The sequence below is a fragment of the Corella eumyota genome, chromosome 6, assembly GCF_963082875.1.
Source record: "Corella eumyota chromosome 6, kaCorEumy4.1, whole genome shotgun sequence".
Classification (NCBI taxonomy): Eukaryota; Metazoa; Chordata; class Ascidiacea; order Phlebobranchia; family Corellidae; genus Corella; species Corella eumyota.
Genome location: NC_137495.1, coordinates 9703333 through 9847511, shown reverse-complemented (window position 1 = coordinate 9847511; position 144179 = coordinate 9703333). Strand labels below are relative to the sequence as shown.

The following is a 144179-nucleotide window of genomic DNA, read 5'->3' as shown; positions in this document are numbered from 1 at the left end:
TCTAAATTTTTAGTATGTTTGTTATTATCCCAACGAATCGCAAACCTCCTATTTACGACATTTAATTATCACTAATTACTAATTAATAGGTGTTTGTTTATTAAAATTTAAAGGTTGGTATTAATTTTTTAAATCTTGGTCAATTGTATATTATGATATTACTAACTCAAAAATAAATTAAAATTTTAATTTTTATCACTAATTACTTAATAATAGGTGTTTGTTTATTACAATTTAAAGGTTGTTATTAATTTTTTTAAATTTTGTCAATTGTATATTATGATATTAGTAACTCAAAAACGAATAAAATTTTAATTTTTGTCACTAATTACTTATTAATAGGTGTTTGTTTATTTAATGTTAATGATTGTTATTGGGTTTTTAAATTTTGGTCGGTTTTATTTTATAATATATATAATTCGAAAATGAATTAAAAAATAATTCTTGTTTGTTTTTTTTATTGAAATGCTGGTTTGTTCATTAAAAATTAAAGTTCGATATTAAGCATTAAAAATTTGGTATGGTGTATTTTATAATATAAGTAATTAAAAAACATATTAGAAAAATAATTTTCGTTTATTTATCATATTTAAATGCTTGTTTATTTAATAAAAATCAATTTTAAGAATTTAAAATTTACTATAATTTATATCCTAATATCACCAACTTAAAACTGGGTTAAATATTAGTTTTTGTTTGTATTATATATATACAAATGCTTGTTTGTTTATTAAAAATCAAAGGTTTGTAATATTCTTAGTTAATGTTTATGCATATCTTTTTGTTTTTATTCTTTCTAGTCAGAATTTTGAAAGACGATAACTTTTGTTCTTTAAAACTAAAAGTTCTAAATTTTTAGTATGTTTGTTATTATCCCAACGAATCGCAAACCTCCCATTTACGACATTTAATTATCACTAATTACTAATTAATAGGTGTTTGTTTATTAAAATTTAAAGGTTGTTATTAATTTTTTAAATCTTGGTCAATTGTATATTATGATATTACTAACTTAAAAATAAATTAAAATTTTAATTTTTATCACTAATTACTTAATAATAGGTGTTTGTTTATTAAAATTTAAAGGTTGTTATTAATTTTTTAAATTTTTGTCAATTGTATATCATGATATTAGTAACTCAAAAACGAATTTAATTTTTGTCACTAATTACTAATTAATAGGTGTTTGTTTATTTAAATTTAAAGATTGTTATTAGGTTTTTAAATTTTGGTCGGTTTTATCTTATAATATTTATAATTCGAAAATAAATTTAAAAAATAATTCGTGTTTGTTTTTTGTATTTAAATGCTGGTTTGTTCATTAAAAATTAAAGTTCGACATTAAGCATTAAAAATTTGGTATGATGTATTTTATAATATAAGTAATTAAAAAACATATTAGAAAAATAATTTTCGTTTATTTATTATATTTAAATGCTTGTTTATTTAATAAAAATCAATTTTAAGAATTTAAAATTTACTATAATTTATATCCTAATATCACCAACTTAAAACTGGGTTAAATATTAGTTTTTGTTTGTATTATATATATAAATGCTTGTTTGTTTATTAAAAACCAAAGGTTTGTAATATTCTTAGTTAATGTTTATGCATATCTTTTTTTATTTATAAAAATTTATGTTAAAAATAATCAAATATTTTCGAACCATATTTTATTTATCAAATAAATCTAGTTGTTTTTATTCTTATTTGACGAATTTTGAAAGACGATAACTTTTGTTCTTTAAAACTAAAAGTTCTAAATTTTTAGTATGTTTGTTATTATCCCAACGAATCGCAAACCTCCTATTCACGACATTTAATTATCACTAATTACTAATTAATATATTTTATTATTAAAATTTAAAGATTAAATTTTCTGAAATTTTAATATGTTGTTGGTATTATTATTTTGTATGTTGCTATTTAAAATGAAGATTTAACTCTAGTTATTATTATTATTGTTTTTATTCTTATTTGACGAATTTTGAAAGACGATAACATTTGTTCTTTAAAACTAAAAGTTCTAAATTTTTAGTATGTTTGTTATTATCCCAACGAATCGCAAACCTCCTATTAACGACATTTAATTATCACTAATTACTAATTAATATATTTTATTATTAAAATTTAAATGTTAAATTTTCTGAAATTTTAATATGTTGTTGCTATTATTATTATTATTTTGTATGTTGCTGTTTAAAATAAATATTTAACTTTAGCTAATTATCGTTTAATTATTTTGGGTTTATTTATAAAATAATGGATCAGAGTGAGTTTAACGCTTGAATGATTTAATAGCGTTCTGGTCGCCGTCAAATATCGTCTTTTTCGCTGTCTGAGTTGAAGTAAAAAGTGTTGGTTGAAAGTATAAGTAAAATATGAAAATCTAAGTTAAATGTGTGTAAAAGTTTCTACTCAAAAACGGTATAAAAATTAATTTTTGGTTGTTTATAATAAATATTAATTGCTTGTTTTTTATTAAAAATCAAATCAATATTTGGTTGTTACATTTTTATTGATTTAAAATCATGATACAAATGGTAAATTTTATAAAATCTCTATAATATTGTGCAAAGAACATTTATTCGATAATTATATTATAAAGTTTAATACATAAATTGGAATTTTGTGTTGGTTAAATGAATTTTTATCGCGTTGGTTATGCTTTATTTTTTCTTTGTTTAATAAGTTTTATCTTTTCTTATTTTTAGGGTCGCCGGACTGGACTAGTTTTATTTCTATTGTTCTAGGGTCTAACTTAATTATGGTTCGAAATCTTTGATTTCGAAACATATTGTTATTGTCAGTGTATTTATTATTATTATTATTATTATTATTATTATTGTTTTTATTCTTTCTAGTCAGAATTTTGAAAGACGATAACTTTTGTTCTTTAAAACAAAAAGTTCTAAAATTTTAGTATGTTTGTTATTATCCCAACGAATCGCAAACCTCCTATTTACGACATTTAATTATCACTAATTACTAATTAATAGGTGTTTGTTTATTAAAATTTAAAGATTGTTATTAATTTTTTAAATTTTGGTCAATTGTATATTATGATATGACTAACTCAAAAATAAATTAAAATTTTAATTTTTATCACTAATTACTAATTAATAGGTGTTTATTTATTAAAATTTAAAGATTGTTATTAATTTTTTAAATTTTGGTCAATTGTATATCATGATATCAGTAACTCAAAAATGAATTAAAATTTTGAATTTTATCACTAATTACTAATTAATAGGTGTTTATTTAATAAAATTTAAAGTTTGTTATTTATTTTTTAAATCTCGGCCATTTGTATATCATGATATTGGTAACTCAAAAATGAATTAAAATTTTAATTTTTATTGCTAATTACTAATTAATAGGTGTTTATTTAATAAAATTTAAAAATTGTTAATTATTTTTTCAATCTTGGCCATTTGTATATCATGATACTAGTAACTCAAAAATGAATTAAAATTTTAATTTTTATCACCAATTAATAAATTATGGGTGTTTAGTGATTAAAATTTAAAGGTTGTTATTAATTTTTAAATTTTTGTCAATTGTATATCATGATATTAGTAACTCAAAAACGAATTTAATTTTTGTCACTAATTACTAATTAATAGGTGTTTGTTTATTTAAATTTAAAGATTGTTATTAGGTTTTTAAATTTTGGTCGGTTTTATCTTATAATATTTATAATTCGAAAAAAAATTAAAAAATAATTCTTGTTTGTTTTTTATATTTAAATGCTGGTTTGTTCATTAAAAATTAAAGTTCGACATTAAGCATTAAAAATTTGGTATGGTGTATTTTATAATATAAGTAATTAAAAAACATATTAGAAAAATAATTTTCGTTTATTTATCATATTTAAATGCTTGTTTATTTAATAAAAATCAATTTTAAGAATTTAAAATTTACTATAATTTATATCCTAATATCACCAACTTAAAACTGGGTTAAATATTAGTTTTTGTTTGTATTATATATATAAATGCTTGTTTGTTTATTAAAAATCAAAGGTTTGTAATATTTTTAGTTAATGTTTATGCATGTCTTTTTTTATTTATAAAAATTTATGTTAAAAATAATCAAATATTTTCGAACCATATTTTATTTATCAAATAAATCTAGTTTCTATTGTTCTAGGGTCTAACTTAATTTTAAGGTCGCGGGTCTGGACTAGTTTTATTTCCATTGTTCTAGTTATTGTTTTTATTTTTATTTGACCGAATTTTGAAAGACGATAACTTTTGTTCTTTAAAAGTAAAAGTTCTAAATTTTTAGTATGTTTGTTATTATCCCAACGAATCGCAAACCTCCTATTTACGACATTTAAATGTCACTAATTACTAATTAATATATTTCATTATTAAAATTTAAAGATTAAATTTTCTGAAATTTTAATATGTTGTTGGTATTATTATTTTGTATGTTGCTATTTAAAATGAAGATTTAACTCTAGCTAAATATCGTTTAATCATTATTTTATTTTTTTTTTTTATAAAATAACGAATCAGTGTGAGTTTAACGCTTGAATAATTTAATAGCGTTCTGGTCGCCGTCAAAAATCGTCCTTTTCGCTGTCCATTAAAGTAAAAAATATTGGTTGAAAATTTAAGTAAAATGTTAAAATATAAGTAAAAAATGTGTAAAATTTTTGTTTTAATTGTTTTGTTATTATTATATTTTAATACTTGTTTGTTTACTAAAAAATTAAGATCGGTATTTTGCTTTTAAATTTAGTTTACTTTTATATTACAATATCAATGAGTGCGTGTTCGCTTGTTAAAATTAGGTTTAAATATACAAAAGTTTATATTTAAATTTATAATTTAATTAATAAACCTACTAAATAAATTATATTTATAAAAAAGAATCAAACAATTTCGAACCATATTTTATTTATCAAATAAATCTAGTTATTGTCTATTTTCTTCATAATATAAAACTTATTTGGTATATTTTTAAATTCCGATTTTAATAGAGCTTGAGATGACACAATAAAAAGCAAAGTAGCATAACAGATTTCTTTTATTATAAGCGTTTTTTAAGTTTAAAACTAAAAACGTGGGAAAAATAATAGTGCAAGTTATGTAACAACTGACAATCCATTAAAAAAAAATATTAAAAACAATTTATTGAACTTCTTGTTCATCTTGTCAGCTTTTCTAGAAAATAACATGATATATCATGAAGTATTGAAATAAAGACACAACAGATTAAGTTTTTGTTAATAATCTATTTAACTTTTTTCTTTTCTTTTGAATAAATATATTTTAAAAGTATATCAGACTTAGCTGTATGCTAAATAATTACCTAGAAAGTAAGTCTTAGTTAAAATTAAAAAATTATAGTTAAAATTAAAAAATTATAGAGTTTTTTCAAATAGTATTAATAAAACCATAAATAATATCATATATCACAAATTTCTCCACATACTTAAATCTCCACCACCCCCTCTCCTTCCTTTTTTTCCTAGTCATTCTTCCTCTTTTCATTCTCTTCCCTGTACAATTACAACATCACCCTATGTATATGTTGTTGTCCTACTCTTATTGTTTAAGTGTTTGTGTATTGTACATAACTATTCATAAATAGCCTATGTTTGCAATAAAAAAGGCTATTTATCTATTGGGCTATTCAAAAAGTATTTATTTTTACATAACTTACTTTAATTTTGAAAGCAATTTTTCCACCCATTACACATGTTTTATCATGTAAGATCATTGGCCTTGTGATATAACAAAAACTGTTTAACAGAATAACCATTTACGATAAATCTAAAAGGAATTGCAAATTGTGTTAATATTAGTCGATTTATCTGTTTGAGCTGCAATAAAATCAACCTTACTTTTGTTAGTGTATTCCACCAACACAGTTTTAATAGTAAACCGACAGACAGTGAAGGGCACTTAATGACTGTTGCACTTACAAAATGCTCCTGTAAAATGATGTCGAACTAAGCTTTTAGCTGCAAATAACCAAAATATTTCTTGATTACAAAAGTTTACTGTTTAATTAACTTCTTACATATCAAAATATGCACATCACAAAATGTCAGCGGTTTGATAAAGTTACTTAAAATGTGCCCTTTTTCTTTCAACTTTTTTATTGTGAGTTTCAACAGTTATCTGTCATCCTAATCTATGACTGAATATTTACAGTCACTAGTAAACTATGTACATTGCATGTTTTTTTTTCATTGGCAAACTTTATTTATGCTCTTTTGACAGGCAGGCAAACAGGCAACCTGCTCTTGAGTCTTCTTGTCAGGCAGTAAATCCGTTATGATTATCTTTAAAAACTTGCCTTAATCGAAATTAAAACCATTAATTAACATACAATTCTTTAAAAAGAATGCAAAAACTGATTTAAACTTGCTGTTTTAGCTTTAGCGAGGCTTAAGAGCGACCTTTTCATCATAAATATAATGTGAGAATGTACTCGATCGAACGATTAGTATTTCTATTTTTTTATATTAAAAATATTATTTAAGGCCTTTAAACTTCCTTAAACAAGAATAAAATACCCAGTTTACACCTATTTTATTTTATTTTTGTTTAATAGTTAAACAAAAACGATAAAATTTGTTAATATACAACGTTTGAAATTGCCAAATTATTTGGCAACTCTATGGTGGTCTTAGCCCCACATCAAAGTTCTCAATTTTTTTCCAAATTTCGGAATTCTGACAGCAAAACGGCGTTATGATATTTTGTATTTGGCAGCCCGTGGGGCTATGTTTACGCTACGTTTTTCAAAAATTTTTGCGTATTTTGTAGCCAAAATAGGCGCTATTTTTTAATATTTTAAATAATTTTAGCGAAAAACAGTGCAAAAAAATAAATATTAATTAAAAAATATATATATAAATTAAAACATAAAACCATTAAAAAAAGTTGGTGGTTTTAGCCCATACACGAGCCGCCACTGTATTTAAGCACATTGTGTATTTCGGCTCGTGGTAAGCCTTGCTTGAAGTGGGCAGTTACACACAGTTCTTGATTAAAGTTGGAGGGTATTTGTTGGGTAAATGGAAGAAGAATATTTCATTCATGAAGGCAAGAATACCAGCTTTAGTAGGAGTAAAAGGTTGTTATATTGATGTTGAAATCATACGAGATAATCTTTCTTTACTGCTTAGTAAGTCATCACTGAAGAAAGCAAACCCAAAAAATTGATTTAAGTGACGATAAAGTTGAAATATTTGGAAAGGAAGTATATTTGAATTTGTCAACAAGCGGCCATTATTGCATTGAAATTACTCCTTGGTCACTTGATTGTGATATGCTAAAGGAAGAAGTTGTTCTGTTATTAAATTTCAATGCAATGTCTTTAAACGATAGAAAGAAAAAAATTCTTAAATTACATAAGCAATTTGGTCACATTTCAGGAGATCATTTAAAACGACTTTTAAAAGATGTTAATATCCTTACTAAGGATTTGTCGGATGTTATTGACAATGAGATTTCCAAGTGTAACATTTGTTTACGGTTTAAACGCAATCCTTCAAAACTCTGTGTTGGACTTTCCTGCGCTAGAAAATTTAGTTCAACTGTTGCAATTGATCTTCACGAACTTGATCGTAATGTCTGGTATTTTCATATGATTGATGTTTTTACACGATATAGTAGTGCTGTGGTTATTGAAAGAAAAACATCTGGTACAATTGTTAAAAATTTTCTAAAGTGTTGGGTGAGTTTGTTTGGTGCACCGGAAAACATTCTTAGTGATGATGGTCGAGAGTTTAATAATTCTGAGTTTCAAGACATGTGTGAAAATTTTAACATCTCTGTGATGACCACTCTTTCTTATTCTCCTTAGTCAAATGGTGTTTGTGAAAGACATAATGGAATACTTACAGATATGATTTTAAAACTTAAAAATGATGTAAACTGTAATTGGGACACCGCTGTTGCTTGGGCATTAAGTGCTAAGAACTCCTTAATAAATAATTATGGTTTTTAGTCCAAATCTGTTAGTTTTTGGTCAAAACACAAGGTTGCCTACAAATTTAACCAATGATCTTCCAGCATTAGAAGGGGAAACGAAAAGCCGTCATGTTGGAGAAAAAAATTTCTGCATTGCACAATGCTAGGCGATTGTTTATTGCGGCTGAATCTTCAGAAAAATTAAAACGAGCATTAAGAATGCAAACTAGACAAACCAGAGAAAGTTTTTGTATTGGTGACAAAGGTTATTACAAACGAGAAGATATTAATTTGTGGAAAGGACCTGCTACAGTCTTGGGTCAAGATGGTTCAGTTGTCTTTATGAGGCATGGTGGACAGCACATTAAAGCTTATAGTGGTCGGGTACAACCAATTGACTCTGATAATTTAGATCCTTTAGAGATAAAAATAAATAGGGAATATTTCTCCTTGTCTTGAACCAGTTGTAAAAGAAGACAATACAACAAGTTATGAGTCGATCAATGAGGACAGAAGCATTGATAAAAATCTTTTTACTTTTCCTGAAGTCCCAACCACAACTTAATCTCCGGAACTAAAAAAGGGTCTTGAAGTTGAATTCGTGGACGAGAATGGTACACTCTTTTTTTTTTTCTTTTTTTTTAGCCCCCTTGATATAAAGGGAGAAAAACAATGGGTATATTTTGAAAAGGTTACACACTTAAAACGCGGTTGTATCAGAAGAAATTCATCACTTATCAACAGATTTTTTTAATGATGCTAAAGAACGTGAACTTAAAAGTTGGAAAGAAAATGATGTTTATAAGGAAGTTTCATTCAATGGTCAACACTGTATATCTGTTAGATGGATATGTTCATGGAAGTATAGAAATAGACAACAGCTTCAAAAGGCTCGTATCGTAGCTAGAGGATTTGAGGAATTTGATCGCAATATTTTAGATAAGGAAAGACCAAATTGCTCTAAGGATTCTCTGATAGCAATAAAGGCGCCTAAATTAATCAATTTTAGACCCTTTAACAGTTTTAAAAGGACAGTTCTCTTGTTTTATTTAATTTTAGAAATTTTGTCGTTATTAAAACAAAACCATTGCAAAAATTTCAATACTTCATCTATGACATCACAATCAGTTCGGATATATATTAGTTTTTAATACTCGCATTCCGTTATACAAAAGGTAGTTTCTTTGTTAACGAAGATTTTATAACTATTATTAAATAACTTTATTACACGCAATAAGATTTTTAATTTTTGCTTCTTTAAAATTGGTTGCAAGATAATAAACTTTATTAAAAAACAGAGATATGTACATATAATCGAATAACTGGGTGATATAAAGAACTTATACTTCATGTTTTTTAACTAAACCAAAATATTGTAAAAGTTTATTTTTTTAAACTATTTTTTTTATAACAATTTTAAGAATAAATGTGTATAAATAGATTTTAATGGACACACAAAAAACATTAATAACTACAGTGTTGTAGTGTGTTAGCCCCAGTCTTATTTCTAATATTAAACAAGTGTTTGTAAATAATACAAGACATAACTATTTTTCTTTAAACAAGCATCATAGAATAGTGTATTTTTTTTAATTTGATGTTACATGGTTTAAGGGCAATATCTATTATTTTATAATTAATGATAAAATTTAAAATTTTAATCAGTTTTTGAGTTACTAATATCATGATTTAACTCACACACAAACAGCGCACTTTAAAAAAAAGCGTCAACTCACAAACAGCGCACTTTAAAATCGCCCTTAAATTAGCCACGTAACCTGCACGTAGAAGGACAATGGATTTACAACGAATGTATTTTTTCATGCTCTTCGGTTTTGTTATGAGCACTGAAACAACTAACACATTCTTCACCAATCTACTGATAGTTGGTTATTGTGTAGCTTATTTTGGATAAATTTTATGAAAAAATAGTTTTTTTTTATGTTGATTTAAACAATGATCATATAACCTATATGATCATTGATTTAAAACAGAATTTAAAATAGGAAGTCACTGCCATTTTGACAAACAAACTTTACAAGCCTACACCTACACGCTTTATTTTTATAATATTTATTTCTTTAAAATCTTTTGAGGATAAACGTTTATTCAACAACAGATTTTTTAACAAATTGGCAGACACAAAGCAGCGTAAACTTTTGCTCGTATATAATTTTTTAATTTTGAAGTTTAGCGAAAAATTTTCACGAAATTGCATAAAATAATAAAACCAGTTTAAAAGTTGTATTTTAATTTTATATTCGGTAGTGGTTAGCGTTATTAAGAGGTTAACTATGTCGTACATGCTTCCCCATCCTACAAACGGCTGGCAAGTCGATCAATCGATCTCAAACAAGCAAGAAAAAGTTGTCGTGATTCAGTCACCACGGTCAGACGGTTTGAACACGACCTGCATGAAAATGGATAGGGTATTAAATGATTTTAAATATAAAAAAGTTCAATAATGTTTCAAAATTGTTAAATTTTTGTTATAGCGTCGAATTTTTAGGTAAACTAGGCATAAAATTAATATTTTTTGCTAAAAAAGTGTATTTGTGTTATTTTCTTTACTAGATTTTTTGAGAAATATATTTCTATGTTTAAAAAATGTTTATTCAAGACTAAAATATTTAAGAAAATAAGGTTTTGGAATGATAATATGCAGTGTAGTGTTAAGGTTCCATTATTTTGAAACAAAACTTAAAAAAAGAAAATATTTCTTTTTTAAGTTTTTTTTCTTTCTTAGGTTTTTTTTTTAAGTTAATTTGGACGTTTATACAACACGAATGTTCTATGGAAAACTCTGTTTTTTAATAATTTAACAATTTTAATGTTTAGACCTTGTATAGTATAGCTGAAAAGTGAAGAACTTTGCTGTTGTTTACTTGGTTGACATTACTGAGGTGCCAGACTTCAACAAAATATACGCATTATACAACCCCTGCACAACTAGGTTCTTCTACAGGTTGTTGTGCACGGGTCCTACTAATCACCACACGGCACCACACAGCTCACTAGTTTTCATGCTGTAGCACCTTTAAGTAAAGCACTATAAACGGTATAAACTCCTGCTGAGCCAACACTGAATCAGCAAATTACTTATCAGGCATTTATAATCTATAATTACTTAAACTGCCGAAAAAAACTCGGGACTGGGTCAGGGTAACAAATGTTAATAAATGTTAAGGTCGTTAAATCAACCTTCTCACATTGAGGATAAATATATATACAGAAAAAATAAAAATGACAAATTATTTTTTAGTTAAGTATTAAAATTAGATTTAACATATTTACAAATTATAAACTGAATAACAATGAATTTAGGAATAGGCGCATAATGCCCGATCTCAGGACAGGAAACAACAACAAGATTAACTGGCCGATAGAGGATAAACAAGAAATGATCGACATTCTAGAGACAATATTTAGGGGGGCAGGAAAAAGAAAGGGTTTGGTGGTTTTCCCAAAGGTTTATTTAACAAAATATCAATATTAACGAGTAGGAATTTTCTAAAATTTATTAAGAGGTTTGTTTTCAGTTTAAAAATATAAAGATTATTTAAAACACAAAATTTTAATAATTTAATTTTATGCGTGATATTAAGTATTTATATTCAATATTTTTTATAAAGATTTTTTTTTTTTAAAAGAATTAGAAAAAGTTTTTAATTTTTTTTTCAAATTTTATTTTATTAATTTTCTCAGATGCCCCATGAAAGTTTAATGGATTAAGCGTGACGTCACAGATCGTAGTAGTCTCATGTCAGTCGTACAAGAATGTCACATGGTCTTGTATATGGCCAGTGTCATCGATCACTAGGAATTAACCCCTCGTCAAAAATTATGGAAAATAAATGTTGGAGGTAAGTATTGTGATGTCATAAGTGATGGGATTGTTATATTAGAACTAGACAACATAGTTTATTTATTCTAGAACTTAAATGGTGCAGATTAATACTGGTCGTTATTTAATATATTATGATGTCATATAGGAACAATGAACGTGCTGGAGGCTTGTTGTGCAAACAATGTCGGTTATTGTCTCTGCACAAGCTCAATTGAGGCTTTCGGACTAAACCGAACTATGGAACCACTAGTGGGCGGTAGTGAAAACACTAATTACTGTTACTCTTCTGTGACGTCATACGGAAGGACAAAGAAGCACGCGGAGGAGTTCGTACTGGAGTGGAACGGAAAAAAGATGAAAAATGTAGAGGGGACATCATTATAATTGTTTGCTTTTGTTCTTTTTATTAATGACGTCATAATACTTTGTAGAAACTGGTCACGTGTGCACCTAGAGGTTCTGGTATTTATGGCAAAAATGACAACGTCTCCAAATCGATTCTTTTGCACCACTTTGCGACTAAAGTGATCTAATCTTCAATTCCTCCAGAGGCGCTACAAACTCTAATGTACGTTGGAAACGTGGCTTGGTGTCACATGATTGCGGCCACGAAAATGCAGGTAAACAAAATTTAGTTGTTCACTGCTTTATTATTGGATTAGTGTGCAAAAGGTGTCTGGTTCGAGTACACCACATCCATATATAATTCTGGTTGTAACAGATATATCTCAGCATGATTTTACTAAAAGAATAGGTTTTTAAGTTTGGTGAAAAATATTGGTTGATATTTTGGTTTAGTTAAAAAATTCTAAAGTTTATGTTTAATTTAAGTTTATTAATTTCAAAGAAATAAACTTGTACTCTGACTATAACTTATATTGTACAGGAGTCTCTTTCTTTGGTTGGGGGAAACACCTACTTTCTGTGTGATGACACCCCAGAATTATCTTACCTGAGATTAAACTTGAAATTCTCTAAGCATTTGGGTTTCACCATTCACAAGAGGGCGCCAGTGTTGCCGTTCTGGTTGTTTATCTTCATTTCAACGTTTGGTGTTGTCAGGTGCTGGTTTGGTTTGGAATCAAAAAAGAGGTTATTATTAAGTTTATTAAGTAGTTTTTGGCTAGGGGACTGTCATAAAGGTGTAACTAAAAAACTTTTGCGCAAAAATGCCATTTTTCCAAAATATTTTGACTTAAATTTCGGTAAAATTTCGTTGCCTAAAACTTATTTTTGTTTAAAAACCCATACCTATTTAAATAATACTTTGGTTACGAGGTATGTTAAGTTATTGCAATTGTTAAACATTTATTTCATGTATAATACTTTTAATGATAAACCACTTTGTAGTTTTTAGCCCAATATTACACCAAACATGGTCAAGTTGTCCTGCACAAGATTCACCGTCTCCAATCAAAAGTTTGTGGAACATTTTGGCTACAACCAAAGTATAGTTGGCCCGAATCGTTGAATATAATGAAGGAATATGTGAACAAGATTGTAAATGAAGTAGAAAATAATAACTTGAAAATAATAGATTAATTTGTATATATGTGATTTAATTTTGTTGAAATGTTTGTATTAGAATTTTTGTTGTGAATTAAAATAAAGACAACGTGCAATAAACTTGAAGTTTTTAGTCGAGGATAAATTATAGAAATATGTTTTGCCAGTTATGACGTTTGTCGTAATTACGTCATCCACTCTCTGTATATAAACAACTGACACACGTGCCGCGTTATTTAATTCATATTTTGTTTTGTGTGAGTTGCGTTGCTAGTGGCTTTACTTTAGTAAAATGGCATTTAGTTTTAGGTAAAAAAATGTTTGGCTGAATGAATATTATTTCCATAAAGTTTGAAAAAGGCAAAGGCTGGGTATAGCTACTTAAACCAAATATTTTGCAAAATTGTATAGATGTACTTAGCTGAAATTTTAAATAAAATAATAATACAAATATTTTTTTAAAAGAATGCTAGACAATTAGCCTGTCGGAGGCCATACAAATTTATTTTTGTCAAAAACTATTTTCGTGCATAGACCAGTAATTTGAGAGAGCATGCACGTGCAATCACATGATTTTTAGCTTGCACGCACGAGATGTCGTTGAAAACTGCTTTACTTTCCAGACTGGGGCGCCAGTATAAAACGTGAGTTGCCCCTTGGTCGTATTTAGAAAAATGCCTGAATTTAAAACAATATATTTAAAACAAATAAAAATTTAAAACAAATAAAACCCAAATTGATATATTGTGAGTTAAAACTTATAAAAAAGTCTATCTAAAATATTTAAAGCAACACTAATTATTTACAAAATTTTTGGCATACATCCAGAAGTTTACATGCAAAATAGCTAATAACATTATTTTGTTAATTATTCTCTAACAAATTTAATAATATGTTGATTAATTTTTTTTTAAATATTGTTTAGAATAACAAAATGTTTTGGAAAAATACATTATATTAAAAAAATCAGACAGGAAGAAAGAAAGACAACATATTTTTGCACATTATTCTCAAAAAAACAAATTATTGCTTGTTTTATTTCAAATTATGTCTGGAAAACTGTCTATAAATAAGCAAAAATTAAATATTTTTGCGGTTACCAAAATGCGAACCCCTCGCTGTTTTTAAAAAAAATCTTAAGGTTGAAGTGTTTGTACTGAGGTTTCGGACTTTTATTTGATTTGTTCTCATAAGATTTTACAAATTTTTCAATCTGTTTTCTTAGTTATTAATAGTACATGTGCCATTTATTTTAATTATGAATATCATTAGTGGGTAGTTACTATAAATGTACATATCCTTTAAAACAAATAGGAATTAGAAATATGCAATATTAAATACAGAAAATACACAGTCTTTTTAAAGCAGTTGTTGTAATAAAATTACATTGTTGACAAATTTTTATCGTTTGCATTTTCTGATACCACTATCACAATCAATACAGGCATAATGGATTTATTCTTTTGAAGTCTATGTAACAAGGACAAGCATAGGCCTTTACAAAAAGTTTATAGTTAGGCCTTTAAAAATTTATATTAAGGTAGCATACGTTATTAGGTTAAACAAAAAGAAAGTGATGTTTTTATCTCTTTGGTTTTGTTCTCGACATATTTACGCAAAATTAAGGAAAAAAAATGTGTTCTCTTTATTTTATTATATGTATTTATCTTCGGTAAATTTTTTTTTTGAAGTTTAACTTTACAATCTTAACATAGAGTAACATTAGTTAGCTTGACCAAGTCTTGAGTAAGTTGAAAAAATATAAATTATAATTGCTCTATAATTAAGCTACTGATTAGTTATTGGCCTACTCTAACTAGGAATCACAAGTAGCAAGGGTTTAAACTGTTTATTGCCCCTTACTCAAAGGCGCCACAACGTTAAAGCAGTGGTGTTCGAACCCAGCACCTTATGTAGTGAAGACAAGTGTTCTAACCACTACACCACTCTGCCATTAAAATCTTTAGAACACAAAACAATTAGCACAATATACTTTTAATTAACCTAAAGGTTTATAAGTTAAGTTTTCTTACAGCTTAAACTTCTTGGAACTTGTGAGTTCTAGTAAGACCACACACCAAACACAAGTGTTTATTTTCAAAAAATATTAAAAACTGTTTGAAAAGTCATTTTAAAATTTGTAATGTTTTACTTCCAAAATTAACCAATAATTATTTATGTCTTAACATTTATTGTATTAAAAGTTTTAAAAAATTTATTAGGTTACAATTAGGTTGTTTGTTAGTCAAATAAACTTAATTTTGGGTTGTCAAAGTTTGGATGAAAGTAAACTAAACAACAAGTTATTTAATTATAATAATACAAGAATGCTTTCAATGTGTTTAAGTAGTTGTTGTAAAATTTTAGCTATTTACTCTTAAAATTAGGCATATTCACAAGGCTGGCAGTACATATTAAGATTTTATGCAGTTACTTGTGTTGTTAATTTTTGTGGTTGTTATTTTTAATTTGATATTTAATACAACTAAGGATTTTTAATTACTGTTTAACTTTACGCAAGGTCGTTATTTTTGTTTTATTAATAGTTTGTGTGCCTCGTTGTGTGGGAGCAGTAGTTTTAATCAAAAGGCTTTTACTTAACTTATTTAACATGTTTTATGAAATTATAGTAAAATATTAACAAGTGAATATTAAATCAACAAACTAAGCATATTTGATAAGTATACATCCTTGGTAAACAATTAACTTTGTGTCTACATGGCTATGTGATTAAAACAACATGCAGTTGCTAATTTTTTTATGCAAAAAGCTCTAAAATTAATTGAATTAGTGATCTTTAAATTTTTTTCGACAGTCAATAAAAATTTAAACAAGATTTTATAGTGAAACCAATTTACAACAAATAAAACAAATTAAAAATCAGGGGGCCAGGCGTTTAAATCTTTTTTACATTTATTCTTTGCATTTAAACCTCTTACATTTAAACCTTTTATCTAAACTTTTTTACATTTGGGCCTTTTAATCTGAACCCTTAACATTTAAACCCATCATCTCAATCCTTTACATTTGAACTCTTCATCTAAACTCCTTACATTTAAACTTCTACAACTGAACCACTTACATTTAATCTACTTCATCTGCCTTCTTACATTTCATCCCTTTTATTTAAACCCCTCTACATTAAAAAACGCTGGTTGGATAAAAAAGGGTTAATTGGAATTTTTTTTAAATAGGTAATCGTCAAATATACTAACGTTTATAAACTCGCATAACTAAAAAGTAATTAACTATAAAGTGTGTTTGTTAGTAACAATTATTCGATAATCAAGTATTGAGCTTCGTTAATGTAATCTTTTTTAGTAACAATCACGTAGGTTTGTTGCAAGGGTGACCTCTCAATTTACCCAAGGACAACTTAACACTGGACAACCCAACACCAGAAAACTCAACCATGGACAACTTAACCCTAGGACTACTCAATAAGGGGACAAGTCAACCAGTGGGCAATTCAAATTGTTCTTGTGTTGAGTTGTCCATCGGCTAAGAAATCCTTGGGTTGAGTTGGCCGGTCTTAAGTTGTCTGGTGTTTGGTCATGTGGTATTAAGTTGTGCGGTGTTGAGTTGTTCTAAGGTTGAATTGACATGCAACCGCAAGTTTACAAATATTAAGGCTTGTATTTGTAGTTTAAAAAACAGAAATTGGTTTACTGACAAAATTTAAATATTCTTATGTTGAAAAACTGTTTATTTTTCTTCTACTCTAACAGGAAGGGTGCTGTCATTTGACATTGGTAAGATTAGTTTATTTTGAATTGACATTTTAATCCAAATTATTTAATCACTTTGTTTGAATAAACAAAAAACTGATGTGACTAAATGACTACGTGACTTTGAAATTTGGCACAATTTATCTCAAAGCAGCATAAAGAACACAAAGTCGTTATTTTTATTTATTTTTTCTAATGGCTTTGTATTTGTTTTATTATATTAAAAAATGTAAAAGTTTTTTTTTATGTGTTAAATATACTTTAGTTGCATAGGTGTGCCTTAGTGCAATATAATAAAAGTTGATCAACAAACCAAGCAAAATTATCAAGGTTATAAGGCTATTCACCTTGTCTGGGTAAACAATAAACCTTTATTAGCTCTAGTCTAAAGGTTATTTTAGCATGACTAGTTGACCTTGTTTTAGTAAAACTTGTATAATCAAATTTTTTTTAGTTTATTTGTGCATTAAAAAAGTATTGAAAAAATAAAATATGGCCTTTATTTGTAAAACAAATTCCAGTTTTTTCTAATAACTGCAAGAATAATACAAATAAATTGTTTTGGTAAAGCCTCACATTAAAATTTGTTACATTGTAAATGGGTTATGAAATGAAATGTAATTTTAAACCAGTATAATCAAAATCTTTGTTTGTTTATTTTTTAGGTATTCTGCCTAAAGTAAAATTTAAACATCATCTTGTTATCTACCGAAATGATTTTCTGTGATTTCAAACTATTAATATTTGTTGGAAATTTTTATCATGGAAGAAACCAATCAATTAAATGATCTAGTGTTGCCAAACAATATTGATTTAGAGTTTTCAAACAACAATAATCTTGAATTTATAGACTATCATAATCTAGAATTTATAAACAATAATGATCTAGAATTTATAGACAACAATGATCCAGAATTGCCAAACAATAATGATTCAGTGGTTTCAGACAATAATGATCCAGAGTTGCCACACAATAATGATCTAGAACCAAATTTAAATACTCAGGTATTTTATTTACTAAAAATAAAAAAAAATGTAAAGGTTATATTAATTTAGTATTACATTTTTAAAGGGTTAAAGGAAGTTTTAAAACTTTTTGATGGTTAAAAGGATATTTACTTATTAATTGTATTGTTTAAAGTAGATAGAATAAAAGTTAATAAAAAGCAAAAGTAAAATATGTTTCCGTATAAGGCTAAGGGGTTTAAGTTTTGTTCGAGTTATTTAAAAATACCAAACTACAGGCAACATCTATTTATTGGTTAATTGCATCTATAACATTATTACATGATAGGCTGGATTTAATATAATGATTACTTTACACACACACACAAGATAAAGACTAACTACTTCGTTACATACTTAAAGTTTTTTTTGTTTGTTTACTGCCGTTTGCAAACTTATTCAATAGCGCCGAGGTTAGCATATAACATTTATTTATAAGAAATAGGCAAACAAAACAACTGAACACAACCGATCAGCTAAATGTTCTAAACACAACTCACTAAAAAAATGTATGTTTAAACTTAGTGATCTGCCCTCAGAACACTGACGCCCCTTATCAGAGAGTGTCAAGAAAAAATAACTATATTATTAGGCAATTTCAACATGATTAGGCCAACTGTGATATTTGTGCTTTTAGTTACAATACATAAAAATCAACAATATTATGGACACATTACTTACAAAAACGTCTACTATAATCGGCAACATTTTTAAATATGTAACTGTTAAGTTATTCTGCATAAAAACTTATGTAACTGTTAAGTTATTCTGCATAAAAACTTGTGGGTATTTTTTTAATAATCCTATGAACCTTTTTCCGTTTGTAAAATATTAATTGTACAACTAGACAGGAAATTAAACACAGTTTTCTTAAGCAAATTCACAGGGGCAACAAAATACTTAATTAGGCCATGTTTAATATATTAACGAATAAATTTAAACTGCTTTATGGGCGTTTAAAACTTTTAAATATGTATTTATGATATAAAAAGGTTTCTATAAATTTTTTATATTAAAATTTTTTGTATGGCGTTCAAACTGCACAGAATGGCAGTGAGTTTGCACTGTTTTCGTCGAACAAAAGTTATTATTTTCCCATTAAAAAGGGGTTTTTCATAAATTTTTGTTGTTTATTAAATTTATATGAGCCAATTCTAGTTGTTTGGTTTTTTAATACCTCAGTGGCCAACACTGTAAGTGATTGTCCAAGGTCGAAGTCATACTGTTTTCTCATCGTTCGGCGTAAACCGGCTTTAAGTCTGGTTTGGTGCTAGGAAGCACTTTTCTACAATAGTGAGGATAACCTTAATTAGTTTTCAATTAACTTAATATAAAATATTATATTTATTTGATTTTGTATTAAATTGTATTTTACAGAATTTTCGAGTAGGATCAGAAAGTTTGAATGTTTCTGGCGGCGATTTGGCTGAAATTTCAAGGGGTTTACCTTCAAGTAAGTTGTTTGTTAATTTTATATAATTGGATTTGACTATAGAAACCAGGCCAAGACTCAATTTATTTATAGACTTAAATAAAACAATATTTTGTATAACAAATAAATAACTGATGTTCATTTTAGTAAAAATGTTTATTTTGTTGTAGATGCTGTGATACACTTACATAACCCACAAATCAACATAATTCATAATTTTCACCAAAACGAGATTACTCAAAACATCACTCACCATGAAAATATAACTCATCATAAGCAATATGGTGGAGCTTTTATGCCTGGAGCTTTATTATATGATTCTACATTTCTTCAACCAGGTATTTTTATTATTATATTTTCACCTTTAAACAACTAAATAAATTGATTTGTTTTCTTTTTATAAACCTAATTAATGGTTCAACTTTAAAATATTGAAGTTTTTAATTATGTTACATTAGAAAACAGTACATGTAAAATTACAAGTTAAAAAATATGTGCTAATTTCTAAAAACTTAGTTATTTACAAATGCACAGTTAACTTTAAGTATGCTTATTAAATATTGCATTCTTAATGTAATGTATTTTTTTTTATTCTAAGAAATTTAACTGTAGGTTGTCACAATCAGGATAGTGATTCATATATAGAGTCGAGTTGTTATGTTTAATGTCCAACTTTTTTTGATTTTTTTCAACAAGTTTTGAATTTTAAATCATAATTTATGTAAGTCTAAGTATTTACATTAAAGGTTCCACTCCAAATGAAAATGTACAACCGAGAACCTCTGCTTTAAATCAGGTTTTAACATTAAAGTTATTAAAACACTTTTGTTAAATTTACAATAAAGGATAGATTTAATTTTGTTATTCAATATTATTGTTTGTTAAAATTTAGTTGAACTCTTAATTAAAACTGTTAATCATTTAAGCTTTGGGCAGGTAATAAAGAAATTAAGTTGTAAATTTTTTTTTTTATTTTGCAATAAATTTTGTTTAAAGGAACAATCTGTAGAATCACAAACTGAAGTGAAACTTCCCTTTGAGGTTGATCCAGAACCAAGAAGACGACAAAATGAGGGTAAAATTTGCACAAATAGAAGAAGTCAATTTTGGCATATTTTTAAAAAACACAAAAAATCTTATTTAAGGTTGCTATTTATATGCCTTGACCATTACAAATATTTCAAAATGTTACACATGGAAAGTGAATTCCCCCCTGTACTATATGCTCTTTGCCATAAAAATTCTGGGGTTAGGTTACATATATTTGTGTACTTATACAGTTTAAACAATGTACAGTCATGTATGCAAAGTTAAAGTATTTACTTGGTGTTTATTTATTGCATTTAATGTTAAGTTTAAAAAACTAATGAAACACCTTATAAAATTCATTTATTTTTTGGTTCTAAATATTTTAAAGGACTGTAAATTATAAAAAAAGGAAAAGTAATTGCATAAACAGGCTGTGTAAAGTTTTCACATTGGTAATAACTTTAATTACTTAATATTTAGGTTAATTATCAAAAAACTTAATATTTATATAAAGTTAGGCTGGTTGTTTTAAAATATTTTAAACAAACTTTTAGTTTGTTTTTAAAACTATATGAATTTAACTTCAAATATATTAAACCTTTTGAAGTATTTTATTGTAATACCAGCAAAATATAAAATACTGCATTTTACCTCAATATTATTTACATTAAAGATTTCACTTCCAATGAAAATGTACAGCCGAGATCCTCTGCTTTAAATCAGGTTTTAACTTATATGTTATTCTTAAGATTTTGTAATATTTAAAACAAAGGATAAAGATTAAATATTGAATATTATTATATTTAAAGATTTAGGTATACCATTAAATAAAACTGTTTATCAATTAGACTTCATGCAGCTAATAATGGAATTAAGTTGTAAACCTAAATTTTTATCTTGCAATAAATTTTGTTTAAAGGCACAACTTGAAGAATCACAAACTCAAGTAAAACTTCCGCTTGAAGTTGATCTAGAACCTGAAAGAAGACAAAATGAGGGTAAAATTTGCACCAATACAATTTAACGAAAACTGATTTAAGTTTGCCATTAACATGCCTTGACTCTTACAATAGTTGCAAAATATTATACAAGGAAACATGAAATCTTTTGTGCCTTATATGGTGTTTTTCATAAAAAATGTAGAATTTGGGTAAAGAGTTTCTAAAGTTGGGGTATATACATTTTTCTATTTATGCATTTAAAACGATGTTCATACATGCAAAGGTGGGCACCTAATCGTTAATTTGTTAATCATTGTTTAACAAAGTAAATTTTTTTAAAAATCATTATTGAACCTGTTAACTTTTATTAAACTGTGCTTTAATTAAATTAGATTTGATGATTCATTGTTTTTACAAGTAAACCATAGTTATATATATGTTTTATTTGGTCGTTTATCAAGTTAAAATGTTGACATTTTTCAACAATTTTTGTAACTACCATCTGGCCACGGTTATCGCGATATTGTGCTACTTTTAAAAAAATGTTAAACTTCTGTTTATATAGTTAAAATATCCATCCATATAAAACTTTTTGTTTTAAAGAAAGGGTTGTTTCTTTGTTTATTTTAATTAAATTTTAACATTATTGGTTATTGATAACTTTAGATATATTTCATTTAATTTAACTAATCAATGTTATCAAAGTTAGTGTATTGTGTAACGAATTACCATTTACCGAAGTTACTGTTTTGGTTAACTGTGCCCACCTATGCAGTCATGTATACAAAGTTAAAATATTTACCTGGTGATTATTTATTGCATTTAATGCATTTTATGTTAAGTTTAAAAAACTAACAACAAATTTTATAAAACTTCTTTATTTTACAGTCCTAAATATTTTGAAGGATTGTAAATATGAATAGTTCAAATTGTGTAAAAATGACGAATTTTTAGTAACTGCATTAGCAGGCTGAAATGATAAACTTTTTTCATTAAAGATAACTTAAATCGCTTAATATTAAGTTTAATTATCAAAATGTTTATTCATATAAAGTTAAGCTGGTTGTTTCAAAATATTTATAACCATTTAAAAACTAAAATTTAATTTGTTTTTAAAACCTTATGAACTTAACTTTAAATATATTGACCATTAGTAGTTTTGTAATGTTATACCTACAGAAAATAAAATATTGCAGTTTAACTCAATATTATTTACATTAAAGGTTTCACTTCCAATGAAAATGCACAGCCGAGATCCTCTGCTTTAAATCAGGTTTTAACTTCTATGTTATTCTTAAGATTTTGTAATATTTAAAACAAAGGATAAAGATTAAATATTGAATATTATTATATTTAAAGATTTAGGTATACCATTAAATAAAACTGTTTATCAATTAGACTTCATGCAGCTAATAATGGAATTAAGTTGTAAACCTAAATTTTTATCTTGCAATAAATTTTGTTTAAAGGCACAACTCGAAGAATCTCAAACTCAAGTAAAACTTCCGCTTGAAGTTGATCTAGAACCTGAAAGAAAACAAAATGAGGGTAAAATTTGCACCAATACAACTTAACAAAAACTGCTTTAAGTTTGCCATTAACATCTCTTGACCCCTACAATAGTTGCAAAATATTATACAAGGAAACATGAAATCTTTTGTGTCTTATATGGTCTTTTTTCATAAAAAATGTAGAGTTTGGTTAAAGAGTTTCTAAAGTTGGGGTATATACATTTTTTTATTTATGCATTTAAAACGATGTTCATACATGCAAAGGTGGGCACCTAATCGTTAATTTGTTAATCATTGTTTAACAAATTAAATTTTTTTTAAAATCATTATTGAACCTGTTAACTTTTATTAAACTGTGCTTTAATTAAATTAGATTTGATGATTCATTGTTTTTACAAGTAAACCATAGTTATATATATGTTTTATTTGGTCATTTGTCAGGTTTAAATGTTGACATTTTTCAACAATTTTTGTTACTACCATCTGGCCACGGTTATCGCGGTATTATGCTACTTTTAAAAAAAATGTTAAACTTCTGTTTATATAGTTAAAATATCCATCCATATAAAACTTTTTGTTTTAGAGAATGGGTTGTTTCTTTGTTTATTTTAATTAAATTTTAACATTATTGGTTATTGATAACTTTAGATATATTTCATTTAATTTAACTAATCACTGTTAACAAAGTTAGTGTATTGTGTAAAGAATTACTATTTACCGAAGTTACTGTTTTGGTTAACTGTGCCCACCTATGCAGTCATGTATACAAAGTTAAAATATTTACCTGGCGATTATTTATTGCATTTAATGCATTTTATGTTAAGTTTAAAAAAACTAACAACAAATTTTATAAAACTTCTTTATTTTACAGTCCTAAATATTTTGAAGGATTGTAAATATGAATAGTTCAAATTGTGTAAAAATGACGAATTTTTAGTAACTGCATTAGCAGGCTGAAATGATAAACTTTTTTCATTAAAGATAACTTAAATCGCTTAATATTAAGTTTAATTATCAAAATGTTTATTCATATAAAGTTAAGCTGGTTGTTTCAAAATATTTATAACCATTTAAAAACTAAAATTTAATTTGTTTTTAAAACCTTATAAACTTAACTTTAAATATATTGCCAATTAGTAGTTTTGTAATGTTATACCTACAGAAAATAAAATATTGCAGTTTAACTCAATATTATTTACATTAAAGGTTTCACTTCCAATGAAAATGTACAGCCAAGATCCTCTGCTTTAAATCAGGTTTTAACTTCTATGTTATTCTTAAGATTTTGTAATATTTAAAACAAAGGATAAAGATTAAATATTGAATATTATTATATTTAAAGATTTAGGTATACCATTAAATAAAACTGTTTATCAATTAGACTTCATGCAGCTAATAATGGAATTAAGTTGTAAACCTAAATTTTTATCTTGCAATAAATTTTGTTTAAAGGCACAACTCGAAGAATCACAAACTCAAGTAAAACTTCCGCTTGAAGTTGATCTAGAACCTGAAAGAAAACAAAATGAGGGTAAAATTTGCACCAATACAACTTAACAAAAACTGCTTTAAGTTTGCCATTAACATCTCTTGACCCCTACAATAGTTGCAAAATATTATACAAGGAAACATGAAATCTTTTGTGTCTTATATGGTATTTTCCATAAAAAATGTAGAGTTTGGTTAAAGAGTTTCTAAAGTTAGGGTATATACATTTTTTTATTTATGCATTTAAAACGATGACGATGCATTTTATTTTAAGTTTAAAAAACTAACAAAACAACTCATTTAAATCTTTCATTTTACGATCCTAAATATTTTGAAAGATTTTAAAATATGAATAATTCAAATTGTGTAAAAATGACGAATTTTGAGTAATTGCCTTTGTAGGCTGAAAAAATAAAAATTTTTGATTGTGGACAATTTTAAATGCGTTGTCTTACATTTAATTATCATTAAACTTATGGTTTATGTAAAAATGAACTGTTTTTTTAAATATTTATAACTATTTAAAACCATGTGAATTTGATTTTAAATATATTGATCATTTGTAGTTTTGTAATGTTATACCAACACAATATAAAATATTGCATTTTAACTCAATATTATTTACTTTAAAGGTTTCACTTCAAATGAAAATGTACAGCTGAAATTTTTTGCTACACATCAGGTTTTGATCTTTAGCTTTGTATTATGTTAGTTAATTCACATTAAGGGCACTGTTAAATCTTAACTTGGTTAATATGTTTTTTTTCACTGGTACTTTACTGTCCTAGTTAATTCTTTTACATATATTTTGGTCTTCGCTAAGTCTTGCCGATTTTGTTATGTCTTTTACGATTCTTGGCGTATCTGTTTTATACTTTACGGTCTATATGAACGTTAATGTTTTTTTACCGACTTTAGCTTATTCTAACCTTTTCTGGAAAATACATTTCAATTTTTAAAAAAATCTTCGCATAAATTTTTTTTTCGAAACTTTGGTGTTCTTACAAATGTTTATTTGTCCAACTTGTTTTTAATGATGTAGGCGGAAGCCATTTTGATTAGTTAAAGTTAAGTTTTTTCCTTTTCGTAGTTAAAACGAAGCAAAATTATAGCAATGTTAAATTAACCTGTAATCAAGTCTGCATAGTGAAAAAATTACAGGTTTGGTTTGCTAGTTAACAACATGCACATTACCTGATTTAAATTTTAAATTACTTTAGAACTTATTTAATACTGCTATCTTAAAATGTATAATTTATGTCTTTTGTTTGTTATTTATTGTATTTGATGAAAAACAATATTATTTTTACAAGTAAATTAAACTAAAAAATTTATTAAACGAATTGGTACCTAACGATCCTCTCTAATTTTTATTTGTATGTTTTAGCCCGCACTGATTCTCTTTCGTACAGTTTTTTTCAAGATCGTAATGTGAAAGTGATTTAAGTTTATAAATAATAATTATTGTTATTTGGTTTTATTTTAAATTCATTTCTGTCTTTAAGGTACATTCTGAGAAATCACAAACACAATCAAAGAGTTTCAGAAAAGAGTTTCCAAAACTGAGGAAAAGGCAAAAGGAAGGTAAATTTAAGTATTTTTTATAAGCTTATCCATAAATAATTTATTGTAACTTTGATTTGGTTTAGTTCGCCTTTAGTTATTTAATAAAATAAAAACCTAGTGATATACTCTATAGTGAGAAAATAAAAAGTTCAAAAAGCGAAATTAGATTTCCTTGCAATCAAACCATAAATTAAATTATGTATGGGTGTGTACACCATTAACTAATAACAAGTTTAACTTATTTTTTTTTTAGAAATTAATTTTTTATTTCTTTAATTTAAAATATAATAAGTATATTAAGTTATTATAATGTTATTCAGGAATAATATAAAAATACTTTATTTTAATTCAATTTTATTTACTTTAAAGGCTCCACTTCAAATAAAAACATATCGCCACGATCTTTTGTTTCAAATGAGGTTTTTACTCTAAAGTTATTAATAAATGTTGTCATATAAATATTAAATTAAATTTAAATTTAGTAATACATATTGTTTATAGAAACAACCTGAAGAATCACAAACTTCAGTAAAACTTTTACATGCGGTTGATTTTAAATCAAGAAGACAAAATAAAGGTAAATTTTGCCCCAAAACATTCTAATAGACTACACAAACTAATAATTTTTTCTACATTTTTAAAAAAACTTTACAAATTTCGACCCTTTAGTTTATTACAAACATGAAGCATAGGACAGGAAAAATTCATTTTTTAAACTCTTTTGCTTGCCTATATTTTATCATTAATTTTTTTGGTTAATATTATTTTAAATTTTAAACTATAATTAACATTGGGTAGAAGGAATAAAAGTAAGTATATAATACTCATGTGATATTAAATGTATCACATTAAAAATAGATTTACATATTGATATAAATGTTAAAAATCATTAAGCCAATAAAATATGTCATTAAACTTAAAAGGCTTGTTGTGAAATAGTTACAAATTGAAAGTTTTTTTGAAACAAAGTTAGTTTAGGCTTTATATAAAATAAATAATTTTTCGACCAAATACCACCAGTTTATAGATTTTTTTAATTGTTATATAAGATTTGCATTTTGAAAATCAACTTTTTTGTTTGTTTTTAATGCAATTTTTACTTTAAATTTAATGAGTGTATTATATCATTGTAATGTAATGCAAGCAATATATAGAAACTTTGTATTGAAACTTAATAATATTTAAATTAAAGGTTCTACTTCAAATAAAAATGTACAGCAAAGATCCTTTTCTTCAAATCAGGTTTTAATAATCTAAGTTTATTTACACTAAAACAAGGTTAAATATAGTTAATGTTTATTTAAGAGTTTTATCTAGGGGATTATTAATTAAAAAATTATTAATATTAACTAAAAGTTAACTTTTAAAATTTTCTTTTAAGGATCAATTTGCAAATTCAAAAACTCGAGCAAAGAGTTCCAAAAAAAAGTTTTCAGAACAAGGAAAAATGAAAAATGAGGGTAAATTAAACTAATATTTATCAACAAATTAATTGTTATTGTATTTTTGTATATTGTTGTTATTATTTTACTCATATAAAATTAAACTTTCATAATTGTATTATATAAGTGTTATGTAACACCTGCATTATTTAGAAACACTGTTTTTAAACAAAACATTATTTGCATTAAAGGTTTTACTGCAAATAAAGATACGGGGACAAGATCTAAAGTATCAAATCAGGTATAAAAATAAAGTTATCAATAAAATGTAAAGAATATTAATTAGTGCGATTCAAATACTGTTTGTAATAGTTAATAAATTAACTATGTAGTTTTTAATAAATTCTTATTAAAGGGACAATTTGACGAATCACAAACTTTGGTAAAAGTATTACATGAAATTGATTCAGAACAAAAACGAATACAAAATGAGGGTAAATTTACAAAAACAAAATCATGTTTGTTGTATAAAAGTATTTCTAATTTAAATTTATTATCGTTATATAGAGGTTAATTGCACAATCTAATACAGAAGTATAAAAAAAAAACTTTAAATTTTGATTTGAGACACTATTATATAATTTGGTTATCTAATTTTATTGAAAATTACCAAGCATAAAAAAAAGTTTAAATTAATTTTTTAACTCATTTTTTGGCTATGATCGGTTCTTGATAATCTGTTTAATAACATTATAACTATTCAACAGTAACTAAAACTGCACAAAATAAATAGATGTTACTGTATAGTTAAGCAAAAATTTAGCCTTTCTACATGAAAGATAAATTTGAAAAATATACTCAACTTATTTAATATATCAAGATTTTTTTAATTGTTATATAAGATTTGCATTTTGAAAATCAACTTTTTTGTTTGTTTTTAATGCAATTTTTACTTTAAATTTAATGAGTGTATTATATCATTGTAATGTAATGCAAGCAATATATAGAAACTTTGTATTGAAACTTAATATTATTTACATTAAAGGTTCTACTTCAAATAAAAATGTACAGCAAAGATCCTTTTCTTCAAATCAGGTTTTAATAATCTAAGTTTATTTACACTAAAAAAGGTTAAATATAGTTAATGTTTATTTAAGAGTTTTATCTAGGGGATTATTAATTAAAAAATTATTATTATTAACTAAAGGTTAACTTTTAAAATTTTCTTTTAAGGATCAATTTGCAAATTCAAAAACTCGAGCAGAGTTTCAAAAAAAAGTTTTCAGAACAATGAAAAATGAGGGTAAATTAAACTGATATTTATCAACAAATCAATTGTTATTGTATTTTTGTATATTGTTGTTATTATTTTATTCATACAAAATTAAACTTTCATAATTGTATTATATAAGTGTTATGTAACACCTGCATTATTTAGAAACACTGTTTTTAAACAAAACATTATTTGCATTAAAGGTTCCACTGCAAATAAAGTTACGGGGACAAGATCTAAAGTATCAAATCAGGTATAAAAATAAAGTTATCAATAAAATGTAAAGAATATTATTTAGTGCGATTCAAATACTGTTTGTAATAGTTAATAAATTAACTATGTAGTTTTTAATAAATTCTTATTAAAGGGACAATTTGACGAATCACAAACTTTGGTAAAAGTATTACATGAAATTGATTCAGAACAAAAACGAATACAAAATGAGGGTAAATTTACAAAAACAAAATCATGTTTGTTGTATAAAAGTATTTCTAATTTAAATTTATTATCGTTATATAGAGGTTAATTGCACAATCTAATACAGAAGTATAAAAAAAAAACTTTAAATTTTGATTTGAGACACTATTATATAATTTGGTTATCTAATTTTATTGAAAATTACCAAGCATAAAAAAAAGTTTAAATTAATTTTTTAACTCATTTTTTGGCTATGATCGGTTCTTGATAATCTGTTTAATAACATTATAACTATTCAACAGTAACTAAAACTGCACAAAATAAATAGATGTTACTGTATAGTTAAGCAAAAATTTAGCCTTTCTACATGAAAGATAAATTTGAAAAATATACTCAACTTATTTAATATATCAAGATTTTTTTAATTGTTATATAAGATTTGCATTTTGAAAATCAACTTTTTTGTTTGTTTTTAATGCAATTTTTACTTTAAATTTAATGAGTGTATTATATCATTGTAATGTAATGCAAGCAATATATAGAAACTTTGTATTGAAACTTAATATTATTTACATTAAAGGTTCTACTTCAAATAAAAATGTACAGCAAAGATCCTTTTCTTCAAATCAGGTTTTAATAATCTAAGTTTATTTACACTAAAAAAGGTTAAATATAGTTAATGTTTATTTAAGAGTTTTATCTAGGGGATTATTAATTAAAAAATTATTATTATTAACTAAAGGTTAACTTTTAAAATTTTCTTTTAAGGATCAATTTGCAAATTCAAAAACTCGAGCAAAGAGTTTCAAAAAAAAGTTTTCAGAACAATGAAAAATGAGGGTAAATTAAACTGATATTTATCAACAAATCAATTGTTATTGTATTTTTGTATATTGTTGTTATTATTTTATTCATACAAAATTAAACTTTCATAATTGTATTATATAAGTGTTATGTAACACCTGCATTATTTAGAAACACTGTTTTTAAACAAAACATTATTTGCATTAAAGGTTCCACTGCAAATAAAGTTACGGGGACAAGATCTAAAGTATCAAATCAGGTATAAAAATAAAGTTATCAATAAAATGTAAAGAATATTATTTAGTGCGATTCAAATACTGTTTGTAATAGTTAATAAATTAACTATGTAGTTTTTAATAAATTCTTATTAAAGGGACAATTTGACGAATCACAAACTTTGGTAAAAGTATTACATGAAATTGATTCAGAACAAAAACGAATACAAAATGAGGGTAAATTTACAAAAACAAAATCATGTTTGTTGTATAAAAGTATTTCTAATTTAAATTTATTATCGTTATATAGAGGTTAATTGCACAATCTAATACAGAAGTATAAAAAAAAAACTTTAAATTTTGATTTGAGACACTATTATATAATTTGGTTATCTAATTTTATTGAAAATTACCAAGCATAAAAAAAAGTTTAAATTAATTTTTTAACTCATTTTTTGGCTATGATCGGTTCTTGATAATCTGTTTAATAACATTATAACTATTCAACAGTAACTAAAACTGCACAAAATAAATAGATGTTACTGTATAGTTAAGCAAAAATTTAGCCTTTCTACATGAAAGATAAATTTGAAAAATATACTCAACTTATTTAATATATCAAGATTTTTTTAATTGTTATATAAGATTTGCATTTTGAAAATCAACTTTTTTGTTTGTTTTTAATGCAATTTTTACTTTAAATTTAATGAGTGTATTATATCATTGTAATGTAATGCAAGCAATATATAGAAACTTTGTATTGAAACTTAATATTATTTACATTAAAGGTTCTACTTCAAATAAAAATGTACAGCAAAGATCCTTTTCTTCAAATCAGGTTTTAATAATCTAAGTTTATTTACACTAAAAAAGGTTAAATATAGTTAATGTTTATTTAAGAGTTTTATCTAGGGGATTATTAATTAAAAAATTATTATTATTAACTAAAGGTTAACTTTTAAAATTTTATTTTAAGGATCAATTTGCAAATTCAAAAACTCAAGCAAAGAGATCCAAAAAAAAGTTTTCAGAACAAGGAAAAATGAAAAATGAGGGTAAATTAAACTGATATTTATCAACAAATCAATTGTTATTGTATTTTTGTATATTGTTGTTATTATTTTACTCATACAAAATTAAACTTTCATAATTGTATTATATAAGTGTTATGTAACACCTGCATTATTTAGAAACATTGTTTTTAAACAAAACATTATTTGCATTAAAGGTTCCACTGCAAATAAAGTTACGGGGACAAGATCTAAAGTATCAAATCAGGTATAAAAATAAAGTTATCTGTTAAGAATATATTTTGTATGTTTATTTTGTGTTATCTTTTGTAGATTGAAAGTTTTTCTTGTAGTAACTTAATGTTAAGTTATGCCTTTGTTTATGTATGCTATTGTAGTTCTCTTTTATTTGGTTCAGTGATTTTTTCCCTTTTTCTATTAGGTTCTCTTTTGTGTTTTGTGTTTAACAATTAGTTGATTATAGTTTGTGCTTGCTAGGGGTTAGACCTATTTTTATTAGTGCATGCAACCTTATATGTTTTGTTATTTAATTAATGCATGTTATTTATATTCTATTTGAATAAGTAATAAGAAATAAATAATCTGGTTTTTCAATGGTAGCAGAGGATGGTTACTGAAATATAGAAATGTCATCAGTATCCAGAAAATCTCCTCCCAAGTTTGGGGAGGAAACCAGCTATAGTGCATGGAGGAAAAAGATTGACATGTGGCAGCTAATTACTCCAGTAGATAAAAAAGAACAAGGAATAGTAGTTCTTTTGGAAGCCTTAGAGGGGAATCAAAAGGCTGAAAAAGCTGTGGAAGAACTTAGTACTATACAGTTACATGCAACCGATGGTCTAGAAAAAATTCTTGTTAAATTAGATTCTGCTTTCAAAAGTGAAAAATTAGATGATGCGTATGGTTCTTATCGGGCATTTAATGATTACGTAAAACCTGAACATTTATCTATGAGTGATTACATTTTGGAATTCGAACATTTGTACCATAAAATGTCTTCAAATGAAATGGTTTTACCTGATTCTGTGTTAGGATTTAAATTAATTGATGGAGCCAATTTAAATGACAATGAACGAAGGTTGGTTCTAACAATGGCTAGCGATCTCAAATTTGTTAGTATTAAGTCTGCACTGAAACGAATATTTGAAAATTCATATCAATCTACTTCTACTATGACAATAAAGCAAGAAGCCTTTTACTCTAAAGAAAGATTTCGAAATCGAGATTATAAAAAGTCGAAATATTTTGATCCAAAAAAGAATTTTAATAAATTAGATAAATTTGGAAACATTACAAGGTGTGTTATCTGCGATTCTATTATGCATTGGGCAGCCAAGTGTCCTCATAACACAAGACCTTATAAAGAAAAATTTCCTGCTTCAATTAAGGAAGTTGAAGATGTCAGTGTTGTCCTCTTCAGTAAAATTTCGAGTGCAAGCGAAATATTTATGTGTGAAACAATGGGATCTGCTGTCCTAGATACAGCATGTACTAAAACAGTTTGTGGTATCAAGTGGTACAAAAATTATATTGATCACTTAAGTAAAGAGATGAGAAACAAGATTTTAAGTGCTGCAAGTTGTACTAGTTTTCGTTTTGGTGATGGAAGACAATTAGTTTCATTTAAAAAATCACGCATTCCTGCAAGTATTGGTGACAAATTTTGCTTCATTGATGTAGAAATTATAAAAGAAGATTTGCCTCTACTTCTCAGCAAATCCTTTTTAAAGAAAGCTAATTCAAAGATTGACCTTAAAAATGATAAAGTAGAGATGTTCGGTAAAAATATTAATGTGTTTTTTTCCACCAATGGCCATTATTGTATAGATATTACTCCTAAGAACAAGGTATTGACAAAACCAAGAGAAGAAATTCTGTTGTCCAAAGATATGTCGCCTCTTGAACAAAAGAAAGTTGTTCAAAAGCTTCACAAACAATTTGGCCATGCTTCAGCCACAAACTTGGAATGACTACTTGAAAGTGCAAATGCATTAACCAAAGAGCTTTCGATTGTTATTAAAGAAGAAATTTCAAAATGTGATATTTGTTTAAGACACAAGAAAAATGTTCCGAGACCTGTTGTGGGGTTACCATGGGCTCAACAGTTTAACGAAACAGTAGCAATGGACTTACATGAGCTAGAACCAAATTTATGGTTTTTCCATATGATAGATATGTTTACACGTTATAGTAATGCTGTAATTATACGCAACAAGACTTCCACTGTTATTGCTAACAACTTTCTGAAACATTGGATTAGTTTGTTTGGTGCTCCCCGCAATGTTTTAAGTGATAATGGAAGAGAATTTAATAATGAAGAGTTTCATGATTTGTGTGGAAATTTTAATATTTCTGTTCTTACAACCCCGTCTTATTCTCCTTGGAGTAATGGACTTTGTGAAAGACACAATGCAGTTTTGACTGAAACCTTACTAAAGACCAAAAGTGAAGTTAAATTTAATTGGGATATAGCTTTGGCGTGGTCATTAAGCGCTAAAAATGCAATGATTAATAGTTATGGATTTAGTGCAAATCAATTGGTTTTTGGACAAAATAGTAATTTACCCTTCACTATTGACGACAAGCTTCCAGCTTTAGAGGGTAAAACACAAAGTATGACAGTAGGTGCACACATATCAGCGTTACATAGTGCCAGAAGGGCATTTATTGAAACAGAATCTTCAGAGAAGATTAGAAGGGCATTAAGAAAACAAACAAGAAGAAATGGAGAAACTTTTCTTATTGGAGAGAAAGTGTACTACAAGCGGGAGGATGTTAATGTTTGGAAAGGTCCTGCAAATGTTTTGGGTCAAGATGGCCCTATTGTTTTCATAAGACATGGTGGGCAATACATAAAAGCACACACCTGTAGGGTTCAGCGCGTAAATGAAAATCAAAGTGATTTAGATGATCAAGAAGAAATAACTCCTTTAAGAATTCAACCCAAGACTCAAAATGATAATGATATTATTACAAAGCCTTGTTCTAAAAAACAAATTCCAATCGAGGAATCGTCATCCGAAGAAGAATTAGAAAAGCCTAACCAAGTAGAAGATCCTTCTCATTTAGCAATTCAACCTCTAAAATTAAAGCTATTTACCGGCCAAACAGTTCAATTTAATAATGAACATGGAATAGAATGTACAGCTTCAATTCTAAATAGAGCAGGAAAAGCAACTGGACGATACAAAAATGCTTATAATGTAAAATTTATTGAACCTGAAGATCTAAGAAACACAAATACATGGATAAATTTTGACAAGGTCCAAAATTTTAAAGTAATGAGGTCTGAAACACAAACTGAAGAGATCCAAGAAGTATCCAGTGACTTATTTTATGATGCAAAAATAGCTGAATTGAATAGCTGGAAAGCAAATGGTGTTTATAAAGAAGTAAAACATACAGGCCAACACTGTATATCAGTGCGTTGGATTTGTTCAATAAAAGAAAAAGACGATCAAAAGATTGCAAAAGCTCGCCTCGTGGCTAGAGGCTTTGAAGAACTAAATAAGGAAAAACTAATAAAGGAATCTCCTACTTGCTCTAAAGATGCTCTAAGAATGATTATTTCCCTGTCATTACAAAAGAATTGGCAAGTAAAAAGCATTGATATAAAAACAGCATTTTTACAAGGTGATTTAGTTGAACGAGAGATTTTACTGAAACCACCGATAGAGTCAAACTGTCCCAAAGACATTGTTTGGAAGCTTCAAAAATGTGTTTACGGTTTAGCTGATGCATCGAAGGCTTGGTACAATAAGGTCCGTAACTTTATGTTTGAAGCAGGTGCCAAAATATCGAAAATGGATTCTGCTTTATTTTATTGGCACAATGGAGAACAGTTATATGGAATGATTTTGGTTTATGTTGATGATTTTCTGCGGTCAGGAACAGAAAATTTTGAAAAAACTGTAATAAAAAATTTACGACAAACATTTAAAATTGGAGAGGAAAATAAAAATCAGTTCAAATATATTGGTTTAAACATCTTTCAAAGTAACCAAGGTATAACTTTGACACAGAAATCATATGTCGATAGTCTCAAACAAATACAGATTAATTTAAACCATTTAACCACAAATGAGGACACAATAACATCAGCAGAAAGGGATGAATTGCGTTCAAAGATAGGACAACTTCTATGGTTAAGTGGACAGACTAGACCTGATGTTAGTTTTGACGTCTGTATGTTGTCGACTAATTTTGAAGATGCAAAAATCAAAGATTTAATTGCTTGCAACAAAGTTATAAGAAAGGTTCAATTCAAAGAACTGTTTTTAACCTTTAGGAATTTGGGAGATACTAAAGATCTTAAAATTGTGGTGTATACAGATGCAGCTTTTGCAAACCTAAGAAATGGAGGAAGTCAAGGAGGTTATTTGATTTTTCTTATTGGTAAAGACCATACTTGTAATCTGTTGAGCTGGCAATCGAAAAGAATTCGGCATGTTACAAGAAGTACTCTGGCTGCAGAAACCCTAGCTCTTTCAGATGGAATTGAAGCAGCATTATTTATAAATGCTTTGTTTTCTGAATTATATTATGGAGAAGTTAAGTTTGACAAATTACCAATTGTGGGAATTACAGATAATCATTCATTATATGATGCTGTATATTCCACAAAAAGTGTTATTGATAAAAGACTTCGTATTGATGTTGGATCACTTCGAGAAATGATTGCAAGAAAAGAAGTTAACGAAATCAAGTGGGTTAATACCAAAGACCAACTTGCTGACTGTTTGACAAAGCATGGGGTGCATGGCATGCTATTAAGTTCAGTGATACAAAAGGGAATGCTTTCTTTTATTTAAAAAAAAAAAAAAAAAATGGTGAGTTTGTTAAGAATATATTTTGTATGTTTATTTTGTGTTATCTTTTGTAGATTGAAAGTTTTTCTTGTAGTAACTTAATGTTAAGTTATGCCTTTGTTTATGTATGCTATTGTAGTTCTCTTTTATTTGGTTCAGTGATTTTTTCCCTTTCTCTATTAGGTTCTCTTTTGTGTTTTGTGTTTAACAATTAGTTCATTATAGTTTGTGCTTGCTAGGGGTTAGACCTATTTTTATTAGTGCATGCAACCTTATATGTTTTGTTATTTAATTAATGCATGTTATTTATATTCTATTTGAATAAGTAATAAGAAATAAATAATCTGGTTTTTCATTATCAATAAAATGTAAAGAATATTATTTAGTGCGATTCAAATACTGTTTGTAATAGTTAATAAATTAACTATGTAGTTTTTAATAAATTCTTATTAAAGGGACAATTTGACGAATCACAAAGTTTGGTAAAAGTTTTACATGAAATTGATTCAGAACAAAAACGAATACAAAATGAGGGTAAATTTACAAAAACAAAATCATGTTTATTGTATAAAAGTATTTCTAATTTTAATTTATTATTGTTATAAAGAGGTTAATTGCACAATCTAATACAGAAGTATAAAAAAAAAACACTTTAAATATTGATTTGAGACACTATTTATATAATTTGATTATCTAATTTTATTGAAAATTACCAAGCATAAAAAAAAGTTTAAATTAATTTTTTAACTCATATTTTGGCTATGATCTGTTCTTGATAATCTGATTAATAACATTATAACTATTCAGCAGTAACTAAAACTGCACAAAATAAATAGATGTTACTGTATAGTTAGGCTAAAAATTTAGCCTTTCTACATGAAAGATAAATTTGAAAAATATACTCAACTTATTTAATATACCAAGATTTTTTTAATTGTTATATAAGATTTGCATTTTGAAAATCAACTTTTTTATTTGTTTTTAATGCAATTTTTACTTTAAATTTAATGAGTGTATTATATCATTGTAATGTAATGCAAGCAATATATAGAAACTTTGTATTGAAACTTAATATTATTTACATTAAAGGTTCTACTTCAAATAAAAATGTACAGCAAAGATCTTTTTCTTCAAATCAGGTTTTAATAATCTAAGTTTATTTACACTAAAAAAGGTTAAATATAGTTAATGTTTATTTAAGAGTTTTATCTAGGGGATTATCAATTAAAAAATTATTATTATTAACTAAAGGTTAACTTCTAAAATTTTCTTTTAAGGATCAATTTGCAAATTCAAAAACTCGAGCAAAGAGTTCCAAAAAAAAGTTTTCAGAACAAGGAAAAATGAAAAATGAGGGTAAATTAAACTGATATTTATCAACAAATTAATTGTTATTGTATTTTTGTATATTGTTGTTATTATTTTACTCATACAAAATTAAACTTTCATAATTGTATTATATAAGTGTTATGTAACACCTGCATTATTTAGAAACACTGTTTTTAAACAAAACATTATTTGCATTAAAGGTTCTACTGCAAATAAAGTTACGGGGACAAGATCTAAAGTATCAAATCAGGTATAAAAATAAAGTTATCAATAAAATGTAAAGAATATTAATTAGTGCGATTCAAATACTGTTTGTAATAGTTAATAAATTAACTATGTAGTTTTTAATAAATTCTTATTAAAGGGACAATTTGACGAATCACAAACTTTGGTAAAAGTATTACATGAAATTGATTCAGAACAAAAACGAATACAAAATGAGGGTAAATTTACAAAAACAAAATCATGTTTGTTGTATAAAAGTATTTCTAATTTAAATTTATTATCGTTATATAGAGGTTAATTGCACAATCTAATACAGAAGTATAAAAAAAACACTTTAAATTTTGATTTGAGACACTATTATATAATTTGGTTATCTAATTTTATTGAAAATTACCAAGCATAAAAAAAAGTTTAAATTAATTTTTTAACTCATATTTTGGCTATGGTCTGTTCTTGATAATCTGTTTAATAACATTATAACTATTCAACAGTAACTAAAACTGCACAAAATAAATAGATGTTACTGTATAGTTAGGCTAAAAATTTAGCCTTTCTACATGAAAGATAAATTTGAAAAATATACTCAACTTATTTAATATACCAAGATTTTTTTAATTGTTATATAAGATTTGCATTTTGAAAATCAACTTTTTTGTTTGTTTTCAATGCAATTTTTACTTTAAATTTAATGAGTGTATTATATCATTGTAATGTAATGCAAGCAATATATAGAAACTTTGTATTGAAACTTAATATTATTTACATTAAAGGTTCTACTTCAAATAAAAATGTACAGCAAAGATCTTTTTCTTCAAATCAGGTTTTAATAATCTAAGTTTATTTACACTAAAAAAGGTTAAATATAGTTAATGTTTATTTAAGAGTTTTATCTAGGGGATTATTAATTAAAAAATTATTATTATTAACTAAAGGTTAACTTCTAAAATTTTCTTTTAAGGATCAATTTGCAAATTCAAAAACTCGAGCAAAGAGTTCCAAAAAAAAGTTTTCAGAACAAGGAAAAATGAAAAATGAGGGTAAATTAAACTGATATTTATCAACAAATTAATTGTTATTGTATTTTTGTATATTGTTGTTATTATTTTACTCATACAAAATTAAACTTTCATAATTGTATTATATAAGTGTTATGTAACACCTGCATTATTTAGAAACACTGTTTTTAAACAAAACATTATTTGCATTAAAGGTTCTACTGCAAATAAAGTTACGGGGACAAGATCTAAAGTATCAAATCAGGTATAAAAATAAAGTTATCCATAAAATGTAAAGAATATTAATTAGTGCGATTCAAATACTGTTTGTAATAGTTAATAAATTAACTATGTAGTTTTTAATAAATTCTTATTAAAGGGACAATTTGACGAATCACAAACTTTGGTAAAAGTATTACATGAAATTGATTCAGAACAAAAACGAATACAAAATGAGGGTAAATTTACAAAAACAAAATCATGTTTGTTGTATAAAAGTATTTCTAATTTAAATTTATTATCGTTATATAGAGGTTAATTGCACAATCTAATACAGAAGTATAAAAAAAACACTTTAAATTTTGATTTGAGACACTATTATATAATTTGGTTATCTAATTTTATTGAAAATTACCAAGCATAAAAAAAAGTTTAAATTAATTTTTTAACTCATTTTTTGGCTATGATCGGTTCTTGATAATCTGTTTAATAACATTATAACTATTCAACAGTAACTAAAACTGCACAAAATAAATAGATGTTACTGTATAGTTAAGCAAAAATTTAGCCTTTCTACATGAAAGATAAATTTGAAAAATATACTCAACTTATTTAATATATCAAGATTTTTTTAATTGTTATATAAGATTTGCATTTTGAAAATCAACTTTTTTGTTTGTTTTTAATGCAATTTTTACTTTAAATTTAATGAGTGTATTATATCATTGTAATGTAATGCAAGCAATATATAGAAACTTTGTATTGAAACTTAATATTATTTACATTAAAGGTTCTACTTCAAATAAAAATGTACAGCAAAGATCCTTTTCTTCAAATCAGGTTTTAATAATCTAAGTTTATTTACACTAAAAAAGGTTAAATATAGTTAATGTTTATTTAAGAGTTTTATCTAGGGGATTATTAATTAAAAAATTATTATTATTAACTAAAGGTTAACTTTTAAAATTTTCTTTTAAGGATCAATTTGCAAATTCAAAAACTCAAGCAAAGAGATCCAAAAAAAAGTTTTCAGAACAAGGAAAAATGAAAAATGAGGGTAAATTAAACTGATATTTATCAACAAATCAATTGTTATTGTATTTTTGTATATTGTTGTTATTATTTTACTCATACAAAATTAAACTTTCATAATTGTATTATATAAGTGTTATGTAACACCTGCATTATTTAGAAACATTGTTTTTAAACAAAACATTATTTGCATTAAAGGTTCCACTGCAAATAAAGTTACGGGGACAAGATCTAAAGTATCAAATCAGGTATAAAAATAAAGTTATCTGTTAAGAATATATTTTGTATGTTTATTTTGTGTTATCTTTTGTAGATTGAAAGTTTTTCTTGTAGTAACTTAATGTTAAGTTATGCCTTTGTTTATGTATGCTATTGTAGTTCTCTTTTATTTGGTTCAGTGATTTTTTCCCTTTTTCTATTAGGTTCTCTTTTGTGTTTTGTGTTTAACAATTAGTTGATTATAGTTTGTGCTTGCTAGGGGTTAGACCTATTTTTATTAGTGCATGCAACCTTATATGTTTTGTTATTTAATTAATGCATGTTATTTATATTCTATTTGAATAAGTAATAAGAAATAAATAATCTGGTTTTTCAATGGTAGCAGAGGATGGTTACTGAAATATAGAAATGTCATCAGTATCCAGAAAATCTCCTCCCAAGTTTGGGGAGGAAACCAGCTATAGTGCATGGAGGAAAAAGATTGACATGTGGCAGCTAATTACTCCAGTAGATAAAAAAGAACAAGGAATAGTAGTTCTTTTGGAAGCCTTAGAGGGGAATCAAAAGGCTGAAAAAGCTGTGGAAGAACTTAGTACTATACAGTTACATGCAACCGATGGTCTAGAAAAAATTCTTGTTAAATTAGATTCTGCTTTCAAAAGTGAAAAATTAGATGATGCGTATGGTTCTTATCGGGCATTTAATGATTACGTAAAACCTGAACATTTATCTATGAGTGATTACATTTTGGAATTCGAACATTTGTACCATAAAATGTCTTCAAATGAAATGGTTTTACCTGATTCTGTGTTAGGATTTAAATTAATTGATGGAGCCAATTTAAATGACAATGAACGAAGGTTGGTTCTAACAATGGCTAGCGATCTCAAATTTGTTAGTATTAAGTCTGCACTGAAACGAATATTTGAAAATTCATATCAATCTACTTCTACTATGACAATAAAGCAAGAAGCCTTTTACTCTAAAGAAAGATTTCGAAATCGAGATTATAAAAAGTCGAAATATTTTGATCCAAAAAAGAATTTTAATAAATTAGATAAATTTGGAAACATTACAAGGTGTGTTATCTGCGATTCTATTATGCATTGGGCAGCCAAGTGTCCTCATAACACAAGACCTTATAAAGAAAAATTTCCTGCTTCAATTAAGGAAGTTGAAGATGTCAGTGTTGTCCTCTTCAGTAAAATTTCGAGTGCAAGCGAAATATTTATGTGTGAAACAATGGGATCTGCTGTCCTAGATACAGCATGTACTAAAACAGTTTGTGGTATCAAGTGGTACAAAAATTATATTGATCACTTAAGTAAAGAGATGAGAAACAAGATTTTAAGTGCTGCAAGTTGTACTAGTTTTTGTTTTGGTGATGGAAGACAATTAGTTTCATTTAAAAAATCACGCATTCCTGCAAGTATTGGTGACAAATTTTGCTTCATTGATGTAGAAATTATAAAAGAAGATTTGCCTCTACTTCTCAGCAAATCCTTTTTAAAGAAAGCTAATTCAAAGATTGACCTTAAAAATGATAAAGTAGAGATGTTCGGTAAAAATATTAATGTGTTTTTTTCCACCAATGGCCATTATTGTATAGATATTACTCCTAAGAACAAGGTATTGACAAAACCAAGAGAAGAAATTCTGTTGTCCAAAGATATGTCGCCTCTTGAACAAAAGAAAGTTGTTCAAAAGCTTCACAAACAATTTGGCCATGCTTCAGCCACAAACTTGGAATGACTACTTGAAAGTGCAAATGCATTAACCAAAGAGCTTTCGATTGTTATTAAAGAAGAAATTTCAAAATGTGATATTTGTTTAAGACACAAGAAAAATGTTCCGAGACCTGTTGTGGGGTTACCATGGGCTCAACAGTTTAACGAAACAGTAGCAATGGACTTACATGAGCTAGAACCAAATTTATGGTTTTTCCATATGATAGATATGTTTACACGTTATAGTAATGCTGTAATTATACGCAACAAGACTTCCACTGTTATTGCTAACAACTTTCTGAAACATTGGATTAGTTTGTTTGGTGCTCCCCGCAATGTTTTAAGTGATAATGGAAGAGAATTTAATAATGAAGAGTTTCATGATTTGTGTGGAAATTTTAATATTTCTGTTCTTACAACCCCGTCTTATTCTCCTTGGAGTAATGGACTTTGTGAAAGACACAATGCAGTTTTGACTGAAACCTTACTAAAGACCAAAAGTGAAGTTAAATTTAATTGGGATATAGCTTTGGCGTGGTCATTAAGCGCTAAAAATGCAATGATTAATAGTTATGGATTTAGTGCAAATCAATTGGTTTTTGGACAAAATAGTAATTTACCCTTCACTATTGACGACAAGCTTCCAGCTTTAGAGGGTAAAACACAAAGTATGACAGTAGGTGCACACATATCAGCGTTACATAGTGCCAGAAGGGCATTTATTGAAACAGAATCTTCAGAGAAGATTAGAAGGGCATTAAGAAAACAAACAAGAAGAAATGGAGAAACTTTTCTTATTGGAGAGAAAGTGTACTACAAGCGGGAGGATGTTAATGTTTGGAAAGGTCCTGCAAATGTTTTGGGTCAAGATGGCCCTATTGTTTTCATAAGACATGGTGGGCAATACATAAAAGCACACACCTGTAGGGTTCAGCGCGTAAATGAAAATCAAAGTGATTTAGATGATCAAGAAGAAATAACTCCTTTAAGAATTCAACCCAAGACTCAAAATGATAATGATATTATTACAAAGCCTTGTTCTAAAAAACAAATTCCAATCGAGGAATCGTCATCCGAAGAAGAATTAGAAAAGCCTAACCAAGTAGAAGATCCTTCTCATTTAGCAATTCAACCTCTAAAATTAAAGCTATTTACCGGCCAAACAGTTCAATTTAATAATGAACATGGAATAGAATGTACAGCTTCAATTCTAAATAGAGCAGGAAAAGCAACTGGACGATACAAAAATGCTTATAATGTAAAATTTATTGAACCTGAAGATCTAAGAAACACAAATACATGGATAAATTTTGACAAGGTCCAAAATTTTAAAGTAATGAGGTCTGAAACACAAACTGAAGAGATCCAAGAAGTATCCAGTGACTTATTTTATGATGCAAAAATAGCTGAATTGAATAGCTGGAAAGCAAATGGTGTTTATAAAGAAGTAAAACATACAGGCCAACACTGTATATCAGTGCGTTGGATTTGTTCAATAAAAGAAAAAGACGATCAAAAGATTGCAAAAGCTCGCCTCGTGGCTAGAGGCTTTGAAGAACTAAATAAGGAAAAACTAATAAAGGAATCTCCTACTTGCTCTAAAGATGCTCTAAGAATGATTATTTCCCTGTCATTACAAAAGAATTGGCAAGTAAAAAGCATTGATATAAAAACAGCATTTTTACAAGGTGATTTAGTTGAACGAGAGATTTTACTGAAACCACCGATAGAGTCAAACTGTCCCAAAGACATTGTTTGGAAGCTTCAAAAATGTGTTTACGGTTTAGCTGATGCATCGAAGGCTTGGTACAATAAGGTCCGTAACTTTATGTTTGAAGCAGGTGCCAAAATATCGAAAATGGATTCTGCTTTATTTTATTGGCACAATGGAGAACAGTTATATGGAATGATTTTGGTTTATGTTGATGATTTTCTGCGGTCAGGAACAGAAAATTTTGAAAAAACTGTAATAAAAAATTTACGACAAACATTTAAAATTGGAGAGGAAAATAAAAATCAGTTCAAATATATTGGTTTAAACATCTTTCAAAGTAACCAAGGTATAACTTTGACACAGAAATCATATGTCGATAGTCTCAAACAAATACAGATTAATTTAAACCATTTAACCACAAATGAGGACACAATAACATCAGCAGAAAGGGATGAATTGCGTTCAAAGATAGGACAACTTCTATGGTTAAGTGGACAGACTAGACCTGATGTTAGTTTTGACGTCTGTATGTTGTCGACTAATTTTGAAGATGCAAAAATCAAAGATTTAATTGCTTGCAACAAAGTTATAAGAAAGGTTCAATTCAAAGAACTGTTTTTAACCTTTAGGAATTTGGGAGATACTAAAGATCTTAAAATTGTGGTGTATACAGATGCAGCTTTTGCAAACCTAAGAAATGGAGGAAGTCAAGGAGGTTATTTGATTTTTCTTATTGGTAAAGACCATACTTGTAATCTGTTGAGCTGGCAATCGAAAAGAATTCGGCATGTTACAAGAAGTACTCTGGCTGCAGAAACCCTAGCTCTTTCAGATGGAATTGAAGCAGCATTATTTATAAATGCTTTGTTTTCTGAATTATATTATGGAGAAGTTAAGTTTGACAAATTACCAATTGTGGGAATTACAGATAATCATTCATTATATGATGCTGTATATTCCACAAAAAGTGTTATTGATAAAAGACTTCGTATTGATGTTGGATCACTTCGAGAAATGATTGCAAGAAAAGAAGTTAACGAAATCAAGTGGGTTAATACCAAAGACCAACTTGCTGACTGTTTGACAAAGCATGGGGTGCATGGCATGCTATTAAGTTCAGTGATACAAAAGGGAATGCTTTCTTTTATTTAAAAAAAAAAAAAAAAATGGTGAGTTTGTTAAGAATATATTTTGTATGTTTATTTTGTGTTATCTTTTGTAGATTGAAAGTTTTTCTTGTAGTAACTTAATGTTAAGTTATGCCTTTGTTTATGTATGCTATTGTAGTTCTCTTTTATTTGGTTCAGTGATTTTTTCCCTTTCTCTATTAGGTTCTCTTTTGTGTTTTGTGTTTAACAATTAGTTCATTATAGTTTGTGCTTGCTAGGGGTTAGACCTATTTTTATTAGTGCATGCAACCTTATATGTTTTGTTATTTAATTAATGCATGTTATTTATATTCTATTTGAATAAGTAATAAGAAATAAATAATCTGGTTTTTCATTATCAATAAAATGTAAAGAATATTATTTAGTGCGATTCAAATACTGTTTGTAATAGTTAATAAATTAACTATGTAGTTTTTAATAAATTCTTATTAAAGGGACAATTTGACGAATCACAAAGTTTGGTAAAAGTTTTACATGAAATTGATTCAGAACAAAAACGAATACAAAATGAGGGTAAATTTACAAAAACAAAATCATGTTTATTGTATAAAAGTATTTCTAATTTTAATTTATTATTGTTATAAAGAGGTTAATTGCACAATCTAATACAGAAGTATAAAAAAAAAACACTTTAAATATTGATTTGAGACACTATTTATATAATTTGATTATCTAATTTTATTGAAAATTACCAAGCATAAAAAAAAGTTTAAATTAATTTTTTAACTCATATTTTGGCTATGATCTGTTCTTGATAATCTGATTAATAACATTATAACTATTCAGCAGTAACTAAAACTGCACAAAATAAATAGATGTTACTGTATAGTTAGGCTAAAAATTTAGCCTTTCTACATGAAAGATAAATTTGAAAAATATACTCAACTTATTTAATATACCAAGATTTTTTTAATTGTTATATAAGATTTGCATTTTGAAAATCAACTTTTTTATTTGTTTTTAATGCAATTTTTACTTTAAATTTAATGAGTGTATTATATCATTGTAATGTAATGCAAGCAATATATAGAAACTTTGTATTGAAACTTAATATTATTTACATTAAAGGTTCTACTTCAAATAAAAATGTACAGCAAAGATCTTTTTCTTCAAATCAGGTTTTAATAATCTAAGTTTATTTACACTAAAAAAGGTTAAATATAGTTAATGTTTATTTAAGAGTTTTATCTAGGGGATTATCAATTAAAAAATTATTATTATTAACTAAAGGTTAACTTCTAAAATTTTCTTTTAAGGATCAATTTGCAAATTCAAAAACTCGAGCAAAGAGTTCCAAAAAAAAGTTTTCAGAACAAGGAAAAATGAAAAATGAGGGTAAATTAAACTGATATTTATCAACAAATTAATTGTTATTGTATTTTTGTATATTGTTGTTATTATTTTACTCATACAAAATTAAACTTTCATAATTGTATTATATAAGTGTTATGTAACACCTGCATTATTTAGAAACACTGTTTTTAAACAAAACATTATTTGCATTAAAGGTTCTACTGCAAATAAAGTTACGGGGACAAGATCTAAAGTATCAAATCAGGTATAAAAATAAAGTTATCAATAAAATGTAAAGAATATTAATTAGTGCGATTCAAATACTGTTTGTAATAGTTAATAAATTAACTATGTAGTTTTTAATAAATTCTTATTAAAGGGACAATTTGACGAATCACAAACTTTGGTAAAAGTATTACATGAAATTGATTCAGAACAAAAACGAATACAAAATGAGGGTAAATTTACAAAAACAAAATCATGTTTGTTGTATAAAAGTATTTCTAATTTAAATTTATTATCGTTATATAGAGGTTAATTGCACAATCTAATACAGAAGTATAAAAAAAACACTTTAAATTTTGATTTGAGACACTATTATATAATTTGGTTATCTAATTTTATTGAAAATTACCAAGCATAAAAAAAAGTTTAAATTAATTTTTTAACTCATATTTTGGCTATGGTCTGTTCTTGATAATCTGTTTAATAACATTATAACTATTCAACAGTAACTAAAACTGCACAAAATAAATAGATGTTACTGTATAGTTAGGCTAAAAATTTAGCCTTTCTACATGAAAGATAAATTTGAAAAATATACTCAACTTATTTAATATACCAAGATTTTTTTAATTGTTATATAAGATTTGCATTTTGAAAATCAACTTTTTTGTTTGTTTTTAATGCAATTTTTACTTTAAATTTAATGAGTGTATTATATCATTGTAATGTAATGCAAGCAATATATAGAAACTTTGTATTGAAACTTAATATTATTTACATTAAAGGTTCTACTTCAAATAAAAATGTACAGCAAAGATCTTTTTCTTCAAATCAGGTTTTAATAATCTAAGTTTATTTACACTAAAAAAGGTTAAATATAGTTAATGTTTATTTAAGAGTTTTATCTAGGGGATTATTAATTAAAAAATTATTATTATTAACTAAAGGTTAACTTCTAAAATTTTCTTTTAAGGATCAATTTGCAAATTCAAAAACTCGAGCAAAGAGTTCCAAAAAAAAGTTTTCAGAACAAGGAAAAATGAAAAATGAGGGTAAATTAAACTGATATTTATCAACAAATTAATTGTTATTGTATTTTTGTATATTGTTGTTATTATTTTACTCATACAAAATTAAACTTTCATAATTGTATTATATAAGTGTTATGTAACACCTGCATTATTTAGAAACACTGTTTTTAAACAAAACATTATTTGCATTAAAGGTTCTACTGCAAATAAAGTTACGGGGACAAGATCTAAAGTATCAAATCAGGTATAAAAATAAAGTTATCCATAAAATGTAAAGAATATTAATTAGTGCGATTCAAATACTGTTTGTAATAGTTAATAAATTAACTATGTAGTTTTTAATAAATTCTTATTAAAGGGACAATTTGACGAATCACAAACTTTGGTAAAAGTATTACATGAAATTGATTCAGAACAAAAACGAATACAAAATGAGGGTAAATTTACAAAAACAAAATCATGTTTGTTGTATAAAAGTATTTCTAATTTAAATTTATTATCGTTATATAGAGGTTAATTGCACAATCTAATACAGAAGTATAAAAAAAACACTTTAAATTTTGATTTGAGACACTATTATATAATTTGGTTATCTAATTTTATTGAAAATTACCAAGCATAAAAAAAAGTTTAAATTAATTTTTTAACTCATTTTTTGGCTATGATCGGTTCTTGATAATCTGTTTAATAACATTATAACTATTCAACAGTAACTAAAACTGCACAAAATAAATAGATGTTACTGTATAGTTAGGCTAAAAATTTAGCCTTTTTACATGAAAGATAAATTTGAAAAATATACTCAACTTATTTAATATATCAAGATTTTTTTAATTGTTATATAAGATTTGCATTTTGAAAATCAACTTTTTTGTTTGTTTTTAATGCAATTTTTACTTTAAATTTAATGAGTGTATTATATCATTGTAATGTAATGCAAGCAATACATAGAAACTTTGTATTGAAACTTAATATTATTTACATTAAAGGTTCTACTTCAAATAAAAATGTACAGCAAAGATCTTTTTCTTCAAATCAGGTTTTAATAATCTAAGTTTATTTACACTAAAAAAGGTTAAATATAGTTAATGTTTATTTAAGAGTTTTATCTAGGGGATTATTAATTAAAAAATTATTATTATTAACTAAAGGTTAACTTTTAAAATTTTCTTTTAAGGATCAATTTGCAAATTCAAAAACTCGAGCAAAGAGTTCCAAAAAAAAGTTTTCAGAACAAGGAAAAATGAAAAATGAGGGTAAATTAAACTGATATTTATCAACAAATTAATTGTTATTGTATTTTTGTATATTGTTGTTATTATTTTACTCATACAAAATTAAACTTTCATAATTGTATTATATAAGTGTTATGTAACACCTGCATTATTTAGAAACACTGTTTTTAAACAAAACATTATTTGCATTAAAGGTTCTACTGCAAATAGAGTTACGGGGACAAGATCTAAAGTATCAAATCAGGTATAAAAATAAAGTTATCAATAAAATGTAAAGAATATTAATTAGTGCGATTCAAATACTGTTTGTAATAGTTAATAAATTAACTATATAGTTTTTAATAAATTCTTATTAAAGGGACAATTTGACGAATCACAAACTTTGGTAAAAGTATTACATGAAATTGATTCAGAACAAAAACGAATACAAAATGAGGGTAAATTTACAAAAACAAAATCATGTTTGTTGTATAAAAGTATTTCTAATTTAAATTTATTATCGTTATATAAAGGTTAATTGCACAATCTAATACAGAAGTATAAAAAAAACACTTTAAATTTTGATTTGAGACACTATTATATAATTTGGTTATCTAATTTTATTGAAAATTACCAAGCATAAAAAAAAGTTTAAATTAATTTTTTAACTCATATTTTGGCTATGGTCTGTTCTTGATAATCTGTTTAATAACATTATAACTATTCAACAGTAACTAAAACTGCACAAAATAAATAGATGTTACTGTATAGTTAGGCTAAAAATTTAGCCTTTCTACATGAAAGATAAATTTGAAAAATATACTCAACTTATTTAATATACCAAGATTTTTTTAATTGTTATATAAGATTTGCATTTTGAAAATCAACTTTTTTGTTTGTTTTTAATGCAATTTTTACTTTAAATTTAATGAGTGTATTATATCATTGTAATGTAATGCAAGCAATATATAGAAACTTTGTATTGAAACTTAATATTATTTACATTAAAGGTTCTACTTCAAATAAAAATGTACAGCAAAGATCTTTTTCTTCAAATCAGGTTTTAATAATCTAAGTTTATTTACACTAAAAAAGGTTAAATATAGTTAATGTTTATTTAAGAGTTTTATCTAGGGGATTATTAATTAAAAAATTATTATTATTAACTAAAGGTTAACTTTTAAAATTTTCTTTTAAGGATCAATTTGCAAATTCAAAAACTCGAGCAAAGAGTTCCAAAAAAAAGTTTTCAGAACAAGGAAAAATGAAAAATGAGGGTAAATTAAACTGATATTTATCAACAAATTAATTGTTATTGTATTTTTGTATATTGTTGTTATTATTTTACTCATACAAAATTAAACTTTCATAATTGTATTATATAAGTGTTATGTAACACCTGCATTATTTAGAAACACTGTTTTTAAACAAAACATTATTTGCATTAAAGGTTCTACTGCAAATAGAGTTACGGGGACAAGATCTAAAGTATCAAATCAGGTATAAAAATAAAGTTATCAATAAAATGTAAAGAATATTAATTAGTGCGATTCAAATACTGTTTGTAATAGTTAATAAATTAACTATATAGTTTTTAATAAATTCTTATTAAAGGGACAATTTGACGAATCACAAACTTTGGTAAAAGTATTACATGAAATTGATTCAGAACAAAAACGAATACAAAATGGGGGTAAATTTACAAAAACAAAATCATGTTTGTTGTATAAAAGTATTTCTAATTTAAATTTATTATCGTTATATAAAGGTTAATTGCACAATCTAATACAGAAGTATAAAAAAAACACTTTAAATTTTGATTTGAGACACTATTATATAATTTGGTTATCTAATTTTATTGAAAATTACCAAGCATAAAAAAAAGTTTAAATTAATTTTTTAACTCATATTTTGGCTATGGTCTGTTCTTGATAATCTGTTTAATAACATTATAACTATTCAACAGTAACTAAAACTGCACAAAATAAATAGATGTTACTGTATAGTTAGGCTAAAAATTTAGCCTTTCTACATGAAAGATAAATTTGAAAAATATACTCAACTTATTTAATATACCAAGATTTTTTTAATTGTTATATAAGATTTGCATTTTGAAAATCAACTTTTTTGTTTGTTTTTAATGCAATTTTTACTTTAAATTTAATGAGTGTATTATATCATTGTAATGTAATGCAAGCAATATATAGAAACTTTGTATTGAAACTTAATATTATTTACATTAAAGGTTCTACTTCAAATAAAAATGTACAGCAAAGATCTTTTTCTTCAAATCAGGTTTTAATAATCTAAGTTTATTTACACTAAAAAAGGTTAAATATAGTTAATGTTTATTTAAGAGTTTTATCTAGGGGATTATTAATTAAAAAATTATTATTATTAACTAAAGGTTAACTTCTAAAATTTTCTTTTAAGGATCAATTTGCAAATTCAAAAACTCGAGCAAAGAGTTCCAAAAAAAAGTTTTCAGAACAAGGAAAAATGAAAAATGAGGGTAAATTAAACTGATATTTATCAACAAATTAATTGTTATTGTATTTTTGTATATTGTTGTTATTATTTTACTCATACAAAATTAAACTTTCATAATTGTATTATATAAGTGTTATGTAACACCTGCATTATTTAGAAACACTGTTTTTAAACAAAACATTATTTGCATTAAAGGTTCTACTGCAAATAAAGTTACGGGGACAAGATCTAAAGTATCAAATCAGGTATAAAAATAAAGTTATCAATAAAATGTAAAGAATATTAATTAGTGCGATTCAAATACTGTTTGTAATAGTTAATAAATTAACTATGTAGTTTTTAATAAATTCTTATTAAAGGGACAATTTGACGAATCACAAACTTTAGTAAAAGTATTACATGAAATTGATTCAGAACAAAAACGAATACAAAATGAGGGTAAATTTACAAAAACAAAATCATGTTTGTTGTATAAAAGTATTTCTAATTTAAATTTATTATCGTTATATAGAGGTTAATTGCACAATATAATACAGAAGTATAAAAAAAACACTTTAAATTTTGATTTGAGACACTATTATATAATTTGGTTATCTAATTTTATTGAAAATTACCAAGCATAAAAAAAAGTTTAAATTAATTTTTTAACTCATTTTTTGGCTATGATCGGTTCTTGATAATCTGTTTAATAACATTATAACTATTCAACAGTAACTAAAACTGCACAAAATAAATAGATGTTACTGTATAGTTAGGCTAAAAATTTAGCCTTTTTACATGAAAGATAAATTTGAAAAATATACTCAACTTATTTAATATATCAAGATTTTTTTAATTGTTATATAAGATTTGCATTTTGAAAATCAACTTTTTTGTTTGTTTTTAATGCAATTTTTACTTTAAATTTAATGAGTGTATTATATCATTGTAATGTAATGCAAGCAATACATAGAAACTTTGTATTAAAACTTAATAATATTTACATTAAAGGTTTTACTTCAAATAAAAATGTACAGCAAAGATCCTTTTCTTCAAATCAAGTTTTAATAATCTAAGTTTATTTACACTAAAAAAGGTTAAATATAGTTAATGTTTATTTAAGAGTTTTATCTAGGGGATTATTAATTAAAAAATTATTATTATTAACTAAAGGTTAACTTCTAAAATTTTCTTTTAAGGATCAATTTGCAAATTCAAAAACTCGAGCAAAGAGTTCCAAAAAAAAGTTTTCAGAACAAGGAAAAATGAAAAATGAGGGTAAATTAAACTGATATTTATCAACAAATTAATTGTTATTGTATTTTTGTATATTGTTGTTATTATTTTACTCATACAAAATTAAACTTTCATAATTGTATTATATAAGTGTTATGTAACACCTGCATTATTTAGAAACACTGTTTTTAAACAAAACATTATTTGCATTAAAGGTTCTACTGCAAATAAAGTTACGGGGACAAGATCTAAAGTATCAAATCAGGTATAAAAATAAAGTTATCAATAAAATGTAAAGAATATTAATTAGTGCGATTCAAATACTGTTTGTAATAGTTAATAAATTAACTATATAGTTTTTAATAAATTCTTATTAAAGGGACAATTTGACGAATCACAAACTTTGGTAAAAGTATTACATGAAATTGATTCAGAACAAAAACGAATACAAAATGAGGGTAAATTTACAAAAACAAAATCATGTTTGTTGTATAAAAGTATTTCTAATTTAAATTTATTATCGTTATATAGAGGTTAATTGCACAATCTAATACAGAAGTATAAAAAAAACACTTTAAATTTTGATTTGAGACACTATTATATAATTTGGTTATCTAATTTTATTGAAAATTACCAAGCATAAAAAAAAGTTTAAATTAATTTTTTAACTCATATTTTGGCTATGGTCTGTTCTTGATAATCTGTTTAATAACATTATAACTATTCAACAGTAACTAAAACTGCACAAAATAAATAGATGTTACTGTATAGTTAGGCTAAAAATTTAGCCTTTCTACATGAAAGATAAATTTGAAAAATATACTCAACTTATTTAATATATCAAGATTTTTTTAATTGTTATATAAGATTTGCATTTTGAAAATCAACTTTTTTGTTTGTTTTTAATGCAATTTTTACTTTAAATTTAATGAGTGTATTATATCATTGTAATGTAATGCAAGCAATACATAGAAACTTTGTATTGAAACTTAATAATATTTACATTAAAGGTTTTACTTCAAATAAAAATGTACAGCAAAGATCCTTTTCTTCAAATCAGGTTTTAATAATCTAAGTTTATTTACACTAAAAAAGGTTAAATATAGTTAATGTTTATTTAAGAGTTTTATCTAGGGGATTATTAATTAAAAAATTATTAATTTTAACTGAAAGTTAACTTTTAAAATTTTCTTTTAAGGATCAATTTGCAAATTCAAAAACTCGAGCAAAGAGTTCCAAAAAAAAGTTTTCAGAACAAGGAAAAATGAAAAATGAGGGTAAATTAAACTGATATTTATCAACAAATTAATTGTTATTGTATTTTTGTATATTGTTGTTATTATTTTACTCATACAAAATTAAACTTTCATAATTGTATAATATAAGTGTTATGTAACACCTGCATTATTTAGAAACACTGTTTTTAAACAAAACATTATTTGCATTAAAGGTTTTACTGCAAATAAAGTTACGGGGACAAGATCTAAAGTATCAAATCAGGTATAAAAATAAAGTTATCAATAAAATGTAAAGAATATTAATTAGTGCGATTCGAATACTGTTTGTAATAGTTATTAAATTAACTATGTAGTTTTTAATAAATTCTTACTAAAGGGACAATTTGACGAATCACAAAGTTTGGTAAAAGTTTTACATGGAATTGATTCAGAACAAAAACGAATACAAAATAAGGGTAAATTTACGAAAACAAAATCATGTTTATTGTATAAAAGTATTTCTAATTTAAATTTATTATCGTTATATAGAGGTTAATTGCACAATCTAATACAGAAGTATAAAAAAAACACTTTAAATTTAGATTCGAGACGCTATTTATATAATTCGATTATCTAATTTTATTGAAAATTACCAAGCATAAAAAAGAGTTTAAATTAATTTTTTAACTCATATTTTGGCTATGATCTGTTCTTGATAATCTGTTTAATAACATTATAACTATTCAACAGTAACTTAAACTGCACAAAATAAGTAGATGTTACTGTATAGTTAGGCTAAAAATTTAGCCTTTCTACATGAAAGATAAATTTGAAAAATATACTCAACTTATTTAATATACCAAGATTTTTTTAATTGTTATATAAAATTTGCATTTTGAAAACCAACTTTTTTGTTTGTTTTTAATACAATTTTTACTTTAAATTTAATGAGTGTATATATCATTGTAATTTAATGCAAGCAATATATAAAAAACTTTTTATTTTAATTCAATAATATTTGCATTAAAGGTTCTACTTCAAATAAATATGTGCAGCCGAGCTCCCTTGCTTCAAATCAGGTTTTAGTAATCTAAGTTTATTTACACTAAAAAAAGGTTAAATATAGTTAATGTTAATTCAAGTGTTTAATCAAGGGAATTATTAATAAAAAATTATTAATATTAACTAAAAGTTAACTTTTAAAATTTTCTTTTAAGGATCAATTTGCAAATTCAAAAACTCGAGCAAAGACTTCCAAAAAAAAGTTTTCAGAACCAGGAAAAATGAAAAATGAGGGTAAATTAAACTGATATTTATCAACAAATTAATTGTTATTGTATTGTTGTATATTGTTGTTATTATTTTACTTAAATAAAATTAAACTTTCATAATTGTATAATATAAGTGTAATGTAACACCTGCATTATTTAGAACCACTGTATTTTAACAAAACATTATTTGCATTGAAGGTTCTACTGCAAATAAAGATATGGGGCCTAGATTTAAAGTTTCAAATCAGGTATAAAATTAAAGTTATCAATAAAATGTAAAGAATATTAATTAGTGCAGTTCAAATACTATTTGTTATAGTTATAAAATTACCTATGTAATTGTTAATAAATTCTGATTAAAGGGACAATTTGACGAATCACAAACTTTGGTAAAAGTTTTACATGAAATTGATTCAGAACGAAAACGAATACAAAATGAGGGTAAATTTACTAAAACAAAATCATGTTTATTGTATAAAAGTGTTTTTAATTTAAATTTATTATTGTTATAAAGAGGTTAATTGCACAATCTAATACAGAAGTATTAAAAAAACACACTTTAAATTTTGATTCGAGGCGCTATTTATATGATTTGATTATCTAATTTTATTTAAAATTACCAAGCATAAAAAAAGTTTCAAATTTATTTTTTAACTCATTTTTTTGCTATGATCTGTTCTTGATAATCTGTTTAATAACATTATAACTATTCAACAGTAACTGAAATTGCACAAAATAAATAGATGTTACTGTATAGTTAGTCTAAAAATAAAAGATAAATTTGAAAAATAAATATACTTAAAATATTTAATATATCAAGATTTTATTAATTGTTATATAAAATTTGCATTTTGGAAACCGTTTTTTTTGTTTGTTTTTAATACAATTTTAACTTTAAATTTAATGAGTGTATTATATCATTGTAATTTAATTCAAGCAATATATAGAAACTTTGTATTTTAATTCAATAATATTTACATTAAAGGTTCTACTTCAAATAAAAATGTACAGCTGGGCTCCCCTGCTTCAAATCAGGTTTTAATAATCTAAGTTTATTTACACTAAAAAAGGATAAATATAGTTCATGTTAATTTAAGTGTTTAATCAAGGGGATTATTAATAAAAAAATTATTAATAGTAACTAAAAGTTAACTTTTAAAATTTTCTTTTAAGGATCAATTTGCAAATTCAAAAACTCGAGCAAAGACTCCCAAAAAAAAGTTTTCAGAACCAAGAAAAATGCAAAATGAGGGTAAAAAACTGATTTTAATCAACTAATTAATTGTTAGTGTATTGGTGTATATTGTTGTTATTATTTTACCTTTCGTTATTCATATTTAAAAAGCTAAGGGAATATAAATTTATACGGTGTTATGTTGTTAATTTAAATTCTTACTTTGATTTAAACAGATTGAATTACACTTAAAATTTCATAATTGTATTATATAAGTGTAATCTAACACCTGCGTTATTTAGAAACACTGTATTTTAAACAAACATTATTTGCATTAAAGGTTCTACTGTCAATAAAGATTGGAGGCCTATGTCTAAAACTTCAAATCAGGTATTAAAATTAAAGTTATCAATAAAATGTAACGAATATCAATTAGTGCAGTTCAAATACTGTTTGATAAAGTTATTAAACAAACTATGTAGTTTTAATAAATTCTGAATAAAGGGACAATTTGACGAAACACAAAGTTTGGTAAAAGTTTTACATGAAATTGATTCAGAACAAAAACGAATACAAAATGAGGGTAAATTTACAAAAACAAAATCATGTTTATTGTATAAAAGTATTTCTAATTAAAATTTATTATCGTTATATAGAGGTTGATTGCACAATCTATCACAGGGGTATTAAAAAAACTTTAAATTTTGATTTGATGCACTATTTATATAATTTAATTATCTAATTTTATCGAAAAACACCAAGCATAAAAAAAGGTTAAAATTCTTTTTTAAACTTTTATTGCCTATCATCTGTCTTTGATAATCTGTTTAATAACATTATAAATATTTAACAGTAATTAAAACTGCACAAAAGAAATAGGTGTTACTGTATAATTAGGCTAAAAATTCAGCCTTTTTACATGAATGATAAATTTTAATAATATACTAAAGTTATTTAATATATAAAGATTTTTTTGGTTGTTGTATAAGATTTGCTTTTTGAAAATCAACATTTTTGTTTGTTTTTAATACAATTTTAACTTTAAATTAAATTATTGTATTATATCATTGTAATGTAATTCAAGCAATATATAGAAACTTTGTATTGAAACTTAATAATTCTTACATTAAAGGTTCTACTTCAAATGTACAGCAAAGATCCTTCGCTTCAAATCAGGTTTTAATAATCTAAGTTTATTTAGACTTAAAAAAAGGTTAAGTATAGTTAATGTTACTTTATGTGTTTAATCAAGGGGATTATTAATTAAAAAATTATTAATATAAACTAAATGTTAAAATTTTCTTTTAAGGATAAATTCGCAAATTCAAAAACTCGAGCAAAAACTTCCCAAAAAAAATTTTCAGAACCAAGACAAATGCAAAATAAGGGTAAATTTAACTGATTTTTGGCGAGATTTAGTATAATTAGCACAAAAAATTATGTTTTAATTAATTAAAAAAAATTAATTTCGGAATTAAACCTTGGACTTAACATGGTAATACCCAATAACGTAACCATTGCATTTTTTTTTTTTTTTGATTAAGTATATTTTAAAAGCATGTTAAACCAGGTATTGACAAGTTTTGGCGAGAATCAATACATGAAACCTTGTGTTTCAACCCTATTGCACTATGGCAAAAATCTCTTGTTATTAATATTTAAAAAGCTAAAGTTAATTGAAGTTACTTCTAATTATGTTATTATTTTAAATTTATTAACTTAATTTATCAAATTGTTTTAAACTTAAAATTTATTTATTGTATTATGTTGGTGTAATGTAACACCAGCATTACTTGTAACACTGTATTTTACTCTAACATTATTTGCATTAAAGGTTCTACTGCAAATTTAAATATGGGTTCTAATTCAAATGAAAATGTAAGACTTAATTCTTTTGCATTAAATCAGGTTTTAATTTTTAATTTATTGGAAAAATGCTTTTATATTTACAATAAACAACAGGCTTAAATATAGTTGATGGTAATAAGTATGTTGTTGAACTTTGTTGTAATAACTAGTATAAATGGTAAACATTAAAATATATTAATATCAACTTAAACGAAATATAAATTTTGTTTAAAGAAACAAGCTGAAGAATCACAAACTTTAATAAAACTTCTACATGAGATTGATCTGGAACCGAAAAAAAGAAGACAAAATAAGGGTAAATTTAACAAAACAAAATCATGTTCATTATATAGGAATGGTAAGAAGGCTGATTGCACAATCTTATATACTAGGAATAAAAAATAATAAAAACTTTAATTGTATCTGTTATTTATATGGTTAAACCCTTTAATTTATTGTAAGACGCCAAGCATAAAAATTTAATATTGATTTTTTAATTCATTGTAGAAATTTTTTTTTAACTCCCATTAAAAAATTAAAAACTTTAAAAAAATAAATTAAACAAAAATTCTGTATAAGCGATAGAGATTATTGTATTTTCAAGCTGGAAAATCAGTCTATCCACATAAAAGATAAATTTAAATAATATACTAAACTTATTTACTATATCAATTTTTTGGATTGTTGTAAAAAATTTGCATTTTGGAAACCAACTTTTGGTAGTTGTTATTAAAACAATTTTATATTTAAATTTATTAAGTGTAATGTATAATTGTAATGTAAGCAATATTTAAAAACTATGTATTTTAGTTCATTATTATTTACATTAAAGGTTCCACTTCTAATAAAAATGTACAGCCAAGATTCCCTGCTTCACATCAGGTTTTAATATTTAGGCTAATAATAAATATAAAAGTATTTACATTAGAGAACGAGTTTTTAATTTAGTTAATTTTTGTTTTAAAGATATTTTTAAACAGTTACTATATTTTTTTGTAGTACTTAACTTTAAATTATTTTTTGTTAAAGGAACAGCCTGAAAAATCAAAAACTCGTGCAAAGACTTCCAAAAAAGGTTTTTTGGAAACAAAAAGAGGGCAAAGTAAGAGTAAATCAATTGTTATGTATTGTTGTTGTATTATTTTATTTCAACTAACGTAATCTGTTTTCGCAGATTAATCACAGAGTAAATTTATTTACTTAGCTTTGGTTTATATCATTCTTGCGATTTTAACTAATGTTATTTGATTAATTTATTTTTTTTTATCGAAAGTTAGTACCATTGGCACTAACTTGATTACATATTAAAATAATAACTGGTGACTTAAATGATTTATTAAACATAAACCCATACACAAATATAATATAAATTAGAAACATTAAAAGAACATAACATACTCATGCATAGAACTTAACATAAAAAGGTCTACTCACAACCAAGGTTAAAACTAAAACCCTTTAAGTAACACAAAAGTATAGTAAAAAGTAGGAAAATCAGTCATTCATAAAATAACAATGCATCTAGTCATGCATGAAAATAAAAATGAAACAAATAAGTATACTATAAACAAAACGCAACAGAATTATCATATGATATAACAAATTCATTACGTTTTTTTTTTTAGTTAATTGGTAAGAATCCAGTGTTTAAAACCTCTAAAAGATTTAAAGTATTAACGCCAGTTTTGGTTAAACAATCAGCCAATTGATTTTTGGTATTAACCCAATTAATTGAACTTATATCTCTGTTTTCAATCATCTCACATATGGTTCCAACATCTATGCGTAACCATTTCTCTGTCACGCTTTTAATAGATCATGACGCATCATATACAGAACGGCTATCTGTGATGGCCGCTATAGGAAGCATGTCATTATTAATTTTCTCATAAAATATGTCTGTAAACACTGAACATATAAATATAGGTCCATCAATGCCATCCATTAAAGCCAAAGTTCCAGCTGCTAAAGTACTTCTTGTAATTTGTCTTATTTTTCTTTATTACCAGCTTAGTAAATTGCAACTGTTGTTCTCTCCAACAAGAAGTATAAGGTAGGCGCCTTGACGTCCACCATTTGTTAAATTTAGGAAAGCAGCATCAGTATAAACAACTAATCGCAAATTTTCAGAATTACCCAAATTTCTAAACACAATACCTGATTGATAAGATTTTACCTTTCGAATAACTTAATTACACACAATAAGATCTTTAATTTTTGCTTCTTTAAAATTGGTTGCAAGTAGGCTTGTTGCCAAAGCAGTTGTCCAATCTTTGATCTTAGTAAATTTCGTTCCATAATTGTTATATCTTTTTCAGGAAACTGTTTTTTTGAGACTTTTATAGGCTTCAAGTTGTTTGCGTAGTCTTTCTGAGTAATTGAAACCTTTTTTTCAATTTGGTGTACTTCTAATCCTATATATTCAAATTTTTGTTTCCTTACCGATTTAAAATGTGTTTCTAAAGTTCCACCCCATAGAAAATCATCAACATATACACATATGACACCTTGAAGTTCAACTCCACTATGCCAATAAAATACAGCTGGGTCTAGTTTTAAAATATTTTATTTTGCAGATACCATAAAAACCCTCGCCCAATTATACCACAGTTTAGAAGCATCATTTAGGCCGTACACACACTTTCGCAATTTCCAGACACAATCGGTTTAACAATCTGCTTCTTTGAATGGTTTAAGAAAAATATCCCAATTTAACAGTTTTCCTTGCAAGAAAGCAGTCTTAATGTCCATGCTCCTTAATGTTCACTGTTTTTGCTGAAAAATAGAAATTATTGTTTTCAGAGAATCCTTTGAGCAAGTTAGGCTTTCCTTATTTAAATATTGCAATCAAATTCCTCAAATCCTCTAGCTACAATACGATCCTTTTAAACCTGTTGTCCATTTTTATACTTCCATGAACATATCCATCTAACAGATATACAGTGTTGACCATTGAATGGAACTTAATCATAAACATCATTTTCTTTCCAACTTTTTAGTTCACATTCTAGCATCATTAAACAAATCTGTTGATAAATGATGGATTTTTTCTGATTATTCTCTAACAGCTTTAAGTGTGTAACCTTTTCAAAATTTACCCATTGTTTTTCTCCCTTTAAATCAATGGGGCCAAAAATTCCACATTAAAAGCGTTACTGTATCTGCCAGTCGCTTTTCCAGCTCTAGTTATAATTTTTCCTGTACAGAGTGTACCATTCTCATCCACGAATTCAACTTCAAGACCTTTTTTTAGTTTCGATATTGAGTTGTGGTTGGGACTTCAGGGGAAATAAAGAGATTTTTATCAATGTTTGTGTCTTTATCGCTCGACTCATAACTTGTTGTATTGTCTTCCTTAACAACTGATTCACGACAAGGAGAAATATTTTTATTTTTTTTATCTCTAAAGGATCTAAATTATCAAAGTCAATTGGTTGTACCCGACAACTATGAGCTTTAATGTGCTGTCCTCATAAAGACAACTGGACCATCTTGACCCAAGACTGTAGCAGGTCCTTTCCACAAATTAATATTTCCTCGTTTGTAATAAACTTTGTCACCAATACAAACCCTTTCTCTGGTTTGTGGAGTTTGCATTCTTAATGCTCGTTTAAATTTTTCTGAAGATTCAGCCGCTATAAACAATCGCCTAGCATTGTGCAATGCAGAAATGTTTTCTCCAACATGACGGCTTTCCGTTTCCCCTTCTAATGCTGGAAGGTCATTTGTTAAATTTGTAGGCAACCTTGTGTTTTGACCAAAAACTAACTGATTTGGACTAAAACTGTAATTATTTATTAAGGAGTTCTTAGCACTTAATGCCCAAGCAACATCGGTATCCCAATCACAGTTTACATCATTTTTAAGTTTTAAAATCATATCTGTAAGTTTTCCATTATGTCTTTCACAAAAACCATTTGACCAAGGAGAATAAGAAGGAGTCGTCATTACAGAGATGTTAAAGTTTTCACACATGTCTTGAAACTCAGAATTATTAAACTCTCGACCATTATCACTTAAACGTTTTCCGGTGCACCAAACAAACTCACCCAACACTTAGAAAATTTTTAACAATTGTATCAAATGTTTTTCTTTCATTAACCACAGCATTACTACATCGTGTAAAGATATCAATCATATGAAAATACCAGACATTACGATCAAGTTCGTGAAGATCTATTGCAACAGTTGAATTAACTTTTCTAGTGCAGGAAAGTCCAACACAGGGTTTTAAAGGATTGCTTTTAACCCGTAAACAAATGTCACACTTGGAAATCTCATTGTCAATAACATCCGACAAATCCTTAGTAAGGATATTAACATCTTTTAAAAGTCGTTTTAAATGATCTCCTGAAGCGTGACCACATTGCTTATGTAATTTAAGAATTTTTTTATTGTTTAAAGACATTTCATTGAAACTTAATAACAGAACATCTTCTTTCTTTAGCATATCAGAATCAAGTGACCGTGGAGCAATTTCAATGCAATAATGGCCGCTTGTTGACAAATTCAAATATTTCAGCTTTATCGTTACTTAAATCAATTTTTGCATTTGCTTTCTTCAATGATAACTTACTAACCAGTAAAGAAAGATTATCTCGTACGACTTCAACATTAATATAACAAAATTTTTCTTCTACTAAAGCTGGTATTCTTGCCTTCATGAATGAAAATATTCTTCTTCCCCAAGTCGAAATCTTGTTTTGCTTGGACTGCTTTTTACACTGCTTTTATGATAAAAATTAAGTCCTTTGACATAGTTGTCTTACCACTTTCTTTTTTGTAAAGGCTGTGTCAATCACAGCTAATCCCATGACCTCAGTAACAAAAATTTCTGAATTAATGTTGTCGTTCATCAAAACAACATCTACAAGTTCAGACGCAGCTGGGCCTGTTACAATGTTAACTGCTTGCAGCCCAATGCATTTTGGAATCACAAATCATGCATCTGGTAACATTTCCAAATTTATTTAATTTATTAAGCTTTCTTTTGGAATTGAAGTTTGAACTACTATATTGCCCAGTTTTTCTAAAATTTTTATAAAAATTTTCTGGTTGTTTTGATTAAAATACCTTGTCAAAAATTCTTTTTAAAGCAGATTTTAAACTAGAAAATTTCAAGTCACTGCCCATGGTGAGAACTAACTGTCGTTTAATATTAGAAAGACCAGCATGATCTATCAATTTAAAACCTAATATTGTATCAGGTAGTTTTATATCATAAACAGACATCCCATGATATTAATGTTCATACTCCAGATATAATCTGACATTGATATGCCTTCACTTTTTTTAAAATAGTTAAATTTTTGATATGAATCATCTGCCTTTTCATTTTTGAATGCCAGGTCTAACTTTACTAACAACTTGGTCATTCCATCATTACTATAAAGGTCTTCAGTTCCTAATTCAGAAACTGCCTTTTCAGCTTTAACATTTCCTTCCAGAGCTTCTAGATAAACAATAATGGCTTGTTCCTTCTTGTCAACTGATGTGACAAGTTGCCACATGGCAATCTTTCTCCTCCGTACTTCATATGAAACATTCTCTTCAAACTTTGGAGGCGCTTTTTTACTAACAGTTGCCATTTCAAAAACCAATTAGCAACTAACCATCCTCTGTTACCATTGTTAACTTAAATGATTTATTAAACATAAACCCTTACACAAATAAAATATAACATAAATTAGAAACATTAAAAGAACATAACATACTCATGCATAGAACATAAAAAGGTCAACTCACAACCAAGGTGAAAACTAAAAACTAAGTAACACAAAAGTATAGTAAAAGTAGGAAAATCAGTCATGCATAAAATAACAATGCATCTAGTCATGCATGAAAGTAAAATGAAACAAATAAGTGACTTTAAATAAAACACAACATAATTATTATATGATACAACAATTGAAATTGAACTTGGAAACCAATGTCCAATACTATTACCACTGCACAATGTTGGTGTAGCGAATTAAATAATTTAAGAATTGTCTTTAGGTTTGGTTGTGTACAAGAATATAAAATCTGGATAATTTTTCGCTGAGTTTACATTAAATCTAAATCCATGTTTTTTGAGTGGCCTCCTTTCAGTAAAACGAAATTACCTATCCTGTTTTTAAAATCGACATTTGCACTCAATAAAGAGCAGAAATGAATTGTTTAAAAATATGACCTAATACCAGAAAAACAATTATTTTACATGTTTATGTTGTTATTTTAACTTCTTAACCTTGATCCAAACTTGTTTAACTTAGGATGTAATAAACTTTAGGTATTATCTCATTATTATGTAATCCTAGCAGTAAATCGAAACTTGATTTTTTAATCCAATATTTTTTACAATATAGGTTTCACTTCCAATGAAAATTTACAACCATCATTTTCTGCTTTAAATCAGGTTATAACCTAAAAGTTATTAAAAACGTTTTGTGATATTGATACTGAAAGACCAAGATTAAATACTATCATTATTGCATTTTGATTTTTTTGAAGCAAAAATAAAAAAAGGGAAATTTTAATAATTAAAAACTTTTAAGAAATAAAAATATTTAAAACATTATTACTATATTTTAAAAAGGTTTTAAATTTAAATTCACAGAAATCATCTGAAAAATCTTATTCCTTTGTCAAACATTTTCGAAAACTTTTTTGGGTACCAAAACAAAGAATTAAGAAAAAAGAAAATTTTGGTAAATTTAAAGCAAATTTTTTAAAAAGGTCAGGTTTTTTAGAAAGGTTTAAAAACTAGTACAAATAAATCTATTAACTAAATTTATGGACGAATATAAACATTTAAAGGGTTGTATTTAATATTTTCGATTTTAACCTAAAATTACTAGAGCTCAGTTATAATTTTTTTATTACTTTAATGCTATTCAAATTTGTAATTATATTATTATTATTTAATCTTATATTTTTAATATTACACATTAAAGATTCCACTTCAAATATCAGTGAACATCCATTACTCTTTCCATCTAGCAAGGTTGTAGCATTTAAGTTATTCTTTTGTTGACACAAAATAGCATAGTTATAATCACTTTTTTTTTAACTTGGTTTGATTAATAAATGCAACTGGTAATCAATAACAATTAAAAAAATATTCTAATTTGTTTTTATGTTATTCAAAGAAACAACCAGAAGAATTACAAACTCCAGTAAAACTTTCAACTGAAGTTGACTCGAAACTAAGGCTAAAAAATGCAAGAGTAGCAATAAAAGGTATAATTCTATTTACAACACAAAGCAATAAAAGTAAAATATTGAAGCAATAGGGTTATGTATTATACAAGACAATGTTTTGTGTAATAAAAGGTCAATTTACATTTGCGCATTTTTAATAGTTTTAAAATATGTGTCACGTTACAAAAGCTCGCTGAATTCAATACCTAATACGTGCTAAGTTCGTTTTTTTACATAGCAATCAAGTTTGTTTGCTGGACTATTTTATAGCTTGATTAATGTGAAGTATGTGAATTGGCAGTTTGCCTACAGTATAATACCAGCAACAATCGTAAATAATTCAATAAAAGGTAAAAATTGTAATATAAATTTTATATCTACATAAGCTGACTGTTTGTCTGGCTGAATGATTCTAGCATGCAAAAAAAATAATATAGCAATCTGGATTTAAAATTAAACTAAACTTAAATTTTCTAATATTTTGTTGTTTTTAAACTTTTTAACTTTTGTAAATTTTTTTTAACTAAATTAAATTTATAAAAACCTTTACTAGTTAGTGCAGACTGGAATGCTGCTTTTTTTTAAACATTAGTTAGGTTTCTCTTTTATTTTTGCAACATTATAGTTGAACAAATGCTCAACCCAATTATTAAAAAATAAAAAAATTTTTACTATTGAAAGATTTCATATTTAACATAGAATGACAATTTAGCAATGTTGCTAAGATTTCAATAAAAACTTTTTAAAATTTATTTTAAGTTATTAACATAATTTGTGCATTTATATACACACTGGCAACAAAACCTAATTTTACTTATTATTAGCAACTAATATTAATTTAAACTTTTATGCTTACGTTAATTTTATTAAGGTCTAATTTTTGTTTCTGTTACAGATTTCACTTTAAATGACTATGAACATACACAACACTCACCTTTAAAACAGGTTTTAACAAGTTATTATTATGTTAACATATTTACACTAAAGAACACAATTTAAATAATTGCTTGTAATATTTTCGTTTTTAGACGTATTTGAACTATTTAATAAGCCTAGTAATTCTTAAAACTAAGGTTAGAAATACATTTGGAACAATTTTTATTATGTTAATATTTTTTAACAAAGGAAAGTCTTAAAGAATCACAAGTTAAAGTAAAGCTTTCATGTGAGTTTAATCCAGAACCAAGTCTAGAGAATAAAGGTGAGAAAATACAAGGTAAAGTTTTAATTAATGCACAAACCAAAGAGTGGTTATAAATGATTTTACCTTTCTTGATTTTATATTTAAATCTTGAAAATTTTAGTAGTGCAGACTGGAATGCTGTTTGCTGCTAAATATTTGAAGTGTTTTTTTTGGTTTTAAGATTTTTTTTAATAAATTTATTAATGAATATTCACAAAAACTTTATTTAGTTATTAAAACAAATTTTATTACCAAAATAAAATTTTATAACTATTGTTAAATTACAGCTAATAACAATTTAACAGAAAATCAAAAAAATTAGTGAATAAAATTTATTAAATAAACATTATACTAGTAACAATATATATTAAACAATATTTGATTAGGATTATATTGTTATAGCGATTATTTTGTGCGAACAACTTTCCAAACAATGTCTTGAGCAAGCTAAAAGTTTTGCCTATGAATTGTGCCCTCCTGTCCAGTTAGACAAAGAATTTGAATATGTTGAGTTAGAATTTGCTGAATACTCGTCTACTAATATTAAGGATTTAGATTTAGTTGACCATTATAATACCAGAGAGGAACAATTTCAAAGAATGTCGAAGTTAACACAACCTGACAATCACCCTGGATATAAAATTAAAATAAATGAAGTATTTAGTTTAGCAGCACAGAAGGCTAGAGAAGGTGCTAAACAAAAATTTATTCCGCAAAGAAAAAGTTTTATTAGCAAACACTCTAGAACTGTGGCCCTGGTAGGGCAAGCAGGGATTGGAAAATCAACTTTTATTAGAATGCTCATACGGGAAATTGTTTCTAGAAAGAGCGATTTTCTTCAGAATATAAAATTTATATTCTGTATTATCCTTCGATCCGTTGAGATTCATGAAAAAATGTCAATTTTAAGATTTCTTGTTGCAAATTCATCCATTGATTGGGATAAGCCAGAATCTACTGATGTAGAATCATTTAATTGTATTAAAAACAGCTCTGACATGATCCTTATCTTTGATGGACTGGATGAAGCTGATAGTACTACTTTAGGAAACGCACCCAAAAACCTGGTATCTACAAATGGATCTGCTGAAGAAATTCTAAAAAACATTTTTAATGGAAAGTTATTTCCTAATGCTTATAAACTCATTACATCTCGACCGAGGCAAATGTATGAGTGGCATCCTTCTTGCAGGCCTAACTTGGTGCTAAAACTCCTTGGTTTTAATAAGGAAGCACAAGAAAACATGTGTTGGCAAATATGTGGGGAAAATTCATCTCAAGTCTTAACCTACTTACAAGAACACCCAGATATTGATGCTTACAATTATGTTCCTGTCAACTGTATTCTATCTATGCACTGCATTAATCAAGCAATTTTGTCTGGCTCTGAAGTTAATTTAAAAACTATAACAAGTGTTATGCTTGCTTCTTTATTGCATTATATGAGATCAGATCATTTTGTAGACACTATAGGAAATGTTAAACGTGAATTTCAAAATCTAGCTTGTCTTGCATGGAGTGGCTTTAAGAAAAAAAAAATTATTTTTGATCAAAATGACATTGAAAATGCTGGTATTTCTAAAGAAATGCTTAAAACCTTTCTTGACACTTTTGTTTTCAATTCTTCAAACATGAAAGTTAGGATATTAGAAGGAGACAAACGAAACAACTTTAGTCATCTCACCTGGCAAGAACTGTTTGTTGCAATGCATTTATTCTTATGGGCAAGTCTGGATGAATTTCAAGAATGTGTTCCACAGTTTTCCACCAGTCAGTGGGAAGTAGTCACTAAATTTCTGTTCGGATTTTATAGTTCCAAGAATTTGTATGAATTTCAGTCTTATTCTCCAACAGTTTATGATGAAAAATGGGCTGTTCTAGAAACATATGCTAAACAATTATGTTCGAACTTTGATTCTTTTTCAGCAAATACTTCAACCCTTGTTCAACTAAGCAGTTATTTGTACGAAGCTGACGATTATGACCTTAATCAATCTGTTCTAAATCTTCTACCTTACCATATCAATCTTGAGTTTACGGAAACTCTGTTGCCAAGTGATTACATTCATCTTATTTATTTGTTTGAACAATTGATTAAACCTTTTTCTTTAAAAATGAAGTTTGAAGAGTTCATTGTTCAATCTCAACTGTGTAGTATCTTTAAAGGTTTAAAACTTAAGGTAAGCAATATTAACATAATAATAATCTTGGATTTAATGCCCCCAATTAGTTAACACTACTAAAACGTTGAACACTTTAAACTATATTGTTAGTTTTTTCATTAATAATGGTTTAAACAAACTTATAATATACTCACTAAAAGTAAAACATTAAAGCTCACAAAGTATTCCAAGTTAAGCATAATAAAACACAAATAAATTTAAATTGATTTAATATATTCAAGTGTTTGTTTGTCTTTTTTTCAATTACTTTTTAAACTCATTTAAAAAAAATCTACAATAGGCTGAATAAAATGGATTACTAAAACATTTATAAATAAATAAAAAAATGATAACATTTTGGTAAAGACACTTAATGATTGTACAATTTGCTATTAAAACTAGCGGAAATTGAAACAAACACAAAAAACAATTAAAACGACCGGCTATAATTATGTGATGGTGAATTACAAAACTTTTGCCTTAAAATAGAGGCCAAATCTATAATAGTACAGCACTATTAGAGTGCATGCTTTCTTGGGATTTTTTAACAACGGTTTATTTTATAATAATAACATGTAATTTTTTAATATATAAACATGAGTAGTTTAACATGTTAAAACATGTTGTAATCGACAATATTTTTATTTGTAATCAACAATATTTTTTTTTAGTTGTATTCGACAATATTTTTATTTCTATTTATTAGTGTTTCTGCAATCATTTTTTTAAAACGTGCTCTCGGTGCTTAGTGACCACGCACTGAAGCACTTAACATTGGCTATTTGATAAGACTATTTTTTTCAACGCGCCTTATAAAGTTGACCCTGCCTTTATTCGCATACACGAAACTTGAACCCAACAGTTGTTTGTATTTTTCGCAATATAAATGTTTGCACAGTTTCAATTAAGTTTGTTCGTTGGTAAGTAAGTTACGGTTTCTACAAATAAAGAAAATACGTTATAGTAAAACGCTATAAGAAATCACAGTCAATTATTACGGACAATCAATTAACAATACAGAAAAGAACAAAGCAAAACATATCTTACCGACACGTTTAGCAAGCCACTATACAGTATACGAAGGTCAACTTCAGTAAAACAGGTAATCTGCAAATGGCAAATAACAGTGTAAGGATATGATAAAGGCTATCCTAATAAACCCACATTAGGTATAAACATAAATACCTAAATGCTGTACAACACTGATTGATAAAAAGAACACAGCAAAAACGGCAAACTATCCGTTGAGTCCCTGATAATAGTTAATAAAACCTATTACTATATGCAAACATAGCACAAATATAGAATTAGTGAAAACATTACCATTAGAATAATACAAAGCAACACAAAAAAATTGAAATTACCCAAGTTTTGCCAGTGGGATTTCACAGATCAAACAGCGTAATTAGTTTACTCCCTTTAAAGAATTCCCAGGTAAAGTATACAATAATACCACAATTACTTATAAATCTAACTTTTGCGTTAAAAATTAACTCAAATAGCCTATAAATCTAGATTATTAAAGATAAAAAATTACAATAAATCTCCGCTTAACTATTATAAAAACTCTATTCCAAAATGACATGCGAGCCGGATATAAGGTATTCAGGGTTGCTAAACATAAAACGCATATTTAAGACTCCACAAAATATGAACGAAAGAAAGGAGTACATATTTACAAAACCCATATGCGGTTTATACACAAAGTCATTTTTGCCCCTTTAAGGCAACTTAGCGACTTCTTGACTGCCACCGCTCTCTTCTTGGACCTCCTCTTGATCACCATCCACCAGGATCTCAACTTGGACTCTCTGATCATCATCAAGGCATTCGTCCCCATCACGGTCATCGATCCCTGGAAACCACATCCTGGGTCTCAACCATAAGGCACAACTTAGCAATAGGTCTCCTTATGTAACTATTTTGTGTTTGAAGCTGAACCACCCGAACAATACCATGCTTGTCAGGATAGACTTCACCACTCTACCTAGCGGCCACTGTGAACGCGGCGTCGCCTTGTCAACCACTAGTGCAATATCATTGCATCGAAAATTTCTTTGACCAGAAACCCATTTGCTTTGCTAATTTATGGTAGGTAGGTATTCATCAACAAATGTATTACAGAAATTATCAGCTAAAAGTTGAATTTGCTTCCACCGTTGCACAGCATAGGCATCTTTCTCGGAGGAACAAACTATTGGCAAATTTCTGTCTGGATTTACCATCAAGAGATCATTGAATGTTATTGGCCTTTGATATTCAGGTACAAAAGAAACTGGAGTAAGTGGCCTTGAATTAATAAAAGCTTCCACGTACAACGATAACAAAGTCTCACCAGTGTGTGATCTTCCGACTTGTGTGGATGTTAAGACACGTCGCACCGACCGAATTAACCTTCCCCACACCCCACCAAAATGGCTGGCTCCAGATGGGTTAAAGTGCCAAACCAAAGACGGTTGAATAAACCTTTTCCCACCAGACATTTTGTTCCAAGTCGCAACAGCTTCCCGTAGTTATATTTCAGCTCCAACAAAATTTGTACTATTGTCAGAGTACATATGCAACACCAAACCCCTTCTCAGCATAAAACGAAGAAAACTCCTAATAAAGGAATCCGTAGTTAAATCATAGACGACTTCTATACAGGGTGAACTTCTGCTTCCAAAAATATGCACCAACATAAGATGATGGACTGGCTCCTTGCTAATGTCCCCATTTGGCTACCAAAGAAAACAAAACACATCACAATCTTGCTTGCTTACACAGACCTGACGAAACATTTGGCGAATGTCACCAGCAATAGCAACTCTATCACAACGAAACCTCAACAGCACGCCAACTAAAGAATTTATCAAGTCCGGTCCCTGCATAAGTTCATCATTTAACGATACACCATGCTGCCGCACAGTTAAAAACTATTCTAAGCTTCTCTGGTTTGTGCGGGTTCACTACCGGGTGATGTGGAAGACACCATATCCGATTAGCACTCTGAAGCTCCTTATCAAGAAGGACTTCCGCATTCCTGCTATCAATGTAAAGTTGCATCTTCTCCACATACCTTCTTTTTAACTTGTCATCCTTACAAAAGTCCCTCCTTGTCATCCTTACAAAAAGTCCCTCCGATTTTCCGGACTTAAGTCAATGAAACTATTGCTCTGGCCCAAATAATAGTCCTTTAAACAATAATGACAAGACCTAGTGTTAGCTTTCAACGAACCAGCACCATTTAAACCGACTTTCTTTTCCGAATCTGAAATCATGACATTGTGAACTCGCACCGTTGATCTTGTTGATCAACAGCATCATTTGACTTTCTGGATGTTGTGGATAACAACATTGATCGACGAAAAGTTGGATTGGCAACATCAACAGATTCATTAAAACATTCAAACATGGCATACCTGCCATCTTGTTTTTTAATCCTGCCGGATTAGGCAACCCACTGAGCTTGTAGGGGTTCTTCTGGCAGTTTCTTGGCAATGGAGGTAATAAACATCACTGAGTTTAGCAAAGTAGCATACTTGTAATTCTGCAACGCAGTCACACATTTTTTAACTTTTATAGCAAAGTCTCTAAGTGCCCTTGGATTATTTCTTGGCACATTTGGGTTTGTAAAAAGGCTTGATTCACATGCACATGCAATACGATGTGGGACCCATATTCATGTATCTCTTTGCTTTAACATACCCTGGCTAATTAACAAAGTGCTAAATCCATTTCTAATTTCTTCGGTGCAGTGCTGCATTAAGTACACAAGCCTGAGAGCATCACTGTTTACATTTTGTATTTTTTTGTAAATTAGAGTATTACGTTTAGTAAATGGTTTTAACAATGTAAAAAATCAAATTATCTTTAAAAATCTTAAACTATTTATTGTTTGTTAAATAAATCTTAATATAATGCTAAACAAAATTTAAATTCAACCACAACAGATTATCTAAATAGGGCAAAATCCATATAAGATTGTTTAAATACGTAATTGGTTATTAATTGGCAAATCCACTGCATAATTTTTGGTTGCATAAATAATTGTTTTATCAATTTTAAAAATTTTTCTTTTTAATAATTTTTTTAAATTTATCTTAAATAAACTTTAAAAAGAGGCAAAATGTTATAATTTGTTGTAAGTATTGTTAACCTAATCTACTGTTTTGATACTTAACTAGTTTTTTATAAATATTCTTAAATTTACATAAATAGGTGAAGTTAAACTTATCAGGAAATAAAATTAACAATGAAACTGCAAGAGTACTGGGTGAAGTTATTAACAAGTTTGAGAAACTTGATATTAGACATTGTAACATAGCAGACGTTGGTGGATTGGCTATTGCTAGAGGTTGTTTAAAATTAACAACTCCTGTGAGTATATCACTTTATTGATTGGTATTTTTTAATTTATTTATTATTTAAACAAACACAAGATTTACACAACATTTAATATTAAAATTGATTGATGTAAAGATATATTTTATTTTAGTTAATTTTGTAGAAATATAAAGTTATTTTCAAATTTGTTAGGAAAGTAAAATGATCTCATTGCCCTAAAATTTTAACAATAGTATATAATTTATTTACAATTTATGGTAATAATATTAATGAAATTAAAGTTTTATTATTCTTTCAGAATAACATTATATAATATTTAAAAGTTTTTTAAGTGATTTTAAAGTTTATTTTAATTAGATTTAATCTTTAGATTGCGTAAAACATAAATTTTGTTTTAGGTAAAATTGAACTTATCCGAGAACAAAATTGGTGACGAAGCTGCATCATTACTGGGTGAGGTTATTGACAAGTTCAAGCTACTAAATATAAGTGGTTGTGACATTACAGAAGCTGGTGGATTGATCGTTGCTGAAGCTTGTTCAAAATTAACAACTTCTGTTAGTATATTTCCTTATTGATTTATTATTTAATAAAAAAGTAGAAAAAATATAAATTTTAAATTATCTTTAAATTTGTAAAGATAATTATTTAAACAAGCACTAGATTTAAATACCATTTCTAATAAAATTGCTTTATATAAACAAAATTTTTAAGCTTAATCCATTTTTGTAGAAATATCAATTTAACATTATTTTAAAATTTTTAAGAAAATTAAAATGATAACAATGCCTAAAAACTGTAACAGTGGTTTATTTTTACAGTACAATTTTTTGCATTAATAGTCAGTAAAAAATATTTTTTTTCCAGAATGACATTATTAAATAATTAAAAGTTTTAAAAAATTATCTAAAACAAATGTATTTTTTGAAATTGTTTTTTAGTTATTTTAAGTAGAGTAATTTTTAAATTAAGCAACGAAGAAAATTGTTTTAGATAAAGTTAAACTTGTCACATAACTACATTGGCAATAAAACTGCAACGTTACTGGGTGAGGCTATTGACAAGTTTGAGGTGCTTGGTATTAGTGGTTGTGACATCACAAAAATTGGTGGATTGGCTATTGCTAGCGCTTGTTCAAAATTAACAACTCCTGTTAGTATATTACTTTATTGTTTGATATTTTTAAATTTATTTATTATTCAACAAAGCAGTAAATTAAAATACTTTTTACTATTTTTGTTGAAATATAAATTTTAAATTATTTTTGAATTTGTAACGATAGTAAAAAAGTCACATTGCCCATAAAACTTTAATATTGGTTTAATAGTTACAATCTATTATTATTCAATAAATTTAAGTTTTATTATTTTTCCAAAGTTACTTTATTTATCAGTTAAAACCTTGTATGAATTATTAAAAAAACTTTATTTGATACTTGTTTTTAGGTGTTTTAAATAAAGTTATTTTTAACTCGGACAAATATCAATTTTAGATAAAGTTAAATTTATCATATAACTACATTGGTGATGAAACTGCAACACTACTAAGTAAGGTTATCGACAACTTTGAGGTACTTGATGTTAGTGGTTGTGACTTGACTAAAGTTGGTGGAAATGCCATTGCCAAAGGTTGTTTAAAATTAACAACTCCTGTGAGTGTTTTACTATGTTGTTGGTATTTAAAATTTATTTATTACTTAAACAATCACTAAAATTTTACAGCATTTATTATTAAAATTGGTTTATTTAAACAAAACATAAAACTTTGTGAAAAGAACTAAAAATGGTAACAATACCTAAATATGTTAACAATGGTTAATTGTTAAGTTACAATCTATTGTTTTAATTTTTAAAAATCAAATTTTTTAAAGTGATATTTAACGAATTTAATGCTAAAATTCGAAACAATTTCAGATAATTATTAAAAAACATATTTTTATTAAAGGAAATTTCATTAAAACTATAAGTGTGCTAATAAGTTAATAATAAATTTGAATGTTTTAGATCAAATGGTTAGATATTAGCTACAACGATTTTGGATATGAGTGTGCTGTTGCTTTCTCATCATGCCTTCAAAACATTCACTACCTTCAGGCGTGGAATTGTGGTTTTACTGAGAATGGGAAAAAACTATTAAAAGATGCAAGTAAATCAATTTCAAATATACAACTGTAAGTGTTGTTTACTAAAAATATTTTAAGCCCCGAAAAACGTTATTTTGAAATTTTATAGCACATAATTTTAAATCCCTAAAATACAATATTTTAACACCATAAAACACGATATTTTAGCTCTCTTAAAACTCCAAAATTTTTACCCCCATAAAACACAATTTTAAACCTTTTAAAAACGAAAACACGATATTTTAAGTTTGTTATTAAAACTCCCTAAAGACGATATTTAAAACCCATATTACATAAACTTTTATAGATTATTTTTTTAAATCTCAAAAAAAATTATATTATAAACATCAAAACGCGTTTTTTTAACTTTTAACGAAATTTTGAATGCTAAAAAGTTTTAGTAAAAACACTATTTTAAATCCATAAAACACAATATTTTAAATTCTTTAAACTCATTATTTTAAACCGTTAAGACACGTTAAATTAACCCTCTAAAACACGATATTTTAAAATCTTATAACATAACGTTTTATAGCTCTAAAACAAGATATTTTTAATCCTAAAAAACACAATATTTTAAATTTTCAAAACACATTATTTTAAAGTCTTAGAACACGCTATTTTAACTCCATAGCATTAACGATATATTAACGAAGCATTAACGATATATCTTAAACCTATGAAACACGATAGTTTTAACTTACTTAAACATGTAAATCCTATTTAAAAGACCAACATTAAATTCATTTAATTTACAATAAGAATGTGTTTTGAATAATGTTAGTTTTTATACTTTCTTTACTAATTTGTTTCTATTTAGTATTGTGTAGTTACTCTACGTCCTGTTACCACATAACTAAAGCAACGAATACCGTAAGTTTTTACTTTTCTTTATATATTATGGATTTTTTATAAATTTAGTAAATGTTGAACTTATATTTAAGTATGTTGTTGATATTACATAATAATTAGCTTTAAGTAATATAACATCCAGTTATTTTATTAACAGGGTTGTGACTCTGGTTCTGCTAAAATAAATCATTTAATGTTAATTGTTGTTTATCAGAAATCAATTCTATTTACTTCAACAATCAAGTACGACAATTCTTGATCAACAGCTTATAATTATCACGCAATTTAAACATGTTCCTATTCTTTTGTTTTTTACTTTTTGTTGTCAATTTTTAGATAAAAAAAAATTCATTTTTTATTTAATTGTTTTACAAACTTTTTTCACCAAGTGTAGAAAAAAATTGAAAAAAAAAGTTGATAAAATACTAAGTTAGTAACATTTTAAATCCTAGTTTTTAAAGTAGCATAGCAATTGTTTTTTTATTGTTTCTTTTTTGCAACTACAAGCGTGTGGCAAAAATGGTACAAGTTATGTAACAACTAACAATACTATAAAAAAATTGTAGAATAAATTTTCTTAATTCCTCCGCTTTGTTTAACTCGTATGTTTTTTTATAAAATAACATGACATATAAATAAATATTAAAATTAAGACACAATAGATTCATGAAGATTTTGTTAATAATAACATAAGATATAAATAAATATTAAAATTAAGACTTTTTTGTTAATATTCTTTTTAAGTTACTTGCTTTTTTTCTCCTTTAAAAATATTCAAAAATGATGTCAGACTTAGCTTTATGCTAAAAAATCGTCTAGAAAGTATTATGTCTTTTAGTAATAATAACGTAAGAAAAAAAATTGAAAACACAAATTATTAAAGTTTTTTTAAATTATTACGTAAGTAATACATGTAAAAGAATTTTTTTTAAATATTTTATCTATTTTTCCAGCCTCTTTATACCAAAAATCCGCATAACACAAAGAGCTAGGCTTTTACTGGGCACCACAACTTGATAAACTACCCAAATTGTCTGATGATTTTCCACTATTTGGGAGAAAGTTTCCTGACAGGGTAATGTCAACCATTACCATGGAAATAACGCCAACGGATTATTTTATTTTATATTTTTCACGTTTCAACCGGTTAAAAAGGGCCACTGCATGGATTTTGAAATTCAAGTTTTTTCTGGCTAATAAAAGAGAGGCAAGTTTAAATAAAATTTTAATATCTAGCAGTTTAAATAGATCTGAGCACAAAAAAAATTTTGTTTAAAATGTTGATATTATTGGCTGTGTTTTGTCATGGTTTTGTTGACTGTCCGTTTTGATATTCATAACATAACTTTTTTATGTTAAAAAAGGTTAACTATGCTATTTTTTGTTCATAAAGTTGAGAATTTGTTGTTAATTTTAAGGTTTTGTTTTGCAGATTTATTTATCATAATTTTTTTAAAAATTAAACAAAATTAAAATGAATTGCAATAACCTCACAATCAACACGGTGGGGGGGGGGGGGGATTTACAAATAGCTACTACAGCGGGTGAGAAAACATTTATATTTACTAAGATGTCATATTGCTTGCTAAGTTTTATTATTAATATTAGTATTTACCCTATGTACCATCTTTTTTGTTAGTTTATTTACTTTATTTTTATTTCCAACTTCTAATGTAGATATTTTACAGAGAACAAAAAAGTGGTAGCTTGGAGCCACCAAGCAGCTCCATCCTCCCTATAAGATCAGAGAGGTTCCAGGCTAGCCAACCTCTTTGGCCAGTATCAAGGGTCTCCCTTTGTCGCAAAAGGCTCCCAAATAACATTTACCCGCGATGGAGAGGAGCCCCTGGCCGGAGAGGCAGCGGCGGGCATTCACCAGAAAGGCGTGTCTTCCACTTCCCACCAAAGGCGCAGATCTGCGTTCTTCCACCAACTTCTCAGTTGGTTCGATGGGATTTACATTGGTAAGGTTGCTATCTTTGTCAAAATTATTCTCATTGTTGACTGGAACTTGAGCAATATCAGGATTATTTGGACTCGCAGATTTGTAGAACTCAACATTTTCCAAAGCAGAAGGAGGCCAAGGGGCAAGATCCCCAATAGAAACCGTTGAATCGCGGCCATCAGGAAACTTAACATGGGCAAAACTGGGATTTACATCCAACAGCTCAACTTCTTCACACAATGAGTCATTTTTATTTCGTACAAATTTTCTTAAGAAAACACTGTTAGGCTGTACTAGCCAGCTAGAAAGAGACTTTCCAAGCATAGAGCGTCTATCGAACTTGAAAATCGTTTATGTGGTGTGCAGTGTGTAGATGTTCATAAAAGAGACCTAACAAAATAAAGAGCCTCTGGCAAGACAATCACCCACCCCTCATCCGGCAACTCCTTTTCCTTAAGCATAAGTTCAACTGTTCTCCAGATAGTTTGATTATATTTCTCACATGTAGAATGGTAAAGAGTTGTTTTGCTGGTAGAAATTCCCCTGGAGCTTAAGTATTCTTTAATTTTTTAGACATAAATGCTGAGCCCCTAGTTTATGTGGATTTATTTTAAATAAGTTACATACCAATCAACTATAATGACAACTTAATTTCCAATATCTTATTAGGTGAATAATAACATAGTTTTGAAAAAAAATGTTATTTTAGCCGTGTTTTTTAAGGGAAAAAAGCAAAAATAGCACATAAAATATAAATTTACCATTTGACTTTAAAAAGCTGCTATGGTTTTTTGTTTTAAAAAAAGAATGCCCTATTAAATGGTTGTCACAGTAATTCTGACGCAGGGTTTAAAATAAGGAAAATAAATGCAAGTAATTAAAAGTAACTTGAATGTGAACACATCGAAGCGTATTAAGTAAATTATTAATAAACCAAAAAAAATAAAATAAAAGTTACCACATTTTTCAACAAAAGCGCAAAAATTTATTATTTGCTTCCTGTAGAGTTTCTACAAACTGTTGAAATAAAATTACCAACCTTAGTAAAATTCAAGCAATCCAAGTTATTTGTAAATAACTGAACGTCATCTAAAATTGGGCACCCATTCATAAAAATTAATCTTTGCTAGAATGATTTATAACGTTTAATTTCTAAAAATTAAGGCGAGGTGTAATATCACAGCTAAGTTAATAAAACTTTTAAGAAATATAATCATATGCTGTGATTAGTAGGTTCGTTACATTTTTTTAATGAACCATACCCACATTTTGTTGCCCATTCTTAGTTTTAAAGGATATATAATAAAAATTAATACTTACAATTGTAAATACAAACCTTTTTGAGTTTTGTCAGTCATTTAACGGGTTACGTGACCCGCTAACCAACAATACGAATGCATAAAAATTGTAAGTTGTCAAACCCCCAATTTGTGCCGTCACTTAGCGTATATCACGAAAATACAAAGTTTACACCCGTATTTGACCACTTTCTAATATTTTACACTTTTTTGAAAATATGTCGTGTTTGGGTACGTTTTTTTCACAAAATATAAAAAATAAATCGGAGCGACATAATAGGTAAGTTGTTAAATCCCCCGATTTGTGACGTCGATAATAACACGTATTTTAGTTTAGTACAAAAGTTTACTCCTGCGTTAAACAATTTTTTTAATGTTTTTAATTTTAAAATATTAAAAAACTCTCTGCCAGCTCTATGGCAGAAAGATGGTTGTGCTGGCATTGTGGCAAGCGCTGAATTCTTAACCGCTTCCCATCGGGTTAAGTTCATACGAGTTCAACGAACCGACACGTCTTTAAAGTTGGTTCGGGCGTCAAGAAATTAACAGCAAATGACAACGTTTTTCCGGTTAGGCCATAAACAACGCAATTTAACAGGCCAAACAACGCAATTTATAGGATCAACGCACAAAACAATGCCAACACTTAGACTTCTAACCGCTTCGAAAACGTCATCGGAATAGAAGAAACCAAGAAAAGAACGACTCGTTTAACTTGCCCGACGCCAACTTGTTTTTATAATTACCCCGCCTTCTGGGTATATCAACTTATATTTTCATTTATTAAACGCTTAGTCACTTGCTTAGTTGCTCACTTAGTTACTTTATTTGCTAACTCTCTCTATACAAATTTTGACTGTGAAGTTTAGACAACAGCAGTTAAGTCTTTATTTAGTATCGCGCATTTAGTGTTATTAAATACTTGTTTTATATTATTTGTGTGTACAATATAACTCGCAATCCTTAGTTAAAAGTTTGTTATTATCAAGTTAAATTAACCAAAAAGCTTAGGTGCAAATCAAGTTAAACGGAGTCTTAAGTCTTAAACAATTTATTAATCAAATAGTCAGGTTTATCATAGACTTTAGTAATAAAGGCTATGATAGAACCTGTGGTGACCCCAAGTTAGACAATTAACAACCTAAAATTCAATAAACCATCAAACCACCACTATTATTATTTATTTAAAACGTTAAGAAAACCCTACAGCATATGCTTGGTTGGAAACTAATATTTCGAGCAATGCAGTAGAACCTAAAACTAAACTAAATACAAACTTTTTGGTTGTACTTAAAGTTTGTGTACTTTAATTTATGTATTGTTTAAAAATAAAAGGTTGAAAAATGGGAAACAACATAAAAAATTTATAATTTTTTTAAGAAATAAAACTGTTAAAAAGAATAGACACATTCTCAACCTCATTGTTGACAGTATAAATTTTGTGGAGTACATGAAATAGGTATGCGAGGACATGATAAATTAGAAGATTCCCTCAACCGAGATATATTTTTGGATTTATTGGGGCAGATGGCAAAATCGGATAACATTTTAAAAGGGCATTTGAAGAGTGCCACAGTAAACAAATATACATCCAAGACAATCCAAAATGAGCTTTCTTCTTACATTAAATTTATGATAAAAAGGTCGGTCTTAAGCCTTGCTAAAGCTAAAACAACAAGTTTAAATCAATTTTTGCATTCTTTTTAAAGAATTGTATGTTAATAAATGATTTTAATTTTTATTAAGGCAAGTTTTTAAAGATAATCATAATGGATAAATAAAGTTTTGCAAATGAAAAAAAACATGCAATGTACATAGTTTACTAGTGACTGTCAATATTCAGTCATAGATTAGGATGCCAGATAACTGTTGAAACTCACAATGAAAAGGTTAAAAGAAGAGGGAAAATTCTAACTAACTTTATCAAACCGCTGACATTTTGTGATGTGCATATTTTGGTATGCAAGAAGTTAATTAAACAGCAAACTTTTGTAATCGAGGAATATTTTGGTTATTTGCAGCTAATAGCTTTGTAGCTTATTGTGCATAAGCTAACCTTTTATTCACTTTAATAACAATTAAATTTAACTATTTCACATTTGGTGGGAATTATTTTTGTTATCGTTTCTTGATTTCATCAAAACCTTATATTAACTCCTATTTTGATACGTCTTTTAATCTTAAACTTGTTTTTAAAATCTGTGGTTTGCTTTTGACATGGGATTCGATTCTTTGTTATTCTTTTTAAAATTAGTTATCTTATGCCTTTCTACCAAGTAGTTGTATTTTGGATTTTGGAATTTTTACGTTTTTGATTTATCGTTAATGAAATTTGAATTCGACTTTTATAAGAAATTGCCGTATAATATAATTATACAGTGAATTCACCTGCGTGGTTAATTTAAGAATTCCTAACCAGCAGACGAGCAATTAGCTAGTTGAGAAAAACAATTAACTGTCCTTAACTTAAAAATAAAACCTTCCGATTGGGTCGACGGAGACCGCTACAAATTAGTTCGACAGTCATTAAATATACTTTTCTGTCTGTCTGTTTAATATTAAAACTGTGTTGGTCGAATACACTAACAAAAGTAAGGTTGCCTATTTTTATTGCAAACATAGGCCATTTATAAATAGGTATGTACATTACAAACACTTGAACAATAAGAGTAGGACAACAACATATACATGGGGTGATGTTGTGATTGTATAGAGAAGAGAAAGAATGACTAGGGAAAGAAGGAGGGAGAGGGGATGGTGGAGATTTAAGTATGTAGAGGTGAAAGAATATTTATTCAAAAAAAAAGTTAAATAGATTATTAACCAAAATTTTATAATCTGTTGTGTCTTGATTACAATGTTTAATAATATATCATGTTATTTTATAGAAGAGCTAACAAGATGAACAAAAAAATTAATAAGTTGTTTATAAATTTTTTCGTTGAAATGTATTGTCAGTTGTTACATACCTTGCACCATTATTTCCCCAACGTTTTTAGTTTTAAACTTAATAGACGCTTATAATAAAATAAATCTGTTATGCTACTTTGCTTTTTATTGTGTCAATTCAAGCTCTATTAAAATGATAATTTGAAATATACAAAATACGTTTTAAATTATATAGGAAATAGACAATAATAAAAAAAATTTGCGTACGCCGTGTGAAAGGGCCTTTATTTTAAACAATTAACTATTAAATGTAAAAATAGCGTGTTTGCAGCGAATAAATTCAAAAAGTTTCTGGGGGAGCATGCCCATTTTTTCGTTTTTTGTTTGGACAGACTTAGCATTTTTAAAGTTTTGATTAAGGAAGCATTATTTATCAAATTTGACATTGCCGGTGCGTGGCGCAATGGATAACGCATCTGCCTACGGAGCAGAAGATTCCTGATTCGAGTCCTGGCGCGCTCGTATTTTATTTAGCAAAATTTTTCCTACTTTAAGTACGTGAAATACTTATTTATGCTTAAGACATATTTATTTGCACTTTTGATCACATACAGAGCATTTTAAAATTAATAAAACAAAAATAAACAATTGGATTAGGTTAAAGTAGTGACTGGGCTTAGTGAATAATAAAAAAGTGGCAATAAAGAGTAAGAAATGTATGTAATAAAAAAATTAAATATAATTTTTTTTTATACACTATTTAAAGCGTTTTTATTCCATACTGTACAAAATCGTAAAACTTACTCGTTGGGTTAAAAACTTTGCTTTGTTCCTTAAAAAAACGATTAATAACGATAAAATTGCATCACAGCGAAACAAAGTCCTGTGTATTTATAAGACGTCTTATATTTCTAGTTGTTGTCTAATTGTCAAAAACTTAAAAAATGAGAAGCTGAATAAGTCAAGGTGTAGTTTTTAAACAACAAATTTTATTTTCATACACAAAAGGTACGTATTCTTTTTCTGAAAATAATTTTTAACTAGGGACATTCTCGGATAGACCATAAACCAATTTTCCAACTCGGTAAGTGATTGGTTCTGCGATAACAAACAGGGAGGTGCCTAGAATAAACATCCTTATATTGCATAGTCTGAATAGGGGTTGCGTTGATAAGTTTTGCTACGCTTTGCAATAAAACTTGCAAATGGTTACTAGCAAGATTCATTGACCTCACTCCCTACAAGAGTCTTTTACAGCGTTTATTTGTTCAAGCAAATGCTCAAATTACCGATAACATTTTACTTAAGGTGGTTAAGGTTTATGATTTTTACTTAATAAAATTAGGTATTTTATTGTCATTTATGCTTAAATACTTGCTTGATTAATAAAAAAATAAGATCATTATTTTGCTTTTAAATTTAGTTTGGTTATATTATACGACATCGATGCGTGTTTGTTTGCTGAAATTTAGTCTAGTTATTATAAAGGTTATTATTTAATTTATTGTGTAATTTTTTTTTATAAAAAAAAAGGTTTAAACGATTTCGAACCAAATGTCATTTTTTTTAAATAAATCAAGTCAAAATGAAACTACTGGGTGTGGGGTTCGAACCCACGCGGACATTCGTCATTCTTAACATAAATCTGAAGTAAGCAACCAATTGATTTTTGGTTGGTTTAAACAAGGTGTTTGCATAGAGAACTTTGCGCCCTACTATTTCCTCGGGGATTCTAAACTTTTTGGGGGTTCATTTTAAAGTAGGAAATGTCATTTTGTATTGCTTTTAACATGCATGTTATTTCATTTTGTATTGCTTTTAACATGCATGTTATTTAAATAACACGATTAGATATATAAAACTGTTATTATATTGCAAAACCTGTTACAGCAATAAAATAAATTTTAAATGGGCAAGTAATTTTTTTCTTCAATGAAATGCAATAACAGTCTTTATTTTAGTAACCATAATTATTTTTGTAATTGCGACAAAGATTATTTTAAATCGCTTTATTAACAAAATAAATTAACGTAAAAGTTGCAACAAATATTTGCAGCTGGCCATTTACCTACAACCAGCAATTCGAATTTTTATCACTTTTGACTATTTATTAAACGTATATGTAGTTTCACAAATGTGATCCTACAACTTGAGTTGTAATAAAGAATATCTATTGGCTTACGTTTAAGAAATTAAATATACGAACAATATGCCTTTTTTCTTTTAACTTTATTAATTGTTAGTCCATAATAAAGACTCGTTTGATTAAAATTCGATAAAAAATGTTAAAATTTAACATTCGTTTGATTAAAATTTGACAATTTGTTCAGCAAAATTTTATTAAAATTCTGTTTTTAAAAATTATACAAATGGGATATATACCTTATTCAAATAGGAACAAAGTTAGTTGTTGGAGTCCAGCCGATAACGCATTATTTAATTTTAGTTTAAATAAGAATTTATGACTAATTAAAATCACGCGAGGTGCTCCGAGAATGGAACATTGGAGTTGTCGTGGCCGAGGCTATAAGTTTGAGTTCTTTGAGGCTCTGCCCGCGCAAGTTCGACTCATGCCGACAACGCATTATTTTTTGTTTTAATAACTGCCTTTAGTTGTCGTTTTTTTACAAGAATATAAAATTCTGTCTAATTCCTTAAAATGAATCGTTAAAATAATAGTTTAATTCAAGAAAAACGAAGTTAGAGGTTTCATGTGAAGAGTTTCAAACAAATTTGCAAGAAAAATTTTAAATATAAAGAAAGCCATTTTTATCTCTGGGTTGGCCTTTCGGTAAATAGCCAAATGCGCCAACCTTTGCAACACAACAACAACTGATCCGCGACATTTTTATGAAATTTGCAAAACATTATTATGGTAATAAAAATGAACTAAACAAAAAATTCGTCCCTGGGTGGACTTGAACCACCAACCTTACGGTAAACAGCAGAACGCGCTAACCTATTGCGCCACAGAGACGACAATCATTGCTACACTTGGATTGAATCTGAATATCAAAATTATAATAATAAAAATGTAACAAAATATATTTGACCTTGGGTTGACTCGAACAACCAACCTTTAGGTTAACAGACGAACTCGCCAACTGATTGCGCCATAGAGACGACCTTTTTTGCCACACTTGGTCTTAATTTGGAGATCAAAATTATAATAATAAAAATGTAACAAAATAAATTTGCCCACTTTGTTTGAATTTGCAAAGCAAAATTAATATAATAAAAATGTAATAATATATTTCGTTCATGAATGGGCTCGAACCTTAACCCTTACGGTTAAGAGCAAAACGCGCCAATCTATTGCGACACAAATACGACTAATTCGCGACACTTCTATTAAATTTGCAAAGCAAAATTATAATAATAATAAAAATAAGAAAAAACTAGTTTCGTCCTTGGGCGAGCTCGAACCTCCAGCCTTTCGGTTAAAGAGCTTAACGCGCCAATGCTTGCGACACAGAAACGACTGATTTGCGACATTTCTATCAAACTTGCAAAGCAAAATTGCGAAATAAAGACGATTATATATTTTACCCTGGGTGGACTCGAACCGCAATCTTTTAAATTAAAAAGAAAATAATAATGATAAACATTTATCTAATAATTAAATACATAAAATTTGATTTAATAATTTAGTTGATAATCTTAATTAATCAATGTTTATGATTATCTTTATTTATTAATATATTTTTTTTATTCGATAAAAAATGTTAAAATTTAACATTCGTTTGATTAAAATTTGACAATTTGTTCAGCAAAATTTTATTAAAATTCTGTTTTTAAAAATTATACAAATAGCATATATACCTTATTCAAATAGGAACAAAGTTCGTTGTTGGTTGTTAGAAACGGTCAAAAGAATAACAGCAATTATTACTGTAAAGAAACTACACTTAGCATATCTACACATATTACTGTAAATACCTAGCTTATTGGGACCAAAATCTACACTTAACCAATAAAAATAATTAAAACACAAAAACCATAAAAATTACAATGCCATGGGACGAGCATTTAATTAATTGAATAAAATCACGCTAGCTGGCTAAAAATGGTAAAGCAAGAGTTGTCGTGACCGATTGGTTAAGGCTATAAAAAAGGAACCTATTCAGCTCTGCAGGCACAAGTTCGAATCCTGCCGAAAACGCATTTTTAATTACAAATTTAATTAAATAAATACAATTTTATTAATTAAAGTTGCCTTGAAACGTAAACAAAAAAGTTGTCGTGGCGGAGTGTTTAAGGCAATAGACTTACGATCTTTTAGGCGCTGTCCGCACATAATCGAATCCTGCCGACAACGAATTTTTTTATTTAGTTTTAGTTCAAATTTAATTAATTGATTAAAATCACGCTAGCTGCTCGGAGAAGAAAACTTAGTATAGACTTAATTTCTTTTAGGCTCTGCCCGCGAGGGTTCGAGTCCAGCCGATAACGCATTTTTATTTCAGTTTTATTACAAAATTAATTTAAATCACGCTAGCTGCTCCGAGATTCCAACATAACAGTTGTCGTGGCCGAGTGGTTAAGGCGATAGACTTGAAATCTATTGGGCTCTGCCCGCGCAGGTTGGAATCCTGCCGGCAACGCATTATTTAATTTTAGTTTAAATAAGAATTTTTGACTAATTAAAATCACGCGAGGTGCTCCGAGAATGGAACATTGGAGTTGTCGTGGCCGAGGCTATAAGTTTGAGTTCTTTGAGGCTCTGCCCGCGCAGGTTCGACTCATGCCGACAACGCATTATTTTATGTTTTAATAACTGCCTTTAGTTGTCGGTTGTTTACAAGAATATAAAATTCTGTCTAATTCCTTAAAATGAATCGTTAAAATAATAGTTTAATTCAAGAAAAACGAAGTTAGAGGTTTCATGTGAAAAGAGTTTAAAACAAAATTGCAAGGAAAAATTTTAAATATAAAGAAAACTATTTTTATCTCTGGGTTGGCCTTTCGGTAAATAGCCAAATGCGCCAACCTTTGCAACACAACAACAACTGATCCGCGACATTTTTTATGAAATTTGCAAAATATTATTATGGTAATAAAAATGAACTAAACAAAAAATTCGTCCCTGGGTGGGCTTGAACCACCAACCTTTCGGTAAACAGCAGAACGCGCTAACCGATTGCGCCACAGAGACGACAATCATTGCTACACTTGGATTGAATCTGAATATCAAAATTATAATAATAAAAATCTAACAAAATATATTTGACCTTGGGTGGACTAGAACAACCAACCTTTAGGTTAACAAACGAACTTGCTAACTGATTGCGCCATATAGACGACCTTTTTTGCCACACTTGGTCTTAATTTGGAGATCAAAATTATAATAATAAAATTGTAACAAAATAAATTTGCCCACTTTGTTTGAATTTGCAAAGTAAAATTAATATATAAAAATGTAATAATATATTTCGTTCATGAATGGGCCCGAACCTTAAACCTTACGGTTAAGAGCAAAACGCGCCAATCTATTGCGACACAAATACGACTAATTCGCGAAACTTCTATTAAATTTGCAAAGCAAAATTATAATAATAATAAAAATGAAAAAAAACTAGTTTCATCCCTGGGCGAGCTCGAACCTCCAGCCTTTCGGTTAAAGAGCTAAACGCGCCAATGATTGCGACACAGAAACGATTGATTTGCGACATATCTATCAAACTTGCAAAGCAAAATTGTGAAATAAAGACGATTATATATTTTACCCTGAGTGGACTCGAACCGCAATCTTTTAAATTAAAAAGAAAATAATAATGATAAACATTTATCTAATAATTAAATACATAAAATTTGATTTAATAATTTAGTTGATAATCTTAATTAATCAATGTTTATGGTTATCTTTATTTATTAATATATTTTTTTTATTCGATAAAAAATGTTAAAATTTAACATTCGTTTGATTAAAATTTGACAATTTGTTCAGCAAAATTTTATTAAAATTCTGTTTTTAAAAATTATACAAATAGCATATATACCTTATTCAAATAGGAACAAAGTTCGTTGTTGGTTGTTAGAAACGGTCAAAAGAATAACAGCAATTATTACTGTAAAGAAACTACACTTAGCATATCTACACATATTACTGTAAATACCTAGCTTATTGGGACCAAAATCTACACTTAACCAATAAAAATAATTAAAACACAAAAACCATAAAAATTACAATGCCATGGGACGAGCATTTAATTAATTGAATAAAATCACGCTAGCTGGCTAAAGATGGAAAAGCAAGAGTTGTCGTGACCGATTGGTTAAGGCTATAAAAAAGGAACCTATTCAGCTCTGCAGGCACAAGTTCGAATCCTGCCGAAAACGCATTTTTAATTACAAATTTAATTAAATAAATACAATTTTATTAATTAAAGTTGCCTTGAAAAGTAAACAAAAAAGTTGTTGTGGCCGAGTGTTTAAGGCAATAGACTTGCGATCTTTTAGGCGCTGTCCGCATATAATCGAATCCTGCCGACAACGAATTCTTTTATTTAGTTTTAGTTCAAATTTAATTAATTGATTAAAATCACGCTAGCTGCTCGGAGAAGAAAACTTAGTATGGACTTAATTTCTTTTAGGCTCTGCCAGCGAGGGTCTGAGTCCAGCCGATAACACATTTTTATTTCAGTTTTATTACAAAATTAATTTAAATCACGCTAGCTGCTCCGAGAATCCAGCATAACAGTTGTCGTGGCCGAGTTGTTAAGGCGATAGACTTGAAATCTATTAGGCTCTGCCCGCGCAGGTTCGATCCTGCCGACAACGCATTATTTAATTTTAGTTTAAATAAGAATTTTTGACCAATTAAAATCACGCGAGGTGCTCCGAGAATGGAACATTGGAGTTGTCGTGGCCGAGGCTATAAGTTTGAGTTATTTGAGGCTCTGCCCGCGCAGGTTCGACTCATGCCGACAACGCATTATTTTATGTTTTAATAACTGCCTTTAGTTGTCGGTTGTTTACAAGAATATAAAATTCTGTCTAATTCCTTAAAATGAATCGTTAAAATAATAGTTTAATTCAAGAAAAACGAAGTTAGAGGTTTCATGTGAAAAAAGTTTCAAACAAATTTGCAAGGGAAAATTTTAAATATAAAGAAAACTATTTTTATCTCTGGGTTGGCCTTTCGGTAAATAGCCAAATGCGCCAACCTTTGCAACACAACAACAACTGATCCGCGACATTTTTTATGAAATTTGCAAAATATTATTATGGTAATAATAAAAATGAACTAAACAAAAAATTAGTCACTGGGTGGGCTAGAACCACCAACCTTTCGGTTAACAGCCGAACGCGCTAACCGATTGCGCCACAGAGACGACAATCATTGCTACACTTGGATTGAATCTGAAAATCAAAATTATAATAATAAAAATGTAGCAAAATATATTTGACCTTGGGTGGACTCGAACAACCAACCTTTAGGTTAACAGACGAACTCGCTAACTGATTGCGTCATAGAGACGACCTTTTTTGCCACACTTGGTCTTAATTTGGAGATCAAAATTATAATAATAAAAATGTAACAAAATAAATTTGCCCACTTTGTTTGAATTTGCAAAGCAAAATTAATATAATAAAAATGTAATAATATATTTCGTTCATGAATGGGCTCGAACCTTAAACCTTACGGTTAAGAGCAAAACGCGCCAATCTATTGCGACACAAATACGACTAATTTGCGACAATTCTATTAAATTTGCAAAGCAAAATTATAATAATAATAAAAATAAGAAAAAACTAGTTTCGTCCTTGGGCGAGCTCGAACCTCCAGCCTTTCGGTTACAGAGCTTAACGCGCCAATGCTTGCGACACAGAAACGACTGATTTGCGACATTTCTATCAAACTTGCAAAGCAAAATTGTGAAATAAAGACGATTATATATTTTACCCTGGGTGGACTCGAACCGCAATCTTTTAAATTAAAAAGAAAATAATAATGATAAACATTTATCTAATAATTAAATACATAAAATTTGATTTAATAATTTAGTTGATAATCTTAATTAATTAATGTTTATGATTATCTTTATTTATTAATATATTTTTTTTATTCGATAAAAAATGTTAAAATTTAACATTCGTTTGATTAAAATTTGACAATTTGTTCAGCAAAATTTTATTAAAATTCTGTTTTTAAAAATTATACAAATAGCATATATACCTTATTCAAATAGGAACAAAGTTCGTTGTTGGTTGTTAGAAACGGTCAAAAGAATAACAGCAATTATTACTGTAAAGAAACTACACTTAGCATATCTACACATATTACTGTAAATACCTAGCTTATTGGGACCAAAATCTACACTTAACCAATAAAAATAATTAAAACCCCAAAACCATGAAAAAATTACAATGCCATGGGACGAGCATTTAAATAATTGAATAAAATCACGCTAGCTGGCTAAAGATGGAAAAGCAAGAGTTGTCGTGACCGATTGGTTAAGGCTATAGAAAAGGAACCTATTCAGCTCTGCAGGCACAAGTTCGAATCCTGCCAAAAACGCATTTTTAATTACAAATTTAAATAAATAAATACAATTTTATTAATTAAAGTTGCCTTGAAAAGTAAACAAAAAAGTTGTCGTGGCCGAGTGTTTAAGGCAATAGACCTACGATCTTTTAGGCGCTGTCCGCATATAATCGAATCCTGCCGACAACGAATTTTTTTATTTAGTTTTAGTTCAAATTTAATTAATTGATTAAAATCACGCTAGCTGCTCGGAGAAGAAAACTTAGTATAGACTTAATTTCTTTTAGGCTCTGCCCGCGAGGGTTCGAGTCCAGCCGATAACACATTTTTATTTCAGTTTTATTACAAAATTAATTTAAATCACGCTAGCTGCTCCGAGAATCCAACATAACAGTTGTCGTGGCCGAGTGGTTAAGGCGATAGACTTGAAATCTATTGGGCTCTGCCCGCGCAGGTTTGAATCCTGCCAACAATGCATTATTTAATTTTAGTTTAAATGTAAATTTAATTAACTAATTAAAATCACGCGAGGTGCTCCGAGAATGGAACATTGGAGTTGTCGTGGCCGAGGCTATAAGTTTGAGTTCGTTGAGGCTCTGCCCGCGCAGGTTCGACTCATGCCGACAACGCATTATTTTATGTTTTAATAACTGCCTTTAGTTGTCGGTTGTTTACAAGAATATAAAATTCTGTCTAATTTCTTAAAATGAATCGTTAAAATAATGGTTTAATTCAAGAAAAACGAAGTTAGAGGTTTTATGTGAAAAGAGTTTCAAACAAATTTGCAAGGAAAAATTTTAAATATAAAGAAAACTATTTTTATCTCTGGTTTGGCCTTTCGGTAAATAGCCAAATGCGCCAACCATTGCAACACAACAACAACTGATTCGCGACATTTTTATGAAATTTGCAAAACATTATTATGGTAATAAAAATGAACCAAACAAAAAATTCGTCCCTGGGTGGGTTTGAACCACCAACCTTTCGGTTAACAGCCGAACGCGCTAACCGATTGCGCCATAGAGACGACCTTTTTTGCCACACTTGGTCTTAATTTGCAGATCAAAATTATAATAATAAAAATGTAACAAAATAAATTTGCCTACTTTGTTTGAATTTGCAAAGCAAAATTAATATAATAAAAATGTAATAATATATTTCGTTCATGAATGGGCCCAAACCTTAAACCTTACGGTTAAGAGAAAAACGCGCCAATCTATTGCGACACAGAAACGACTGATTTGCGACATTTCTATCAAACTTGCAAAACAAAATTGCGAAATAAAGACGATTATATATTTTACCCTGGGTGGACTCGAACCGCAATCTTTTAAATTAAAAAGAAAATAATAATGATAAACATTTATCTAATAATTAAATACATAAAATTTGATTTAATAATTTAGTTGATAATCTTAATTAATCAATGTTTATGATTATCTTTATTTATTAATATATTTTTTTTATTCGATAAAAAATGTTAAAATTTAACATTCGTTTGATTAAAATTTGACAATTTGTTCAGCAAAATTTTATTAAAATTCTGTTTTTAAAAATTATACAAATAGCATATATACCTTATTCAAATAGGAACAAAGTTCGTTGTTGGTTGTTAGAAACGGTCAAAAGAATAACAGCAATTATTACTGTAAAGAAACTACACTTAGCATATCTACTCATATTACTGTAAATACCTAGCTTATTGGGACAAAGATCTACACTTAACCAATAAAAATAATTAAAACACAAAATCCATAAAAAAATTACAATGCCATGGGACGAGCATTTAATTAATTGAATAAAATCACGCTAGCTGGCTAAAGATGGAAAAGCAAAAGTTGTCGTGACCGATTGGTTAAGGCTATAAAAAAGGAACCTATTCAGCTCTGCAGGCACAAGTTCGAATCCTGCCGAAAACGCATTTTTAATTACAAATTTAATTAAATAAATACAATTTTATTAATTAAAGTTGCCTTGAAAAGTAAACAAAAAAGTTGTCGTGGCCGAGTGTTTAAGGCAATAGACTTACGATCTTTTAGGCGCTGTCCGCACATAATCGAATCCTGCCGACAACGAATTTTTTTATTTAGTTTTAGTTCAAATTTAATTAATTGATTAAAATCACGCTAGCTGCTCGGAGAAGAAAACTTAGTATAGACTTAATTTCTTTTAGGCTCTGCCCGCGAGGGTTCGAGTCCAGCCGATAACGCATTTTTATTTCAGTTTTATTACAAAATTAATTTAAATTACGCTGGCTGCTCCGAAAATCCAACATAACAGTTGTCGTGGCCGAGTGGTTAAGGCGATAGACTTGAAATCTATTGGGCTCTGCCCGCGCAGGTTCGAATCCTGCCGACAACGCATTATTTAATTTTAGTTTAAATAAGAATTTAATTAACTAATTAAAATCACGCGAGGTGCTCCGAGAATGGAACATTGGAGTTGTCGTGGCCGAGGCTATAAGTTTGAGTTCTTTGAGGCTCTGCCTGCGCAGGTTCGACTCATGCCGACAACGCATTATTTTATGTTTTAATAACTGCCTTTAGTTGTCGGTTGGTTACAAGAATATAAAATTCTGTCTAATTTCTTAAAATGAATCGTTAAAATAATGGTTTAATTCAAGAAAAACGAAGTTAGAGGTTTCATGTGAAAAGAGTTTCAAACAAATTTGCAAGGAAAAATTTTAAATATAAAGAAAACTATTTTTATCTCTGGGTTGGCCTTTCGGTAAATAGCCAAATGCGTCAACCTTTGCAACACAACAACAACTGATCCGCGACATTTTTATGAAATTTGCAAAACATTATTATGGTAATAAAAATGAACCAAACAAAAAATTCGTCCCTGGGTGGGCTTGAACCACCAACCTTTCGGTTAGCAGCCGAACGCGCAAACCGATTGCGTCACAGAGACGACAATCATTACTACACTTGGATTGAATCTGAAGATCAAAATTATAATAATAAAAATCTAACAAAATATATTTGACCTTGGGTGGACTAGAACAACCAACCTTTAGGTTAACAAACGAACTTGCTAACTGATTGCGCCATATAGACGACCTTTTTTGCCACACTTGGTCTTAATTTGGAGATCAAAATTATAATAATAAAAATGTAACAAAATAAATTTGCCCACTTTGTTTGAATTTGCAAAGTAAAATTAATATATAAAAATGTAATAATATATTTCGTTCATGAATGGGCCCGAACCTTAAACCTTACGGTTAAGAGCAAAACGCGCCAATCTATTGCGACACAAATACGACTAATTCGCGAAACTTCTATTAAATTTGCAAAGCAAAATTATAATAATAATAAAAATGAAAAAAAACTAGTTTCGTCCCTGGGCGAGCTCGAACCTCCAGCCTTTCGGTTAAAGAGCTAAACGCGCCAATGATTGCGACACAGAAACGACTGATTTGCGACATTTCTATCAAACTTGCAAAGCAAAATTGTGAAATAAAGACGATTATATATTTTACCCTGAGTGGACTCGAACCGCAATCTTTTAAATTAAAAAGAAAATAATAATGATAAACATTTATCTAATAATTAAATACATAAAATTTGATTTAATAATTTAGTTGATAATCTTAATTAATTAATGTTTATGATTATCTTTATTTATTAATATATTTTTTTATTCGATAAAAAATGTTAAAACTTAACATTCGTTTGATTAAAATTTGACAATTTGTTCAGCAAAATTTTATTAAAATTATTTTTTTAAAAATTATACAAATAGCATATATACCTTATTCAAATAGGAACAAAGTTCGTTGTTGGTTGTTAGAAACGGTCAAAAGAATAACAGCAATTATTACTGTAAAGAAACTACACTTAGCATATCTACACATATTACTGTAAATACCTAGCTTATTGGGACAAAAATTTACACTTAACCAATAAAAATAATTAAAACACAAAAACCATAAAAAAATTACAATGCCATGGGACGAGCATTTAAATAATTAAATAAAATCATGCTAGCTGGCTAAAGATGGAAAAGCAAGAGTTGTCGTGACCGATTGGTTAAGGCTATAAAAAAGAAACCTATTCAGCTCTGCAGGCACAAGTTCGAATCCTGCCGAAAACACATTTTTAATTACAAATTTAATTAAATAAATACAATTTTATTAATTAAAGTTGCCTTGAAAAGTAAACAAAAAAGTTGTTGTGGCCGAGTGTTTAAGGCAATAGACTTGCGATCTTTTAGGCGCTGTCCGCATATAATCGAATCCTGCCGACAACGAATTTTTTTATTTAGTTTTAGTTCAAATTTAATTAATTGATTAAAATCAAGCTAGCTGCTCGGAGAAGAAAACTAAGTATGGACTTAATTTCTTTTAGGCTCTGCCCGCGAGGGTCTGAGTCCAGCCGATAACACATTTTTATTTCAGTTTTATTACAAAATTAATTTAAATCACGCTAGCTGCTCCGAGAATCCAACATAACAGTTGTCGTGGCCGAGTTGTTAAGGCGATAGACTTGAAATCTATTAGGCTCTGCCCGCGCAGGTTCGATCTTGCCGACAACGCATTATTTAATTTTAGTTTAAATAAGAATTTTTGACTAATTAAAATCACGCGAGGTGCTCCGAGAATGGAACATTGGAGTTGTCGTGGCCGAGAATATAAGTTTGAGTTCTTTGAGGCTCTGCCCGCGCAGGTTCGACTCATGCCGACAACGCATTATTTTATGTTTTAATAACTGCCTTTAGTTGTCGGTTGTTTACAAGAATATAAAATTCTGTCTAATTTCTTAAAATGAATCGTTAAAATAATGGTTTAATTTAAGAAAAACGAAGTTAGAGGTTTCATGTGAAAAGAGTTTCAAACAAATTTGCAAGGAAAAATTTTAAATATAAAGAAAACTATTTTTATCTCTGGGTTGGCCTTTCGGTAAATAGCCAAATGCGCCAACCTTTGCAACACAACAACAACTGATCCGCGACATTTTTTATGAAATTTGCAAAATATTATTATGGTAATAATAAAAATGAACTAAACAAAAAATTAGTCACTGGGTGGGCTAGAACCACGAACCTTTCGGTTAACAGCCGAACGCGCTAACCGATTGCGCCACAGAGACGACAATCATTGCTACACTTGGATTGAATCTGAAAATCAAAATTATAATAATAAAAATGTAACAAAATATATTTGACCTTGGGTGGACTCGAACAACCAACCTTTAGGTTAACAGACGAACTCGCCAACTGATTGCGTCATAGAGACGACCTTTTTTGTCACACTTGGTCTTAATTTGGAGATCAAAATTATAATAATAAAAATGTAACAAAATAAATTTGCCCACTTTGTTTGAATTTGCAAAGCAAAATTAATATAATAAAAATGTAATAATATATTTCGTTCATGAATGGGCTCGAACCTTAAACCTTACGGTTAAGAGCAAAACGCGCCAATCTATTGCGACACAAATACGACTAATTCGCGACAATTCTATTAAATTTGCAAAGCAAAATTATAATAATAATAAAAATAAGAAAAAACTAGTTTCGTAGTTGGGCGAGCTCGAACCTCCAGCCTTTCGGTTAAAGAGCTTAACGCGCCAATGCTTGCGACACAGAAACGACTGATTTGCGACATTTCTATCAAACTTGCAAAGCAAAATTGTGAAATAAAGACGATTATATATTTTACCCTGAGTGGACTCGAACCGCAATCTTTTAAATTAAAAAGAAAATAATAATGATAAACATTTATCTAATAATTAAATACATAAAATTTGATTTAATAATTTAGTTGATAATCTTAATTAATTAATGTTTATGATTATCTTTATTTATTAATATATTTTTTTATTCGATAAAAAATGTTAAAACTTAACATTCGTTTGATTAAAATTTGACAATTTGTTCAGCAAAATTTTATTAAAATTATTTTTTTAAAAATTATACAAATAGCATATATACCTTATTCAAATAGGAACAAAGTTCGTTGTTGGTTGTTAGAAACGGTCAAAAGAATAACAGCAATTATTACTGTAAAGAAACTACACTTAGCATATCTACACATATTACTGTAAATACCTAGCTTATTGGGACAAAAATTTACACTTAACCAATAAAAATAATTAAAACACAAAAACCATAAAAAAATTACAATGCCATGGGACGAGCATTTAAATAATTAAATAAAATCATGCTAGCTGGCTAAAGATGGAAAAGCAAGAGTTGTCGTGACCGATTGGTTAAGGCTATAAAAAAGAAACCTATTCAGCTCTGCAGGCACAAGTTCGAATCCTGCCGAAAACACATTTTTAATTACAAATTTAATTAAATAAATACAATTTTATTAATTAAAGTTGCCTTGAAAAGTAAACAAAAAAGTTGTTGTGGCCGAGTGTTTAAGGCAATAGACTTGCGATCTTTTAGGCGCTGTCCGCATATAATCGAATCCTGCCGACAACGAATTTTTTTATTTAGTTTTAGTTCAAATTTAATTAATTGATTAAAATCAAGCTAGCTGCTCGGAGAAGAAAACTAAGTATGGACTTAATTTCTTTTAGGCTCTGCCCGCGAGGGTCTGAGTCCAGCCGATAACACATTTTTATTTCAGTTTTATTACAAAATTAATTTAAATCACGCTAGCTGCTCCGAGAATCCAACATAACAGTTGTCGTGGCCGAGTTGTTAAGGCGATAGACTTGAAATCTATTAGGCTCTGCCCGCGCAGGTTCGATCCTGCCGACAACGCATTATTTAATTTTAGTTTAAATAAGAATTTTTGACTAATTAAAATCACGCGAGGTGCTCCGAGAATGGAACATTGGAGTTGTCGTGGCCGAGACTATAAGTTTGAGTTCTTTGAGGCTCTGCCCGCGCAGGTTCGACTCATGCCGACAACGCATTATTTTATGTTTTAATAACTGCCTTTAGTTGTCGGTTGTTTACAAGAATATAAAATTCTGTCTAATTTCTTAAAATGAATCGTTAAAATAATGGTTTAATTTAAGAAAAACGAAGTTAGAGGTTTCATGTGAAAAGAGTTTCAAACAAATTTGCAAGGAAAAATTTTAAATATAAAGAAAACTATTTTTATCTCTGGGTTGGCCTTTCGGTAAATAGCCAAATGCGCCAACCTTTGCAACACAACAACAACTGATCCGCGACATTTTTTATGAAATTTGCAAAATATTATTATGGTAATAATAAAAATGAACTAAACAAAAAATTAGTCACTGGGTGGGCTAGAACCACGAACCTTTCGGTTAACAGCCGAACGCGCTAACCGATTGCGCCACAGAGACGACAATCATTGCTACACTTGGATTGAATCTGAAAATCAAAATTATAATAATAAAAATGTAACAAAATATATTTGACCTTGGGTGGACTCGAACAACCAACCTTTAGGTTAACAGACGAACTCGCCAACTGATTGCGTCATAGAGACGACCTTTTTTGTCACACTTGGTCTTAATTTGGAGATCAAAATTATAATAATAAAAATGTAACAAAATAAATTTGCCCACTTTGTTTGAATTTGCAAAGCAAAATTAATATAATAAAAATGTAATAATATATTTCGTTCATGAATGGGCTCGAACCTTAAACCTTACGGTTAAGAGCAAAACGCGCCAATCTATTGCGACACAAATACGACTAATTCGCGACAATTCTATTAAATTTGCAAAGCAAAATTATAATAATAATAAAAATAAGAAAAAACTAGTTTCGTAGTTGGGCGAGCTCGAACCTCCAGCCTTTCGGTTAAAGAGCTTAACGCGCCAATGCTTGCGACACAGAAACGACTGATTTGCGACATTTCTATCAAACTTGCAAAGCAAAATTGTGAAATAAAGACGATTATATATTTTACCCTGGGTGGACTCGAACCGCAATCTTTTAAATTAAAAAGAAAATAATAATGATAAACATTTATCTAATAATTAAATACATAAAATTTGATTTAATAATTTAGTTGATAATCTTAATTAATTAATGTTTATGATTATCTTTATTTATTAATATATTTTTTTTATTCGATAAAAAATGTTAAAATTTAACATTCGTTTGATTAAAATTTGACAATTTGTTCAGCAAAATTTTATTAAAATTCTGTTTTTAAAAATTATACAAATAGCATATATACCTTATTCAAATAGGAACAAAGTTCGTTGTTGGTTGTTAGAAACGGTCAAAAGAATAACAGCAATTATTACTGTAAAGAAACTACACTTAGCATATCTACACATATTACTGTAAATACCTAGCTTATTGGGACCAAAATCTACACTTAACCAATAAAAATAATTAAAACCCCAAAACCATGAAAAAATTACAATGCCATGGGACGAGCATTTAAATAATTGAATAAAATCACGCTAGCTGGCTAAAGATGGAAAAGCAAGAGTTGTCGTGACCGATTGGTTAAGGCTATAGAAAAGGAACCTATTCAGCTCTGCAGGCACAAGTTCGAATCCTGCCGAAAACGCATTTTTAATTACAAATTTAAATAAATAAATACAATTTTATTAATTAAAGTTGCCTTGAAAAGTAAACAAAAAAGTTGTCGTGGCCGAGTGTTTAAGGCAATAGACCTACGATCTTTTAGGCGCTGTCCGCATATAATCGAATCCTGCCGACAACGAATTTTTTTATTTAGTGTTAGTTCAAATTTAATTAATTGATTAAAATCACGCTAGCTGCTCGGAGAAGAAAACTTATTATAGACTTAATTTCTTTTAAGCTCTGCCCGCGAGGGTTCGAGTCCAGCCGATAACGCATTTTTATTTCAGTTTTATTACAAAATTAATTTAAATCACGCTAGCTGCTCCGAGAATCCAACATAACAGTTGTCGTGGCCGAGTTGTTAAGGCGATAGACTTGAAATCTATTGGGCTCTGCCCGCGCAGGTTTGAATCCTGCCAACAATGCATTATTTAATTTTAGTTTAAATGAAAATTTAATTAACTAATTAAAATCACGCGAGGTGCTCCGAGAATGGAACATTGGAGTTGTCGTGGCCGAGGCTATAAGTTTGAGTTGGTTGAGGCTCTGCCCGCGCAGGTTCGACTCATGCCGACAACGCATTATTTTATGTTTTAATAACTGCCTTTAGTTGTCGGTTGTTTACAAGAATATAAAATTCTGTCTAATTTCTTAAAATGAATCGTTAAAATAATGGTTTAATTTAAGAAAAACGAAGTTAGAGGTTTCATGTGAAAAGAGTTTCAAACAAATTTGCAAGGAAAAATTTTAAATATAAAGAAAACTATTTTTATCTCTGGTTTGGCCTTTCGGTAAATGGCCAAATGCGCCAACCTTCGCAACACAACAACAACTGATTCGCGACATTTTTATGAAATTTGCAAAACATTATTATGGTAATAAAAATGAACCAAACAAAAAATTCGTCCCTGGGTGGGTTTGAACCTCCAATCTTTCGGTTAACAGCCGAACGCGCTAACCGATTGCGCCATAGAGACGACCTTTTTTGCCACACTTGGTCTTAATTTGCAGATCAAAATTATAATAATAAAAATGTAACAAAATAAATTTGCCTACTTTGTTTGAATTTGCAAAGCAAAATTAATATAATAAAAATGTAATAATATATTTCGTTCATGAATGGGCCCAAACCTTAAACCTTACGGTTAAGAGAAAAACGCGCCAATCTATTGCGACACAGAAACGACTGATTTGCGACATTTCTATCAAACTTGCAAAGCAAAATTGTGAAATAAAGACGATTATATATTTTACTCTGGGTGGACTCGAACCGCAATCTTTTAAATTATAAATAAAATAATAATAATAAACATTAATCTAATAATTAAATACATAAAATTTGATTTAATAATTTAGTTGATAATCTTAATTAATTAATGTTTATGATTATCTTTATTTATTAATATATTTTTTTTATTCGATAAAAAATGTTAAAATTTAACATTCGTTTGATTAAAATTTGACAATTTGTTCAGCAAAATTTTATTAAAATTCTGTTTTTAAAAATTATACAAATAGCATATATACCTTATTCAAATAGGAACAAAGTTCGTTGTTGGTTGTTAGAAACGGTCAAAAGAATAACAGCAATTATTACTGTAAAGAAACTACACTTAGCATATCTACACATATTACTGTAAATACCTAGCTTATTGGGACCAAAATCTACACTTAACCAATAAAAATAATTAAAACACAAAAACCATAAAAAAATTACAATGCCATGGGACGAGCATTTAATTAATTGAATAAAATCACGCTAGCTGGCTAAAGATGGAAAAGCAAGAGTTGTCGTGACCGATTGGTTAAGGCTATAAAAAAGGAACCTATTCAGCTCTGCAGGCACAAGTTCGAATCCTGCCGAAAACGCATTTTTAATTACAAATTTAATTAAATAAATACAATTTTATTAATTAAAGTTGCCTTGAAACGTAAACAAAAAAGTTGTCGTGGCCGAGTGTTTAAGGCAATAGACTTACGATCTTTTAGGCGCTGTCCGCACATAATCGAATCCTGCCGACAACGAATTTTTTTATTTAGTTTTAGTTCAAATTTAATTAATTGATTAAAATCACGCTAGCTGCTCGGAGAAGAAAACTTAGTATAGACTTAATTTCTTTTATGCTCTGCCCGCGAGGGTTCGAGTCCAGCCGATAACGCATTTTTATTTCAGTTTTATTACAAAATTAATTTAAATCACGCTAGCTGCTCCGAGATTCCAACATAACAGTTGTCGTGGCCGAGTGGTTAAGGCGATAGACTTGAAATCTATTGGGCTCTGCCCGCGCAGGTTGGAATCCTGCCGACAACGCATTATTTAATTTTAGTTTAAATAAGAATTTATGACTAATTAAAATCACGCGAGGTGCTCCGAAAATGGAACATTGGAGTTGTCGTGGCCGAGGCTATAAGTTTGAGTTCTTTGAGGCTCTGCCCACGCAAGTTCGACTCATGCCGACAACGCATTATTTTTTGTTTTAATAACTGCCTTTAGTTGTCGGTTGTTTACAAGAATATAAAATTCTGTCTAATTCCTTAAAATGAATCGTTAAAATAATAGTTTAATTCAAGAAAAACGAAGTTAGAGGTTTCATGTGAAAAGAGTTTAAAACAAAATTGCAAGGAAAAATTTTAAATATAAAGAAAACTATTTTTATCTCTGGGTTGGCCTTTCGGTAAATAGCCAAATGCGCCAACCTTTGCAACACAACAACAACTGATCCGCGACATTTTTTATGAAATTTGCAAAATATTATTATGGTAATAAAAATGAACTAAACAAAAAATTCGTCCCTGGGTGGGCTTGAACCACCTACCTTTCGGTAAACAGCAGAACGCGCTAACCGATTGCGCCACAGAGACGACAATCATTGCTACACTTGGATTAAATCTGAATATCAAAATTATAATAATAAAAATGTAACAAAATATATTTGACCTTGGGTTGACTCGAACAACCAACCTTTAGGTTAACAGACGAACTCGCCAACTGATTGCGCCATAGAGACGACCTTTTTTGCCACACTTGGTCTTAATTTGGAGATCAAATTTATAATAATAAGAATGTAACAAAATAAATTTGCCCACTTTGTTTGAATTTGAAAAGCAAAATTAATATAATAAAAATGTAATAATATATTTCGTTCATGAATGGTCTCGAACCTTAAACCTTACGGTTAAGAGCAAAACGCGCCAATCTATTGCGACACAAATACGACTAATTCGCGACAATTCTATTAAATTTGCAAAGCAAAATTATAATAATAATAAAAATAAGAAAAAACTAGTTTCGTCCTTGGGCGAGCTCGAACCTCCAGCCTTTCGGTTAAAGAGCTTAACGCGCCAATGCTTGCGACACAGAAACGACTGATTTGCGACATTTCTATCAAACTTGCAAAGCAAAATTGTGAAATAAAGACGATTATATATTTTACCCTGGGTGGACTCGAACCGCAATCTTTTAAATTAAAAAGAAAATAATAATGATAAACATTTATCTAATAATTAAATACATAAAATTTGATTTAATAATTTAGTTGATAATCTTAATTAATTAATGTTTATGATTATCTTTATTTATTAATATATTTTTTTTATTCGATAAAAAATGTTAAAATTTAACATTCGTTTGATTAAAATTTGACAATTTGTTCAGCAAAATTTTATTAAAATTCTGTTTTTAAAAATTATACAAATAGCATATATACCTTATTCAAATAGGAACAAAGTTGGTTGTTGGTTGTTAGAAACGGTCAAAAGAATAACAGCAATTATTACTGTAAAGAAACTACACTTAGCATATCTACACATATTACTGTAAATACCTAGCTTATTGGGACCAAAATCTACACTTAACCAATAAAAATAATTAAAACCCCAAAACCATGAAAAAATTACAATGCCATGGGACGAGCATTTAAATAATTGAATAAAATCACGCTAGCTGGCTAAAGATGGAAAAGCAAGAGTTGTCGTGACCGATTGGTTAAGGCTATAAAAAAGGAACCTATTCAGCTCTGCAGGCATAAGTTCGAATCCTGCCGAAAACGCATTTTTAATTACAAATTTAAATAAATAAATACAATTTTATTAATTAAAGTTGCCTTGAAAAGTAAACAAAAAAGTTGTCGTGGCCGAGTGTTTAAGGCAATAGACCTACGATCTTTTAGGCGCTGTCCGCATATAATCGAATCCTGCCGACAACGAATTTTTTTATTTAGTTTTAGTTCAAATTTAATTAATTGATTAAAATCACGCTAGCTGCTCGGAGAAGAAAACTTAGTATAGACTTAATTTCTTTTAGGCTCTGCCCGCGAGGGTTCGAGTCCAGCCGATAACGCATTTTTATTTCAGTTTTATTACAAAATTAATTTAAATCACGCTAGCTGCTCCGAGAATCCAACATAACAGTTGTCGTGGCCGAGTTGTTAAGGCGATAGACTTGAAATCTATTGGGCTCTGCCCGCGCAGGTTTGAATCCTGCCAACAATGCATTATTTAATTTTAGTTTAAATGAAAATTTAATTAACTAATTAAAATCACGCGAGGTGCTCCGAGAATGGAACATTGGAGTTGTCGTGGCCGAGGCTATAAGTTTGAGTTCGTTGAGGCTCTGCCCGCGCAGGTTCGACTCATGCCGACAACGCATTATTTTATGTTTTAATAACTGCCTTTAGTTGTCGGTTGTTTACAAGAATATAAAATTCTGTCTAATTTCTTAAAATGAATCGTTAAAATAATGGTTTAATTTAAGAAAAACGAAGTTAGAGGTTTCATGTGAAAAGAGTTTCAAACAAATTTGCAAGGAAAAATTTTAAATATAAAGAAAACTATTTTTATCTCTGGTTTGGCCTTTCGGTAAATAGCCAAATGCGCCAACCTTTGCAACACAACAACAACTGATCCGCGACATTTTTTATGAAATTTGCAAAATATTATTATGGTAATAATAAAAATGAACTAAACAAAAAATTAGTCACTGGGTGGGCTAGAACCACGAACCTTTCGGTTAACAGCCGAACGCGCTAACCGATTGCGCCACAGAGACGACAATCATTGCTACACTTGGATTGAATCTGAAAATCAAAATTATAATAATAAAAATGTAACAAAATATATTTGACCTTGGGTGGACTCGAACAACCAACCTTTAGGTTAACAGACGAACTCGCCAACTGATTGCGTCATAGAGACGACCTTTTTTGCCACACTTGGTCTTAATTTGGAGATCAAAATTATAATAATAAAAATGTAACAAAATAAATTTGCCCACTTTGTTTGAATTTGCAAAGCAAAATTAATATAATAAAAATGTAATAATATATTTCGTTCATGAATGGGCTCGAACCTTAAACCTTACGGTTAAGAGCAAAACGCGCCAATCTATTGCGACACAAATACGACTAATTCGCGACAATTCTATTAAATTTGCAAAGCAAAATTATAATAATAATAAAAATAAGAAAAAACTAGTTTCGTAGTTGGGCGAGCTCGAACCTCCAGCCTTTCGGTTAAAGAGCTTAACGCGCCAATGCTTGCGACACAGAAACGACTGATTTGCGACATTTCTATCAAACTTGCAAAGCAAAATTGTGAAATAAAGACGATTATATATTTTACCCTGGGTGGACTCGAACCGCAATCTTTTAAATTAAAAAGAAAATAATAATGATAAACATTTATCTAATAATTAAATACATAAAATTTGATTTAATAATTTAGTTGATAATCTTAATTAATTAATGTTTATGATTATCTTTATTTATTAATATATTTTTTTTATTCGATAAAAAATGTTAAAATTTAACATTCGTTTGATTAAAATTTGACAATTTGTTCAGCAAAATTTTATTAAAATTCTGTTTTTAAAAATTATACAAATAGCATATATACCTTATTCAAATAGGAACAAAGTTCGTTGTTGGTTGTTAGAAACGGTCAAAAGAATAACAGCAATTATTACTGTAAAGAAACTACACTTAGCATATCTACACATATTACTGTAAATACCTAGCTTATTGGGACCAAAATCTACACTTAACCAATAAAAATAATTAAAACCCCAAAACCATGAAAAAATTACAATGCCATGGGACGAGCATTTAAATAATTGAATAAAATCACGCTAGCTGGCTAAAGATGGAAAAGCAAGAGTTGTCGTGACCGATTGGTTAAGGCTATAGAAAAGGAACCTATTCAGCTCTGCAAGCACAAGTTCGAATCCTGCCGAAAACGCATTTTTAATTACAAATTTAAATAAATAAATACAATTTTATTAATTAAAGTTGCCTTGAAAAGTAAACAAAAAAGTTGTCGTGGCCGAGTGTTTAAGGCAATAGACCTACGATCTTTTAGGCGCTGTCCGCATATAATCGAATCCTGCCGACAACGAATTTTTTTATTTAGTTTTAGTTCAAATTTAATTAATTGATTAAAATCACGCTAGCTGCTCGGAGAAGAAAACTTAGTATAGACTTAATTTCTTTTAGGCTCTGCCCGCGAGGGTTCGAGTCCAGCCGATAACGCATTTTTATTTCAGTTTTATTACAAAATTAATTTAAATCACGCTAGCTGCTCCGAGAATCCAACATAACAGTTGTCGTGGCCGAGTTGTTAAGGCGATAGACTTGAAATCTATTGGGCTCTGCCCGCGCAGGTTTGAATCCTGCCAACAATGCATTATTTAATTTTAGTTTAAATGAAAATTTAATTAACTAATTAAAATCACGCGAGGTGCTCCGAGAATGGAACATTGGAGTTGTCGTGGCCGAGGCTATAAGTTTGAGTTCGTTGAGGCTCTGCCCGCGCAGGTTCGACTCATGCCGACAACGCATTATTTTATGTTTTAATAACTGCCTTTAGTTGTCGGTTGTTTACAAGAATATAAAATTCTGTCTAATTTCTTAAAATGAATCGTTAAAATAATGGTTTAATTTAAGAAAAACGAAGTTAGAGGTTTCATGTGAAAAGAGTTTCAAACAAATTTGCAAGGAAAAATTTTAAATATAAAGAAAACTATTTTTATCTCTGGTTTGGCCTTTCGGTAAATAGCCAAATGCGCCAACCTTTGCAACACAACAACAACTGATCCGCGACATTTTTTATGAAATTTGCAAAATATTATTATGGTAATAATAAAAATGAACTAAACAAAAAATTAGTCACTGGGTGGGCTAGAACCACCAACCTTTCGGTTAACAGCCGAACGCGCTAACCGATTGCGCCACAGAGACGACAATCATTGCTACACTTGGATTGAATCTGAAAATCAAAATTATAATAATAAAAATGTAACAAAATATATTTGACCTAGGGTGGACTCGAACAACCAACCTTTAGGTTAACAGACGAACTCGCCAACTGATTGCGTCATAGAGACGACCTTTTTTGCCACACTTGGTCTTAATTTGGAGATCAAAATTATAATAATAAAAATGTAACAAAATAAATTTGCCCACTTTGTTTGAATTTGCAAAGCAAAATTAATATAATAAAAATGTAATAATATATTTCGTTCATGAATGGGCTCGAACCTTAAACCTTACGGTTAAGAGCAAAACGCGCCAATCTATTGCGACACAAATACGACTAATTCGCGACACTTCTATTAAATTTGCAAAGCAAAATTATAATAATAATAAAAATGAGAAAAAACTAGTTTCGTCCTTGGGCGAGCTCGAACCTCCAGCCTTTCGGTTAAAGAGCTTAACGCGCCAATGCTTGCGACACAGAAACGACTGATTTGCGACATTTCTATCAAACTTGCAAAGCAAAATTGTGAAATAAAGACGATTATATATTTTACCCTGGGTGGACTCGAACCGCAATCTTTTAAATTAAAAAGAAAATAATAATGATAAACATTTATCTAATAATTAAATACATAAAATTTGATTTAATAATTTAGTTGATAATCTTAATTAATTAATGTTTATGATTATCTTTATTTATTAATATATTTATTTTATTCGATAAAAAATGTTAAAATTTAACATTCGTTTGATTAAAATTTGACAATTTGTTCAGCAAAATTTTATTAAAATTCTGTTTTTAAAAATTATACAAATAGCATATATACCTTATTCAAATAGGAACAAAGTTCGTTGTTGGTTGTTAGAAACGGTCAAAAGAATAACAGCAATTATTACTGTAAAGAAACTACACTTAGCATATCTACACATATTACTGTAAATACCTAGCTTATTGGGACCAAAATCTACACTTAACCAATAAAAATAATTAAAACACAAAAACCATAAAAAAATTACAATGCCATGGGACGAGCATTTAAATAATTGAATAAAATCACGCTAGCTGGCTAAAGATGGAAAAGCAAGAGTTGTCGTGACCGATTGGTTAAGGCTATAGAAAAGGAACCTATTCAGCTCTGCAGGCACAAGTTCGAATCTTGCCGAAAACGCATTTTTAATTACAAATTTAAATAAATAAATACAATTTTATTAATTAAAGTTGCCTTGAAAAGTAAACAAAAAAGTTGTCGTGGCCGAGTGTTTAAGGCAATAGACCTACGATCTTTTAGGCGCTGTCCGCACATAATCTTATCCTGCCGACAACGAATTTTTTTATTTAGTTTTAGTTCAAATTTAATTAATTGATTAAAATCACGCTAGCTGCTCGGAGAAGAAAACTTAGTATAGACTTAATTTCTTTTAGGCTCTGCCCGCGAGGGTTCGAGTCCAGCCGATAACACATTTTTATTTCAGTTTTATTACAAAATTAATTTAAATCACGCTAGCTGCTCCGAGAATCCAACATAACAGTTGTCGTGGCCGAGTGGTTAAGGCGATAGATTTGAAATCTATTGGGCTCTGCCCGCGCAGGTTCGAATCCTGCCGACAACGCATTATTTAATTTTAGTTTAAATAAAAATTTAATTAACTAATTAAAATCACGCGAGGTGCTCCGAGAATGGAACATTGGAGTTGTCGTGGCCAAGGCTATACGTTTGAGTTCTTTGAGGCTCTGCCCGCGCAGGTTCGACTCATGCCAACAACGCATTATTTTATGTTTTAATAACTGCCTTTAGTTGTCGGTTGTTTACAAGAATATAAAATTCTGTCTAATTTCTTAAAATGAATCGTTAAAATAATGGTTTAATTCAAGAAAAACGAAGTTAGAGGTTTCATGTGAAAAGAGTTTCAAACAAATTTGCAAGGAAAAATTTTAAATATAAAGAAAACTATTTTTATCTCTGGGTTGGCCTTTCGGTAAATAGCCAAATGCGCCAACCTTTGCAACACAACAACAACTGATTCGCGACATTTTTATGAAATTTGCAAAACATTATTATGGTAATAAAAATGAACCAAACAAGAAATTCGTCCCTGGGTGGGTTTGAACCACCAACCTTTCGGTTAACAGCCGAACGCGCTAACCGATTGCGCCACAGAGACGACAATCATTGCTACACTTGGATTGAATCTGAAGATCAAAATTATAATAATAAAAATGTAACAAAATATATTTGACCTTGGGTGGACTCGAACAACCAACCTTTAGGTTAACAGACGAACTCGCTAACTGATTGCGCCATAGAGACGACCTTTTTTGCCACACTTGGTCTTAATTTGGAGATCAAAATTATAATAATAAAGATGTAACAAAATAAATTTGCCCACTTTGTTTGAATTTGCAAAGCAAAATTAATATAATAAAAATGTAATAATATATTTCGTTCATGAATGGGCCCGAACCTTAAACCTTACGGTTAAGAGCAAAACGCGCCAATCTATTGCAACACAAATACGACTAATTCGCGAAACTTCTATTAAATTTGCAAAGCAAAATTATAATAATAATAAAAATGAAAAAAAACTAGTTTCGTCCCTGGGCGAGCTCGAACCTCCAGCCTTTCGGTTAAAGAGCTAAACGCGCCAATGATTGCGACACAGAAACGACTGATTTGCGACATTTCTATCAAACTTGCAAAGCAAAATTGTGAAATAAAGACGATTATATATTTTACCCTGGGTGGACTCGAACCGCAATCTTTTAAATTAAAAAGAAAATAATAATGATAAACATTTATCTAATAATTAAATACATAAAATTTGATTTAATAATTTAGTTGATAATCTTAATTAATTAATGTTTATGATTATCTTTATTTATTAATATATTTTTTTATTCGATAAAAAATGTTAAAATTTAACATTCGTTTGATTAAAATTTAACAATTTGTTCAGCAAAATTTTATTAAAATTATTTTTTTTAAAATTATACAAATAGCATATATACCTTATTCAAATAGGAACAAAGTTCGTTGTTGGTTGTTAGAAACCTGTCAAAAGAATAACAGCAATTATTACTGTAAAGAAACTACACTTAGCATATCTACACATATTACTGTAAATACCTAGCTTATTGGGACAAAAATCTACACTTAACCAATAAAAATAATTAAAACACAAAAACCATAAAAAAATTACAATGCCATGGGACGAGCATTTAAATAATTGAATAAAATCACGCTAGCTGGCTAAAGATGGAAAAGCAAGAGTTGTCGTGACCGATTGGTTAAGGCTATAGATAAGGAACCTATTCAGTTCTGCAGGCACAATTTCGAATCCTGCCGAAAACGCATTTTTAATTACAAATTTAAATAAATAAATACAATTTTATTAATTAAAGTTGCCTTGAAAAGTAAACAAAAAAGTTGTCGTGGCCGAGTGTTTAAGGCAATAGACCTACGATCTTTTAGGCGCTGTCCGCACATAATCTTATCCTGCCGACAACGAATTTTTTTATTTAGTTTTAGTTTAAATTTAATTAATTGATTAAAATCACGCTAGCTGCTCGGAGAAGAAAACTTAGTATAGACTTAATTTCTTTTAGGCTCTGCCCGCGAGGGTTCGAGTCCAGCCGATAACGCATTTTTATTTCAGTTTTATTACAAAATTAATTTGAATCACGCTAGCTGCTCCGAGAATCAAACATAACAGTTGTCGTGGCCGAGTGGTTAAGGCGATAGTCTTGAAATCTATTGGGCTCTGCCCTCGCAGGTTCAAATCCTGCCGACAACGCATTATTTAATTTTAGTTTAAATAAGAATTTAATTAACTAATTAAAATCACGCGAGGTGCTCCGAGAATGGAACATTAGAGTTGTCGTGGCCGAGGCTATAGGTTTGAGTTCTTTGAGGCTCTGCCCGCGCAGGTTCGACTCATGCCGACAACGCATTATTTTATTTTTTAATAACCGCCTTTAGTTGTCGGTTGTTTACAAAAATATACAATTCTGTCTGTTCAGTAGAACGAACGAAATTGCCCTTCGTCTTTAAATCAAACATTTGCCTTTAATAAAAAGCTAAAATGAATCGTTAAAATAATGGTTTAATTCCAGAAAAACGAAGTTAGAGGTTCCACGTGAAAAGAGTTTTAAACAAATTTGCGAAGAAAAAATTTTAAATTTAAAGAAAACTATTTTTATCTCTGGGTTGGCCTTTCGGTTAATAGCCAAATGCGCCAACCATTGCAACACAACAACAACTGATTCGCGACATTTTTATTAAATTTGCAAAACATTATCATGGTAATAAAAAAGAAGCAAACAAAAAACTCTCAAACAACCAACCTTTCGATCTATTGCGACACAAATACGACTAATTCGCGACACTTCTATTAAATTTGCAAAGCAAAATTATAATATTAATAAAAATGATAAAAAACTAGTTTCGTTCTTGGGCGGGCTCGAACCCCTAACCTTTTGGTTAAAGAGCTAAACGCGCCAATGATTGCGACACAGAAACGACTGATTTGCGACATTTCTATCAAACTTGCAAAGCAAAATTGTAAAAAAAAGACGATTATATATTTGACCATGGCTGGACTTAAATAATTAAATACATAAAATTTGATTTAATAATTTAGTTGATAATCTTAATTAATGTTTATGATTATCTTTATTTATTCATAGAGATTAATTTTAAAATTGATCAAATGATTTTAAATCGTATTTTATTTATCAAATAAATCTGGTTGTAAGAATTTTTGCTTGTTGTGATGATGAATTTAAAATTACTTTGTCACAATTAGTGCGTTTTTAAAAAAAAACAATAATTGTATAGGATATCCCTTTTTCAATTTAAATATATTAAAACAGTTTTACAAACGTTAACTTGTGCATCACCAGCTTCTTTTAAACATTTTTAAAAGACGAAAATAATTTTATAAATTTAAAATCAGATGATTGATTTAATGGAAGTTGGGGAATCTGTACTTTTTCCATTAATCTTAAAGGTTGATGAACGACTTTTGGCTATAAAAAACTTGGAGAGTACACCTTTATCATGTTTAAAAGAAAACGTTTAACAAATCTTGCTAGATGGTGGACTAGATTGCAGAAAAAATCTTAAAGGTCAGTGTATTTTTAAAACTACCTTATACTGCCCACCTTTTTTTTAAATCTTGGCCATTTGTATATCATGATATTGGTAACTTAAAAATGAATTAAAATTTTATTTTTTATCACTAATTAATTGGTGTTTATTTATTATTTTATTTAGTTTTAGTTCAAATTTAATTAATTAATTAAAATCACGCTAGCTGCTCGGAGAAAAAAACTTAGTATAGACTTGATTTTTTTAGGCTCTGCCCGCAAAGGTACGAGTCCAGCCGATAACGCATTTTTATTTTAGTTTTCTTACAAAATTAATTTAAATCACGCTAGCTGCTCCGAGAATCCAACATAACAGTTGTCGTGGCCGAGTGGTTAAGGCGATAGACTTGAAATCTATTGGGCTCTGCCCGCGCAGGTTCAAATCCTGCCGACAACGCATTATTTTATTTTAAATACAAATTTAATTAACTAATTAAAATCACGCGGGGTGCTCCGAGAATGGAACATTAGAGTTGTCGTGGCCGAGGCTATAGGTTTGAGTTCTTTGAGGCTCTGCCCGCGCAGGTTTGACTCATGCCGACAACGAATTATTTTATGTTTTAATAACCGCCTTTAGTTGTCGGTTGTTTACAAGAATATAAAATTCTGTCTGTTCAGTAGAACGAAATTGCCCTTCGTCTTTAAATCAAACATTTGCCTTTAATAAAAAGCTAAAATGAATCGTTAAAATAATGGTTTAATTCCAGAAAAACGAAGTTAGAGGTTCCACGTGAAAAGAGTTTTAAACAAATTTGCGAAGAAAAAATTTTAAATTTAAAGAAAACTATTTTTATCTCTGGGTTGGCCTTTCGGTTAATAGCCAAATGCGCCAACCTGATTCGCGAAAAAAAAAAACAATAATTGTATGGGATATCCCTTTTTCAATTTAAATATATTAAAACAGTTTTACAAACGTTAACATGTGCATCACCAGCTTCTTTTAAACATTTTTAAAAGACGAAAATAATTTTATAAATTTAAAATCAGATGATTGACTTAATGGAAGTTGAAGAATCTGTATTTTTTCCATTAATCTTAAAGGTTGATGAACGACTTTTGGCTATAAAAAACTTGGAAGGTACACCTTTATCTTTTTTAAAAGACAACGTTTAACAAATCTTGCTAGATGGTGAACTAGATTGCAGAAAAAATCTTAAAAGTCAGTGTATTTTCAAAACTACCTTATATTGCCCACCACTTGCCTGAACATTACCAGACAGTATTGCATAATTAGTAATAACAAATTTTAACTTGTTTAAAAAAACTTTTGAATCGAATCAGTGTTTTAATTTTTTAGTTAACGAGGCGTTATAGCTTAGAGGTAAAGCGCCTGTCTCGTAAACAGGAGATCCTGGGTTCAATCCTCAGTAACGCCTAATATTATTTTACTATAATGAAGTTGGTGGTTAATTTTAAAAATAATTTATTCTGATTACTTTAAAATAATACGTTAAATTTTAAATACCACGAAGATTTGTAAACCTATCATGAAGTTTATGTTAAATTAGGCCTTTGTTTATCTTCCGACTGTAATCAACAGCTTATGCAAATTCTAACTCGCAAATGTAAAAAAAGTCGACTAAATTTTAATAGTTTTTTGTACCTTTTTCTTGATATTCTGTGCAATGTTTTTGCACAAGTAGCAAATTTAATAATTTTGATTGTTCTTAATGATTGGTTGTGTACAAGAATATGAGATTCCGACTATTTAAAAAAAAAATTAACACTAAATTTACTTTGAAGTCCAAATCCATGTTTGTTTGGTGGCGTCCGTTTAGTAAGACTAAATTGCCAGGTTTAATTTAAGTATATGCACTTAATATGAAGCGTCTACTAGAATGACTAGATTAAAATATGAATCAATACCAGAAAAAAAAATTTTTATGCGACAAGAAATGTTAAATATAAACTGCAAATTTCATAAACAAGTTATAATTAAAAGCATTCGATATACTTTTAACATCGAAAAAAGAAAGTTAAAGCTTGTCAGCACATAAATAAAAATTTCGTATTAAATCAACATCAAATATTTTTTTTTATAAAAATTAAAGTAAGTTTATGTGGATTTATTTTAAATAAGTTACATACCAATCAACTATAATGACAACTTAATTTCCAATATCTTATTAGGTAAATAATAACATAGTTTTTAAAAAAAAAACTTATTTTAACTGTGTTTTTTAAAAGAAAAGGGCAAAAATAGCACATAAAATATAAATTTACCATTTGACTTTGAAAAGCTGCTATAATTTTTTGTTTAAAAAAAGAATGACCTATTAAATGGTTGTCACAGTAATTCTGACGCAGGGTTTAAAATAACGAAAATAAATGCAAGTAATTAAAAGTAACTTGAATGTAAACACATCAAAGCGTATTAAGTAAATTATTGATGAAACAAAAAAAATAAAATTAGGTTACCACATTTTTCAACAAAAGCGCAAAATTTTTTTATTTGCTTCCTGTAGAGTTTCTACAAACTGTTGAAAAAGGGCAAATTCTAACTAACTTTATCGAACCGCTGACATTTTGTGATGTGCATATTTTGGTATGCAAGAAGTTAATTAAACAGCAAACTTTTGTAATCGAGGAATATTTTGGTTATTTGCAGCTAGTAGCTTAGTTCGACATCATTTTGCAGGAGCATTTGGTAAGTGCAACAGTCATTAAATACACTTTTGTCTGTCTGTTTAATATTAAAACTGTGTTGGTGGAATACACTAACAAAAGTAAGGTTGCCTATTTTTATTGCAAACTTAGGCTATTTATGTACATTACACAAACACTTGAACAATAAGAGTAGGACAACAACATATACATGGGGTGATGTTGTGATTGTATAGAGAAGAGAAAGGATGGCTAGGGAGAGGTGGAGATTTAAGTATGTAAAGGTTAAAGAATACTTATTCGAAAGAAAAGTTAAATAGATTATCAACAAAAACTTTATAATCTGTTGTGTCTTAATTACAATGCTTAATGATATATCGTGTTATTTTATAGAAAAGCTGACAAGATGAACAAGAAAATTATTAAATTGTTTATAATTTTTTTCGTTGAAATGTATTGTCTGTTGTTACATAACTTGCACCATTATTTCTCCAACATTTTTAGTTTTAAACTTAATAGACGCTTATATAAAAATAAATCTGTTGAGTTACTTTGCTTTTTATTGTGTCAATTCAAGCTCTATTAAAATGAGAATTTGAAATATACAAAATACGTTTTTAATTATATAGGAAATAGACAATAATAAAAAAATTTTGCGTACGCCGTGTGAAAGGGCCTTTATTTTAAACAATTACCTATTAAATGTAAAAATGGCGTGTTTACAGCGAATAAATTCAAAAAGTTTCTGGGGGGGAGCATGCCCATTTTTTTTTGTTTGGACAGACTTGGCATTTTTAAAGTTTTGATTAAGAATACATTATTTATCAAAATTGACATTGCGGGTGCGTGGCGAAATGGATAACGCGTCTGCCTACGGAGCAGAAGATTTCAGGTTCGAGTCCTTGCGCGCTCGAATTTTATTTAGCAAAATTTTTCCTACTTTAAGTACGTGAAATACTGATTTATGTTTAAGACCTATTTATTTGTTCACTTTTCATCACATACAGAGTTACGGTTGCTAATTGAATTACACGATGCAATTGATAAAGTCGGTTTCATTTCACAATGGCATTGTGACGTTATATAAAAGGGCAAAACATTTGTACCCCTTTGCATAAGAAAGGGTGACCCTTGCCTAATTTTTTTTAAATAATTTTAAAATTAATAAAACAAAATTAAAACAATTGGATTAGGTTAAAGTTATGACTGGGCTTCGTTAATAATAAAAAAGTAGCAATAAAGAGTAGGAAATGTATATAATAAAAAAATTACATATAATTTTTTTATACACTATTTAAAGCGTTTTTATTGCATAATGTACAAAATCGTAAAACTTACTCGTTGGGTTAATAAGTTTGCTTTGTTCTTTAAAAGCCCGATTTGTATCGCAGCGAAACAAAGTCATGTGTATTATAAGACGTCTTATATTTCTAGTTGTTGTTTAATTGTAAATAACTTAAAAAATAAGAAGCTGAATAACTCAAGGTGTTGTTTTAAACAAGAAATTCTATTTTCATACACAAAAGGCAAGTATTCTTTTTCTGAAAATAATTTTAAACTAGGGATATTCTCGGATGGACCATAAGCCAATTTTCCAACTCGGTAAGTGACTGGTTTTGCGATAACAAACAAGGAGGTGCCTAGAATTAACATCCTTATATTGCATAGTCTGCTTTGATCGGTTTTGCTACGCTTTGCAATAAAACTTGCAAATGCTAACTAGCAAGAATTATTACCGTCAACATTGTCATCAGACCAAAGAGCACAGTTTCAGTCGATACTTTTTAGGATTAAAATTTTCTTGACCTCACTCCCTACAAGAAGTTTTTACCGTGTTTATTTTTTCAAGCAAATGCTCAAATTAACGAAAACATTTTACTTAAGGTGGTAAAGGTTCATGATTTTTACTTTGGGTATAAAATTAGGTATTTTATTGTCAAATATGCTAGATTAATAAAAAAAATAAGATCAATATTTTGCTTTTTTTTTGTTTGCTGAAATTTCGTCTAGTTATTATAAGGGTTATATTTTAATTTACTATGTAATTTTTTTTTAAAAAAAAGGTTTAAACGATTTCGAACCAAATGTCATTTTTTTTTAATAAATCAAGTTAAAATGAAACTACTGGGTGTGGGGTTCGAACCCACGCGGACATTCGCCCATTGGAACTTAAGTCCAACGCCTTAACCACTCGGCCAACCCAGTTTGTGTAAAAGCCTTGTTAAAATGCTAATAAACATAAATTTAAAGTAAGCCACCAATTGTGATTGGCAGCCTTATTATCTTTCGAAAACGATTTTAAGTCAATTTTTTTTGGTTGGTTTAAACAAGGTGTTTGCGTAGCGAATTTTGTGCGTACTTTGCGCCCTACTATTTCCTCGGGGATTCTAAACTTTTTGGGGGATCATTTTAAAGTAGGAAATGTCATTTTGTAATGCCTTTACCATGCATTTTATTTAAAAAACACGATTAGATATATAAAACTGTTATTATATTGCAAAACCTGTTACAGCAATAAAATAAATTTTTAATGGGCAAGTAATTCTTTTCTTCAATGAAATAACAGTCTTTAATTAGGTAACCATAATTATTTTTGTAATTGCGACAAATATTATTTTAAATCACTTTATTAACAAACATAATTAACGTAAAAATTGCAACAAATATTTGCAACGTTTAAGAAATTAAAAATACGAACAAAATGCCTTTGTTCTTTTAATTTTATTAAAAACTTTATTAATTGATTAAAATTTGACAAATCGTTAGCATAATTTTATTAAAATTCTGTTTTTAAAATTTATACAAATAGCATATATACCTTATTTAAATAGGAACAAAGTTAGTTGTTGGTTGTTAGAAACGGTCAAAAGAACAACAGCAATTACAACTGTAAAGAAACTACACTTAGGGTCGAATGCAGAAAGTGCGATTAACTTAATCGTCGATTAACGCTAATCCCCCGATTAACGAAAATCAGGATTAACTTTAATCGGTATGCAGAAACATTTTTAATCGCCGCATTAACTAATCCGGCGATTAACTTTAATCCTGGATTAAAAATATCAACAATTAAAATATTTATGTAATTTCTTTATGACGCGCTTGTGACGAACAAACAAATTGACGTAAACAATGAGATTGTTCAAGCGAAACGGCGGGCTTGCCTAGTAACCAAATTTTGTCGTCAAATTTAATTTTTTGAAAATAAATTTAACGACAAAAAAACTTAAAACATGGACCCTAAAATAAATAAAAAAAGAGAAAAAAACATTTCCAATGGTGACAAAGGTTTATTACTTGAATGCCTAAACAACAACGGGATGAAAAGTAGAATTAAAAGCAAAGAAACTGAAAAGGTTTCAGCTAAGGCAAAGGAATCAGCCTGGAATGATTTGGCATCCGCCTACAACTCCTCTTCTTTATTTGAGCAGAAGAGTGTAAGCCAGCTCCAGCTGTGCTGGAAAAATATGAAGGCGGATGCCAAAAAACAAAAATCGCGTCATCGTCGTGAGGTTTTTCTAACCGGCGGCGGCCAAGTTGAGGTGGAACTGGACGAGCTAACAGAAGCTGTTTGCTGTATGTATAAATTGTAATGTGTTTTGTTCCTAAACCAAACAATGTTTTATATTTTTGACTGTTTTTAATAGCTGCAGTTCCATCTCAAATTGAGCCGCTGTTTAACCCGTACGACGATGACGCTGATTTAAACTAGCTGGTTCCTTTGCCTAATGAGATGGGCCCAATATTCGAATTTGGTAAGACAAATTATTAGCTTTATCGTGGCTTGATTTTGAGCCTATTTTGGTTACTACCGCAAGATAATATTTTTTACTATCGTTCTTTACATTTTATGTTAGCAACAAAAAAACATAATTCTATTTAGTAATTATTACAACGTTTTAGAATTACCACAACATCAACCGTAACAACAACCACAACCTAATTTAGAACAACAACTAAAATTTAACTATTAAGGACCGAAATTAATTTAAAGGAAAAACAAACAGAATATTTAGAACAATTGCACTTATACAGAAAGAGAAAGTATAAGATAATGGTGATTGAACATAAGGCAAGAATGACTGTTTTTCGTAAGCAATTAAACAATGAAATATGAATTGCTTACGAAAAACAGTCATTTACGCCTATTGTTAGGTTTTCATTTCTCATGCTTTCTCTTATTTGTTTTTTTTTGTTCTCTTATTCATTTTTTTGTTCTTTTATTTACTTTTTAATCTCTTATTTGTTTTATCTGTTATTTTTTTATCGCGTTTTTTTGTCCCTTTTCTTAATTTCCATTTCTTAAATAAAAAATGGTCACTAGTAGTTTTATTACAAATATTTGTAAGCTGTATATTTTTTAAAATATATACAACAGAATGGATACAAAAAATTATTAACTATTGTATATACAGTAGTAAAATATATAAAAAAATGTATAAATATAACAAATAAATAAATTTTATTTTAAACTTGTAACCACAACAAGAATACAGTTCTTATAAAGGTACAACTACAAGTGGAACAATTATATTGCAACCATAACAAATGTTTAAATATAAAAAAAAAATTTTAAATTACTTGTTATATACAAGCTAATGTTATTACCACTGAAAATTTACCACTACAATTTTAGAAGAAATGTATATTATTGAAAAACAGTATCAATAAATTGCTGTCTAAACCTTCTTCCGCTGTCAGATGAATTTCTGTTGGTAGTAGTTGCAGCAGGAACAGGATCTTCGCCATAGCTTGCATCAGGTGTAACGTAATCCTTATGCATGATTCCAAGATTGTGAATACATGCTACAGCTACTATAATCACAAGGTAATTTTACAATTTTGTACGAAGGGGAATATAATATGGAGGCAATGAAATTTTTGTTTTAAAATGCCAAAAGCTCTTTCAATGGTCCTCCTGGTTTTTATGTGACTTCGGTTATATTTTCTTTCCGCGATGGAATTAGGTTCGGAGAGAGGAGTCAACAGGTATTTTTCACATGAGTAGCCACCATCTCCCAAAAGAATACCATTAATGTTTCCTGATGACAACAAAGCAGACATTCTGTTATTGTCAAAAATTCTTGAATCATGTGTGGAACCCGGCCATTTAGCTACAAAATTAGTAAATTTTAAGTTAGCATCACAAATGCATTGGACATTAATGGAAAAAAAAACCTTCCTATTTCGGAAAATCTCACCTTGATTAGCCCCAACTATTCCAGGAAAACCAGCAATTTGATAAAAAGATTGCTTCACAGAAGGCAAAGTATTATTTGAAGAAAAATTTATAAAAATATTTTTATGGGAAGCTATTATTTTAGAAATTTTGGAGACAATTCTGCACACTGTTAATTGATGGCACCCGATTAAATCACCATCACTTCGCTGAAAATGACCAGTGGAGTAAAGGCGAATTGCTACAAGTAGCTTTAATATTGGAGGAATTGCATGCCTTCTTCTTTCCAAACAACAAAATAGTTTGTTAAATAAAAAAAAAATAGTATTTTTTGAGAATCGATATCTACTGAAGAATTGGGTATCATTCCAGCACATAAAAGGATTTTGGTGGTCTGGCAAAGACACAAAAATAGTGCAATTAGTCCTTGTAGCAGAAGTCAATTCAGTAAGGAAGGAAGATTCAAGTGAAAGATTTTCAAAAAGATCAATTACATCCATATTTTATAAATAAAAAGTAGTAATATTACAAAATGTAAATAAGGACTTGAAAAAGGTACAACTTAAAAGCAAATTGTAGGAGATGGCCTATTCAAGATAATCGAACGGCAAACTTACAATTAGAAATTGCGTAAAAACTTAAGCTAAAAAAATTAAAAAATAATTATTGCAGTTTTAAATTAAGGTAATCTTTTACTAAAAAAGGTTTTCAGCCTTAAACGTTCCGGTGATTGTCTGCCTTGTCAAACTAGCCTAATTAAATTGCCAAAACTCCTAACTAAGGTGTATAAGGTAATACCTAACTGAAATATTAAACAAAAAAATCTTAACATCACCGTGATATATGTCATTTCAATAAAATTTGCTAGTTAGGCTATGCTCAAGTCGTAATAAACAGCCTAATCCCTACTTTAATCCGCCGAATTAAATTTCGGCGATTAAATTCGATATCGTCGCGGTTGATCGACTTTATTAATCGCAGTTTCTGCATACCGATCAAAAATTAATCCTCGCTTTAATCGCGGATTAAAGTTAATCGCACTTTCTGCATTCGACCCTATATGTTTTATGCCAGTACGGAACAATTGCTACACACTTTATTACTATCAGCAGGCATAAAAACCATACAATTTGGTAAATAGTTGGTATTTTAAAATTGTACCTATATATCTTTTGTACATGATAAAATAACTTGCTAATTAAATTACCATTTTTTATGCTAATATTAAAAATTAATAATTACAACACCTTTTTGCTATGAAGAATGCCGGTCAGATGGTGTTGTAACAAAGTGTGAAATACTGTTTAAAGAATCAGTTGCACACCCCTTGCATATTTTGAAGGAAGTGATACTTTTTATAAGCTAAAAGGTAGTTATTTCTTGGACCTTTTATCAATAGCTGCACTCCAACCATAATAATTAAATGAGACTGTAAAATCTTTCAACACTACAAACTGGTACTGAAACTGATCATGACCATCACTGTAGTTAAAAAAAAATTTTCATTTTGTTTAACCTTTGTCCACCCACCAGTTAAAGTTGATTTCACAAAGTGATTAAATTTTTATGTGTTTTCGTTTTGAATCACCACATAAAATTATATTAATTTAAAAATATTTTATTCAAGAGTTGTTATACATACACAATGTTATGTCTTCGTAAGCTGACCTACTTTTTAAAATGCACTTCACATATTTTTTTTACATTATCTTTTAAAAAAAGATCTTTAGTATGCTGATCCTGGCGCATTGTAAGTATTATTTTTTCCAAAGCTTCAGCCCACTCTGCCTAGGTACCTTTCGGTAGAAAACGTTTTGCAGGAACGCGGAACAAGGCAGGCGACATGTTACTACATAGAGGAACACAGCACATTGAAATCTTTTTTTTGATATTGTAATCCCCCTTTACTTTTTTAGCCTTTACATGCTTTTCTTTAAATGGATGTAGTTTCCAACTATGTTTATTTTTTTCCAGTTCTTTCAATCTTTTAAAAATCAAGTTTTCTTCTGAATGCACCTGTATTTATGTAGTTATTGGTTAATTAGTTTAATTTAATGTTATACATTGCTTAACTTACTTATCCACTCTTTTGCTACATTTTCCTTCCAAATAATTGTACTTAAATACTTTGTGGAAAGCTTTTACATACATATGTGTTAATGTTCAGGCAATTTTTAAAATATAGCCAAAAGTTACGTGTAATATTATAGAACTAAAAGACAAAGCATAGATTTTACCTCTAAATATTTTACAGTTTAGCTAAAGAAAAAATGGTTTTATTAAATAACATAAAATATATTTAAATACAAATAAAGGAATAATATTATAATTAAAAACGTTTTGCTTACACATATTAGATTCAGTTTCGATGTCCAGTCTTTGTGAACATGCCATGAACACAAAAGTTTTGGGGAGTGCAATTATAAACTTCACTCCTGACACGATAAAATTGGGAGGCCTTATCAGACATGAAATATTGAGGAGATGGAACTACAATTTAAAAAAAGTATTTTTGGTGAATGAAAAATGGTAATAGAACATTAGCATTTTCCCTGTTGAAAATCATCCAGGCAACCGGAATATCGCAGCCTAATTTATTAACAATAAGAATTGTTACCAATTTAAAAATTTTTTCTTTTTTTTTTTAAATCCATACATATGACATTGTTGCCAAATTTTTTTTAAATGTTTAACATATATGTTTTAATAAATGCTACACAAAAATCATTATTTTCAAAATGTAGGGCTTTAGCTAAAAAAAAAACAATATACCTTTTAAAATATATTATCTTATTTAAATTTATGTAAATATTTTTTGTTTTATTTGTAAAACTAATATAACTAAATTTTAAACTTTGTATTATTACTTTTGGACTTTTTTCATTTCTTCTACCTGAATCCCAAAACTCAAGCAATTATTGGAGTGTTTTATAGAGTTGTTTAGATACGATGAATTTTTAAAATTGTTCAAATCTTGGCGTGAGACCATATAAATTCTCTGATGTTTAGTTTTCGGTTGACAGGTAGTCAGTGGCGGCTCGTGGGCAAAATGATAGGGGGGCTATTTTTAGAAAGTCACAGCACGACTAAGGTGGTCCGAAGGCATGCCACCCCGGAAAATTTTTTTGATATTGATGGCCGTAAATCGGCTATTTTAGATACAAAACGATCTTTTTTTTATATTACTTGAGAAGATAAAATTTTTATTTTATCTGATAATGGGAACAATTTTAAAGTGTGCCTTTAAAGCTATTAGTAACTGGGGTGTAAGGGCATACAACATTTTTAATAACCTTTTTAAATAAACACAATTGTATTTTATTCAATTAACTACTAATGTACCCTATATCTTGCATAAAATAAAAATGTTTTTTTTTTTTTTTCGGCGTCTTTCTTCTAAAAAAAATTTCAAATTCAATAAAAAGCAGTATAGTACGGTGGCCCAGAAGGGCAAACCAAAAAAATGATAAAAAACGAAAATATATTTTAAAACCGAAAATAACTTTTTAAAACCGAAAAAAAAATATTAAAAAAACAAAAATATATTTTAAAAACCGAAAATAAGTTTTCAAAAACCGAAAATAAGTTTTACGTAAACCGAAAATAAGTTTTCATAAACCGAAAATAAGTTTTACGTAAACCGAAAATAAGTTTTCAAAAACCGAAAATAAGTTTTACGTAAACCGAAAATAAGTTTTCAAAAACTGAAAATAAGTTTTCAAAAACCGTAAATATATTTTCATGACCTTTCACCTTTGAAAAGGCTTAACTTTATTAGCCTTATGCGAAGGAACACCGGTTAGCGATTAGCCTTCCCTTTTGGGTTAAAAAGAATATTTGTTTAATAAATGTCAAACTTGTAAAGATATAACTTGTTTATTTAAGCTGGGCACTATATTATTAATCTTAATCTGTTAATATAAGATAACAAAAATGAGGTAAAACTGTGTCTGACTGTAGTTATCTTCCAATTTATAAATCTTATCCAAATTGTTTAAGTTTTAGTTGGCCTTTGCTCTTCTATAAGCAGTAAGTTGCGGCAGTTTTTCTTCTAAGTTATTTATTGGTCAATATGATTAACAACATTCAAAACTTATAAAGGCAACTTAAAACTAAGTTTGTTAAAAGAACGTTACCCTTTAATAGGGCTGGGAAGCTAATTAAAAAAAATCAGCCTTAAGGGTGTAAGTCCCAATATTTACCTAGTTTGCACATTGTTAAATTTGTTTTTATGTTTTAAAGAGAAAAATGGTGTTTATTGTTTGTAAGTATTGTAATAGCAATGAACAAGTTAAATTAAACCATAAATTTTGTACACAATGTGGTTTGCTGTTGAATAAAGAAGAGATGGCTATAAGATATTATTTTTTTAAAGGATATACATATGATGTTATAACCAACTTTCTGTACAAGCATCATGGCATAAAATTAAGCACAAGAACTTTAAAGTCAAGACTATCAGTTTATAATTTGTCACGCCGCTCTTTGTTAAATGAAAATGAATTAAAAAATTTAATCAAAGAAAAAATTAATGGATCTGGCTGCCTAATGGGTTACAGAATGATGTGGAATTCTTTAAAATTGGATGGTGTCGTAACCACCAGAAAGAGTGTAGAAATTGCTCTTCGAGAACTTGATCCTGAGGGATCTTCATTAAGACGGGCAAAAAAATTAAAAAGAAGATCATACTGTGTTCCAGGACCCAATTACTGCTGGCATGTAGATGGGTATGATAAGCTGAAGCCATATGGATTTTGTATTCATGGATGTATTGACGGGTATAGTCGCAAAATTCTTTGGCTTGAAGTTTTAAGATCAAATAATAATCCTTCAACAATTGCAAAACTGTTCTTAACACACGTGGAAAATGAAGGTGGCTGCCCCAAAAGAGTAAGAAGCGATTGCGGGACCGAAAATGGAATATTAGCATCTGCACAATGCTTTTTTATTGATTCTACTGAAGGACATATTTATGGGACATCTCCTCATAATCAACGTATTGAATCTTGGTGGTCCACATTGCGAAAATCTGTAACAACATGGTGGATGAATTTCTTTAAAGATTTGATTGATCAAAATCATTACACTCCAGGAAGTAACATGCAGAGTGAATGTTTATGGTTCAGTTTTTCAAATATTTTACAAAAGGATTTAATCAATTTTAAAGAAAATTGGAACACACACTATATTAGAAAATCAAGATTTGATACAGTTTGCGGCCGTCCTAATGAAATATACAACTTTCCTGAATGTAGAAACACCTACGATTTTTTAATACCCATTGATTTACAACAATGCGAATATGTTAGACAAAATTTCTTACAAAATTCTAATCAAGAAAGTGCTTTTCAGGATTACTTTACGTATGTTATGGAAGAAACCGGCTTAGCATGTCCGCAAAACTGGCATGAGTCGTTATTGCTGTACTTTAAACTGTGTGGATATGCTACTGACTAAAATAAGTGTTATTTTATAAGGTTCAAACATGCCAAACACAAGCAAATTTGCTATTTCAAGCTCTGTGTAATAAGTAGTTAGTAGCCTATTAAATTATGAAAATATATTTTAGGTATTTAGAAGGTAAGGAAAGGGATTTGAATTAAATTTACCTCTTGTTGCATGTGTAGTAAGTTTGTATTATTTAGCAGTGCCCTTATATATATAAATATTTTTTGTAATCATTCGCTATTTTAATTTGTAATCATTTGGCATTTTTTTTAAATTATTTTAGTGTTTGTAGTACTACTTAAGTTTCTATTGTATTACATTCATTTTTTTTTAAATATGAAAATCAATAAAACGAAATTGATTGTTATCAAATTAAAAATTTTATTTGCAGTATTTAAATCAATCCAAACCCAATTTCCCATTGAACAGCTTTTTCAAAAGAACTTTCCATATCTCTAGCAGAGCTTATATGTGTGGGCAATCTTAGTGTTAGTGAACATGTGCTAACTGTTGGTAAACACTGGCAACTCGTGCCATTTGCAGTTTTTTTGCAATCATTCACAAATTCAACCGTTAAATTATAAGGCAAACCAAGCGCAGGCTTAGTAGGCGATCCACATATAAATTTCATGATAGTAGACAGTTTTATTCCAGCCTTTTCTGTAATTAAGTTGTACATCGAAATATTTCATAAATGTTAATGGTTACACGAAAAAAACATATTTTCATCATCTACCCATAAATTTTAAAATTTACTGTCATAATATTTTAAAATTTACCGTCATAATAGGAAGCTTCAAGAAAATCTAGGAAACTTTTGTATGTCTGAATTTCTCGGGTTTTGTAATTGCTTCCTTCTTCTGAAAATTGAGGTTTGAGAAGGTTGCTAATCGTATCAAAATCCCAATGAAACAATTCAGAAGGACAAAACACTGATTCAAACAATGCCACATTAGCACATAGTGCAGACCTCATATTGTATGTAACATTCCATTCCCTTTGAAATCTCATTCAGTGCATTTAGGGACGGTTCAACCCTTTCTTTGATGAATAAACTTCTATTGAATAAATCGTTGAATATGCTTAATGACCTTTTACAAACATTGAGTAATATATAACAAACATACATATCTAATCCATTATCTACAAATTGGTTGGTACTCATAAACGAAGAAAAAAAATAACTTACTTTAACAGGGACCATTTATTTGTTAATTTAGCTTTTGAAGGGACTCCCCTGTACCCAATGGCTTCTAATGCTGGTGATGCAACATCAGAACACAGTGTATCTGAAAACTCATTGTCTGTTTTAGCTTTTACTACCTACAAATAAAAATAGCATTGTTAATTTAATTATATTGCTGGTGATAAAAAATGTACATATATAGGCTATAAATTAATAATTAAAAGTACTTTAAAAAACATTTATTAAAACAACAATTTACCTGAATATATAAATTGGAAAACAATGAATCACTTTTAAGTTCATCCGGAACAGTTTCAGTAGCACCGTCAATTCCATTTAGTAAGTATTTGTAAACCCATGGGGATAGAAAGCCAGGTCCACACCCTCCATTGCATAAGCTTGCAACAAATAAATGACCAATTGCCTGTGCAGTGCCATCAACAACACTTACAATTCCACAACACGGTTCTAAACCCTTTTTTTCATCTCCACTAAAATACTGCGACTTAATGTCATTAATGGCTTCTGTACATAACCATTATATATAATTTATCATGAGAACCCAACATTATTATTTTAATAAATAAATATAACAAAATCTAATGTTACTCTAAAATATCTGCATTGATTAAACATAAATTAAGTTAAATTTAAACCTGCATAGAAGTCACGAGAAACGCCACCAGTGTCAACTCCACTTTCTCCAATAAAGGTAAATCTATACGCCATATTCTGTTTCTTTTTATTCCAGGTCTTGTCAAAAAATACTTTAAAATCTTTAAAAGCCCATCCTCTTCTAACATTGATGTTAAGAAAATCATCATTTTGAGACACATTTACTTTTTGAATTTCTTCTACAATAGATTTTAAGATATCATCACCATTTTTTGGTAATACTGATGTTGTACTGATACCATGATCAATACTGCCTTCAGTTTCAACATCTTCACATAAGTCAATTGTGGGGCTACTATTTCCACAATAATAAACTGGGTCTCGACTTTGGCCACACTCACTGGCATGAACCTCAATAATGCTCCGCAAAAACCTTTGGTTGCATATTGGGCACAATGTTGTAGGCTCTCTGTTTGAATAAAACTAAGTTAAGCATAATCTTACCACAAAACTTGTGATTTCTAATTTAACTTTAAAAGTAGGCCTGTCTACCCAATTAATTGTTTTAATAAAGTTTACATTTATACTATAAATTCATTACTTAGCTAAATCAGCTGCTTTTTCTGTTTTGCTTGTGCTTGCTATTTCAGAGTTGTCTGTACTAGTCGAATTAAAAGCTTCATCTTCATTACCTTTAAATAAAGCAGGTAGGCACCAGTCATCTATGCTGTTTTTTTTTAAACAAGTGTCATTGTTTTTATCGGGACACAAGTAAAAGACTATTTTTCCAAAGGGCCTTCCCAGTTCCTCTTTATACCTTATCAAAGAAAATTTTGTATCGCTGCCTGGAATACTGTTAACTATTGTTCCATCCGGGTACAGTAGGTTATAATCTATATGGCTGTTAAAATGTTGATCGTATGCAATTCTCTTTTTTATTGCCTCTTGTCTAATTGTACCTGAAGAACACCCCTTTGTTACTTTTAAGGGTAAAACAGAACCACGCATAATTTGAAAGTTGTTATTCATTAACCCAATGCCAATAGTTACTTCTTTATCCAACTTTAAAAACTTTTCTTTTGTTCGAAAAGACAGAGATTGACGCTTGGTTGACTGTTGATTATAGTAGTCATTATAAGTCATTGGGCGTTTGTTACTTGAACTATTATGAACAACATCATTGCTTGAATGTAATGGTACTTCAGTAGCATCATTTTTTTCAATAGGAAGGCTACATTGCGGACAATATTTATAAAGAGCTTGAATTGGATAACCACAGTTTTTACAAAATCCCATTATTTTAACATAAAAGATTTTTCCCTTACTCTTAAAAGGGAAGAAATTACAATGTATATAACTGTTAAATGAAGTTTTTGTGTGACAGACTGTCATTGTCACACAGCGTGCCTGGTAATTACCAATTTTTTATAAATATATATTTATTTTTGATGTGGGTTCTAGACCTAAATATAGAGTACCATCAGTTAACACGACCTGGTCTCGAGTTGACTTTGGCAGTTTAGAACATTATAGATTGTTTTTGCCTGATAATTAAGCTGCTAATTTAGTGTTGGCTCAGCAGGAGTTCATACTGTTTATAGCGTCGAACCCAGGACCTCATGCAGTCATGCCAAGCCAAGTGTTCTGACAGCTACACCAATCTGCCAGTGCGATTTGGATTAATAATTACAAAACTAGGCATAAGCAAGCAAAATATACTAGCTACCAGATTAAATAAACTAGTTTTAACCTTACACGTTTGACATTTATTAAACAAATATTCTTTTTAACCCAAAAGGGAAGGCTAATCGCTAACCGGTGTTCCTTCGCATGGCTAGTAAAGTTAAGCCTTTGCAAAGGTGAAAGGTCATGAAAATATATTTGCGGTTTTTAAAAACTTATTCTCGGTTTTTGAAAACTTATTTTCGGTTTACGTAAAACTTATTTTCGGTTTTCGTAAAACTTATTTTCGGTTTACGTAAAACTTTTTTTCGGTTTTTGAAAACTTATTTTCGGTTTTTAAAAACTTATTTTCGGTTTACGTAAAACTTATTTGCGGTTTTTGAAAACTTATTTGCGGTTTTTAAAAATTTATTTTCGGTTTTTAAAATATATTTTCGTTTTTTTATTATTTTTTTTCGGTTTTAAAAAGTTATTTTCGGTTTTTAAAATATATTTTCGTTTTTTATTATTTTTTTGGTTTGCCCTTCTGGGCCACCGTAGTATATAGTACATAATACATTTCTTTCATTAATGGTTAGCAAACTGGATTAAAGTTTAGTTGACCATTTACTAATAACCATTTTTCAGACATAAAAAGCAGTAAAAATACTTTAAGTTAATTAAAACATAAAATCAGCAGCATATTTATTTAAGACATTAATGTAATTAGATAGTTTGTGCAAAAAATTATGATATAATTTAAAAAAATTAAAATTACATATCAACAAAAAATCAATATATAAAACGAACTAATGAAAAAAATTAAAACTTTGATCACCTTTTTCTTTAATTCTTCATCATTTCTTAAAAGCAACATTACAAATAATTAGTTATATATAATAAGTAAACGAAACAAACTATGAAGGGTTATTGAACTATTTACCTCTCCTGCTCCCTTCTTTCCTCCCTCTCTACTCTCCTCCTCTTTGACTCCACTTTTCTTTTTTAATAAATATTTTTATTTAATGATATAATACTAAACTATAAATTCTTAAAAAATAACGCTAAACTTTCAACCCAATAAAAAAACTAAACTTTCTAATTGTAAACTTGTTAATTTAGGCCTAAGTTACCTCTCCTCACTTTCTTCTTTCCTTTCATGTTTTCTTCTCTAAAATTTTTTTATTTAATTGTTAAGTTAATGAAATATTAAAATATAATATTTGCAGTTACTCTAATTTTTTCATCTTCTCTTCCCTTTCTTTCCACCTACCCGACCTTTTTCCTCTTTTCCCCCAGCCCTTATCCTCCCATTCCCTCTCCTCTTCTCGCCAAACCCATTTTCCTCTTCCTCCACCCCGACCCCTTCTTTCACCACCTTGACCACTAAAATTTTTGTAATTTGATTTAAAAAAATGTGTAAAAAGTAAATAAATGGATTAATATTCCTTTTTTTAATAAGGTATTTTAACAATCTATATAAAATATTAAAATTTGTTTATTACCTCCATTCCCCTCCCCCATATTGGTTGAATGTAAAGTTCATTTTTTTTTAAATTAAATATTTTTAACCTAAAAATCTTTTTATTCTTTTCAACCTAAAAATAAATTCCAGTTAATTTATTTGAAATTTTTATAATTGCTTTTATATATATATGCACATAAATTTTTAAATATATCCAATTTGCATGTATCCATTGGTTTTTTTATCCGAACAAATGGTTTTTACACAATCAACCTTTACTGGAGAAACATAATCAATTGGAGGGCAGGCATAATCGATTATTTTCCAGGAAAACTCAACACATCAACAGTGGAGGGCAGGCATAATCGATTATTTTCCAGGAAAACTCAACACATCAACAGTTGAGGGCAGGCATAATCGATTATTTTTCAGGAAATGCTATTTGCTGCAATAAATCCAAAAATATGCCTCGGTTGAAGGAACCTTTTGATTCATCATGTCCTCGCATACCTATTTCATGTACTCCATAAAATTTTAAACAGTCAACAATGAGGTCGAGAATGTGTCTATTCTTTTTAACAATTTCATTGTGCCTCTCAACAGATAAGCTGTGTCCTACACTAATCTGTGACTGAAATATCTACTGTTCCTAGTAGGCTATATGAAAGTGCATTGGTAATGTGCATTTTTGAACTCTCATGTCGCTTTATTCTTTTTGAAATATGTTTTATATCTTTAAAACCTTCCTTTGACCAAGTAACTTCCGTTTCTTTACCTTTTCGAAACAAAAGGCAGTAAAAGCAAAATAAACTTTTTTTTTCCTCGCTTACAGTAAGCCATTCCTTTCTCGAAAACCACTGAACATTAAACTTTCGGTTTTGCTTAGGGCCTGTACTCTTTATTTTAATAGATTTTGGCTGATGAGGTCCAAGGCGCTTCAAGTCTAACTTTGCCTCAAAACTCAAAGGAAAACTTTTCAGAATACAATCAACCTGGTTCATGGTATCCACAAAAATAGTCGAAATATTACTAAGAAATCACAAACTTGTTCTTATACCAAATTACAACTAAGCAAAATACTTGCTATTTTCTGTTTAAATAATGCTTGCTAAAATGATAAAAAAATAAATAGCCAACAAACTATTTTAGTACACAGTTTGGTTTTTTCAAGTTTTTTACAATTAGATATTTTTTTATATATGGCAAAACTCTAATCTGCTAATCATGGCGTTCGCCGTTTGGGCTGACTGGCTGGATATGGCGTGGGCAGGCAGAATAAACTCTGCACTTTACTTCGACTGCCAATCAATAAATAAATAATATTTGGCTAAAAACACTACCAAAATTCAATTAAAATTAACAAATTTATACATTTTTTTACTAAAAAACGTATGCGGAATTAGCCTAAACTGACTGTTTCCGCAAGACATGTGCACGCCCTTTCTAAAACTTGTGCGACGACCTTTCTTACAAAAATCCAATTGATTATTTTTATTTGTCAACTTAAAAAGATTATTTAGGGACTTATTACCTTCAGAGAAAATCATAAAATACCCAAATTATGCTTTAATTATTTTATATTTTAATTACTAGGTAAATTGAACGTCAAATTTAAAAAAATCACAAAGTTAAAAATTGTCAAATTACTTGGCAACTTTATGGTTGGCTTAGCCCCACTTTTTGGTTCAAGTTCTCACCTTTTTTTCAAATTTCGGAATCCTGACGGCGAAAACAGCGTTAGAATATTTTTTATTTGACAGCCCGTGGGGCTAATTTTGGTTTAGCCCTACCGTGTTCACGCTACGTTTTTCGAAAATTTTGGCGTATTTCGTGGCCAAAATAGGCGCTATTTTTTAATATTTTTAGCAAAAAACATTGCCGAAAAAACAAATATTATTCAAAATAAAATAAATCATAATTAAAAAAAAAAACATGTTAAAAAGTGGGGGTTTTAGCCCCATAGATCAGCCGCCACTGCAGGTAGTTCTTATATCTTTTAAAATTCTTTTTAAGGTGACACCAATAGATAATTTTTCTAGAAATAACCATTTATTTTTTTTAAATTTTAAAGAAATAATAACAATTATTGTAGGAATAAATGTACCTTGTAATTTAATTTTGTCAATTTTATGAACTGAAATGTGACCTAAACTTATGCAGTGGCCATAGTGCAACAGTGACCCAATCACTTGCACTTTTCCCCCTACAAACTGTTTTGCAAGAAAAGACGCGGTACACATTTGTCCTATTTTTCGAGTACCTTGCGATTTTAAATGGCGCTTTCCTTCAACAGAAGTACTTTTGAAAGAATTACTTCTATTGCATTTATATTTAAAACTAAATAACCCATTAAATGCCTTTGTCGTGTCTTAGTGTACAAAATAAAAAGCTTTTTTTTCCTACATCAACTTTCCAATTTAGAAAATCTGTGAATTTTTCTACAATTGTAAAAAAAATCTAGAAAAAATAGTTGTTTTTTCAATAATAATAATTTAAGTTTAAAACCTTTGCGTATTATATATTTAATTTATTTGTATTCCTTTAATTTTGTGTTCAATTTTAAGGTGATTACGTAAATCTTCGATAAACATAAAACCCTCGTTACAATCATTTTCTTACTAAATATGTTAATATTCAAAAAGCTTGGTTTATATTATTATTCTTGGATACATGTTACATTTACTTTTTTTTTTAGGTTTCAATCTGTAGATGGACTTTTCTAGATTTACCTTGCTGTGAACGGTATTCAGATGATAGTATAAATTAGACTCTTGCTGGTTTTAAAGGTGCACATTTTACACAGATACTTCACCATGTTTTAATTTTAATTAGAAGTTGTGGCTGTTTTTTTAACTGAACCTAGTTTTATTTATAATATAATTTAGATTTTTCGCGACATTTTATGTTGCATTAAAAATGGTTTTACCTAATATTTGAACTAAAAAAATTTAATTCATTTCTTACCCGTATTCATGTAGTATATAATTGTATATATATGTTATTTATCAAAGAAAAGTTTTGAAAATGTATTTATTATGTTTTGTTTAGCTTTGACCATGTTTTATTTTAATTAAAAATTTAATAAATTAATAAACGAGCTTAACGAATTTGGAATGACAACAGTAATATTATTATTGTAATACGACAAAACATTTACACGGTTTGATTATAAAAGTTACGTTACAAGATCAGCTAGATCATTAGACTAACGTTACGGTTCTGACGTTCTACGTACAGGTTACGTGACTAATTCTCGTTTTTGTTTGGAGTTGACGCCTGTTGTAACAAGAAAAATTGTTGTATATGTCCGGTCAATGACTATATATATAGCTTGGACTTAGAATTAATTGTAATAGGGTTATTAGAAGTGATTCTACAATATAAACAACCAATTTGAAGGTTGCTACAAAGTCTTTCATGTTTCATCTAAGATAAACATGAAAATTGTATTAACTTGTAAATTGTATGAACAGGACTTCCACCTTGCTTGGTTCATGATTTATTTGAAAGTGATGTTAGTGATGATCTGGTATTGTTTATTAGCTACTTTATAATGATAAAGTGGTTTACCTATATACTATTAAATAAAATAATTTTAACATTCGCTGAAAAAATTGTTGTCTCTCAAAACTTTTTCCATTAATTATGTTTGATAAAATTTTTTTTAAAAATAACGATAAGGTATGGAAACTCTATCTAACCTTGAAAGAAATCGTGGAATTGGTTTGTAGTCATAAGTAGTTATTTATGGAAAAAGGAATAAATGAAGCCAATTTAGTTACAACTTCAAGTGTTCAAACAAAAGGTACTGTAGAGTTTATATAAAGTGTTTTGGGTGCTATTCTTGTAGGGTCACCATTTGTATAGTCAATTGTTATTTTAGTTGGATTGACAGTTTATTTTTTTGTTGATTTATCTAAGCTACTTCGTTAAACCTTACTAATTGATTAGCTAAAACAGTCACACTTTTTTTAGTGAAACGGCGTAAACTTGGCGATACATGATTGAAAATTTTATCGGATGTATGTTTGAACCAGAGTATTCTGAGGCCGAGTTTGGAAGGTTAAACAAATCCGAAATAGTTAGTACACTAGCGTTTAACGATTTTAAATCAAGTTTATGTGAAGGCAGACTTTTAAATACAAACTGGTAAGATGTTTATAATATCTGTGAACTTTTTTAGAATACTTAGATCAGTTGAAATAAAGAAAACATAAAAGTAGTTTCTACTTCACAGCTTTATAAGGAAAGTGTTGAAGAATATTTAGTATTAAATAGCCTTACTGCCAAACGGTGGAGCTGGGCTGTCTTTTTTGTTTTTTTATTTATCTAAAAATAATTTTGATGTAAAAAAGGTGCACATGTGGCAACTGTTTCTATGAGTTCAGTTTCCCAACCAGTATGCTGTTCGGAAATAAGTAAACTGGACTGTAAGACAGCAGTGCATGGTTGCATAACTTGTTAGCGCTTTTACTAATTCTCTCTTTCGGGCAAACGTTTTCTTGCTCCGACAACTAAGCAAAAGGGAGAAGGAATTTCTTGGGGCGCGAAGCACCAAATCAACAAACACAAGAAGGCGAGGTTTGACCGAGACGCCGAATCGGTGGGGCTTGATAGAGACGGGCTAAAGCAGTTATTAATACCAGACCACAAAGCTTTCCCGAATATGAAGAGAGGGATAGAAGCCGACAGTACGGAAGATGAGCCAGCCGCAGAGATGGCAGCGACTGAGAATACCGGTGGAGGGGCGGCACACCCGGGCCAATTTACGTCGCTAATAAGGGCACCAAGGATGTACCAAAACATTACGCAACAGCTTGTGACGAGGAGCCCCTCATAACAAATCAAAGCATGAAAAGATACGAATTGGGGGATGATTTTAATGATATCCCAATTAACATGCTCCAAAAAGACAGTCACACAACGGGTCTGGATGAAACAGGAGATACGAAGCGCGAAGATGAGTTTAAAAGAGATATCCTACGAAGTGAACTACTCCGAAATTGGGGAGAATGGCGGAAACATAAACGCCGAGTCGAGCTTCCGTGCAAGGAAATGGTGCTTCACAACAACAAGTGGAGACGAAGGTGTCTACCAGACACCAAATTGTACGATCGTGATCGGGCCACAGGAGGGAGGTTCCGCCGGGGTAGCTCCTCACCACCATGGGCTGCTCTGGCGGAAGAAAGCCGAGGGGCTAACTCCCGCAATACGCAAGAAGACCGTGGCCGACACCCTGAGATCACTTGGTCTTGTCGTGTCATGGATTGGTCCAGTAAAACAACTCCAAAACTGGATAAAATACATGTACAAGACAAATCCCAACTCAATGCCAGATATACTGAAGAAAGAGCTATCGAATGATAACAAAAGCAAGGGGATGAGAAGTTATGAACATACAGTGAAGAAAGTAGCCGAAAAATTCGAATCGAAACCATCAGTAAACGCCTTCAAACAAGCGTTATTCCGGGAAGATTTCACCTTCCCGGAAACATTTGTTAAACGTGCGTACGGGATGATGAACTGGGGCCGCGAGAAGAATAAAATGGGCAAAGCCTTTGAAAAATTAAAGACGCAATCCACCCCATGGACAGCGGAACGAGGTGCCGCCATAATCGACCAGGCTAAAAACATCAAGACCAATGGCTACCACCTTAAGGCCTTTGACCTTAAGGTGGGACTCACTGGGGCCGCGTTAGAGATTCGCGACCCTAATGAGGACGGCATAAGGCTCTCGCAGCATTTTATGCTGCACGGAGCAGCCGGAAAGGGGAAGACGTTTCTAGGTGCATTGCTCTTCCCCACGGAATATGCCTCAACGTTAACCAACGACAGTGCCGGCGTGGGCCAGATGTCCCTGCGTCTAAAACATAAAATGATGAAGGTGGATGACGCAGGGGCATCTTTCTTCAACAACGACCAGCTCACGTCGGCGGTCAAATTTATGTATCATAACAACTGGTCAGCGAAAGTACATGGCGATCGCCAAGATAACTCAGCGACGTGCGCGTTCATTACAACCAACGTGGGATCACCAATCAAAAGGCTAGCAGGCATGGGCGATCTTGCCCCAATCAAAAGAAGATTCATGGAAGCAGAATGGGGAGATGACGCAACAATAACGCCCCCAACAAAAAAATTGAAGCTAACAACAACCATAAGCGACGAAATCGTTTGTCTTCTAGCAAAAGAAGTAGAGAACCAAATTAATGCTGAAACACCAATAGCGGAATGTCTTATGGAGACAGTAGACTATATAAGGGCCTTCAATGAAAGTCTAAACAAAGCAAACGAAAGCAGTGAGAGCGAAGGGGAAGAACACTGTTTTAGACATTGGAGACTTATACTTTATACATTATTGCATTTATATTTGAATAAGAGCACTCTTAGGGAGTCGATACTTTTTATGATTCGATTTTTTTGACCTCAGTCCCTACAGATATGGTGAGTTCCCGACAGTGATTAAAATTAAATATACAGTTTGTAGGGCCTGTTTAATTGTAATGACGCAACATACCGATTTGTGAGTCTGTTTAGCTTAGTTTTCGTTTTTGTGTAATCGCATTTAGAGTAGATGGGAGTTCAGTTTTAAGCAGAGCAGAGAGTTTTATTTTTGTTGATAAGTTTTGATTATATTGTTTTGTGTAGTACCTAAAATCATAGAAGAACTTTGGCGAGTATTCTTTATAGTTACACGATTTTTATTTTGGGCGTGTTTGTGTTTTTTTATTTACTTTGCCCACGAGCCGCCACTGCTCATAATATTAGTTTTCCATACTTTTTGACATAGCTCGTATTCCTGAGGGGTAATATTTGAATTTTTTAATTTGCTAAAAAACTCTCATGTGTTCGGGTAATTTTGTATCATTTAACTTAGAAATTGACGTAAGATATTTATAGGGAAAATAGTCTTTTTGTTTCTCAACTTTAAAAAGCTTTTATTTGTTGTAACTGCAATTGGCACCATGATAATTAACTATGTCGAGAAAATTAAACCAACTCGTTTTAATTTGTAGGTATTTATTTGTTTTTTTAATCACAAACTCCAACTTGTCGCGTTTAAGTATGTAGGAAAAAATGTAACGCTTTGCAACCTGAAGGTCGTAAGCACCTCTGTTAAAAGAGTAAATTGGTAACACTAAGCCTGTTTACATGGACGTTTTAACCGTGCTACAAACCGTATTCGAAAACGGTTCTCTCGTTTTCGTATCGCGAGAAAAAGGTTTTGAAATCGGTATTTCAAAACCGTTCGTAAGAGGTGGTTTTGAAATTGAAATACGGTTTCGAAGTAAAAGTTAGCCATGCTATTTGCATAGCGACAATAGCATTTTTTTACTTACGGCCTTGCAGTTTCTGGTAATTAAGTTTAACCCGCAAAATAATCTAACGCAATGGAAAGCAATTATTATCACAGCAAACTTTAATTAGGCTAATTAACTGCAGACAAGCAGGCTAGAACTTTTGAAGTGAATCTGGTAAAACTGTAAGAAAGCCTGTCAAACAGTTATTTTACAGGCAGATAATCTGAAGTATAACATTTAAATTTTTATTATTAACAACTACTATAATATAGAAATCCAGTAAACAAAAGAACTAAGTTTAGTAAACAAGCAATTAAATGTCTGAAACATCTTTAACAAAAAAATTTAGAAGGGGTGCATGGCAGCATCAAGATATATTGTTTTTGATAAAATTAATCAAAGAAAGGCAAGTATTGGAGCTTATCGATAGAGGAAAAAAAAGAAATAAGCAAATATTTATACAGCTGGAAGAAGCTTTTCACAAAGAAAACCGTGATATTTCATGGTAGCCATATATGTATAAACCTCTTGTTAAACACCACTGGCAAAATTTAATTTTGTATTTTAAACCCAGGCAAGCTATTCGTGACAAGTGGAAGCGATTAAAAGCTGATTATTATAAATATAAAACTGTACATGCTAAATCTGAAGCAGCTGCTGTTTCGTGGACATATTTTTCAGATATGGATGTCCTTTTAAGAGCTCGTCCAAGAGCTCAGGTAAATATTTTACTCTTAAAATATACAAAAGTTAAACCTTATTTATATATTTTATTTACAAATATTTATAGGCAATTGTTCATGGAGGAATAGACTCTTTTCGGGAAATCGTGTGTGAAGGTAGGTTTTTACAATTTATTGCTCCCTGTTTCATGTTTTTTAGTAGTAAAGCAATTGTTTCTTATTCTACACCATTTTTTTAGAAGAAAGTGAACAGCAGCCATGTTCCAGTTCTGCAAGCACAGGTATTTTTCATGATTAAATAAAGTAAGTATCGATGGTAAACAAAAATAACCTTCTTGCCATTCCTTAAAGATCAAGTTCAACATGAGCCACCTAATCCTGAAGTGGAAATGGAGTTGCTAGCCTCACGGCCACAAAGTACATAACCAACCAATGATACACCACTCACCTCACGTTCAGCCACTCCATTGGCACAAAAAAGAACAGCAGAACCAGAGGAAGAGTCCTCAGGTAACTAGAAAGTTTGCTTTTTTTTAAAAAGGTTTATGTTATATATTTATATATTATTTATAACATTTTTATGAAAGATATTGATGTTTCTGGCACAAGTAGAAGTAGAAAAAAGCGCAGGAAACATTCCAGGGATCAATCAGAAGGTAAATAAATGTAATTACTGTACTATCCATAAAAATTAATGTAAAATTTTTTTTAAGACAATTTCTCGAAGTTTTGCAATATATATCAGGAAGAAGCAGGTAAAGATCGCATGAGCACAGAGGCCATTGCTCTTGGAAATCAAAGATGCCTAGAAGAACAATCTGAAAAAATGATAGCTACGTTTAATGAAGGCCTCCAATTGCTTTTGCAAAACCCAGTCATGGTGATGATGTGTAAGCCAGAAGAACCTCACGACTAAGCTCCTTTCAATTTATATAAAATATTCCATTTGCTACTGTTTTTTCGTTGTGTGTTTTATTTACTGTGTGCTTGTTTTGTTATTTAAAACAAAAATAAAAGACTACATTTTAATCACATTTATTCATTAAATCGAATACTAGTACGCATTGGTAAATTTTTTTTTAAATGTTCACAAATGGCAAGTCTAATTTGTTTGGCATCACCATCGTAATCACTCTCATAGGGCCTGGAGGTTGGTTCTGGGTTACTTCTAGCTTGACCTGCTGCAGGAATTGGCTCTGTTATAGGAGTATTTTCTAGTTCGCAAAAGTTATGTAATGCACAGCAGGTAGAAATAATTGAAGGTGCAAAGCCTATTTCTGCGTCAATCTTTTTTCCTAATATCCTAATGCGTTTTCTACAATTATTCGAACCGAACTATGGTAACAGTTAAAAGATTCTTTCTCTGGAGAAAGGTTGTACCCAATGAAGGGCTTAATTAGCCAAGGCATTAAGGGGTAGGCAGGGTCTCCCAAAATCATTAAAGGAATTGTAGCGAATTATTAATTTTAATTTTTAAAAACTGTCCTTTTGTTGTTGGTTGATACAAGAATATAAAATTCTGGCTAAATCTTACGGAAATAAACTTTGAATTTAAGTAATGTCTAAATCCATGTTTATTGAGTGGCGTCCGTTCAGCAGAACGAAATTGCCTAACTGTTTTTAAAACGAACATTTGCACTAAATAAAAAGCAGAAAAAATCGTTGAAAAAATAATTCAATACCAGAAAAACGAGGTTAGAGTTCCCATGTGAAAAGAGTTGTTAAATAACCCGCAAATTCGATAAACAAGTTATAGTTAAAAGCATTGAAACTTATTATTTAAATAGGGAGGAAAAAATACGCCAAAGCCTGACAGCAAATAAATAACAATTCAATTTCAAATCAACATCAAAAACTGTTTGTTTATAAAATTAAAAGTTAGCTTATGTGGATTTATCCAAAATAAGCTACATCAACCCAACTCAAAGTAGAGCCCGGGGTAATCAAAAATAAGAAAACACAACCGCTACCCTTCGATACGTGTCTTAATTCTCACAAGCGTAAATTTGTAAATAAGCGTTTATTGTTTGATGACTGTATTTCTCGCACATTCGAACTTTCATGAGGTAGGTGATTGCGACGATCGACGAATAAAAGGGACTTGGCCTCTGTGGGCATCATAGACATATTGGCCTCGTTTGGGCACTTTGGAAAAACAATCGGCCTTCTGTGGGCATCAGACATGGGTGCGTCGATCATCGTCTTGAGTCGGCCATCGTTGGGCAAAAGAAACTAGGTAGTTCGTGCAAGAAATGTACTTCATCTTGTTCACTTGACCCGCTTTGGCAAAGAAAAACATGTAAAAAAATGCTGCGATGGTCTTTCTTCATCTGTCGTTTTTGTAGTTTGATTATTAGAATTTAAAGCTCACAATAACGTTTTCCCATTTAAAAATTGTTACTTGTCTGTTTTTCTCTAAAGTTTTGGCTGATAAACAAAAGCTGAAAACTTGCTTATCTCCGTTTGCGCGACTCCTCGGAAGGTGTTCATTTGGTCTGAGAACAGAAGCTACAAAATTCTGTTTAAATCCCAAAACCTTAATCACGTCGGGAAAATCATCATTTGTAGCGAATTATTATTTAATTTTTATGAACTGTCCTTAGTTGTTGGTTGATACAAGAATATAAAATTCTGGCTAAATCTTACGGATATAAACTCTGAATTTAAGTAATGTCTAAATCCATGTTTATTGAGTGGCGTCCGTTCAGCAGAACGGAATTGCCTAACTGTTTTTAAAACGAACATTTGCACTAAATAAAAAGCAGAAAAAATCATTGAAAAAATAATTCAATACCAGAAAAACGAGGTTAGAGTTCCCATGTGAAAAGAGTTGTTAAATAACCCGCAAATTCGATAAACAAGTTATAGTTAAAAGCATTGAAACTTATTATTTAAATAGGGAGGAAAAAATACGCCAAAGCCTGACAGCAAATAAATAACAATTCAATTTCAAATCAACATCAAAAACTGTTTGTTTATAAAATTAAAAGTTAGCTTATGTGGATTTATCCAAAATAAGCTACATCAACCCAACTCAAAGTAGAGCCCGGGATAATCAAAAATAAGAAAACACAACCGCTACTCTTCGATACGCGTCTTAATTCTCACAAGCGTAAATTTGTAAATAAGCGTTTATTGTTTGATGACTGTATTTCTTGCACATTCGAACTTTCATGAGGTAGGTGATTGCGACGATCGACGAATAAAGGGGACTTGGCCTCTGTGGGCATTATAGACATATTGGCCTCGTTTGGGCACTTCGGAAAAATAATCGGCCTTCTGTGGGCATCAGACATGGGTGCGTCGATCATCGTCTTGAGTCGGCCATCGTTGGGCAAAAGAAACTAGGTAGTTCGTGCAAGAAATGTACTTCATCTTGTTCACTTGACCCGCTTTGGCAAAGAAAAATACGTAAAAAAATGCCGCGATGGTTTCTCTTCATCTGTCGTTTTTGTAGTTTGATTGTTAGAATTTAAAGCTCACAATAACGTTTTCCCATTTAAAAATTGTTACTTGTCTGTTTTTCTCTAAAGTTTTGGCTGATAAACAAAAGCTGAAAACTTGCTTATCTCCGTTTGCGCGACTCCTCGGAAGGTGTTCATTTGGTCTGAGAACAGAAGCTACAAAATTCTGTTTAAATCCCAAAACCTTAATCACGTCGGGAAAATCATCATTTGTAGCGAATTATTATTTAATTTTTATGAACTGTCCTTAGTTGTTGGTTGATACAAGAATATAAAATTCTGGCTAAATCTTACGTAACTGTTTTTAAAACGAACATTTGCACTAAATAGAAAGCAGAAAAAATCGTTGAAAAAATAATTCAATACCAGAAAAACGAGGTTAGAGTTCCCATGTGAAAAAAGTTGTTAAATAACCCGCAAATTCGATAAACAAGTTATAGTTAAAAGCATTGAAACTTATTATTTAAATAGGGAGGAAAAAATACGCCAAAGCCTGACAGCAAATAAATAACAATTCAATTTCAAATCAACATCAAAAACTGTTTGTTTATAAAATTAAAAGTTAGCTTATGTGGATTTATCCAAAATAAGCTACAGAATAATAGTATTTTCCAACACTATGGGAGCCTAAAACAAGACATTTATTTTAATTATATAGTTAATATGATTAAAACCTAAATTAACTGTATCAAATTCACAAACCTTGGGTAAACGACTTGATTCTGTATATATTGCAGATTTTTTAAAAACAGTTGCATCAAGGGTGCTTCCAGGGCTTTGTATATTTATATGACGAATCCTATTTTACATAAATAAAATAAAAGACATTTTTTTAATTCAAGAAACAATTGTGGTGTGTTTTAATTATTAACTTACATGCACTGATCATCAACAACAGCTTGTAATATTATTTAGTCCCATCCTTTTCGGTTTGTGTAGTCCTTTTTCCCTACCCTGGGTGCAGTTACAGGAATGTGGCTTTCATCAATGCAGCCATAAACCTTTTGTATTTAAACATAAAATGTTGTTTATTAAGCGCAATCAAATTTTACTTTTTTGAACTAAAAAAAGTACACACTTGGGGAAAATGAGACTTTTTTGTATTCTTTTTGCAATTTCTATAGCTTCTTCTGTGTTTGGCATATGAATAAACCCATGCAATCGAGCATTAACAGCTTTGCAAAATCTAAATTTTCGTAAACATCAGCCCCAAAATTTATTACTTCTTTAAACAATTCAACACAGAGGATTTGTGTATGCCAAATGTGTTGCCTACTGCCCAATATTCCGAGGCAGATGCTAGCTTATAAACAGCTATGGCAATTCTTTTATCGGTAGGAATTGGAGTTCTTACAGATCTTTCGTCTAAACATAACATTTTTAATTTTATTTAATCTGAAAAATTTAATGTCACTTATTAGTTAATACAATTATTTTAAGGTAATTAAAAAGGGGTTTTTAAATTTGAAAAATAATTCAATAGCTTAATGTATTTACCAGGTTTCATGTCTTCTTGTAATATGTCCACCAATTTTAAAAACGTTGATTTTCGCATTCTAAAATTCTGTAGCCATTGGGCATCATTAAAGCTCGGAATTATGTTGGTCCAAAAATCATCTGATCTAAAAGGAGAACCATTTTTGAGCATAATTTTACTTAACATGACGTAAGTATGATACCGTTAGCTAAACAGTACAACATATATATACCTTTTAAACATCCAAATCTTATTTCTCCGTTTATCATAGTGGAAATCAACATACAACATGCCACGACAAACAAACTGTATTGTTTTTCTTTGTGTAGTCCATGAGGCTTTTGCCTTAAAGTTCTCTATTGCTGTAACAGCATCGAAAAGAAACTTCCAGAATAATACAAAAATAACAGATATTCGTTTTTTAATTAGGTATTCGATTGTCATAAAGCTAAGTATTAAAAACAGAAAATTAGGTATAGGCTATAAAAGATCTAAAACTCAACAAGGCCCGTCAGCTTGCAGGCTTCCTAGCAGTAGCACCAGTTTAATACTAACACAAACAAAACTTTAAAGTTGCATGGATTTATTTATATAACTAGTTTCTAATGGCTAAAATGACAGACTAAATAATACACAAGTACTTTCATAATTTTACTTAAAGTCTTCGATATTAGTCTTACAGGTAACAGCATAGGCGTTTTTCTAACACCTTACCTGTTGCCAATAGACATTTGGGCCGCTAAATATTAACTAACTTTGTGCTTTTTTTTATTAAACTATCTAAGCCTGGTATGAGCGTGTAGCGAACTGACAAGCTAAATGTGCGTACTGACAACAAGCGACACAGTAGGGACTCGAATATGATTCGTAGGCGAATGTAAACTGAACGCTTTATCGGTTTTGAAAAAAGAGCGAGTGACGTCACTCAAAACCGATTTTGAAATATTTTCAAATACGCTCATGTAAAGGCTTACTGTTATTTGATTCAATAATCGTTTTTTAAGCATAAAAAGAGGATGTTTATTAATTTTTGCATTTGGATCCTGTTTCTCCATTAAAATATTTAATCGTTCTTGTATTTGAGCAAGATAAGAAAAAAACTCGCCAATTAATTGAACTGAATCCCTGTTAGATACGAAAAACGTGGTTTTTTAAAGTTATTTACATTTGAACAAACGCTTACTGAGAGAATCTCGTGTTTAACCAGCCACGATGTTTTTTCTGTTTGTTTTGGTATGTCACTTTTACTGAAAAAAGTCTTAAAATCAAAACTCGCACGAAAAATCTGAAAATGCAATTCTCTTTCAACTTTATTCCAAATTCAAGTAATTGTGAGAATATCGTTTTGGGTAACCGAAACAAGCCACCAGGGTATTTGAAATTAATTTTTGTCGAACAGTTTTTGATTTTTTTATGCATCGCTAGTGAATGTGCTGTGTTTCATACTTTCAAACACTTACGACACACAAAGCGATTACAGTATTTAGCATGATTTTTAATAGGACTGAAATGATTTTTATTTAAGTTCAAGTACATCATATCTTCTTCTTATGAAACATTGCACGTCTGCTGCAATAGATCAATTCTGTGTTTGCTAGCTTTGAATATTAAGCTTAAACAGTTTTCGATTTGTGGTAAATCGTTAATTTGAATACCAGGAAAATCAGCTTTGGATTTTTTTGAGTACTTTTGCAAAAGTTGTTTAACTTATCTCTAACGGCCGCTTGCGATTGGATAAAAAACAATCAATAGCACGAAAAAAACAAAGGTTATCCTCACAAGGGGTTTGACCATTAGTTGTTAAAGTAAAAATCGACTGCTTAATAAATAACTAGAAAGTTCAATCGCGTGACCGATATAAACAAATTTCGAATTGCGTATACGTAAAGTAAAATATTTGTAACTTTTTAACGACAAAACTGGAATTTGGTCTCTGAAGTATGGCCAAATTCAATATGTCAAATTGAAAATTTTGTCGTATAAATTCCATAAAATCATCTAAATTTTCAATAAAAACCGCTGTTTCAAGTACACTCGCATTGTTTATTGATGCATGAAAATAGCGCTAATTTTGTGTTATAGGCAATTCTAAAATAAATTCATAGGATAAATTTATTTTAAAGGCAGATGTTTGTACTTTACAAATCTCCTCAACAAAACGTTGAAACCATAATTGACGCCAATCTTTATCTGCGTAAATAAACAGATATTAGAACTTTTATTTAAAATTCTTTTTATTCGATTATC

The 144179-nt window shown here is 28.8% G+C and overlaps 5 protein-coding genes and 18 non-coding genes across 23 annotated transcripts; 18 read left to right on the top strand and 5 right to left on the bottom strand.

The window, feature by feature from the left end:
- Nucleotides 1–7335: 7335 nt before the first annotated feature.
- Nucleotides 7336–7830, top strand: LOC145755800 (uncharacterized). Its single transcript, XM_082572047.1, has one exon. It carries the CDS (start codon nt 7336–7338, stop codon nt 7828–7830), a length of 495 nt encoding a protein of 164 aa, XP_082428173.1.
- Nucleotides 7831–10231: 2401 nt separating this feature from the next.
- LOC145755799 (thioredoxin-like protein 4A) lies at nt 10232–11669 on the top strand. The gene is made up of 4 exons (XM_082572046.1): nt 10232–10366; nt 10776–10798; nt 11262–11406; nt 11643–11669. The coding sequence occupies exons 1-4, from the start codon at nt 10232–10234 to the stop codon at nt 11667–11669; spliced, it is 330 nt and encodes a 109-aa protein (XP_082428172.1).
- Nucleotides 11670–11975: 306 nt separating this feature from the next.
- Nucleotides 11976–13246, top strand: LOC145755568 (3 beta-hydroxysteroid dehydrogenase type 7-like). The gene is made up of 4 exons (XM_082571807.1): nt 11976–12147; nt 12216–12404; nt 12671–12876; nt 13135–13246. The coding sequence occupies exons 2-4, from the start codon at nt 12351–12353 to the stop codon at nt 13139–13141; spliced, it is 267 nt and encodes an 88-aa protein (XP_082427933.1). The 5' UTR covers nt 11976–12147; nt 12216–12350; the 3' UTR covers nt 13142–13246.
- Nucleotides 13247–86008: 72762 nt separating this feature from the next.
- Trnas-uga (transfer RNA serine (anticodon UGA)) lies at nt 86009–86090 on the top strand. Its single transcript has one exon. It is a non-coding gene; the product is annotated as a tRNA-Ser (tRNA).
- A 2095-nt stretch (nt 86091–88185) lies between these two features.
- On the top strand, nt 88186–88266 carry Trnas-uga (transfer RNA serine (anticodon UGA)). The gene has a single exon. It is a non-coding gene; the product is annotated as a tRNA-Ser (tRNA).
- Nucleotides 88267–90367: 2101 nt separating this feature from the next.
- Trnas-uga (transfer RNA serine (anticodon UGA)) lies at nt 90368–90449 on the top strand. The gene has a single exon. It is a non-coding gene; the product is annotated as a tRNA-Ser (tRNA).
- A 478-nt stretch (nt 90450–90927) lies between these two features.
- Trnan-guu (transfer RNA asparagine (anticodon GUU)) lies at nt 90928–91001 on the bottom strand. Its single transcript has one exon. It is a non-coding gene; the product is annotated as a tRNA-Asn (tRNA).
- Nucleotides 91002–92253: 1252 nt separating this feature from the next.
- Nucleotides 92254–92335, top strand: Trnas-uga (transfer RNA serine (anticodon UGA)). Its single transcript has one exon. It is a non-coding gene; the product is annotated as a tRNA-Ser (tRNA).
- Nucleotides 92336–92813: 478 nt separating this feature from the next.
- On the bottom strand, nt 92814–92887 carry Trnas-gcu (transfer RNA serine (anticodon GCU)). Its single transcript has one exon. It is a non-coding gene; the product is annotated as a tRNA-Ser (tRNA).
- A 1545-nt stretch (nt 92888–94432) lies between these two features.
- On the top strand, nt 94433–94513 carry Trnas-uga (transfer RNA serine (anticodon UGA)). The gene has a single exon. It is a non-coding gene; the product is annotated as a tRNA-Ser (tRNA).
- A 2100-nt stretch (nt 94514–96613) lies between these two features.
- Nucleotides 96614–96694, top strand: Trnas-uga (transfer RNA serine (anticodon UGA)). The gene has a single exon. It is a non-coding gene; the product is annotated as a tRNA-Ser (tRNA).
- Nucleotides 96695–98795: 2101 nt separating this feature from the next.
- Nucleotides 98796–98877, top strand: Trnas-uga (transfer RNA serine (anticodon UGA)). Its single transcript has one exon. It is a non-coding gene; the product is annotated as a tRNA-Ser (tRNA).
- A 1804-nt stretch (nt 98878–100681) lies between these two features.
- On the top strand, nt 100682–100763 carry Trnas-uga (transfer RNA serine (anticodon UGA)). The gene has a single exon. It is a non-coding gene; the product is annotated as a tRNA-Ser (tRNA).
- A 2098-nt stretch (nt 100764–102861) lies between these two features.
- Trnas-uga (transfer RNA serine (anticodon UGA)) lies at nt 102862–102943 on the top strand. The gene has a single exon. It is a non-coding gene; the product is annotated as a tRNA-Ser (tRNA).
- Nucleotides 102944–105046: 2103 nt separating this feature from the next.
- Trnas-uga (transfer RNA serine (anticodon UGA)) lies at nt 105047–105128 on the top strand. Its single transcript has one exon. It is a non-coding gene; the product is annotated as a tRNA-Ser (tRNA).
- A 2103-nt stretch (nt 105129–107231) lies between these two features.
- Trnas-uga (transfer RNA serine (anticodon UGA)) lies at nt 107232–107313 on the top strand. The gene has a single exon. It is a non-coding gene; the product is annotated as a tRNA-Ser (tRNA).
- A 478-nt stretch (nt 107314–107791) lies between these two features.
- Nucleotides 107792–107865, bottom strand: Trnan-guu (transfer RNA asparagine (anticodon GUU)). Its single transcript has one exon. It is a non-coding gene; the product is annotated as a tRNA-Asn (tRNA).
- A 1547-nt stretch (nt 107866–109412) lies between these two features.
- On the top strand, nt 109413–109494 carry Trnas-uga (transfer RNA serine (anticodon UGA)). The gene has a single exon. It is a non-coding gene; the product is annotated as a tRNA-Ser (tRNA).
- Nucleotides 109495–111163: 1669 nt separating this feature from the next.
- Nucleotides 111164–111245, top strand: Trnas-uga (transfer RNA serine (anticodon UGA)). Its single transcript has one exon. It is a non-coding gene; the product is annotated as a tRNA-Ser (tRNA).
- A 907-nt stretch (nt 111246–112152) lies between these two features.
- On the top strand, nt 112153–112224 carry Trnat-cgu (transfer RNA threonine (anticodon CGU)). The gene has a single exon. It is a non-coding gene; the product is annotated as a tRNA-Thr (tRNA).
- A 3350-nt stretch (nt 112225–115574) lies between these two features.
- On the bottom strand, nt 115575–115657 carry Trnal-uaa (transfer RNA leucine (anticodon UAA)). The gene has a single exon. It is a non-coding gene; the product is annotated as a tRNA-Leu (tRNA).
- A 7223-nt stretch (nt 115658–122880) lies between these two features.
- On the top strand, nt 122881–124126 carry LOC145755181 (uncharacterized). Its single transcript, XM_082571407.1, has one exon. It carries the CDS (start codon nt 122979–122981, stop codon nt 124086–124088), a length of 1110 nt encoding a protein of 369 aa, XP_082427533.1. The 5' UTR covers nt 122881–122978; the 3' UTR covers nt 124089–124126.
- A 905-nt stretch (nt 124127–125031) lies between these two features.
- Nucleotides 125032–129066, bottom strand: LOC145755798 (uncharacterized). Its single transcript, XM_082572044.1, has 8 exons — nt 129048–129066; nt 128816–128928; nt 128486–128542; nt 126482–127206; nt 125922–126349; nt 125525–125790; nt 125269–125402; nt 125032–125170 (listed from the first exon to the last, which is right to left on the bottom strand). The coding sequence occupies exons 1-8, from the start codon at nt 129064–129066 to the stop codon at nt 125032–125034; spliced, it is 1881 nt and encodes a 626-aa protein (XP_082428170.1).
- Nucleotides 129067–144179: the final 15113 nt, after the last annotated feature.

Bases quoted from the DNA above. Each gene is read 5' to 3' on its own strand.
- LOC145755800 (XM_082572047.1), top strand. From the start codon at position 7,336: ATGTCTTTAAACGATAGAAAGAAAAAAATTCTTAAATTACATAAGCAA.
- LOC145755799 (XM_082572046.1), top strand. From the start codon at position 10,232: ATGTCGTACATGCTTCCCCATCCTACAAACGGCTGGCAAGTCGATCAA. The intron at 10,367-10,775 runs GTATTAAATGAT...TTTAATGTTTAG, and splicing joins CCTGCATGAAAATGGATAGG to ACCTTGTATAGTATAGCTGA. The intron at 11,407-11,642 runs GTTTATTTAACA...TAATTTTCTCAG, and splicing joins GTTTGGTGGTTTTCCCAAAG to ATGCCCCATGAAAGTTTAAT.
- LOC145755568 (XM_082571807.1), top strand. From the start codon at position 12,351: ATGTACGTTGGAAACGTGGCTTGGTGTCACATGATTGCGGCCACGAAA. The intron at 12,405-12,670 runs GTAAACAAAATT...TATATTGTACAG, and splicing joins TTGCGGCCACGAAAATGCAG to GAGTCTCTTTCTTTGGTTGG.
- LOC145755181 (XM_082571407.1), top strand. From the start codon at position 122,979: ATGGCTATAAGATATTATTTTTTTAAAGGATATACATATGATGTTATA.
- LOC145755798 (XM_082572044.1), bottom strand. The intron at 127,207-128,485 runs GTAAATAGTTCA...TTCCCTTTTAAG, and splicing joins GAAAGAAGGGAGCAGGAGAG to AGTAAGGGAAAAATCTTTTA. The intron at 125,791-125,921 runs GTTTAAATTTAA...GGTTATGTACAG, and splicing joins TTCTCGTGACTTCTATGCAG to AAGCCATTAATGACATTAAG.